The sequence below is a fragment of the Crinia signifera genome, chromosome 11, assembly GCF_055691185.1.
Source record: "Crinia signifera chromosome 11, ASM5569118v1, whole genome shotgun sequence".
NCBI lineage: Eukaryota > Metazoa > Chordata > Amphibia > Anura > Myobatrachidae > Crinia > Crinia signifera.
The window spans coordinates 86485862-86630040 of NC_139227.1; the positions used below are offsets into that span (position 1 = coordinate 86485862).

Here is a 144179-nt window from a genome sequence, read left to right on the forward strand (position 1 = left end):
CCACTGCACTCTCCCAAAAAAAAAACTGCAGATCAGTGATGCAGTGATGCAACACTGATTAGCAGTGAGGGGCAGCAGGCACACAACTGTGGGTACAACCTGACAGGGTATATATATAAAAAAAAAACCTGGACCCCCAAAAAGTTGCTGATCAGTTAATTTATACTGATCAGCACAAAAGGGGGGGCAGCAGGGGGGGCAGCAGTCAGTTGCACAGGCAGCACAAGCTTTGGTGCAACTGACAGGTATATATATATAAAAAAATAACCCCTGCACCCCCAAAAAGTTGCTGATCAGCACAGGTATACTGATCAGCACAAAAGGGGGTGCAGCAGACACAAAATATAGCACTCTCTATCACTCTCTGTCACTATCTCTCACTATCTCTCACTATCTCTCACTATCTGTCACTCTATGACACTGCAACAACAGCACACAGGAAGTGACAAGATCCAGGAAGCATCCAGCTGCTGGCAGCACGCTACCAGCGGTGATCAGGTAAGTATCAGGCAAGGATCAGGTATGTATATCACGACAGATTGGCCGGTGACCGCTCTGCACGCAATTCCAGACCGGAATGGCGTCTGCAGCGCAGTCACCGTTAGTTTAAATAACGCGCTATGGCTGTGATTGGTCCGTCGGTCCGCCGGACCAATCACAGCCTTGGGGGCAGGTGGGGTGAGGTGGGGTGAGGTGTGGTCATCACCGGTGACCCCCTCACGCCCCCTCACACCCGGCGGTGATTGACACCTGTGTTACCGAGCGTCTGATTCGCCGGTAACACAGGAAAACGCTGCGATTGACTGTTCACATTGAACAGCCAATCACAGCGATCGCCGACGGGGGGAGGCATCGCCGCCCCCCCTGGACATGCTGGGACATGTCTGCTGTCAGGGACAGCAGACATGTTTAAACTGTCACCGCGTCTATAGACGCGGGGACAGTTTAAAGTCATGACGTATATATACGTCATGTGTCGGGAAGTACATCCCGGCCATGACGTATATATACGTCAAATGTCGGGAAGGGGTTAAGGAATAGCTAGTTATCCAGATCAGCCGGCTATGTTCCATTGAAGGGCACATTGTTCGCTACCACTTCCATTTCTTTTATATTTATTTGGAGACTTTTCTCCTTTAAAGGTTTGATTTATATGTATGAATAAAATCCCCTTTATTGGAGACGCATTGGTTATTGTCTTAAAAGGAAGAGAGAAAGATACCTTGATATATGTCACATAGTTGCTGACGATGTGAGTATCGGTACGATATGATTGCCTTTGCCTGATAACCATGTTAAAGATACCTTGATGGGATTTTATAGCTTCCTCATTAAGGGCCTTATTCTAGTTCACTCTTTCTGACAAAATCCTTCTTAGATGGACAAAACCCTGTGCACTGCAGGTGGGGCAGATGTAACTTGTGCAGAGAGAATTAGATTTAGTGGGGTTTTACTTCAAAGTGAGATCTATATTGCAGTGAAAAAATAAAGCAGCCAGTATTTACCCTGCACCAAAACAAAATAACTCACCAACATCTAATTCTCTCTGCATAAGTAACATCTGCCCCACCCACAGTGCACATGGTTTTGTCCATCTAAGAAGGATTTTGTCAGAAAGAGTGAACTAGAATAAAGCCCTAAGTGAGAGGGGTACGCCATATTCTAAACACCCAGAAGTACCGTATATACTCGAGTATAAGCCGACCCGAATATAAGCCGAGGCCCCTAATTTTGCCCCAAAAATCTGGGAAAACTTATTGACTCGAGTATAAGCCGGGACACACACACATACGGTATTACTGGTAGTATACATACAAACAGCGAAGAACTCACAACGTATACAAACAATGCTGACAAAAACACACAAATGGTATACACACAGTTGACACAGTCTGTGTCAACTGTGTGTATACCATTTGTGTGTTTTTGTCAGCATTATTTGTATACGTTGTGAGTTCTTCGCTGACAGGCATACACACACTTGCACAGTATACATACACACACAAACATGCTGTACTACACATACACACACACAGACATGCATAGTACACGTGTGTAAAAAAAACAACATAAAGGTACAGTAATTTATTACAGCACATACTGTACCCAGAGCCCCCTCAGTGTTCCCCCCCCCCCCACACCAGAATTTATTTTACTTTATTTAATACCTTTATTCAGGGTACCAGTTAATACTGGTACTTAATATGCAGGACGGAGCAGAGCAGAGGGAGCGGAGCACCAGGCAGGAAGTGTCAACCTCTGACACTCCTGCGTGTGTCCGGCCCCTGCTCTGTCCTGCTGCAGCACAGCGCCGACGGGAGAATGTAGGTAGGGAAGCCGGGGGAACGGGCGGCAGAGCGGGCGGGGGAGCCAGCGGGGGAGCCGGCAGCAGCAGTGCACAGCTCCGGCGCTTTGTGGTATGTCTGCGCCGGAGCTAGTGTTCCGCCGGCTCAGCGGAATGGGGCTAAATGCTATGGGCAGGCACTTGACTCGAGTATAAGCCGAGTAGGGTGTTTTCTGCCCATTAAATTGGGCAGAAAAACTCGGCTTATACTCGAGTATATACGGTACCTCTTTTGTGTACGTTCACCAAATGTATGTGTTGTATACTTTTACTGCACCAAGATTGGATTGTACCACACGTAAGTTTTTCCTCTGTTTATTTCATGCGCCATAGGCCAAAGTTATCTAATGGGTCCAAATGAAGTACACACACCCTTAGAATCTACGGAATCACAGCAGAAATACGTATAGTATCCAAGTCCAGAGAGCAGCGCCATAGGTTGTGCACTATAACCTATGAATATAGTTTATACTTTGCATTGCTGTTTATAATGTTTTCGGGAATTTTTAATCATTTTTTTAATTGCCAGAAAAACAAAAATAAGGCTGCTAGGGGTGAAGCTGCTGCACTGCAGAATAATGGGGCAGATGTATTAAGGTGGAAAGTGATAAAGTGGTGATAATAGAGAAGGTAATAACGCACCTGCCAATCAGCTGTGTTTGAAAAATTATTACAGCTAGGAGTTGATTGGCTGGTGCATTGGGGCAGATGTATTAAGCCTGGAGAAGAGATAAACTGGAGATAAAGTGGAGATAACTTGGAAGAGTTAACGCACCAGCCAATCAGCTGTGTTTGAAATATGACAGTTGGGATCTGATTGGCTGGTGCGTTATCTCCTTCCAATTTATCTCCAGTTTATCTCTTCACCAGGCTTAATACATCTGCCCCATTATCACTAGAGATGAGCGGGTCCGGATCTCCGCGATCCGTCAGATCCGACTATCGCGATCCTAGCCGGCTCGGGAGTTCCCGCCTAAATTCAGGACCGAAAACGAGGCAAAACTTCATCATCGCGCTGTCGGATTCTCACGGGATCTGAATTCTATATAAGACGCACGCGCGTCCCGCCATCTTTACTCCAGCATAGGAGAGGGAAGAGGGTGGTTGTGCTCTGTGCTGTGTGCTGTGCTATAATAATAATATATTATTTTGCTTCTGCTCACTCGATTAGGTCTGCAGGGGCTGCTGTACACAAGTCCAGTGTACAGGGGCTGCAGTGGCCAGTGTACAAGGGGCTGTACAGGGGCTGTGTTCAGTGTGACAGGGCTTGTGTCCAATGTTCCCTCTAATTTTACGAAGGCTGTGTGCGGCAAAAGATTTTGGCTGTGCAACTTTGGAAGGAAATTTAAATTTTTGTGCGTCACTTATATATAACTGGAAAATTACGTTCAGCATTTGTGTTAACTTTACTTCAAAATGATATTAAACATTTAAACATTAAAAACACAGCACACAATGTAGTTAATGGGTGAAACACACATTAATTGAGTCCACAACTGCAAAAAGGGACCACTGCTGCTTTGTGCGCTCTGTTGTAATGTCTGTGCGCACACTCGTCGAGTTGTGTGCGCGCGCACGTGCGCACAGCTTAGAGGGAACACTGCTTGTGTCCAGTGTGACAGGGCCTGTGTACAGTGTGACAGGGTCTGTGTCCAGTGTACAGGGTTTGTGTCCAGTGTACAGGGGTTGTGTCCAGTGTACAGGGGCTGTGTCCAGTGTACAGGGGCTGTGTACAGGGGCTGTGTCCAGTATACAGGGGTTGTGTCCAGTGTACAGGAGCTGTGTACAGGAGCTGTGTCCAGTGTCCAGGGGCAGTGTACAGGGGCTGTGTACAGGGGTTGTGTCCAGTGTGACAGGGCCTGTGTCCAGTGTGACAGGGGCTGTGTCCAGTGTGACAGGGGCTGTGTCCAGTGTACAGGGGCTGTGTACAGGGGTTGTGTTCAGTGTACAGGGTCTGTGTCCAGTGTACAGGGGCTGTGTACAGGGGTTGTGTCCAGTGTAAAGGGGTTGTGTCCAGTGTACAGGAGCTGTGTCCAGTGTCCAGGGGCTGTGTCCAGGGGCAGTGTCCAATGTGACGGCTGTGTCCAGTGTACAGGAGCTGTGTCCCTGGGCGGTGTCCAGAGGCTGTGTCCATTGTCCAGGGACTGTATCCAGGGGCTGTGTCCAGGGTGATGGGCTTTGCCCAGTGTCCAGGGGCAAGGTCTAGGGGCAGTGTCCAGTGTGACGGCTGTGTCCAGTGTACATGAGCTGTGTCCAGGGGGGGGTGTCCAGCGGCTGTGTCCATTGTCCAGAGGCTGTGTCCAGGGTGATGGGCTGTGTCCATTGTCCAGGGGCTGTGTCCAGTGTCCAGGGGCAGTGTCCAGGGGCAGTGTCCAGTGTGACGGCACTGGGTAAAGGAGCTGTGTCCAGGGGCGGTGTCCAGAGGCTGTGTCCAGTGTGATGGCTGTGTCCATTGTCCAGGGGCTGTGTCCAGTGTCCAGGGGCAGTGTCCAGGGGCAGTGTCCAGTGTGACGGCTGTGTCTAGTGTACAGGAGCTGTGTCCAGGGGCGGTGTCCAGAGGCTGTGTCCAGTGTGATGGCTGTGTCCAGTGTACAGGAGCTGTGTCCAGAGGCTGTGTCCATTGTCCAGGGGCTGTTTCCAGTGTGACGGCTGTGTCCAGTGTACATGAGCCGTGTCCAGAGGCTGTGTCCAGGGGCAGTGTCCAGTGTCCAAGGGGCTGTGTCCAGTGTGACAGGCTGTGTCCAGTGTAAAGTAAGAAAAATAAATAAAAGTAATAAATAAAATGAAAACACATTTTTGTAGGATGATGGAGGAGGAAATAGTGGGAGATCAGCAACCTGATAGAAGTGCTGAAGCTGCTACCACCAGTCATGACAAGGCGATACCTCTTTGTATTTTTTGCTCTTTGGAGCATTTCTCTTTTTTTGGGATAGTTTATTAAACTGCCACCCTGTCTGCCCCTGCAGTGCAGCTCTGCTTCCAAGATGTGCCAGGTTGGAAGTGTAAGGTCCACATGTATGTGATGCCCACTGCTGTTGCTTAGCTTAGTCATCCAGCTACCTCGGTATACCCTTTTGGCCCAACTACAGTAAATGAAAACAATTTTGTAAGCTGTGAAGTGATCAAAATTGACTAGAAATGAGTGGAAACTAATGTTATTGAGGTCAATAATACTTAAGGGGCAAAAACAGGCCCTAATTCTGTTATTTTAGCCATTTTTAGCATTTTTTCATAAAAATCCAGATCCAAAACCAAAACCCACAAGGGTGGTTTTGCCAAAACCAATCCAGATCCAAAACACGAAGGAAGATCCAGATCCAAAACCAAAACCCAAAAAAGTGGTCGCCGCACATCTCTAATTATCACTAGGCTTAATACATCTGCCCCAATGTCCTTTATCAGAAAAGTGCACATTAATTTTAACAAACAAGAGCCTTTTACGTTTTTGTTTTTTTACTTTTTTGCAGTGCCACACCACGCAAACTGTACTGTTTGCACTGTGGGGGAAACTTACTAAGATCAAATGGGTATAAAGGTACCCATTTGATCCTCTTTGCGGCTGGGACCCACTGGTCGGCAAAGTGCTGAATTTTTACGAAATGGTTGGTGACTGGCTATATAGCAGTGTCACAAGAGTCACTTAGACCCCTGAAATCTTGCACCCTATTTTAGTGCGAGTTGTGCTACGAACTCACACCAAACTCTCAGCGAGTAGGTGCGTAGCGCACATTTACTGTGCAGAATATATAAGATAGAGGCTGTATCTATCCTATTTTTAAAAAGTTCTAGAAAATATTATTTTTGCAACAATTTTCCTGCAGCCTATTGTTAGTAAATGCAAAACAGGCAGATGTATTATTATACTTTTATATAAAAATATACTTTCACATTAAAAACAAAGGCCCTTATTCTGGTTGGTGCGGTAATATCCTCGTGCGTTCGTACCGCCGATGTTTTGTGTCTGCGCATGTGCAGAGGCGTCTCTGCGCATGTGTGAGCGGGGCGTACGGCCAAATCCCGCATGAAATGTGAACACTCCGAACAGGGGGTGGAGAGGGGCGTGAAGGGCTATTTGGGCTCATTACCATATGCATACGCCCCGCGTTTCATGGGCGTTCCCATGCAAACGCTGGGCGTACGTATGGTAATGCGGCCGTGACGCACGTGTAGGGGGCGGACATATGACATCGCCGGATGTCAGCTGCCCGCCCAGATCCCTGCTTTTGCACGGAAAAATGTCCGTGTGGTCTGAGGTTGCGGGAGCTGGTGGACCACTTGGTCCTGCATTCGATGGTCTGCGACCATCGAATGATGGGGGAGGTTCCCTGAGATGGAGGAGGCGTATTCCATGAAAAATACACGTGCGGTCCGTTCGGCCAGCTTCTTACCGCGTACGGATGGAGTTGGCAATCCGTATGGAAGGCGGGGTTTCGCACGCACGGTCCTGGCCGCATATTCGGATGCCGATCAGAATAAGGGCCAAAGTAACCATTCCTTGCAATGTAGGTCAGTATCATAGTTACATAAATGAACTCTTTTGACTGCTGTGTGATAAGATCTAAGCATATGCTTAGTGTGTAGGTTGTTTGTAATTGATTTTAATTGAAATGTGATGAATATCTGACTGGTGCTGTAACTTGTGCTTAGCTAACATTATTGAAACTCCTGTAGGAAGATCATAAAAAGTTTAGTTTGCACACTGTCACTGAGACAATGTGACATCACCAATGTATGCAAATGTCTACAAATCCGGATTAGGGAGAAGGTTAGGAAATATCAGAGATAAGAAATCATGCTTACACTGTAATCGTCTAATTATTGCTGAAAATACATGGATTACACATAGGAAAACTACAAATACTAATACAGACTGCAAATATACAGAAGTATAGATTTAAAAGTAAATTGCTGCATATTTAACTTTCAACTCAAGTGAGTCACACAGCAATATAAGTAAATACATTCAGTGTGATTCCCACCCTCTGTGCAGTTATTGCAGCTTGTGTAATCACTGACCTTTCATTATTCAATGAGAGTTAGATTATTTCAAATGTTAAAGAGAATAAAATAAAAATAAAATATAATAAAATATATGAGCAATACTCATACCTCCCAATGGCCGAAAAAAGACTGTCTTGCGTTCAATCCGCGGCTGGCGTTGTACCGTGAATGACGTGAATAGTGGAATTAACAAGGTCGACAGCTGTTATGTCGGCTAGTGTCATTGTGAACAGGTTTAGGAGTGTTTTGCACAGTGCACCCCTATGTACCCCTACACCCTACCAAATTCAGATGCATTAGTGTCTGAATCCAGATTACCCCCTTCTTAGCGGCTTGCAAGGACTCGGGATTCAGACGCTAAAGGGTCGCAATTGTAGCGTGTACATTACGCTATGCTGATAGCGTAGCGCTGCAATGAGAACAGCTAGAGTGGCATGCGCACACGCTACGCTGGTAACGTAGCGCTGAGAACAGCTAGGAAAACAGCTAGAGCGGCACTCGCACAGAGTCTGGCAAGCTGCCAAGTTTCTAACAGACTGTGCGGTGGCGCCGTGAAACTACACAAGTACCATGATTTATATTTTCCAAGTGTAAAATAGCTGCATAAGGCCTGTCTTTAAAGTCTCGGTGTCCAGAGAATTCGGCACCTATTTTCACACGCTTCCACAAGCTGCGCACAGCTCTGCTGAGTGTAGTCTCTGTGGGGTGCTTATTACTGGCAGTAGTTGTGTTGACTGCAGAGGGGTCACTCTGTGTGGCAGAGGGGTCTGTGGCAAAAGTGGCTGTGCAGACTCAGAGGGGTGTTGTACAGTGCAGAGGGTTTGTTGTGCAGTGCAGAGGGGTTTGTGCTGGGTATTGCAATGGTCGTGTGTTAGGCAGGCTGTGTCAGTGTGCAGAGGGCAGAGGCTCTCAGTCAGTACACAGGCAGGCTGTCAGTCAGCTTTTAATATATTTTTTTTCATTGTAGTGTGTGGTGTGCTGCACTGCAATCCAATACACCATATACTATACTGTCAGAAGTTCTGTGTGTGATTGTTCTGCCTCCGCACAGTGTTATACAAGCTGCACATAAAAAAAAATAATAATAATAATTTTGCTCTTCTTTATTGTTTGTGTGTCATGCACCCCAATACACCATACTGATACTGTCAGAAGTTCTGTGTGTTTATAACCAGCCAGCTTGTTGCAAACCTTGGCCTAAATTGAATGAAACAACATTGTGAGCTGTAAAGTGGTCAAAATTGTCAGGGTAGGGCTGAAAATCAATGTAATTGAGGTCAATATTACTTTAGGGACAAAAAAACCCGATAAATTACATGATTTGGGCGTTTTTTTAAAAATCCAAAACTTTTCACCGCCGCTCGACAAAGACAAATCCAAATCCCAGCAATGAATCTAAATCCTTGGCCCCGGCGCCCATCTCTAATCAATAGTGGTACTACCAAGTAAAGGGCCAGGTTAAAAAATATGCTTCAGGCCCCACAAAAGAAAAACAAAAAAGGACCTTGTTGGATTGGCAGAACTATGCAAATGTGGAAAAGTTGCCAAATTTTATATTTCCCAAGAATCTCTGAGGCTGGTAGCTGTTTGTTGCACTGACCCTCCGCCGAGCCTGCTGACTGGAGGAGCATAGCGGTCAGCCGGGTTGGCGGAGGGTCAGTGCTAACCACACATGTGCAGACCCCCCCCAAGTGTCCCTGTGCCTGCAGGGACATACATCTCTGCAAAAGGATTGCATATTGCAATGCGATCCTGGGCGGTAAATGCCACCCAGATTACTTTGCATATGCAATCCTATATTAAATGGGCTCCTAAGTAGTTCCATGGCTGCCCCTGATTAACTCAGAATATCGGGATTTTTAAGCAGCCAATTAAAACTGGTCTGCAATCATGTCACATGACATATAGCTCAGTGCACAGCAATGACACATCGATGTGCTGCGTTGTGTGCTGAGCGATCTGAATGATCTAGTATCGTTCAGATCGCTCAGCAAAATCTTTACGTGTGTGTACATAAGTAGTAAACTAGTGAAAATGTACAGTATGTTTTCAACAAACAGTCATTTATCATTTATTTATTAGCTTACTGCAATAAAAGATACAGCCATTATGATGTACAATATATAAAGATTGCGTAAAGACAATTATTTCTCTGGTGCATCAGGTATATTAATGTGTTCACAGTGATAAATCCTATAATAGATGTGATGTAGGAAAGGCAGAAGATACAGTAAGGGATCAGGGTAATCCCACATAATAACTGTTCAGATCTATTCTGAAATTTAGGATTTTAACTTTTTCCTATGTTGTAATTATGCGGATCAGAATTAAGACCCCTCTGACTGCTCCCACTGGGACAGTGAGGCTCCATGCCCTATATAAGGCCGGACTCACACAACTGACCGGCACACTTTCCTCAGCTAGCTCTGTCCCCAGTCACAGAGCACTATGGGGACTATGGGTCCAGGATTCTGGATCTTATCCACTTTGGCACTTACTTATGCCATTGAAAAGCCAACTAGAGGTAAGTTTGATCAGCAGACGAAATTTACTAAGATGGGAGTTCTATTTCCGAAGGGATGTTGCTATGGGCAATCAGATTCTTTCTATTATCTTCTAGAAGGTGCTAAATAAATAAGTAGAATCTGATTGGTTTCCCATAGCAACATCCCATCTGAAATAGAACTCTCTGCTATGTAAATTTCCCCCTTTATCTCAATTATAAGAGTTTCACCTACCAGAAAGTAGCTTTTAAATATACATACTGTAATCAGCTTTGGTATATTCACTTTTTTTTTTATTTATCTTCATTATGTATACATCGGTTATCTGACATCTTTAAGTAATGTCTACATTACTTCTGCTTTTTTACTGTTGAACAAATCTGGCTAACTATTAATAGAAATATAATTTGGTACAGATTGTCTATATGTTTTTTTATGATTTACAGTAGTACTTGCAGCCCATTATCTAGCCCACAGAGGATGGCTTTGGGGACCTTACTCTAGGTCAGGCATGTCCAAACTGTGGCCTCCAGCTGTTGTGAAACTACACATCCCAGCATGCCTTGACATAGTTTTAGCTTTCCCTAATAGCAAAACTGTGGCAAGGCATGATGGGTGTTGTAGTTTCACAACAGCTGAAGGGCCATCATTTGGACATGCCTGCTTTAGGTCTTCTTCTTCACAACAACAACTACACATAGACGAACATCTGGACAGTCGGAATCCTGGGCCGTTTTCGCTCAGCTCAATAGAAACTCGACAGCCGGAACTCAATGTTCAGACTGTCGAGTGTTGGAAAGTGGTCGTGTTGGCAAAAGCCAACCCGGATTGTCTAGATGCAGCCATGAATTCAACAATCTGCGGCTGTTTCTGACAAAACAGATTCTACTTTTTAAAACAAGTGGAATATGTTGTAGCATAATCTGCTTCAATGCTGTCGGCAACGACGGCATTGAATAAGCTGGGGCCGCCATTTGCCCAGTCAGAAATACCGTCCAACCTTGAATACCCCCTTGTATCTTCTGTATATGAAAATAGACTCAGTGGGGGATATTTCTGAAAATATTTCTATACAAAAACTCTGCCACTAACTGAAACCTATTAGATCTTGGCTTTCATTTTCTGCATCAGAAACATAAAAGCTAGAATTTGATTGGTTGCCGCCTATGCTTTGGTTGTAGCTTGCTTATGATAAATATCCACCTATAACTACATGTAAATGACTGATACAAATGGGTTTTTACTGTACAACTAGATTTATCTGGTTAATTTTGTGCTTAAGCATTTCTGGATATTTGTAATTATATAGTATTTAAAATAACGAATTAGTCAGTATTATTTAAAAAATATATATAAATACTAGTATCACATGATATTATGTACTGTATATGTGAGACTGGACTCTCCTTATATATGTATTATTAATCCAAATGTCTAGAACTCTTCTGTATCTCCCTCCCCTCCATTGTAATATCCATTGTATGAGTGTTCGATTGTTTAGCCATTTGCTTATTCATTCTCATTAAGTATACTGAATAATGAAATTTAAAGGGCCTTAAAGCTTTTTTTTCCTTATAATTACTATATTTAAATCTACATTGTTGTCATGTAGGAATGAGTAAAGCAGGAAATAATTATATCGCACAAATGTTCAGCTTGTTTATTTATTTATTTTATTTATTAACAGTTTCTTATATAGCGCACACATATTCTGCAGCGCTTTACAGAGAATATTTGAACATTCACATCAGTCTCTGCCCCAATGGAGCTTACAATCTATATTTCCTACCACATGTACACACACACACACAGACATTCTAGGGTTAATTTGTTAACCCTAGAATTTCAATTAATTAGCCAATTAACCTACCAGTATATTTTTGGATTGTGAGAGGAAACCGGAGGAAACCCACGCAAGTACGGGGAGAATATACAAACTCCGCACAGTTAGAGCCATGGTGGGAATCAAACCCATGACCTCAGTGCTGTGAGGCAGTAATGTTAATCATTACAGCTGTACTGCCCCAATTGTTGAAAATATAATTAGTATGAATTAATAATTGTTTGGGGCTTTAGGTCCATGGCCTATAAACCAGTCTATAATAAATGGGTAACACTGCCCCTCACCTTTATGGGGGGAATTCAAGTGTTTTTCCATTCAAGCATGCACACCCACTGGTTACTAGTCTATACAAATTATTATTATTATCATTATTATTATTTCACTCCAGCAATGAATCCAGCACACAATGACCAAGTCTGCAGCACATGGGGAAAATCCCACTATAAGACGTTCGATGGAGAGTTCTATCAGTTCCCTGGAACCTGTAACTACCTATTCTCTTCTAACTGTAAAAACACGATTGAAGATTTTAACATCCAGGTACGGCGCTCTGCCAGCACAAAAAAGACAGCCTTGTCCCGTGTTGTGATAAAGATTGAGGGCCTGGCCATAGAGATGATGGCAAAAGACGTAATCATGGTGGGAAGCAAAAAGTGAGTATGCCATAGAGGAATCATATAACCTAGATGAATAATACATTTAAAAGATAATACAGTAAGTGAAAGCTATAATAGTTAAACAAAACAAAAACATTCTTTCTCAGGGTCGACCTACCATACAGCCAGTCTGGAGTTCAAATACAATACAGCAGCATCAATGTGAAGGTTTCATCTAAGATTGGACTGGTTCTTCTATGGGATGGAGATAATGCACTGACGGTACATGACTACTGTTGTCTATGACTAACATATGAATTACGGAGACATTATATTGTGCAATGTTTAATGTATCTGCTGAATTGTCCTCCAGTTCTTCCTCTGCCTTGTCTAGCTTCCATCATACTACTTAGTACTTCACATAAAGCTATTATTATATGTTCAGAGTGGGGGGAGGGGGAAATAACACTCTTCTCTAACTGGTGGTAGGTAGTATAGTTCAGTCAACTCATGTTCTTTTAATGACAGTATTGTCTCATGCCACCTAATGTTTCATTGTTTCTTCTAGCTTAAACTGTCCCCAAAATTCATGAACAAGACATGTGGTTTGTGCGGAAATATGAACGGGCTGAGTCAAGATGAGTTTAAGGCTAATGGTAAGTGGAAAGAACATATATACTGTACATTATGTAAGGTCTCCAACTCACAGAAGTACTGTATGAGTGGGTCAGTGAGGAAGACATATGGAAGGCCAGAGGTAGTTATCCCAATGGGCAGAATCCCCCCCCCATGACCTAACGCTAGCGGTCCCCTGCAAACTTACTGTCGGGATGCTGGCTATAGGTATTCCAGTGACAGAATTTCCAGTGATGTCAGGATTCTGGTGCCAGGGTTGTGGCCGCCAGTTACCTGCACTGGGATTTCAACTGCCAGCATCCGAACCACTGAATGCATCCTGCCAGGGAGTCTTTAGGCAAAAAAAAGCTCTGTCATATTAATGGCCACTGTGCCTTTTAACTAATCATGGCACCTGGATGGTTTAGGATGTTGCAGTCTTTAAGACAATCACTTACTATATATGGCGTCGGAGTACGGAATGAAGGGCCCCGTGGTGGAAGTCAGTGTTAGGGGCCGATGTTTAGATGTGTGGCTAGTCCCCAGAGGGGGTGTGGCCAGTCACCATAGTGATTTGCCTACCATTAGAGAGTATTCAGGGCCCCTTTGAGATATATATATATATATATATATATATATATATATATATGTATATATATTTAACAGTTTTTCAAAGGTTAAACACTCCAAGTGATGATGTAAGTATAGCCGGTGCCAGGCACATAGAAAATGAAAAAAAGCACTTACCCCTTCAGGGAAAGGAATTGGAGTCAGCACTCAGCAGTTGGTGAAAGAAAAATAGTGTTTTAATGCAAAGACATAGTTGCAATGGTGGCAGCTGTTATCCTGACAGCTGTTTCAACTGCTCCTTGGCAGTTTTCATCAGAGGCCTCTGATGAAAGGGGTAAGTGCTTTTATATATATATATATATATATATATATATATATATATATATATATATATATATATATACTAACTTTTGATAGTGGTGAGTCATTTTAGGGTGCACTGCAGATTCCTCAGTGGGTAACACATGGGGAACATATCTGTCCTCTCTCTAAAGGTATCCAGCTGACTCCCGTGCAATACGGAAATCTGCAAAAGTTTGATGGGCCCACAGAACAATGTGAGGATCTTGTCCCACCTGCCCCTAAGAACTGCAGTGCTCTGGTAAGATTCAAAGGACTCATTATTCTTGTTATTCTACCAGGTTGTTCTTAAAATAGTAATCGCAACCTATTAATGGAATAATGCGATAAAGCTACTTCTTCTCCTGCATTAGAACCTCTTCACCCCCTCTTATTTATCAATGTATGTAAAAACTTGCCTCATTTGACTCCAATATACACCTATATTATGTACCACAATATGTGTGTGACATTACACCTATATACAGATACAACCCTGTTACTTAGTGGATTTGTATACTTTTGTAACCTTCATCGGCATATTGAGACATAAGGGTCTATTTACTAAGATGGAAATTCCATTGAAGATTGGATGTTGCTATGGGCAACCAAACAGAGTCTACTTATTTTCTTATTTACAGTATTTAGCACCTTACATTATATAAGCATGTTCTAAAGTCTTGATACAAATTTGTCCCGCAGAAGGAATCATGTGTCCGTATGCTGTCCGGCTCCGCGTTCAGCGATTGCATGCTGCGTCTCCCCCAGAGTCCATACCTAGAGGCCTGTATGTTTGATCTGTGCAGCTGCGGCTCTTCATCTAATGTCTCTTGCTTATGTGACACACTAGCTGAGTACTCCCGACAGTGTGCCCATGCTGGGGGGAAGCCAACTAACTGGAGAACTAATACCATGTGTGGTAAATGCATTTTTCTTATGATTGTTAGTAATTGTAGGTGTAGTAGTATCAGCAACAGCAGCAGTGTAAGAAGTAAGGTATAGGGCCAGACAACCCATCTGACATTTTTGACAAAGGCCAAAATGGGCTGATGTGCCAGGCCGGACACAGACCTGGCTGACCAAGCAGTTCGCGCCTCTGCTCCTCTTCCCGGATCTCATGGACAGGGGATGGCTGAGCAAATCCCAACACTCTGGCAAGAAGAGATAAGGACATGCTGCAGGCCCACGCCGGCATTACTCGCACCATAACGATGCTACTTTTTCATGCATAATTAAATGCCAGGACTGTATACTTCTATTACCATCCTTAGTAGAAGGAATAGCAGCAACAGAAGTAACAGCAGACGTAGAAGTAGTAATATTACTTATAGCATTGATACTAGTAATAGTGGCAACAGCATTAGTTGTTGTACTAGTAGTAGTAGTGGAAGTAGCAATAGTAGTAACAATAGACGTAGTAGAGCTAGTAGAAGTTGTAGTAGTACTAGTAGCAGCAGCAGCAAAAGTAGTGAGAGCAGCAGCAGTCATAGTAGTAGTATCAACAGTAGCAGTGGTAGTATAAGCCATTGTCAAAGTAGTAGTAGCAGTATAGTAGCAGCAATAGTAGTATCACCAGTAGTAGTAGAATTAGTAGTATTAATAGCATCAGTAGTTGTAGTGGTAGAAGTAGTCGATGTTAAAGTAGTAGTAGTTGCAGCAACAGCCCCTGGAGCCCGCCCCCCGTGCTGATCATAATCAACGCCAATCTGCGGTGGGGGTAGCGCCCGCACCAACCCTCCTGAAGCCCACCCGGAGCCGCATTTCTAACCCCCTCCATCCCCCGCCGCATCTGCCACCACCAACTCCCCCCCCCCCCCGTGGAGTGCGCCCCCCTGCCTGGGGCGCTCCAACCCTGTAGACAGGTGAAATGGACAGGTGAAATTAATTAAGTCATTCCATTATATCCTGTGTGCTGTTAATTAGCCAGTCCCAAGTACATGTATCTAGCTCCTGATCAGTCTGGGTCTCATCCAATAGAGAATTCAAATGATGGAGGCTGAATTACTGTCCAGGGCCCAAAGCAGAAATAAGGCCAATGACTTTAGGCACCTTGTGCCCGATAGTGTAACCAGACAACAATTGTAGTATTGAAGTGATAAATATATCCTGTAAGGCAATATCATTTTTTAATATCACCACAGTATTATTGTACAGATATGCAGATGCCAATTATTGTATTTTCTTGGAGTTGTTACCTTGCATTGACCAAAAGCATTTTGATTGGCAGAGATGACTTGCCCAATGAATATGAAGTATCAAGAATGTGGATCCCCCTGTGGTGACACTTGTTCCAACTCTGAGCAGACATTGGTTTGTGAAGAACATTGTATAGAAGGCTGTTTCTGTCCCCCAGGTAAGTTTACATTGCATTGCTTTGATAGGTTATTATGTATTTTCCAACTCAGCCTATGACATGGCAGTTGGGAGCTGATTGGCTGGTTGTTTATCACTAACCATTTGATCAGTATTCAAGCTTTCAAACACAGCCTATGACATGGCATTAAGGAGCTGATTGGCTGGTGGTTTACCACTCTCCATTTCATCAGTTTTCAAGCTTTGTACATCTGGTCCTTAATGTTATGGTGTCAGCACAGTTAAAATGCTTCAGATGACATTATTACTGTTTTGGAATTCTACGGTTGACAGTAGGCTGTTAACAATCTGACTGTTGACTAACCATCATACCAAACAAAAAAATAGGAATGTACAGTATGAGAACTACAGTATATGATTAAATCAATTCATTCTAAATTCAATAATGCAGGCAGGATAGATTCCCACATTTCCAGGGATGTCTATCTTAGTGAGAACTCTGTTCCCCACATTGAGTAGTTTTTTGTTTCTTCCAGGAACGGTATTTGATGATATTGACAATCGTGGTTGTGTCCCACAAAGCAAGTGTCCCTGTTTTCACAGCAATAGGAAATATGCACCGGGAGAATTTTACAGCAACAACTGCCGTAACTGGTACATACCAACCAATTGACTTTTTCTAGCTCAGGATCTCAGTGTGGTGGATGCTGACATTTCATCTTACCAATTCCACAGCTTTTACAGATATTGTCACTGATTGTCTCTTGTTATTTCAGCACTTGTCAAGGAGGTCAGTGGAAATGTAAGGCTCTGCCCTGTGCTGGACACTGTTCTCTGGAAGGTGGTTCTCATATCCACACCTATGATGGAGGTCACTACAACTTATACGGAGACTGTAGTTACATTTTTACTAAGGTACCTCTATTAGTTGTGTTCTTATAATCTACACAACCATTACAGTGAAGCCATGGGTATAATTTCCTATCAATATTTACCAAATAAACACAATAGGATTATTGTCCAATTTGATGATCCACATGACTGACCAAATAAGATTATCTATTTATTAATAGTGTCTTATATAGTGCACACATATTAAGCAGCGCTTTACAGAGTATAGTTCAACATTCATATCAGTCCCTGCCCCAGTGGATCTTACAATCAATATTCCCTACCACATATACACGCACACAGACATTTTAGGGTTAAGTTTGTTGGAAGCCAATTGACCTACCAGTATATTTTTGGATTGTGAGAGGAAACCGGAGTACCTGGAGGAAACCCACGCAAGCACGGGGAGAATATACAAAGTCAGCACAGTTATGGCCATGGTGGGGATCGAACCCATGACCTCAACGCTGTGAGGCAGTAAGGCTAACCATTACACTATCCTTGATGCACCGATAATTTCTGATCAATATTTACCAAATAAACACAGCAATAGGATTATTGTCCAGTTTGATGATCCACATGACTGACCAATTTAGATAAGGTGCAGATCACTGAGCTCTTGGACTAAACATGTTAGGGAATGATTATTGCATACTGTGTTTGTGAAATAAAACAGATTACATTAATCATTATGCTAAGAACCTCTAAAATGCAATATAGCGATATTATAAATAGGTAAAGCATTTGTATTTAGAGTGTCATATAGTAGATGACATTTATGGAATATTTAGTAAATGCAAGTGCAGATATCAATGCCCTCGTTCTTTTCTTCCTCAAACAAAAATACAATTTAGCTTTTTGTGAAAGATTAGCTTGTTTTACGAAAATGTATCAGGTCTAACCAGATCTTTTAAGAGATATTAAAGTCCTGCAAATATCTTCCACTATTAGTCCTTAAGCCAAGAACAGATCCACCTTAAAGATTGTAAGCTTATGAGTAGGAACCTCTTGCATTTTTCTCTGTTATTACCCAGACATATTGTATATGTTGGTGCACACAGTAAATAAATGCAATCCGTGACTTCAAATAATTACCAATTGTAATTCCCGATTCTTCTCAGGACTGTAAGAGGAACATGTTCACCGTTGTTGCCGAGGTGAAGCAATGTGGTATCACCGTCACAGAGACTTGCCTGAAGAGCATCACACTGTCCCTGGGTACAGAGAAGATGGTGAGTTGTATTCATCTCCCTCATTTATTTTGTTTTAACCAGTCATTCATATAATTTATATGCTCCATGGTGGTGATGATGATGATGATTTTCATGATAAATTCTATACCCCCATTTTTTTTTTACTCGGTTATCCCAATCTTTCTAGACTGACCATAACTCTTTCTACAGGTTCTCACTGTCAAATCCTGTGGAACTGTCCTGCTGAATGGAACCTTCACTTCCATACCTGTTATAACAGGTGCAGTACAATGTGGATTGTGTAACATGATATTATTAGATGGCCACCAGTGATCTGTGGAGAGCAGTATACATTGAACTAGTATGAATAAGTATAGGAATTTAAGATCCCCTCAGGCACATTAACAAACCTGTTCCTTTGCTTGTTCTTGAAGCATTAGGTAAGAACTGGCCTGTTATCAGTATACAATTAGGTAATCCCTTCGTTTTACTAACGCTTGCCTGATAATCAATACTGCCGTTTATTATTGTTTGCTTTTTTTTAATCAAAGATAATAGGATTAAGTGAGCCAGAGCTGTTGGACTTAATCCAATGATAATCCCCTACTGCAGGCCTGGCCAACCTGTGGCTCTCCAGATGTTGTCAAACTACAAATCCCACCATGCCTTGCTACAGTTTTGCTATAAGGGATTGTTGAAACTGTGGCAAGGCATGCTGGGATTTGTAGTTTCACAACATCTGGAGAGCCACAGGTTGGCCTGTCCTGCCCTAATGTATTGTTCTATGTATTGTATTGCAGCTGAGAACAATAGGCCTTGGTGAGCCATGGCTCACCATGGCTATCCAGAGATGGCTAGTTGAAGAAGGCTCCTTCTGCATTATTATTATTATTATTATTATTATTATTATTATTATTATTATTAAGCATAATATGATTATTATTATTGTTAATAATAATAATAATAATAATAATAATAATAATAATAATAATAATGACTATAGTGTTACCAGGAAAATGTAATGTTAGATTAACAGAGGTTTTCATAACACAGATGGGATCCTCCTCCTCTTACCCATGATTCCATATAGTTGTGGCTCATTTGCTGGGACTAGTGTGCCCACTGGTGTGCCCATAGGATCACATGGAATGATTGCACCCGCAGTGTGTACGCACACGGAGGGCAGGATGAGGAAGGACACATCTGTAGGTACCGAATGCTCACAAGATACAGTACACAATTTATATTCTGATTTCTCTGTTTTGCTCCTTAGATACCCTTGCTGTGATTCAGCCCTCCTCCTTCTACATGATCATTAAGACTTTCAGTGGGATCCATATGCAGGTCCAGCTCCAACCTATTATGCAGGTCTCTGTAACCCTGGGCCCTGAGTACCACGGAGATGCATGCGGTAAGCTGAGCAGCCTATATACAGTATATATATAAATATATTACATAGGTGAGATAGATTCCTGGCTTCTTGCTGGAAGAACCCCACGTTTATCTTTAGTTCTCAATGAATGAAATCGTGAATATATGAATTAGTTTTTAATCCAAAATTTTAGTCAAATTATGGGGGAGATTTATCAAATTTGAGATAAAATAGACAGATAGAAGATAAATTACTAACCAATCCACATCTGTCAATTTACTTGCTAAACTTGAAAAATGATAGGAACGTATTTATTGGTGCTTTATTTCTCTCTCCATGTTCCGATAAGTATAACTAAGGGGCCCATTCAATGCTTTTTAGATATTTAAAATGAGTTGTGCATAATAAATGGTTCTCCAGCCAATCCACTGCTAATTATCATGTGTTTGAAAAATGATAAGATGATGATGGGGTGGAGCACAATTTATCATACATAATGAGTTTTCAAATGATTAATAGGCCCCTAAATCTTTCTTGTATATGCCCAACATTTCCCTTTATTAGAAGTAGAGATGTGCAGGTTCTGATTTACTCTGATTTACTCTGATTTCAAAGCAGGATCTTATTGACTTTCAACTATCAACAACTGTCATGTGATTTGGGATAGCCAATAAGATCCTGCTTTGAAATCAGAGTAAATCAGAGTAAATCAGAACCTGCACATCTCTAATTAGAAGTACTAATGTAGAGGCTGAGTGTGTTCTTTCAGCAAGTTGAGTGACTGCAGTGGTCCATAGTATATATAGATATATATATATATATATATATATATATATATATATATATATACTTATAGCAGTATTCTTATATTTGTGGGCGATAGGTCTCTGTGGAGATTTCAACAACGTCCATACGGATGATTTCCGAGCGGTAAGTGGAGCTTTGGAAGGAACGGCTGCTGCCTTTGCCAACACCTGGAAGAGTCAGGCGGACTGTGAGGATGTGAAGGATAGCTATGACAACCCCTGCTCACTCAGTGTGGAGAACGGTACGTAGGAAGTTAACCGAACTATCCATACAGGGAAACCTATTGTGAGCACTTGTGATCTCTTCTTCAGCTACTGTACAGTATATAATAGTTACCTATGCAGTATGTTTCTAATCACATGCCCTGTAGCATAGGTGTTCCTGACATTTATAGTGTATGTCAGTAATATCTACCAATGTTCTTAATCATCATACAAAGGAAGAATGATTGTAATATTCAGCAACATTTGCTAAGCAGTGGTCGTTCGCTGCTTAGCAAGTGGCTTAACGCTGCCCGCAGCCCGGCCAAACACCCGCCACCCCCCGCCACCAAATCCCTTCGGTAACATATGAGGGGATGTGGGCAAACACATCCCCTCGCATGCGACTGAAGGGGAGAGATATCATTCGATGGTCTGAACTGACTTTTATTTCAATGAGAGTCTGCCAAAATATGACATCATGCGCCCGTCCCTAGCAGGCATTGGCCAGTCTGCGTTCCCAGTGGATCGCCCAGCATTTTCATTGGGATGCCCCTTCCCGCCCCCCCTCCCCTACCCGTACAAATGCCTCGGCGAGGGTGATACTCACCAAAGGCGTTTGCACAGGTGTTCTGCACATGCGCAAATACATGCATGAGCAGACCGCCCACCATCGTAACGGGGCTGAATTCGTCCGGTTCTGAATTAACCTAAAGCGCCGACTTTATCTATATTGCATTCAGCAAGAAAGGTCCAAATCACGTATCATTAATGTGATATGATTTATACTGCATGGCTTCTCACGTTCCTATCCTTGTCTGCAGAGAGGTTTGCCAAGCACTGGTGCTCCCAGCTCTCCGACAGCAATGGACCTTTCGCCCCGTGCCATGACGCTGTAAATCCGATGGTCTATGAAAAGGTGAGTAACGTCTCTATCAGTGGAAGCTCCTACATATTTATTTCACGGGTGCAAAAAGGAACTACCAAGAGGAAGTTGGCTGGGTGCTTATATGGCTGGTGTCTCCAAGAGCGTCTGCCAAAGAACGGAAGGGAGAGTCAGTCCCAACCATAGATGAACCAAGGAAAAGTAAAATGGCCGCACTTGGTGAAAATAACAAAGTGGAATTGTCTTAACAGTATAAACTATTTTTTGACTAAAAATGCCATATAAAGTCATAAATGACAGGTAAGTTAATGGACATGGACAATTAAATAACCACATAATGCCACATAAATGCAAATTGGCCTATGTAATTACTGGATAGGACTGATAACTCAAATGGAGTGCGAGTCCTCAAGAGAGTCAAATTTAACCACAGGAAAGTTACCTACAGTACGACCTTTTTACCGACGGAGGATTGTTGAAGGTCCTTAGAGAGTCCTATAATTTCAAGGCAGTCCTCACGATAAAAAAACGGTAGGTTAAGATGGAAGGCAGTCTGTGAAATGGTTGGTGATCCCATAGCAGTCCAAAAGATGAATTTGTCTGGTGTGGTCCTAGCTGGATGCGGCATAGGGTGGTGGGTAATCAAGGTCGTTGGTAATTATTCTGTGTTTACATTGACTGTCTTGAGGAATCCCACTCCATTTGTGGTCAGGTGTGAGGGCATCGGAGTAACATGAATTACCCTTACAGAACTGCATGTATGACAGCTGTAACTATGAAAAAAGTGAAGACAGCGTGTGTGCAGCATTATCCGCCTACGTACGGGCCTGTGCCACTGAGGGAGTGATCCTGGTTAAGTGGAGAGGTACCATCTGTGGTGAGTATCTGAGCTTTTCATTTCTAAACTATCCGTCACTCTTCATATACAATAGTCCATTAACCCTTTGAGTATCAACCTCTCTGTGAGAGATGCTAAAAATATCCTCTAAAAATGCCAGCGTCAATCACATTGGTTATATAAATTCAAATAATAAGATTATATTTCCTAAATAAGGCAAACATTTTAGATCATTATACACTGCCATCTGCTGGTAGCAAATAAAACGACATCTCTTTCACACATACAGAAACACATAGGCAATCCCACATACAGAAACACAGAGGCAATCACAAAGTAGCAGAAGCTTTTGCTTCGAATGGGCTTAGCTAGTAATCTATATGTTTGTATACAGTGATGTAAGCTTTAGCTTGGTGTCCTTCCAATAATACCTATTTATGGGCCCTCCCAAATGCTGCTGTTAGTCAAAAGCAGGGTCTATCTAATACAGTGATTTTCAACCTTTTTACCTTGCGGCACACTAAATAGGACTTTAAAATTGCCAAGGCACACCCTAAGATCCCCACAGGGCAAAACACATTGGCCACCACAGGAAAAAAACAAACCTATTTCCCCCCACATTAAAAACAATCACAATGATCCCCACAGGTAGCAAAAATAAAATACATTGGCCCTTAACATGAAAAGAAGAGACCAGTAAATAACATTTGAACTGGTGGTGGCTGTAAATGGGTTTGGGCATCTCTAGATCTGGGGGCACACTTCAGAACAGCTCAAGGCACACTAGTGTGCCACGGCACAGTGGTTGAAAAACACTGATCTAATACATAGGCAAAGGAAACATTAGCCCATTGGCCAATAGGAGAGAAAGCTTCACTCTCTCCATAATATAGGAGCATGAATACTGTACATGACATTGTTACTTTCTATGAGTCCGTTTGGGTGGGAAATTTGAATCGAACCACAACAGCCAATAAACAACCACATTTATCTGTTTAATACAAATCAGACATTGATGGCAAGCATGTGATTGGTTGTTATTAGGGGCAGATGTACTAAGCTTCAAAAGTAATAAAATGGAGAGTGATAAACAACCAGCCAATCAGCTCCTGTCTGACTTTTTTCAAACACAGTCTGTGACATGGTAGGTAGGAGCTGCCTGTTTATCACTTTCCATTTTATCATTTTTGAAACTTAGTACATATGGCCCAGAGAGAGGTAAAACACAAGCCAATCTGCTTGTAACTACCATGCTAAAGGCTGAATTTACATTACAGATAGCTACTTTAACTCTACACTTTGGAAATGTATCTGTCTACACTTCATTGGTCTCCAAAACTTAGTACATCTATCCCTATAACTCTTTTATAAGCCCTTATTGCTAGAATTAGTCATACATTTAGCCGTAGCAGTATAGTGTGTCATGCTTCACTGCCAATTCATTAATAAATATATTTATTGAGTTTGATTTATTTTTTTTAGATAAATATACCAAGAACTGCCCAAAGAACAGCACCTACCAGTACTCCATTAGCACTTGTCAGAAGACATGTCGCTCGCTGAGCGAGCCTGACCCCAGCTGCAGCTTCCATTTTGCTCCCCTGGATGGCTGTGCTTGCGCAGATGGAACCTTCCTTGATGACAATGGAGTCTGTGTGCTTGCTAAGAACTGCCACTGTTACTACAAAGGCTTTGTAATTCCACCAGGAGAGGTCATATATAACGATGGTGCTATGTGGTAAGCAAAGGAAATAAATCAGGATCATTTACAACAGTTATTGGTGTACATACATAATGATTCAATGTTTTGATTTTGATTGTCTGTAACTACCCAGTTGGTTTTATCATTGTTATTAATTGTAGCACATAATATAATTTACTGCACTTTATCAGAACCTGCTATTGAATAATAAAATACATAAATAAATGTGAATGAGTAAATGTGATGTAATATATTAAATAGCCACTAGATGTCACCTTTGACAACTTGATTCCATAGTCTTGTCTATTCAGCTTGTCTACAAAGCTGGGCATACACTGGGGCCACTTCTCCCATTGGAGAGGTTGCCTGTGATCCCTCTTTGAGCTGCCTGGGACCCAGCAGCAGGATCCCATTTGATATATTGCATGTAGTCCTTTTGTATGCAATATATAGCCTGCGATCCCTGCCAAGCCTGCCTGGTTTGGAAGCAATCCAAAAGATTGCTTATGAACCAAGTTAGACTCGCTGGTGCCGGTGCGATGTGCACGGGACCGCACATCGCATCGGACCTGCTGTAATTCACATGCACTTTCACATACACAAAATCAATAAAACTCTACAATATATTTATAAAAATCGATTAAAAAATAGCTAAAATCATGTACATTTTGCAACCCAAATAATGATATTCAGATTGAAAATCCGAATTCCGAACAGCGTAAAGATCCGTGCCAAGACTATATTCACATTGGATCTCCTCTATAACCTCAGACCATGAGCCTGATTCAGACACGTACGATGGGCTGCGAATTTGCAGCTCGGGCGCTAACCTGCAAATTTTCAGCTCGGATGCTAACCTGCGAATTTGCAGCTCGGGTGCTAACCTGCGAATTTGCAGCTCGGGTGCTAACCTGCTTTCTTGCAGCCCAGCAAGCAACTTTTTTTTTAATTGGTTCTACTGTATACAAGTAAATAAAACATTATGTGGTTTTAAATTCAATAAGAATTTATAATATACATTAACCTGTTAAATTCATTTAGTAAATCAGATCCTTATAAACATAGACTTCCAGTTGTATAGTATATTAGACATACTCAGTGCAATAAAGTTTTAGCTTATTAAGATGAGACCCAAATGTGATCACACATGAATACTGTTTAAAAGTCCATAAATATATTTTTATTCTTTTATTTTTTTATTTTAGCACGTGTACAAAGGGCAGACTACAGTGTGTTGGGAATACATCCATTCCTGCAGGTAATTTAGACATATATACAATCTACTGCGTGTTTCAATTATGCCAATGATTATAATAAATCTAAAGCACAAATATAAACATTATAAGCAAATATAAGCACAAGTACAAATAATGTTTTGTACTTCTTTATATCTATTTATTTATTAGTAGTGGAGTTTACAAACTATGTTCCAGACCACGTGTACACACTAGGGTACATTGTTATAAGAAACCAATTAAGCTACTAGTAAGTTTTTGTAGGCAGAGGGGACATCTTGAGCACTCGGATAAAGACACACAGGCTAAAGGAGAACATACAAACTGCACACAATATCCATAGAAACTGTTTGATATTAACTGTGTACAACCCATACGCAGCAGCGGAAACAATGATTTCTTTATCATTTATATTTCATTATTTTATTTCTTTTTTTGATACAGTTAGATAGTTACTGTGCATTAATGTTAGTAGTAGTGCGCAGGTTCAGTATTTCGACTGCAGCCTAACCGTACAGTCGTCATTGTTACCATGTTGACACAGATGTTCATATGCTGCATGTTAACATTTCAACAATGATGTCATCATACTTTAGCTGTCACCACTTTGGGTTCTACACTATGGCCCATATTCTGGTTCACTCGCAAAGGCAAATTCCTTCTCAAATAGACAAAACCATGTGCACTGCAGGGGGGGGGGGGCAGAAGTAACATGTGCAGAGAGAGTTAGATTTGGGCAGGGTTTTACTTCAAAGTGAGATCTATATTGCAGTGTAGAAATAAAGCAGTCAGTATTTTCCCTGCACAGAAACAAAAAAACTCGCCCAAATCTAATTCTCTCTGCACATGTTACATCTGCCCTCCCCCCCCTGCAGTGCACATGGTTTTGACCATTTGAGAAGGAAGTTGCCTTTGCGAGTGAACCAGAATAAGGGCCTATGACTGTGTACAGTACATGGACACTGCATCCCATGAGAATAGTTGTACTACACATTTATATACGTCGGAACAATGATACACTTTGTAATAATAGCTCCATTCATTTTTGTAAATTGTATCTCTGCTACTAGAAGAATAAGCAGAAATCTCACAACGCTTTTGGTTTTAGTGTGCCCTGCGGGTATGATGTTCTTAGACTGTAGTAATGCTACAGCGGGAGCTAAAGGAGTAGAGTGTCAGAAGACGTGTCAAACCCTGGATATGGAGTGTGTAAGTAAACACAATTTATTGACAATGTAATTGGTCTACAGCAGGGATGGGGAACCTTCGGCCCTCCAGTTGTTGTTGAACTACATATCCCAGAATGCCCTGCTACAGTTTTAGCATGGGCAAATAGCAAAACTGTAGCAGGGCATGATAAAATGTGAACAGACATATATATAAATCTGGATATTAATCCTTTGCAATTAATATATGCAGACAGGGCTGCCACCAGGGATTTTGGGGCCCGGGACTGATTTCCAGTCCGTGGATGAGCTTTCAGTGCGGGAGGGACCGTACGGACCCCCCCCCCCCCCACATATCTACCCCTCCCCCTCCCTTCACTTACCACCCGACCCAGCAGGTCCCGAAGCACAGCCTGAAGGTTGTACCAATGCAAGTATGGGTGTAGTGGGCGCTAAAAATATGTCTGCCAGCTTCTATTATTATTATTATCATTATTATTATTATTATCATTTAATTATATGGTGCCACAAGGGTTCCACAGCATCTAACAATACATAAATGAGCAAAAAAAGCAAGAAAATAATGAATTACAGTACAAGGCAATTTACTATATCACAAGAAAATGGGAAAGACAGTTGCATCAGGGGACATGACACGGAAACAATTATTAGGGTGTGAGAGATATATATAGTATACTCTAAGAAAAGTACATGAGGAGAGAGGGCCCTGTTCGTGACAGCTTGGGTGACACAGAAGGGTAGAAGTAGGGTGGCCAATCCCGAAAATCGGGATCAGTGGGATCCTGGGATTTGGCCCCAAAATGTCCGGGATTTCAATCCCGGGTTTGGTGTTTTTTTTAAATTAGGCAGGCCAATCCTGGGATTGAAAAAATGCCCTGGGATTGGCTTCCCTAGGTCGAAGTGAGAATAAACAGAAGGTTAGGATGAGAGATGACTGGGCATAATGAAAAAGTGGGTCTTGAGAGCCCTCAAGAGAGAGCTTCTACGCTTAATATGGCCCTGGTTAGACCCATGATTAATCTGTTGCCCATAGATAGTTTGAAAAACAAACTTTGCATAGTCATATTGAACCCATCTCTGTTGTGTCTGCAGTTCAGCATTCAATGTGCTTCTGGCTGTGTCTGTCCTCCTGGACTTGTGCTCAGGAACAATGGCAGCTGCGTCCTTGAGGAAGAGTGTCCTTGTCTACACAATGGGAAAACTTACCAGAGGGGACAGAGCATTAAGCAAGACTGTAACACATGGTAAGTTACAATGTCAGGAGTCCATTTATAGGAATGAAACAAAATACCCACCAATACTGCCTGTTTTGGCAGCGGGGGGGTGTAGTTTGGAGCCATTTAAATGTATAATAAGTTTGTAGTGCATTTACAATTGGTATTCACATGAATATCTGTTCATACAGGGCTGCAAGTATGGCGGTACGGGGTGGTACGGCGTACCGGTAAAACATATTGCGCCGGTACCCCGTACCGCCATAACAAATGCTTCACCAAGTGCTCAATGCGCATGCGCGCATATGTGAGTGGCGGGGGGCGTGGCCTCCGCCGCCCCGCCACAGCTGATCCCATCTGAAAGGAGGTGAGGGGACGGGGAGCGCATTGTGCGTCTCTCCTTCCCTCCCTGTGTCACTGACTGGGCTGTAGAGCTCGCGGGCTGGCAGCCAATCAGGAGCCAGCCCGCGAGATATGATTAACTGACAGCCCAGTCACACAGTGAAGCCGCCGGGGAAGGAAAGACGCGCAATGCGCTCCCTTCCCCTCCATAGGGCAGCGGGCAGCGGGCCACTGTTCGAAGGAGGTGGGATCACCTCTGTGTAACTGCTGCTGCTGCTGCTGCGAGTCCGGGATCACTCCCTACAGACTTCTCGCAGAACGGGGGGAATCAGTGGGCTGAGAGACGGCTAACCTGAGCGCAGGTGGCAAAGGGATGGGAGCGGACAGCAGCGCAGTCTCCAGGTACTATTACTACCAGTCTGCTGCTGCTGATGATGACGACTGGAGCAAGGAGCCCAATGAGGACTTCAGTAGCAGCTGATGTCGTATGTATGAGCTGCTGAGGCTACACACAGTGACCGGCTCCTGCCCGACACGCAGACATGGGGTAAGTTTAACAACTCCCCCAGGTGTAAGGGTACTGTGCTATCTGTGTGAGAGCGGCGAGGGGGGAGAGGAGACCTCAGAGACCTGGCACTGGGTTCTTATGTGTGGTACATACTGTGGGGGCATATGTGTGGCACTGGGGGTATATGTGTGGCACTTGAGGCATACCTAGCACTGTGGAGGTATATGTGTGGCTCTGGGGGCATACTTGGCACTGTGGGGGCATATGTGTGGCACTGTGGGGGTATATCTGGCACTGGGGGCATATATGTGGGGGCATATCTGGCACTGGGGGCATATAAGTAATGGGCATCAGTTGTGCGGCAGCGGTGCAATGGGCATAATGTGTAATGGGCATTATGGCATGGGTCATATGTTTTGGGTGTGTGACGCGTAACAGGCATTACTGTGTAAATTTTGGCCACGCGCCTTCGGCGTGCAATATCTCTGTTTGTAGTTTATCTGGCTCCTGCACTTTGATCCTGGCCCCTACATCTTGTGTGCAGGATGCAATGCACAAGTCCAAACAGAAATGTCATCGTGTTCTAAAGTTTTGTCATGTAGCCACTCCCCCTCATGTCATATGACCACGCCCCTAACCACGCCCGTTTTTTCTACTTGCACCACTGTGTTCATAACACCAAAGGGCAAACATAATAGCCTCTCTTATCGGCAGTTGTGTGGGATGCCGCTGAACTGATGCCTTGTAAATGATTGCCCCTTTAAAAAATGATTGCCCCTTTAAAAAAATTCAAAATTTAGCCAGCATCCCGCAGTGACGCCAAATTTGGAGGCTAGTACATTTGCCCACAAATGCCTCTTCTCACTGTGACTATGCAACACATTACTTGCATATTACCGCAAGATATCAGTTACTGTAGTGCTAATGATAACTATTTTAGCCAATAGTCTGTTATATTGTATTCACTGCTGACTTGTGTGTCATTTCTCAGCACCTGCAAGGATCGGAAGTGGCAGTGTACAAAGAACGAGTGTGACAGGACCTGTGTCATATATGGAGAAGGGCATTATGTCACCTTTGACGGCAAGCGTTTTGATTTTAGTGGCAATTGCGAGTATACCTTGACTCAGGTAGGAAGAGGTTATATTGTTTCTAATATGCTGTAGTTATATCCAGGGTCTCCTGCATTGCTGTGCCACATTTATAGTTTATATATTATGCTGTGCGCTATCCAGAATATAAAATCAAATATATTTAATTTTTGACCCGTTACGATAGTATTTATCCATGTAACTGCAATTTTGATAACTTTGTTGTTAATTGGAAGGATTTTAGTTATAAACAGTAAACTGCCTGTACATCTGAGCATTGTAATTAGACTTTTATGTTAAATTGATGAATAGTTAAAATGTTAAGACTTTGGGTGAAATGTAATAGGGTGAGAGAATCAGAAAGTGAGAGATTTGGTAAGAAATCTCCATTTTGATTTTGCGGTGTAAATGATTGCCGATTTAAAAAAAAACCTAAAAATTTCTTACCAAATCTCTCACTCTCTGCTTCTATCATCCTATTACATTTCACCCCTATAAGAGTTTTGGAAAGTCAAGGGTTACATTTACTAAGATGGGAGTTCTATTGAAGATGGGATGTTTACCAACCAATCAGATTCTGCTTCTTTTTTTATTTAGCAGCATCTAGAAGATAATAGATAGAATCTGATTGGTTGCTTTGGGCAATGTCCACTCTTCAATAGTAAATTTACCTCAGAGACATTAAACACACCGCATAGTCTATTCCAGGGTCGACCTGCACAATAACGGTCCGGGTTTTAAGGAAAGTTATACATGAGCACAGGTGACTTAATTAGTATGTCAGTTATTTTGATTTGACCATCTGTGCTCAAGCACGGACATCACTAAAACATGAACCGTAATGCCCCGTACACAGGGTGCGATTCTCACTAACTTTCTATTAGAATCGAAATCTAACAGTTTTCAGCCGATTCAGACCTGTTTAACTTCATATAGGTCCAAATTCGGCCCTGTCTCCGATGGTGGAGGTGTGTGCATGGGCATAGCCGCTCATGCGCAGGGCTGCCACTAGTGATGTTGGGGCCCGGGACTGACCATCAGTCCGGCCCCCCAGCAGCACACACACACCCCATGTGCACCCGCCCCCACTTACCAGTAGCAACCAGCAGCGGTGGTGCGGCATCTCCCTCTTTCACAGACAGTCAGGAGCGCACACTGCACAGTGCAGCCTGCAGAGCACCGAGCCCCTCTGTATCCTAGGCTCAGCACTCTGCAGGCTGCACTGTGTATTGTGCGTGCCTGGCTTGGAGGCCGCCGGGAGGCGGAGGCTTTGTGCGGGTGCGGGGGAGGGGGTAATGCCATACCACTGTGGGCAGCTGTCTGGGCCCCTCCAGAGGCTGTACAGCTGTACCCACGGCACTCCCCTGTCAGCAGCCCTGCTCATGCGCATGTGCAAACCCCCAGAGAAAATGCCTTCGGCAAGTTTTTCAATTGCCGGGGTGTTCGCAAATTGAGTGATAGGCAGAAGACGTTTGCTGGGGTCCGTATTTGTGGGCATGAAACGCTGGGTTTCATGCCCACAAAAATGGTTGGCGCACTCATGGAGGTGCTGGGTGGACACCTGCAAACACAGGCGTGGCCCTTGCCTGCTTGGGTCGGGCGGATGACGTCACATGACGTTAGCGCCCGCCTCAAATTCTTTAGGAAGCGTCCATCAGAAAAGTAAGTACAGTAAGTACAGTACGAACAGAGGAAAAAAATCATTGGATGGTGAGTAACCATTGAATAATTCCTCCTCTGTGACGGAGCATGCGAGCGGATGTGTAAGTGTACACATCCCCTCGCATCTTAGTGCAGGGATTCAGGCGGCAGGGTTGGCTTACGTTCGGTGGGACGGCATTGTGAGCAGGTGTGAATTACCCCTCACATTTTAGAAGAAGGAGAAAACATAGCCGTATATCGATTATTATAGAGTAACTTAAGCTGTTTCGTATGTATACTTTCCCATTTCTGCCGGTGAGTTGGTGGTGTAATACTGTAGACTGCTTACCTATGTCTCGCAAAAGTTGCAAACCATCTGCTTTTTTCATTAATATGGTGCACTGTATTCTATTGTTCTACAGGATCATTGTGCATCAAATTCTGGAAATGGCTCATTCCGAGTCATCACTGGGAACATTCCATGTGGGACAACCGGGGCTACCTGTGCCACAACTATAAAACTGTTTCTTGGGGTGAGCCTAAAAGCATAGTCCTTTCTCTGTAGGAGCTACATTAATAAGACACACTGTATATACAATAGCTGTAAGCTTCATATCAAACTCCCTGTATGTTCTTTCCATTTCCGCTTGTCAGAACTTTGAGCTGATACTGAGTGACGGTTCCTATGAAGTAGTGCAAAGGGACATCGGAACAGAGGTCCCCTACCATGTCAGAGAGATGGGCGGTTATCTTGTTATTGAGGCCAAGAATGGATTAGTCCTCATATGGGACAAGAAAACCAGCATATTAATCAAGCTAAGACCAGAGTTCAAGGTAAGCAAGCTCCCATATTGTTTCTGCCTACAGACATCTAGAGAGTAACTTGTTGGAGCAATGTATCAATTTGCATATAACAAACATTAGAGTCCTTATTCAGCTCTCCCATGCTTTTATACACATGCGAGTAAGATATCGGGGTCAGAAGAAGGGACGAATCCAGAAGAAAATTACAGGGGGTGGGACTCCTGGAAAAGTAGGCGTAGCCTCACACCAAGGGCGTAGCCTCACACTAATGGCGTAGCCTCAGATGGAATCCAAAAGTCATGCCCTCATTTCCATCACACTGGGGACGGGTGTGGTGGGTGACAGCGTGAGAAAGTCTGCAGAGACAGGTGTGATGAGTGGCAGTGTGAGAGTATACAGGGACTTGTGTGGTAGGTGACAGGCGAGAGGGTCTGCAGGGATTGGTATAGTGAGTTACAGGTGAGAGAGTGTGTGGGGGTGAGGGGGGGGGAGGCTCAACCCCTTCCTGTATCCACCGGTGGACTCTGAGTCAGTACTACAGTATAGCTATTGGTTATACTGTATAAGACCATACAGACTGAATACAGGCAATTAGAATTCTGGTTTCTATACTACAAGCAAACCATTCTAAAATCCTTTGTAATTTAATTTTTTCAAACTGTTTGATTGTTAATTTATATCTTTTGAGTTTATCTCGCTCCATTCTTTGGCACATATGACCTCAATTTCACAAATGTTGAAGTGTGTTCATGTATAAAATGGAGTCATATATTTCCAATAATAGAAAATGTTTATCTTCACATAAGGGAAATGTCTGCGGTCTCTGTGGTAACTATGATGGCAGTGCCTCCAATGATTTTACCACAAGGAGTCAGTCTGTGGTGGTCAATGAGCAGGTGTTTGGTAACAGCTGGAAAGCCACTCAAACCTGCCCTGATGCCCTTCCTCTAAAGGACCCTTGCCTTGCTAATCCTTACCGTCAGAGCTGGTCCCAGAAGCACTGCAGCATTATAATGGGACCTGCATTCTCTGCATGCCATTCCGAGGTACAGTAGGTTATAATGCTGTATTGGAATAACCGGCATTGTTCTAGAATTATCTAGCCAATATGATCACCATTAAATCGTTTAACCATATTGAACTTTTAGGTTGACCCTGTGCCTTACAACGAGGCATGTGTCCGTGACACGTGTGCGTGTGACTCTGGAGGAGATTGCGAGTGTTACTGTACAGCCGTTTCAGCTTACGCCTCTGCTTGTAGTGACGCAGGGATCTGTGTATCATGGAGAACCCCCGAAATTTGCCGTAAGTTGTTACATTATGACAGCTTATGGTCACTTCACCAGCCTTCTATTTGACCATACAAGCGTAGCTGGAAGCACCCTCAGTTATGAATTGGGCGAATAGAAAGGGTCAATTTACTAAGATGGGAGTTCTATTGAAGATGGGGTGTTGCTATGGGCAACCAATCAGAGTCTATCTATTATCTTGTAGAAGGTGCTAAATAAATAAGAAGTAAAGCCTGATTGGTTGCTATGGGCAACATCCCATCCTCAAAAGAACTCCCCACTTGGTAAATTAACCCCTTAGAATCCATCTGACACTAAGGGGTGGGTATTCAATATGGGATTCCGACTGTCGGAACGCCCCAACAGTCAGAATCCCGGGCTGTTTTCATTTAATTCAACAGTTAATCAACAGTCATAATTACATTTTCCGGCTATGGATTGTTGGAAAGTCCGCGGATCGGATCCAACGAAACAAATCCAACTTAAAAAAAAAAAGTCGTATCTGACACCCTTCACACCCTTAAATGTTATCGGTAATGGCGGCATTGAATAAATGAGTGCTGATATTTCCCCTGTCAGGAAATATTGGCACATATTGAATACCCCCTTAAAACTTGTTTTGTTGCCTTTTGTGTGTACATAAGGGGAGTGTAAAGGGGTGAAATGTATATGACAAAACATGTTGCTCATTGCATATAATAATGTTCTCCTGGACTTTGCAAAGCTTAACAGTCTGATTGGTTATCTACAGCTCTGTTCTGTGATTACTACAACCCAAAGGGAGAGTGTGAGTGGCACTACAAGCCTTGTGGGGCACCTTGTATGAAGACCTGCAGGAACCCAAGTGGCCAGTGCATGAACCAGTTGCCAGGCTTAGAAGGTGAGCCAAGAAATCTTCCAGGTGTTTGGAAATGATAGCGTATCTCTCCCAACGCATACACAATGTTGTCTCTATGCTTTGTGCCACTTATTGGTATAACTGCTATGACTTTCTTTATTGCTTTTGAACAGGGTTTCTTTTACCTCACCTAGGGCAAGATGTACTAAGCCTTGAAAGTGATAAAATGGAGAGTGTAAACCACCAGCCAATCAGCTCCTACCTGTCATTTTTCAAACACAGCCTGTGAAATGGCAGTTACGAGCTGATTGTCTGGCTGTTAATCACTCTCCATTTTATCACTTTTCAAGCTTAGTACATCTGGCCCCTAGCGACAACCATTATCCTATATAATGTATGATGCAATATATAACAATTGTTTTATCTACAAAGTGGTAGCCTTTGGAAGCCGCTGCTTCTTGGTGGTGAAATTTTAAAGGGGCACTCACTTAATATAAAGTACACCCAGGCTTTACACTGACTGAGTGCCGCTTTAAATTTTCACCTCCAATCCACCAGGGTGGCCTAAACAGCCAGCCAATCAGCTCCTATCTGCCATGTCACAGACTGGAGCTGATTGGTTGGTGGTTTATCACTCTCCATTTTATCACTTTTGAAACTTAGTGCATCTGGCCCATAATCTGATAGGTTGCTCTAGTCAACACCTCCACATTTCTGTTTTAGAAGCTTTAGAAAATATACCCCTTACGGGGGATACACACTGGGCGATACAATGAACAATATCGCTCATTTTGCCCGACAGAGCGATATTGTTACTAATATCGCACAGTGTGTATGCTCCAAATGACGAATAATGTGACCGTCCCCATCCCTCCACCCCCTTCTGTCATCTCTACATGCAGTTCAATCTGACTAAATATCATCAGTGACTGCACATCAGGGATCTTGGTGACATCACTGAATGATATCATTAAACAATATCATTCAGTGTGTATGCACTACATCGTACACCTTCCAATACCGCCAATATAGTAATATAGTTAACAACATCGATGGTGGCCAGAATCACCCAGTGTATATGGGGCTATTGTATTTACTGCAGACCCTATTCAGAGATAGGTAGCCAATGCACCTCCCTGCCACTGTGCCAGGTTTAGGACAGGTGTTGTAGATTCACTGTGAGCATAGGTGGCCATACACATGCAGATTTATCTGCAGATCTGTCTGGTTGGAACAAAAACATGGTTATGGTTGAGAGCAAATGACAGTTGAGCATTTGCTTGAAAATGCTGTAAAACTGACAAACTGTCACTCATCAATAACCATGTTTTTGTTTTAACCAGCCAGATCTGCAGATAAATCTTACTAGTGTATGGGCACCTTAATAGTATAATACACCAGGTCACCCGACAGGTGCATTCATTACTGATTGACACATTTTAAAAGCTCCACAGGTGGGGCTAATTATTTCACTTGATTCTGTGAGGAGACCTGGAAAACATGCACTGTGTGGGTCCCGAGAATTGAGAATTCTAGATTAGTGTAACCTCGGCTGAACACATAATTGGTTCTAAATAAGTTGGTAAATTTTTAATTTCAGGGTGTTATCCAAAATGCCCAAAAGAACGTCCTTACTTTGATGAGGACAATATGAGGTGTGTTGCTCAGGAACACTGTGGCTGCTATGATGACGATGACAGAAAACGCTACAATGTTGGGGACAACGTGCCGTCCTACAAAAACTGTGAATCCTGGTAAATTTCTGCCTTACTTGTAACTACAGTAATTTGCTTTGGAAATCAGGCCATGATGCAGTTACCCGTCTAAATATGTACATGTCATTTTTTCTCCAGCACCTGCACAAAGAAAGGTCGTCGTTGCCAGGTGGACCTCAAGGGTAATTTCACACTGTATACATACAAATCTGGTCATATGTTAGCTTATGTACTGTTCTGTCATGTGTCTTTCTTTCAACCAAAACACATTAGAAATGAATGGTTGTTTAGAGTAATACAGAGCCAGCCCTAGCCTAAATGACGCCCTAGGCAAGATTTTGGCTGGTGTCCCCTAGCACCGCCACTAGTTACGCCTCTGACCCTGCTCCCCTTTCCCAGCATCATTAACTCATCATAGCAGTCATCATTTTGGTGCTCCTACCCGCAATATTTTAAATAGAAACAGTGCACACATTCGGTGCGCAACCCAAACAGGGGTGTGTTCTTGCTGGGAAGGGGCATGGCCACACAATAGTACCCCCAATTCAAATTATGCCACACAGTAGTGCAACTTTATTCACATTATATCATGCGATGGTGTCCCTTATTCACGTTACATCACACAGTAGTACCACTTTACCTTATGTACATTACTCCTTACATTATTCACATTACACCCTTAGAAAAAAATCCTGAGAAAATATTGTATTATAAGCACCTCCATGGCCACACTGCAACCCAGCACAAAGCAGTGTGTGCTGGGCAGAGGAGAAGAGCTGCAGCTGCTGCTGACACTTAAGGGGAGGGGGCCTAGGGGCCCCCACTGGGCCCTTCCATCAGACTTTGGCCAGGGTAATTTTTACCCCCTACCCCTTTCTCTCTGCTCCCCTGATAATACCACACAGTAATGCCCCTTACACATGACACACTATTATTAATGTCCTTATAACCATAATGCCCCCTACACATTATGCCAACTAATGCCCTTCATACACATAATGACACACATAATGCCCCTTACACATATGTTGCACATTATTAATGCCCTTATACACATGACACAAATAATGCCTGTTACACATATGTCGCACACTAATGCATTTATACATGACACACATAATGCCCCTTACACATATGCCGAACACTATTGCACAACAAACCCACCCGCAGACAGCACTCGCACAGCCGCTAACACTGTTGCCTCTGCTTGGATACAGATGTTTCCTCATACATCTTGCCTCAATAGGCCAAGCAGCTCCTGGCCAGTTTTGCTAACGTTGGGTGTCTTTTTTGCTGAAAATCCTTCTTATTTGCATTGTTATGACCGGCACAGACAAGAAGCTTCCAATGCTTAAAATTATATGCAGCATGCCTATATTCTGTGTGCGACTGTGGCTGTACCTGAATACAGAATGCTATGTTACAGTGATTTCCATGAATACACTATTTCATATGCAGATACAGCCTCACTCAGAATATAGGCATGCTGCATATCATTTTAATCAGCAGAAGCCGCTGGTGCCCCTAGGCATTCCAAATACCCTAGGTAATTGCCTAGTTTGCCTATGCCTAAGTCTGGCTTTGCTCAGTAATGGTGGCCATACACACACAGATTTATCTTCAGATCTGGCTGGTTGGTTATGCATGAGAGCAAATGACAGTTGACCATTTGTTTGGAAATGCTGGAAAACTGACAAACTGTCACTCATCCATAACCATGTTTTTGTTCCAACCAGCCAGATCTGAAGATAAATCTTACTAGTGTATGGGCACCTTAAGTTAATTAAAATTGGCCTATCAGAGTAGATTCACTTAGCAACCACTCAGCTTTGGCAGAAGTTGATTGGTTGCCATAGGCGTGCGCAAGGGGGGTGCCGGGGGTGCACAGGCACCTCCTAATCATAGCTGAGGGCTGGGGCTTTCCAACGAGCCCAGCCCCGTGTCTCTAGCCCCCTGGGAACCGGAGATACTGCCAGGCAAAGCTGGAACGTTTTCCCTATAGGATAACATGGGACCCGCTAATTCCGACCCCCACCCAGTTCAATGGCTGCCAGTTCCCCCTTCGGCATCACTGAAGCTCGAGGTTGATTTCAGTCGAACCCAAATAGCTGGGCCTTCAATCTGATACCAGGCGGATCCATATGGATTATTTGATTCCAGGGATATTGAGGTTAAACCGTTTTTTTTTTTTTTTTTTGTATGTGTGTGTGTGTATACTATGTGTGCGGGCGGGCATTTGCCCCTGGGCACTTGGGGCACAAGTGTCCCGTGCCCACCACAGCCTCCTTCCCTTTTGAGCGGCTGACCAGATGCTGCCTGCCGCTGACAGGTAAAGTAGCTTCAGTGTGCGGCGTGCAGCATCCGGCCAGCGGCTCAAAAGGGAAGGAGGCTGCGGCTCCGGTGGGCATCTTATAAGAAGAGTGCACAGCGCTACCCGGAAGTGCGGATTCACGGGAGCGCTGGTGTGCAATGCGCACCCCCAGCAATGAGCATGAAACTCCCCTTGTCAACGAGCATTTAACCACCCCCTTCCCAGGGAGCATGTGACTCCTGGCAAAGAACATTTCACATCCCCCCCCCCATGGCATAATCTGAAATGGCCATCACAGTCTGAGGCGTAACGTGTAATGGGCATCATGGTGTGAGGCGTAACATGTAATGGGAATTACACGTACAACGTGTAATGGGCATTATGGAATGTGGTATACTATGTAATGGCTGTGTGATGTGTAATATGCATGTAAGTATGTGTTAATTTTTGGCGCGCGCCTTCGACGTGCACAGTCCTAACATAATGTGTAATGGGCATTACGGTGTGTGGCATGTGTGATGGGCATTATTGTGCGTGACATTATGTCTAGTGTGTTTCATTATGTGTAATAATAGGAGATGATGAACACGCCCAGTAGATAGTAATGGACACGCCCCCTCCAATGGTGCACCCCCTAATAAAACGGGCTGCGCACGCCTATGTTGGTTGCTATGGGCAGCACCTCGATGGCAAACCTCTCTTCATTATTTATCAATGCATGATATTCTAAATGACCCACTATGTATCTGCAAACCTTATAAACATATAAACCTTATAAGCATACACATGTATAAATACAATAATGTTTCTTATCCTCACAGCATGCTACTGTATGTATGGAAATATAAAGTACAATTATGGAGCGGTCATCTACAGCACCACTGATGGAATTGGAGGATGCATAACAGCCGCATGTTCATCAAATGGAACGATCACTAGAAACATCAATTCCTGTGTCCCAACCACCAAGGCGCCCATCACAACCTTCCATTTTCAATCATCCACTAAACTCAATGGAAACCTGTCCACCCCAGGTAGAACTGTCAAATATTTATGCATGAGCTCTAGTATTTTCTATAAAGTGTGACGGAGGGTGTGGCTGTTATTAATCAATGGGGGTTATTCTGGTTGGTTCACAGCAGGGCTGCGTTCGCACGGGACTGATGTTTTTGTACTGCGCATGTGCATACGCAAGGTGCATACACCCACGGCGAACAGAGTGTTTGCCGGGTGCACGCACCCAGGACAGCGGGCAAGGGGCAGAAAGGGACATGGGGTGGCATGTGGCACCATTAGCATATGGGAACGCTAAGCGTTTCATGCTAATGAGGCAGCTGACATCACCGGATGCATCCTGATATACTGTATATAAGTGACTTTAGAGTCAGTTTTATATGCGTGCGCCTTCGCTATTATTCGATGGACGCCGACCATCAAATGATGTGGGCGGATCCAACAAGGCTGTGAATGGATGCTACTGTGTAATTCATTTGCAGGCCCTGTGAGCGAATCCCCCTTGCGAATGGGTGGCGCCAGCCAACCATCCACAAAGGCTGGGTTTGGTGGACTTGCAAGGCTGCAAATTCGCAGCCTTGCGAATCCACCAGAATAACCCCCAATGACCTTCATTTTGTGATTTCCAATGGGCATTTAATAATATAGATCTTAAAATACTGTAGAGTCTAAAGGGGAGTACACACGGGGCGATTTCAGTCCCTTTTCTAAGCGATCTGACTAGATCACTTTGAAAAGAAGCACGGATCATTCCATATGTATGTTTTGCAGAGATGGCGATGAGCGGTCCCATGTGTCACTATCATCTGCAGGGAACAACCAGTGTGCATCGGGTGTGCATTGTGCGTGTACAGTACCGAGATGTGTGCTGAGCGATTGTGCTGAAGCGCGTCTCTCAGTAAAAGTGCCAGGTCTCCTCTTGTGAACGGGGCTTTACTATCATAATATAAAAGTGATTGGTCTTATTTAAAACCACTAACTTTTAGAAAATCATTAATGATTCAGTAGCTCCTGGTTTTGACCCAATATAATGCAATCAACTCTGGCATTTATCAGGTGAAGCCATATATGGTTTTATATATTTTTTTTTAAAAGTGGGTTGTTTATTATTATTATTATTATTATTATTATTATTATCATTATCATCATCATCATCATCTTAATTGAATTGTTTTATTTGCAGTGTCTCACACTTCTGTATCCTGCCTTGAAGAAGTATGTAAGTGGTCAATGTGGTATGACATCACTTGTCCCAAGTATGGTGAAAAAGACGGAGACTTTGAAACATTTGAAAATATCACAAAAAAAGGCTACTCTGTCTGTAAAGTCCCATCCAAAGTGGAATGTCGAGCCCAGAAGTTTCCAAAGATCCCAGTTGCAGATCTGGGGCAGATAATACGGTGTGATACATCGGTGGGCCTGGTATGCCACAATAGAGATCAATTTTCACAACTGTGCTTTAATTATGAGATCCGTGCCCTCTGCTGTAGCTATGTTCCTTGCAAGGGATCTATCAATGCTACCACTTCTTCTCCGAAACATTCACCCTTTTCCACAGTAACACCCAAATCACCAAAAACTGTAATTACCTCAAGTGAACAAACAAAACACAAACTTACTACAATCACCAGACATTCAGTTAAAACTACAGCACAACTACACACTGAAAAGTCAAGCAGAACAATACCAGTATCCAAAACACAGGCAACATTTCACACCACACCATGCAAGAAACAGATATGCACCTGGACATCGTGGTTTGATCTACATTTTCCCAGTATTGTTTCATCTGATGGAGACTTTGAAACAGTGGAGAACATCAGAGCTGCTGACAAAACTGTGTGCCAGAAACCTGAGAAAATTATGTGCAGAGCTGAGAGGTTTCTCAATAAAACAATTGAGGAGATTGGGCAAGTAGTTACCTGCAATGTTACTCATGGTCTAATCTGCAATAACAAAAACCAGGGTGGGAATTTCCCCTTTTGTTACAACTATCAAGTAAAAATCATGTGTTGCTCTATGCATGATTGTGAAGAATATACCACGCCTGTCCATTCTTATAGCAAAACTGCACCATCTAGCTCTTCGTTATCAACAGTTCATAAAGCTGATCACACAAGCAAGTTCACGTCTCAGAAAACTAAGACCTCTGCACCATTCATAAAGACATCTAGTACAACTAAAAAAGTTACCACTGGCGTTCAAAAGTCTTCACATAGCATACCTTGTGTACCTGTATGCCAGTGGTCACAGTGGTTTGATGTAAGTATTCCTAATACGGACACAAATGGAGACTTTGAAACCTATGAAAACATTAGAAATTCAGGATTCAGTATTTGTCGTGAGCCTTCTAAAATCCATTGTAGAGCTGCTGATCTTCCACATGTGCCAATAAATAAATTACAACAGACTGTGCAGTGTAATGCCAGTTATGGCCTTGTTTGTAACAATGATGATCAAAATGGACCATTTCCTTATTGTTATAATTATGAAATACGTGTGTCCTGTTGTTCTGGATGTGAAACCACTAGTGGACACACTACACCTTCAACTGCATCTTTCGAAATACCACACACAAAAGCCACTTCCACGGAAAACAAGAAAACAATAACATCAGCAGAAGTAGTAGTTCATTCCTATACAACTAAGAAAACAACAATTAAAGTTATTACTGCACCACTTGAAATGATAACTACAAAGCTAACAACATTAAAAAAATTAAGTACAATTAAAGACATTTCTACTAAATTGTCTACAGAATCTGAAAAACTAACATCCTACAAAAGCACATTAGGCAAGTCAAATACAACTAAATCCACATCTCCTAAAGGAAGTACAGCAATCCAGAAAATAACCACAAAGTCTGGACATGAAGAAACCACTTCACATATACCCATGTCCATCAAAACTACTAAAGTATCTACAAAATCAGGCAAAGGAACAACTGTTTTGAAGACTACTCCTAGCAAGATAAGTGCCACCAAAGAAACATCATCCAAATTAAGTACAGCCATTCAGAAGATGACAAGTGAGTCTGAACATGAAGTTACATCAAAGAAAACTACTCATATTTCTACAGAATCTGGTAAAGTAACATCTTCATACAAAAGCACACTAGCTAAACCAGTTACAACTAAAGCCACATCTCCTAAAGGAAGTACAGCAGTCCAGAAACTAACCACAAAGTCTGGACATGAAGAAACCACTTCACATATACCCATTTCCATCCAAACCACTAAAGTGTCCACAAAATCAGGCAAAGAAACAACTTCTTTAAAAACTACTCCTGGCAAGATAAGTACCACCAAAGAAACATCTTCCAAATTAAGTACAGCCATTCAGAAGATGACAAGTGAGTCTGAACATGAAGTCACTTCAAAGAAAACTACTCATATTTCTACAGAATCTGGTAGAGTAACATCTTCATACAAAAGCACATTAGCTAAACCAGTTACAACTAAACCCACATCTCCTAAAGGAAGTACAGCAGTCCAGAAAATAACCACAAAGTCTGGACATGAAGAAACCACTTCACATAAACCCATTTCCATCCAAACCACTAAAGTGTCCACAAAATCAGGCAAAGAAACAACTTCTTTAAAAACTACTCCTAGCAAGATAAGTACCACCAAAGAAACATCTTCCAAATTAAGTACAGCCATTCAGAAGATGACAAGTGAGTCTGAACATGAAGTCACATCAAAGAAAACTACTCATATTTCTACAGAATCTGGTAAAGTAACATCTTCATACAAAAGCACACTAGCTAAACCAGTTACAACTAAAGCCACATCTCCGAAAGGGAGTACAGAAGTCCAGAAAATAACCACAAAGTCTGGACATGAAGAAACCACTTCACATATACCCATTTCCATCCAAACCACTAAAGTGTCCACAAAATCAGGCAAAGAAACAAGTTCTTTAAAAACTACTCCTAGCAAGATAAGTACCACCAAAGAAGCATCATCCAAATTGAGTACAGCCATTCAGAAGATGACAAGTGAGTCTGAACATGAAGTTACATCAAAGAAAACTACTCACATTTCTACAGAATCTGGTAAACTAACATCTTCTTCCAAAAGCACACTAGCTAAACCAGTTACAACTAAAGCCACATCTCCTAAAGGGAGTACAGCAGTCCAGAAAATAACCACAAAGTCTGGACATGAAGAAACCACTTCACATATACCCAATTCCATCCAAACCACTAAAGTGTCCACAAAATCAGGCAAAGAAACAACTTCTTTAAAAACTACTCCTGGCAAGATAAGTACCACCAAAGAAACATCTTCCAAATTAAGTACAGCCATTCAGAAGATGACAAGTGAGTCTGAACATGAAGTTACATCAAAGAAAACTACTCATATTTCTACAGAATCGGGTAAAGTAACACCTTCTTTCAAAAGCACACTAGCTAAACCAGTTACAACTAAAGCCACATCTCCTAAAGGAAGTACAGCAGTCCAGAAAATAACCACAAAGTCTGGACATGAAGAAACCACTTCACATATACCCATTTCCATCCAAATCACTAAAGTATCCACAAAATCAGGCAAAGAAACAACTTCTTTAAAAACTTCTCCTAGCAATATAAGTACCACCAAAGAAACATCTTCCAAATTAAGTACAGCCATTCAGAAGATGACAAGTGAGTCTGAACATGAAGTCACTTCAAAGAAAACTACTCATATTTCTACAGAATCTGGTAAGGTAACATCTTCATACAAAAGCACACTAGCTAAACCAGTTACAACTAAAGCCACATCTCCTAAAGGAAGTACAGCAGTCCAGAAAATAACCACAAAGTCTGGACATGAAGAAACCACTTCACATATACCCATTTCCATCCAAACCACTAAAGGGTCCACAAAATCAGACAAAGAAACAACTTCTTTAGAAACTACACCTGGCAAGATAAGTACCACCAAAGAAACATCTTCCAAATTAAGTACGGCCATTCAGAAGATGACAAGTGAGTCTGAACATGAAGTCACTTCAAAGAAAACTACTCATATTTCTACAGAATCTGGTAAGGTAACATCTTCATACAAAAGCACACTAGCTAAACCAGTTACAACTAAAGCCACATCTCCTAAAGGAAGTACAGCAGTCCAGAAAATAACCACAAAGTCTGGACATGAAGAAACCACTTCACATATACCCATTTCCATCCAAACCACTAAAGTGTCCACAAAATCAGACAAAGAAACAACTTCTTTAAAAACTACTCCTGGCAAGATAAGTACCACCAAAGAAACATCTTCCAAATTAAGTACAGCCATTCAGAAGATGACAAGTGAGTCTGAACATGAAGTTACATCAAAGAAAACTACTCATATTTCTACAGAATCGGGTAAACTAACATCTTCTTCCAAAAGCACACTAGCTAAACCAGTTACAACTAAAGCCACATCTCCTAAAGGGAGTACAGCAGTCCAGAAAATAACCACAAAGTCTGGACATGAAGAAACCACTTCACATATACCCATTTCCATCCAAACCACTAAAGTGTCCACAAAATCAGGCAAAGAAACAACTTCTTTAAAAACTACTCCTGGCAAGATAAGTACCACCAAAGAAACATCTTCCAAATTAAGTACAGCCATTCAGAAGATGACAAGTGAGTCTGAACATGAAGTCACATCAAAGAAAACTACTCATATTTCTACAGAATCTGGTAAACTAACATCTTTTTCCAAAAGCACACTAGGTACACCAACTACAACTAAAGCCACATCTAAAGGAAGTACGGCAGTACAGAAAATAACTACAAAGTCTGAACATGGAGAAACTACTTCTCATATACCCATGTCCATCAAAACTACTAAAGTATCTACAAAATCAGGTGAAGGAACAACTGTTTTGAAGACTACACCTAGCAAGATAAGTACCACCAAAGAAACATCATCCAAATTAAGTACAGCCATTCAGAAGATGACAAGTGAGTCTGAACATGAAGTCACATCAAAGAAAACTACTCATATTTCTACAGAATCTGGTAAAGTAACATCTTCATACAAAAGCACACTAGCTAAACCAACTACAACTAAAGCCACATCTCCTAAAGGAAGTACAGCAGTCCAGAAAATAACCACAAAGTCTGGACATGAAGAAACCACTTCACATATACCCATTTCCATCCAAACCACTAAAGTGTCCACAAAATCAGACAAAGAAACAACTTCTTTAAAAACTACTCCTGGCAAGATAAGTACCACCAAAGAAACATCTTCCAAATTAAGTACAGCCATTCAGAAGATGACAAGTGAGTCTGAACATGAAGTCACTTCAAAGAAAACTACTCATATTTCTACAGAATCTGGTAAGGTAACATCTTCATACAAAAGCACACTAGCTAAACCAGTTACAACTAAAGCCACATCTCCTAAAGGAAGTACAGCAGTCCAGAAAATAACCACAAAGTCTGGACATGAAGAAACCACTTCACATATACCCATTTCCATCCAAACCACTAAAGTGTCCACAAAATCAGACAAAGAAACAACTTCTTTAAAAACTACTCCTGGCAAGATAAGTACCACCAAAGAAACATCTTCCAAATTAAGTACAGCCATTCAGAAGATGACAAGTGAGTCTGAACATGAAGTTACATCAAAGAAAACTACTCATATTTCTACAGAATCGGTTAAACTAACATCTTCTTCCAAAAGCACACTAGCTAAACCAGTTACAACTAAAGCCACATCTCCTAAAGGGAGTACAGCAGTCCAGAAAATAACCACAAAGTCTGGACATGAAGAAACCACTTCACATATACCCATTTCCATCCAAACCACTAAAGTGTCCACAAAATCAGGCAAAGAAACAACTTCTTTAAAAACTACTCCTGGCAAGATAAGTACCACCAAAGAAACATCTTCCAAATTAAGTACAGCCATTCAGAAGATGACAAGTGAGTCTGAACATGAAGTCACATCAAAGAAAACTACTCATATTTCTACAGAATCTGGTAAACTAACATCTTCTTCCAAAAGCACACTAGGTACACCAACTACAACTAAAGCCACATCTAAAGGAAGTACGGCAGTACAGAAAATAACTACAAAGTCTGAACATGGAGAAACTACTTCTCATATACCCATGTCCATCAAAACTACTAAAGTATCTACAAAATCAGGTGAAGGAACAACTGTTTTGAAGACTAGTCCTAGCAAGATAAGTGCCACCAAAGAAACATCATCCAAATTAAGTACAGCCATTCAGAAGATGACAAGTGAGTCTGAACATGAAGTCACATCAAAGAAAACTACTCATATTTCTACAGAATCTGGTAAAGTAACATCTTCATACAAAAGCACACTAGCTAAACCAGTTACAACTAAAGCCACATCTCCTAAAGGAAGTACAGCAGTCCAGAAAATAACCACAAAGTCTGGACATGAAGAAACCACTTCACATATACCCATTTCCATCCAAACCACTAAAGTGTCCACAAAATCAGGCAAAGAAACAACTTCTTTAAAAACTACTTCTGGCAAGATAAGTACCACCAAAGAAACATCTTCCAAATTAAGTACAGCCATTCAGAAGATGACAAGTGAGTCTGAACATGAAGTTACATCAAAGAAAACTACTCATATTTCTACAGAATCGGGTAAACTAACATCTTCTTCCAAAAGCACACTAGCTAAACCAGTAACAACTAAAGCCACATCTCCTAAAGGGAGTACAGCAGTCCAGAAAATAACCACAAAGTCTGGACATGAAGCAACCACTTCACATATACCCATTTCCATACAAACCACTAAAGTGTCCACAAAATCAGGCAAAGAAACAACTTCTTTAAAAACTACTCCTGGCAAGATAAGTACCACCAAAAAAACATCTTCCAAATTAAGTACAGCCATTCAGAAGATGACAAGTGAGTCTGAACATGAAGTCACATCAAAGAAAACTACTCATATTTCTACAGAATCTGGTAAAGTAACATCTTCATACAAAAGCACACTAGCTAAACCAGTTACAACTAAAGCCACATCTCCTAAAGGAAGTACAGCAGTCCAGAAAATAACCACAAAGTCTGGACATGAAGAAACCACTTCACATATACCCATTTCCATCCAAACCACTAAAGTGTCCACAAAATCAGGCAACGAAACAACTTCTTTAAAAACTACTCCTGGCAAGATAAGTACCACCAAAGAAACATCTTCCAAATTAAGTACAGCCATTCAGAAGATGACAAGTGAGTCTGAACATGAAGTTACATCAAAGAAAACTACTCATATTTCTACAGAATCGGGTAAACTAACATCTTCTTCCAAAAGCACACTAGCTAAACCAGTAACAACTAAAGCCACATCTCCTAAAGGGAGTACAGCAGTCCAGAAAATAACCACAAAGTCTGGACATGAAGAAACCACTTCACATATACCCATTTCCATACAAACCACTAAAGTGTCCACAAAATCAGGCAAAGAAACAACTTCTTTAAAAACTACTCCTGGCAAGATAAGTACCACCAAAGAAACATCTTCCAAATTAAGTACAGCCATTCAGAAGATGACAAGTGAGTCTGAACATGAAGTTACATCAAAGAAAACTACTCATATTTCTACAGAATCTGGTAAAATAACATCTTCTTCCAAAAGCACACTAGGTACACCAACTACAACTAAAACCACATCTAAAGGAAGTACGGCAGTACAGAAAATAACTACAAAGTCTGAACATGGAGAAACTACTTCTCATATACCCATGTCCATCAAAACTACTAAAGTATCTACAAAATCAGGTGAAGGAACAACTGTTTTGAAGACTACTCCTAGCAAGATAAGTGCCACCAAAGAAGCATCTTCCAAATTAAGTACAGCCATTCAGAAGATGACAAGTGAGTCTGAACATGAAGTTACATCAAAGAAAACTACTCATATTTCTACAGAATCGGGTAAACTAACATCTTCTTCCAAAAGCACACTAGCTAAACCAGTTACAACTAAAGCCACATCTCCTAAAGGGAGTACAGCAGTCCAGAAAATAACCACAAAGTCTGGACATGAAGAAATCACTTCACATATACCCATTTCCATCCAAACCACTAAAGTGTCCACAAAATCAGGCAAAGAAACAACTTCTTTAAAAACTACTCCTAGCAAGATAAGTACCACCAAAGAAACATCTTCCAAATTAAGTACAGCCATTCATAAGATGACAAGTGAGTCTGAACATGAAGTCACATCAAAGAAAACTTCTCATATTTCTACAGAATCTGGTAAAGTAACATCTTCATACAAAAGCACACTAGCTAAACCAGTTACAACTAAAGCCACATCTCCTAAAGGAAGTACAGCAGTCCAGAAAATAACCACAAAGTCTGGACATGAAGAAACCACTTCACATATACCCATTTCCATTCAAACCACTAAAGTGTCCACAAAATCAGGCAAAGAAACAACTTCTTTAAAACCTACTCCTAGCAAGATAAGTACCACCAAAGTAACATCTTCCAAATTAAGCACAGCCATTCAGAAGATGACAAGTGAGTCTGAACATGAAGTTACATCAAAGAAAACTACTACAGAATCTGGTAAACTAACATCTTCCTTCAAAAGCACACCTGTAAAGCCATTGACAACTAAAGGCACAACTCCGAGAGGAAGTACACAATTTTTAACAAAACCTACTCATAATGGTATTTCTGAACAAACAACCAAGTCCACAAAACCATCAAAGTTATCAACATCTTCGAAAATGAGCACCGTAAAGATTATTAGCAAAACATCTAAACCTGCCATATCACCTACAATATCATTTTCTACAGCTCGGTGTATGTGCAATGTTAATGGACTTTTGGTCCCACCTGGTAAGTATTGTTTATTTTAAAATGTTTGATTAAGTTGACATCTAAATATATTTTGCTATATACATAGGAGAGGTGGCACATGAAAAGGTCAACATGAGTTTTTAATTTTTTGTGTCATTGTTGACACCTGCCCATTTGGATCCTCATTTACTGTACCATGTCCTTCGCATTGCCCACTTTGCTCTCCGTGCACTGGGCCAGTTGCCTCAGGACATATTACCATTCCTAATTGTGGATTTTAATGTATTTAAAAAAAAATTAATACATTTCTCCAAAAACGTATGTTGACTTTTTCGTGTGTCATCCATAGTCTTGTTGATCTTTTTGCTGGGTTGACCTTTTAGCTATGTTGATGAAATGGTGTCAATCTATTGATGGACCTAGACATTGCCATCTGGACACCAACAGCATATTGGGCAACCCCAGTGATGAAAATTCCAAGACATTATAATTACGCAGGATATCAAACAATTCCATTGCTATGTGTTTTTTATGGCTTCCAAGAGGTTAACATTTTATAGATCAGTAATTTTCCGATAGCTCTCTTGTCCCATTGTACGAAAGTAGTTCAGTAACTAAGGTATACATTTCTACAATGTATGTACTGTAATGTTATCTATTTCATTCTATTTTCCCAGCAGACCAGAGTTAAGGTTGCCTAAGTATGTTACTAGCACCCCTTTGGTTCTGCCCTTATGGCCCATTTGCTTGTGTCTAGGTTATGAACAGTACCTGGAAACAGAGTATTTGATAACCAAAAAAACAAGGTAGCTCCATGCTTTCCTACTCTCCTGGAAGTTGCAAATGATTCATGCTTTTTTGGCTCCTGAAACCTCTCAAAAGCATGGGTTCTACTCCAGCAACCCACTCACTTCTTATTGAAGCAGACAGGATATACAGATAAAGCCAGAAATGTTGTCTCTTTGCAGAGGGAATGGGGCTAAAATTATTTGAACTGCTGTCATTTTTGACCAACCCCTCCTTGAGTACACATGATTTGATTGATTTACCATCATGGGGATAGGCCCAATGACTTGCCTGCTTGGCTTCACCACTGGGCTTCTCCAGGCTGTTTTGAAAGGTAGTCAAGTATGGGTAACCCAAGACACTTGCAGTGGGGGTTAACCCATGATATGTCACCTGCTGCTATTAGAAATGCCAAACAATTGCAAGTGGACAGGTTAGACAGTAATACATTTCTGGGTATCTTTTTTCATGTACATTCTGTAAAATCATAGCTTCATGCTGATTGGTTGCTATGAACAACTTCTCAACCTGTACTGTTTAGAAAATATAATGCAACATGCCATAGGTCACAGTCTTGAAGAGAGTGGTAATTGGAGGTATAGGAGGACATGTTCTTCTATTTAAAAACATGTGTACCTTCAAGTTATGATGATTTTATTATTAACTTTCTATCCAACAGGCAAAGTGCTATATAACACAACTGACAATGCAGGCTGGTGTTTCTATGCACGATGCAATAAAAGCTGCCAGGTAGAGCGATACACCGAGCAATGCCAACATTCCACTGTGCCTACCATCACAAGCGGTACAAAGGGAGCGAAGACAGTCAGTGCCACCACAGCTTCTGCAAAGACAAAAGGCACCACCCTAACATCTGGAATGAGTAGTACATCTAGGACCAAGACTTTGGCAACAATTACCCCCAAATTCAGCACCGCATCCCCTGAGTGCAGTGCAGTTATGCCTCCACGTAAGGTAAGGTTTGACTGTATGTGACCTGCACGTAGATTTCCTATATACCCTATTTTATTTTTGTAAATGCTCCATAAATCTCAAATTTCAACCTCAAAACATTAATTCATCTTTTTGTGCCACATGGGACACAGGGGGTGACATTTAAAAGGATGAGAGATTCAGAAAGTGGTCAGAAATCTCAGTTGTTGTTTTTTAAAGCGGCAATCATATACACTACAAAATCAAACAGTGTAAATGATTGCCACTTTAAAAAAAATGGAGATTTCTTACCAAATCTCTCACTTTCTGTCTGATTCAGACCTGTTTGCTAGGCTTCCCATGTATTTGGACAAACGGAGGAGAAATCATTAGATGGTCGCTGAACATCAAATGATTTCTGCAGCCTTCACTCCATACTTAAGTTTAAGGTGCCCGCTATCTGAGGAATTGGGGGCGGGCACTGTTCAGGGGAACACCCAGCTTTTTTATGGAGACAAAACGATGGGCATTCCCCTGCTTACACCTCTTGCCCTTCCCCAGAGCTCACTTCCTGGAACGAACGTCCTGGAGAGTCTGAAACTCGCCAAAGCTGTTTGCTCCTGGAGTTTGCGCATGCGCAAACCCTGAATATCGGGGATTGGGCCGAATCCAGCACATAATGAATGGGTCTAAATCAGTCCCACAGTTCACGAACAGAAATTAGAAAATGCATGGAGCCAAGAAGGTCTACTCATATTTCTTTCCCACAGGCCAATGAAACCTGGATGATAGACCAGTGTACCATGGCAACTTGTGTTGGTCATAACAACATAGTCATAAACAAGAAAAAGTGTGCGCCAATTAATGAGGTGATCTGTGCCAATCGCTTGAAGCCCAAGAATACATATGATAAGAGTGGGTGCTGCTATCAGAAGGAGTGTGAATGTAAGTATCAGCTTCTTCTAATCAATGACATTTGCCAATTTCCAGTTTATATGCAAGGATGATTGATTGAATGAGTAAGGTAACAACACCTATCATGTGTGTAATGTTCTCTGTTTAATTCTAATTTCCCACAAGGCCAGAACAGGTAGACCACTGATTACCCTTACATTCATTAGAGTATACCTCATATCAGTCATACCATACAAACATAAGGTGCTACAGTGGCATGGCTGGTAAAAATACAGTATGGGCAAACATTAAGCTTCATAGCGTGATCAGATTTCAGACACATTAGAACTTTCAATTTATGACCAACTTAACATGGTATACAGGAAAAATGTAATGTCAATGAAACAGGTTTGAGTTTGATGTACTACCCTAAATAATGGGAAAAACAGACATTGAAAATGAGCAGCACTTCGGACAGCCAAGCACGTCTACTACAAGCACTGCACCAAACCGAAAACCTGTTTCTATACTCACTATTAAATTCTATTATCACTGTACATTTTGAAATGTTTGCAATGCACATCAGCTGTTGATGTGCCCTTTAGACCCAGAAATCTTATAACATTATGTACCGCAAGGTTTGACCATGTTTCTTCCAACCCCACCATTCTACAATGGATGTTGGGACAGTATGACTGATATAATGGCCGCGATGGAAAGCAGTGGTCTAGCTGATCTGGCCTGGCAGAAAACTACAGTGAAATAGAGAACATTACTCAGAGGTCTTATTACCTTGCTTATTGAACCACCATTGTTTATTTTACTGCAGAAGATTTTACAGTTCTTGAACATTGATTATTTTTTTATGCACTTAGGTGTCTGTGGTGGTTGGGGAATGTCCCATTTCATCACATTTGATGGTACCTACTACTCTTTTGATGGTCGTTGCACGTATGTTGTGGTTCAACAAATTACATCAATATTTGACAATTTCCAAGTATATATTGACAACTTCTCCTGTAATGCAGAGAAACCAACTTGTATTAAGACTCTTCGCATTATGTACAAAAATGAAATAATTGTCCTAACCTCTCAGGCTGTGAAGAGAAGAGTTATCAACAAGGTAATAATGTATACAATATATGTGGCTGTTTTCTTATTCAGTAGACCAAGTATATACTGAAGTACTGTACAAATTAGTAATGTACAGTATTTTGAACACACAGGGTAAATGTAATAGAAACATAGAATTTGACGGCAGATAAGAACCACTTGGCCCATCTAGTCTGCCCCTTTTTAAACATGTTGGGGGAAATTTACTAAGAATACGAATACAAAAAATCGTATTTGACTGATTCGTATTATCCGATGGCGTATTCATTCGTATTTTTTCCAATACGAATTTGTATTTTAAATACAAATTCGTATTTTAAAATACAAATTTGTATTGGTTTTAGCCTGCATGGATCAGTCAGATCTGTGCAGGCTGCTGTGTAAAAAAAAAAAGTAAAAATAATTTTAAAAACGGCGTGGGGTCATCCCCACGGGCATATCCAGCCCCAGGCTCAAAGAGCCGGGCCTGGTTTTAAAAAATCAGAAAACCATTTAAATAGGGCTGGGCCGGGCATGAATCCCAAAATAGAGGGAACCTATACACTTTTTGTCCCCTGTATTTTTGGAACCAGGTCCAGCTCAATGAGCCTGGGGATGGTTATGCTCAACAGGGGACCCCATGCCATTCTCTATATAACATTTTTTACACAAAATCCCACATGTCCTCAAATTTGCAAATTTACAGGACTAAAAATCGCACAATTTCATGACTAAAAAACGCACCATATCGCACTCCTTTGCCACAAATTCACATCTCATTAAATATGCAAATTAGCAGAAAAAAATGCCTTTTTAAAAAGTGCAATGTGGTGCGATTTCGGAAACTGCAATTTTTTTCACATTCCATTAAATCTCAGCCCAGGTATCTCATAGCCCACACTGAAATGGTCTGTGAATGCAAACCTTGTGCCATGCTTGAAGCTGAGAAGTGTGTATGTGTGCTTAGTGGCCTTTTATAAGTCACACAATTGTGATTTTGTTCAGCTGGGGGTTATTTTCCGATTTTTTTCCTCATGTGTAAAATTCTAAGATGTGAAATACACTTCTAAATCAGGTTGTATTTTTTTGGCGTATTTTTTTACAAAATGGTATTTGTTTACAATTGGTATTTTTTACGAATTGTTAGTAAATGACTAAAGTACGTTGTTTTCATGTTAAAAATAGGCGTATTCTATCGATGTCGTATTCATTCGTATTCGTATTCAAAAATACGAATACTCCATGTATACACCATGAATACGAATACACATCACCATACATTCAGGAGAGTAAATCCTAAAAATACGAATACGCATAAAAAATTTGGTATTTTGCTGTACGAATACAAATTTTTTGTACGATTTTACCTTAGTAACTTCCCCCCGTTACCTCAAACCATATTTGATCCTTATTGCTTTGTAAGGATTTTAATATGCCTACCCCAAGCATGTTTAAATTGCTCTACTGTATATTCCACTTATCCACTACTCTTTAATAGGATGAGAGAAGCCTGAGGTGTGGGAATTTGTCTAAAAATGGGTGTATTTATAAAGCAGAAATCATTTCCAAGGCAAAACCAGCCTGGCAAACAGTTGCCGCTTTAAAAAGTACAGCCATTCTCCAACAAACTTCCACACCTCCGGCTTCTCTGGATCTATTACCTTTACCCCGGGGAATTCACTTTTATGTAAATAACTATTAAACATTTAGGGCCAGATATAGCAAGCTTCAAAATGTGATAAAGTAGAGAGTGAAAAACAACCAGCCAATCCACTCCTACCTTTCATGTTACAGGCTGAGTTTGAAAAATGACAGGTAGGAGCTGATTGGCTGGCTGTTTATCACTCTCCACTTGATCACTTTTTGAATCTTAATACATCTAGCCCTTAAAGACAGAAACTGAAGGTTGCAAATATCATCTGGCAAAAGTTTTTTTTTATTTTAACACACATTAAGGGGGAAATTTACTAAAGGAAATGTGTAAAAAATAGGTGTATTTGTATCCAGAAATACACTTATTTTTGACATTTTCTATCCCGAAAATACGGCAATTCGTATTGATGTGCTATCAATACGAATTGCCGTATTTTCGGGATAGAAAATGTCAAAAATAAGTGTATTTCTGGATACAAATACACCTATTTTTACACCTATTTTTTACACATTTCCTTTAGTAAATTTCCCCCTAAGTGTTTGCAAATTTCTTTTTCTTCTTTAGATATATATTAACGAAAAAAGACACTATCCAGCAATCATCCGAAATGGTATATCCATCAAATCCTCGGGTATATTTGTAATTGTGCAGATCCCAGCACTTGGGGCTTATATATCATTTAATGTTCTTACCTTCAATGTTAAGCTTCCACTCAAAAAGTTCTCTGGTAACACTGAAGGCCTCTGTGGTGAGTAGCTGAGATCAAGAATATGTAATGAAAAAGATATATACTAGTACTATAACTGATAACACTAATATAATCTTCCTGTTCTTAAAGGAAAATGTTCAAATAATCAAGCGGATGACTGCATACTCCCTAATGGAAAACTAGCACCATCATGTGCTCAGATGGCAGAGCATTGGATTGCACCAGGACAGGACTTGTCATCTTGTAACTCCATACCAACTGCTGCCCCCACCAGTATTCCTCACTCAACTTATTTTACAAGTCTCCCATCAACTGAGACCCAGGGATCCTGCAATACCCCAGAGCTCTGCAAGGTTATACTGAGCAGGTGTGTACTGACTGAAAGGGTGTGGTTCATTAGGTCAACAATTTCTAGGTCAATAAAGTCTAGATCAACACCTAAAAGTTGACAAAGTCGACAGTGACAAAAGGCTGTCACACGAAAATGTCAACATGGGCGCTCATTTTTTGGGGGGTCAGTGTCAACAACTGAGCCCGTGGACCTAAATTAGTGTACCTCTTCACCCGTTTCACTACCATTGCTCTCGGCACACTACCGTTTCCAATCATAATCTATGTGGATGGCAAAATATGAAAAAGTTCAAAAACTGGAAAAAAATCCACAAAAACTCAGGTCAAACTTTTTATGCATCGACCTTAGCCATGTTCGCCTTATGCTTGTGTTGATCTTTGGCTATGTCTTCCAAGTGGGTTTGACCTATTGATTCTTAACTTAGATATTGTAAGGATCCTTAGCATTTCAGATCTCTGCTTGAGGGAATATGGTTGCTAGGTCGATCCCGTGAGGATCAACAATTAAAAGGTCGACTATCGAACGCCCGTCGACGCTATGACCCATACCCTGAAAGAGCTCTGTTGATTTAGATGTGAATACAACCTATTAGGGTAAAAGATAGAGCAGTACCGAAAATAATGTGTTAGTATTTTTGTTTTATTTTTATCATACAGTGTGCCCATGGTTTTTGTCCAACTGTATGAGGCTTATAGAAAATACAAGACAATTATATAAGTAGTTATTATTATTACTTATTATTTATTCAGTGTCATAGGGGGTTCTGCAATGCTTTACACCAGTGTTTCCCAAACTTTCTTGAATCCTGGCGTCCCTGAGTATCAGAACTTTATTCACGGCACCCCGATACCAACAGTTTCTCCTTTGATAAATAAAAAAATATATATTTAATTAAGTGTCTATATATCTGACTTAGGTGAGTTATGTGATAATGAACATGATTAACTTCTGTTTGTCCACAATTTTCCTATTATACCCTGTTCTCACTGCAGCCAAATTCCCAGGTCTAGCATGTCGACCCAGGAATTTGCCTTTTAACACAGGATTTTTGGCAGTGTGAACGGGTCGCATACCCGGATCTCATACACGGGTAAAACCCTTCTTTTTACCCGTGTCTGAGATCCGGATATGCAGACACAGGTTGACCCATTCACAATGCCAAAAAAACGTGTTAAAAGGCAAATTCCCGGGTAGAACTTCTTCACCCGGGAATTTGCCTTGCAGTGAGAACAGGGGTCAAGCGCGGCAGTCCCCGGCATTTCAATGCCGGGGAAAAGCCTTGTATTTCGCAGTACGAACATGGCATAACATTGGTCACCACTAATTTGAATTGGTCATGGACCACCAATCCAGGGCATCCTTGAAAATCCCCCGAGGCACCCCAGGGTTTTGGAACCACTGCTTTACACAGTACCTAAGAATAAATAGTGGACACAAGACAGTAAATAATTATACATAATTGACTAATGACAAACCACAAGTTATAAAATCATGTATAAGTATAAAGCAATTAGACAGTGGATACTGCTTAAGACAGCTTACTTTCGAGAGATGTGGTTGAACACTAAGAGGAAGCATCCAGTCATTAAGTGTGAGGCTGTTCTGGACTGCAGTTACTAACTCCTGTAATCAGGCACAGAAGATTTGAAAGCAAATATCCTACCACTGTAGCCAAATTGTATAATAATAAAAAGATATGATAGAGGCCAGCAACACCAATGTGCTAAACCTGTAAAACTGTAGTATTAATTAAGGTATTTTAATTGGTCAACAGCATCTTTGAAAAATGCCACAACGTTGTACCACCAGAACCATACTATCAGGCATGTGTCATTAATGGCTGCACCAAGAAAGGTGACATTCTGTGCACCAGCTTGTACAGCTATGCCAGCCTATGTGCAATTCAAGGGGTCTGTGTAGACTGGAGAAACAGCACCGATGGTGTATGCGGTAAGTACTGTCCAATTCTAGTCTTATAATGAAATAATGTATTATTGGTCATTACTATATATTATGGGTCTAATTTACACCGGATTCCATGGCTGCGAATTCCCAGGCCATGTGACTATTGATAGACTGTACATGTGTATGCATGCGCAAGGCCATCGTGCTATAAAAGCCTGATTATTTTTTATATCTCCGGACATACCCAAGTTGATTGACAGAAAGCTGGCGTACGTAGGTGCTAACCTGCCATTTTCTGGGAGTGTCTAGGATATATCAGGCATGCCCAGACAATCTAGGGGATGTCATCTCCGTTCCTGATCTGACTGATTCTGTTGCAGCCGCCGAGTTAGTCCTGGGCTACACATAGACTGCACACACTGGCAAAAATAGTTTGATGGTGAGCGGTTTGCAAATGGATCACCGATCCAGCTAGTTTTCAAAAGCTAACCAATGGCAGGCTTGCACATGGAGTGATTTCACCCTGATGAGGCAGTGTTAACCTGATTGCAGGGCTGCAATAATTATTAGCCCAGCTATCAAATCTGAATTAGGCCCTATGTTCTTGCATCCTCATTAAATATCTTTAATAACCTCCAATGTGTTCTCATTGTACAGCCATGAACTGTTCCTCTAACCTAAAATACCAAGCGTGTGGGCCCGCAGTAGAACCTACCTGTAATGCCAAGTAAGTGCAGCGTTTTATGTTGATTTGGCACTATTAATGGCTGGTTGTGTTTCCTTGTTAACTTCTGTTTTTTTTTTATAGGTACAATAATAACTTTTATAACATGACTACGGTTGATTTTATGGAAGGGTGCTACTGTCCTGAGGGTACAATGAAATTCAACACCATGTCGGACAAATGTGTGTCAACCTGCGGTATGTTACATTCCGTCTACTTAATGTACACACATGCTATTAGTGACAGTACTAATGGTCTGCTTTCTTTATCTAGGATGTATCGGGCCAAATGGAATGCCAAGAGAGGTAATGGAAATAAATACTGATTTATGCAACTTATTGCATTGACTATGGGAGGGAGGTAACGGAACGAGGTTTAGCAAGGTTAAAAAAAAAAAACTTGCGTACCTCATGGCCGATTTTAGATTACAGGCCCCATACTTATGGTATCCAATTTTTATAGAAATGAATGCAGGTTTCAGCACTGAAAAATCCAAGATGCTAGTAAAAACAAAAATTTACCTGTCCATTTCTGCAGCTCTAAGTGGTCTCTTTCATCCATCTTCCCACTGGGGAGGGGCTGCTGGGAATCTTAGGGGCTACTGGGATGCTCTGTGGCTTCTGGATGGATCAAGGGTAGCTGGAAATTGTAGTTATCTAAGAGTCCGGATCCAATGGGAATGACATTACACAGGGGTTTCACACAGACACCAGGTTTACACCAGATCCAGAATAGGCAGGGGGAGTGCAGGAGACATTGTACATCAGGCCCCCTCTAACACTGACATCATTGGCTCTCCCTCTTGTGCAGCAGCAGAGGGAGAAACCTCACAGCCAGAATGCCAACAGGATAGCACAGTATATATAGGCATTATTAAAACAGTAATTTCTGTCCTACAAATGAATAGCAAAACCCTGTGGCTGCAGCAAAAACCATGCATATTTTTATATTCAATTTCCCGCCTTCAGCGAAATTCTCCACTATGTATACTGTATTTGTGTAATGTGATTTCAATCTAGACAGTGCATTGACATGTTCCTTGCTCCACTAGCCTGGAGATACATGGATAAGTAACTGTCAGACCTGTACCTGTGATAACACAACAATGAGTGTACAGTGTGTAGAACAACCCTGTGCAGTACCAGAACCAAAAGACTGCACACAAGATGGATATATGCCAGTGATACAACTCAACCCATCCAACCCCTGCTGCAATGTCACAGAGTGTGGTGAGTATCAGATCTGCCACAGTCACCTGTAAAGCTGCCCACACCCGGTAAGATATTTTAAACAATATGGCCGTTTTTCACTGATCGTAACGACCAATCGTTTGAAAACTTTCCTTGTGTGGGCATGATCATGATCCAAAGTGTGTACCCGCTGGATGTTCATCTAGCTTGCTGATCCCTTTAACATGCGGAAAGATGAGCGACCTGTTTTGCAGGATTTGGCACACATTGTTCCATGTGTAGGCATGAAGAATGTGGCAATGATGGGTATATGATTTGTAAATTGTATAAGAGATTGGATTGCTCATGAAATCTATCCTTGTTTGGGCACCTTAAGACAATAGATTGACACCATACAGTATTATCAACATGGTCAAAATGTCAACATGTTCAAATGTTCGAAATAACATCCTTGCATATAATGCTAAAGCCATCTTTGTTTGTATCAGTTTCCAGTTTCTGTATCCAATGCTGTATCATGTTATTAAGTGAAGAAAGTTTGATCCTTTTTTCTTTTACTTAAATAAAGTTTGCAATAGGAGTCTGTGTTCCAACGTTGAAGTGGACTGTGAGCCTGGCTACGAAGCTGTGCTGAATATGAATATAGGAGATTGCTGCCCTGTCTACACATGCGGTAGGTATCGCAGTCTACTTATTTAATGCAATTACGCACCAATTTTCTAAATGGAATCTTGAGGCACCATTATTTAAATCCTATTGTTCTCTCTACACAGAGTCTAAAACAGTGTGTGTACATAACGGAACTGAATATCAGGTATGAAAACAAATTCTAAATGCATTCTGATCTCTCTGGTTGTCCTCTTATATTTTGACTAGTAAGCCCGCTTGAAGCAAATGCTTCGGACCTTATCATTGTCTCTGTGTTTGTGCATGTGTGAGAAAGAAAGAGATGTAGTTTAATTCGCTGCCAACAGATGGCAGTGTTTCGGAGACACACAAACAGACACTAGACATATATAGATGATATTGATCCAAGGACACCGATTCTCCCCATTTTGGAAATAACTACTACGAAGTGCACCCAAGTCGTTCTCCAGGCAGAAATATCTCCATGGGTACTTCATTAAAAATTGCAAAGATCTCATCAAAGTTCGAACTATTTTTCAAAAATAATGATCAGTTGATACTAGTATAGAATGAGACCATTTATTGAGGAAGATGTACTAAATGTGGTAAAATGGAGAGGTATAAACCACCAGTCAACCAGCCTGAAACTGTCGTCTTTCAAAAACAGCTTGAAGCATGGCAAGTTAGGAGCTCGTAGTTTATCAATCTCCACTTTATCACTTTTTGAAGCTAAGTACATCTGGCCCAAAGATCCTTGACCTCAACTTGGTCTATGTTGCGTAGATCATTATCTTTATTTTACATTATTCTTTTAGCCTGGTGTCACTGTCCCTTCCTCCAATCTTTGTGAAAAATGCACGTGTGAAGGCTCGATGAATGAAACATCTGAGATACCCTCTATTTCCTGCGTCTCCACTCTCTGTGATAAGGACTGTCCACAGGTAAAACCATAGGAGAACAATGGATAGTGGTAATCATCATATTGGTATCACATATGGTTAAATTTAAGGACACTACATCAAAAGTAACACTTTTCTTGTTGTCCTCTTCAGGGCTTTATGTATGAAGAAGTCAAAGGGGAATGTTGTGGAATATGTGTACAGACTCATTGTATCATGGACCTCAGTGATAACTCCACGCATCTTCTCAAGGTGACTACTATGCATATCAACCAATGATATGCATATGCTCAGAGAGTTGTAACTACCGTAACTAAAATGTTTTATTCCTTACAGCCTGGAGGCAGATGGTCGCCTCCTGGAGATAACTGTACGGAGTATGAATGTGTAAGAAAGAAGAGCAAGTTGATATCTATAGGAACTAAAATGTCATGTCCAAAAATCAACCTTGATGACTGTGTACCGGTAAGTAATCAAATACAAAATTACCATTTCATTTTTTATATATTAGCTAATCATTCAAAGTATACATTTGTCCAATCTCCTTTCATTTACGGGAAACATTAATACAATAAATTTTAACTTTCTTATAGCTTTATTCAATTACAATTCAAGGGGAAATTTCCACAAGTTTAGAAAGAGAGATAACGTTGAGAAAGTTAAAGTACCAACCAATTATCTCCGACCTGCCATTTTATTCAAACACAGAAGCTGATTGATTCGTACTTTACAGTTTTTTAAACTTTTAGCAAGCATTCTAGCAGCATTTTCTTCTTAAACTGTTGTGCGTCGAAAAAAAGTTATAGTGATTCTTTATAAATTGTAGCTGAGTGTGCTTAATTGTACCTGCTAATTATTTTAGCATTTTAACAAAAGCAAGTAAATTGACAATTAGGTTGATATTCAATTCCGCATTCCGAATGTCAGAAACAGGCGGAATCCCGGGCTGTTTTCGCCCAGCTCAACTGAAACTCGACAGCCTGAATTCAATGTTCCAGCTGTCGAGGATCAGGAAGTGTGCAGTGAAAAGGCTCACGGATTGTCGAAAAACGGCCATGAGTTCGGCAAACCGTGGACATTTCCAACAAAACAGATCCGACTTGTTTTAAAGTCGGATCTGTTTTGTCAGAATCTGCCTTCAATGCTGTCGTAAATGGCTGCATTGAATAGGCGACGGCCACTACTTCACCCTGCGGAAATAGCAGCCAACATTAAATACCCCCTAAATATAATAATCATTTTTGTTTGTATTTCAAAAGGTGTTTGTCCTTCTTGACATTTATAAACCATTAACATCAAATCTATTTTTTCATTAACCCAGAAATATTGGAGTTATTTTTATTGCATTGCTGCCCTGTGCGTTCGCACAGGGGGACAATGTTTTGTGACTATGCATGTGCATAAACTTTTATGCACATGTGAAAGGCACGGTGAATTGCTTATTCGCCAGCCCGTTTGCACTTACCAGTGCAGACGGGGGACATGGGGCAGCTGCGAGGGGCTGTTCCCATGTGAACGCCCAGCGTTTCATTGGCATCTCCATGAAAACACTGGGTGTTCCCATGTAAATGTGCCAGTGATGCAGATGCGGGGGGCAGGCAGCTGACGTCGGCGGATGTCAGCTGCCCGCCCTCTTCCCGTACAGAAACCCGGCAGATCTAAAGCACCAGAGAGGTGAATTTATGTGAGCGGCGCTGGCATTTCTAGCGGATATTTTGAACATCTCACACAGAGATGTTGGCACTCAAAGGGTTAATGTTGTTTTCCAGGAAAAGTTCAGGTATGATAGAAACACAGCATACTAATAAATGTCTCCACTCATTTCTAGGGATCCATTCAAAAAGATTCCAAAGGATGCTGCTTAACTTGTAAGTATTTCACTCCAAACCTGGTCTTCTCATCTAGGTAATATTAATATTGTTAGCATTTCAGGAATATTTCTGTGAATATGGTGCAGAGCTTTTTCCGCTTATAAAAATGAAGTCACTTTTAATGCTGAGAAACAATATTTACATACAGTACTGTGCAAAAACATTTCAGTTCATGTGGTGTAGTGCCTATTATAGCCTGTAGGGGTCTCTGTTCATCATGAAACACAAACCCAATTCCCAATGCATTCAAATGATGTGTACATTATGGTAATCCTTTAATGTAAAAGTTTGCGAATATAGTTAAAAAGAATATACATATTTAGCAGGATAACTTAAATACAACTTTCCATGGCCTTTACTTAAAGGTGTCCGGGAAATAAAGCAATGTCAAGTGGTAAAGACAGAAGACATCATCCTGAAAAATGACTGCAAATCCCTCAAGCCTGTTGTCATGTCATACTGCAGAGGAAGCTGTGAGAGCTACTCCAAGTGAGTAAATACATGAATGAATCTGTGACTTGGTGCTGATACTGTATCTTACATATGCTATGGCTAAGAGCTAGGGCAGCCATCAAGGGGGGACTGCGGGGACTCAAGTCCCAGGCCCAGACAGAAAGGACTAGAGTTTATAAAGTATAGTTTGTCATAAACAAACTCTTCATTTGCCTTAAAGCAATGTAGAGGTTGAGTAGTGTGGCCAGTGCTGCCGACACAGGTCTCACCAGGCATTCCACATGTTTGAGAAAAGAAAGGGTGGCACTGCCTATTTTGGCAGTCCTGGACCACACAAATTCTGATGGCAGCCCCGCCCATTCACCCTGTTCATAGGCCTAACAGACATGTTTACATAGTTCTTGTGACATCCAGGGAACTTTCAGAAGTTACTGACATTTAAATATGAGAAACCAATTATCTAGTTCCACAAACTGTTATGCCAATAAGGGGTTATAACATCGGGGACAGTATTGGCAAAGAAATGGGTCAATTTAAATGTAATTTGTACATGGCGTCCGATATTATCAAACAAACGACTTCTTAAGAATTCAGAGCTGGACACAGGGTCGATGTTTGCACAGTGAATACAGTATTTGCTATTGCGCATGTGGCAAAAGTCCTGAAGACTCATTCAACACATGCATATTCCTGACGGCTGCACACACAAAATCACTAGCATTAGGAATGGTGAGGTGAAATCATAGGCGTTCCTGGGTGGTGACTGGGAAAGGATTTGAAATGAATGCAAAAGCAGGCTTGTATGTCAAGCCTGAATGGCCTGTATGGCTTGTTTGGTATGTCAATCCAAACAGCTGAATTCTCAGATAAGGAACCCCAGACACTGATCCAGTGCATGCCAGTTCACATGGGAAAGGATGAACATAGATTTGCATCTGATTGCAGCAGCAAATCTGTAAAAAATTGCAATAGCTGAGGCAAATACATTCATCTCTGATCCAGGTCCATTGTTTTTTGCATCTAAACTATATTTATATATAAAAGGCTAAATACTCCTCACCTCTATGAGGTGAAGTACTGCCAGTAACCACTGGAGGCCACTTGATGATCCAAAGTAAAAACTATTTTTGCAAGGACATTGATCTGTTTCAAACGTGCTGGATATGAAGAGAGGGTGTTGTGAATGCAGAGATTAGAGGTAGGAACAGATAGGGACTTGGGATGGGGTGGGCTAAAAACTGTCACGGCTCAAAGTGAAAGCACATTGCAGAAGCCGTCATTCGGACTGGCTTTTACCTAGTATGACTCTAATGTACACATACAGTTGTAGAGTTTCAACAGGTATTACAGGCAAAAGGTAAATTGATTTTACCTCAAATTTCTAACTGAACAGACTATTTGTGTGCGCAGTTCTTACCATTTCACAGTCACAGGAACGTCTATCCCTTTGACACAACATATCTCATGCCCTTCATCTAGATCACAAAAGCACCTTTGTCTGCACACTTTGTGTAACACATGCACCTTAGGAGTTTTTAGTAACTTTTGTGCATGTGCAGTTGCACTTATCACTTAACAACATTGCGTGCAGTTCGCACGCAGCTCTGAATGAGACCCTTCATTTGTATTTGAAAGTAAATATATATTAACATATACTGTTACATTTCAGGTACTCTGCAGAGTCTCAGTTGATGGAGCACACTTGTAATTGTTGCCAAGAGAAGAAAACAGAGAAGGTCACCATTAATCTCAGCTGCCCCAATGGTAAAGAAATGCAATACTCTTTCATTAACGTCAGTAGTTGTGGCTGTGCTGATGGCGGTTGCACAAAAGACAGAAGCCCACAGAAGAGTAAAGATGACGGGGATTCAAAATATAACAGCAAATCTGATTCTAAAGAGAGGGTAGACAAGAAGGAAGATGATAGAGAATGAATAACTCCAGTGATCAAATCACCTCAGACAAAAGAACCCGCAATGAAGAATACAAAGTCCATAGACAAAAATGCACAGAACAGAAAAGTTGATGGAGACTCGGAAGGCAATAGAAAGTTTGATTCTTAGGAGAGAGTAGATTAAACTATGGAAGCTGAAAGTGCAAAAGAGTCTCCAGTAAAATATAATACATCAAATAAACTGCAATGAAGACCACCAAAAACTCTAAGATAAATCTGATGAAATAGGTTAAGATGCAAAAAATCAACCAAACAGAAGTATAAATGAAAGAAAATGGAAAATTGGAAGAAAATTATTCATAAAAAAGGACACCAAGCCTATACCCAAATTAGCATAAGAAAACAAAACAAAGAACAGGCCAATACCCAAAACACAGAAGACAACAAAACAAAGACCAAGCCAATACCCAAGACACAGAAGACAACAAAACAAAGACCAAGCCAATACCCAAGACACAGAACACAACAAAACAAAGACCAAGCCATTACCCAAAACACAGAAGACAACAAAACAACGACCAATCTAATACCCATTACACAGAAGACAACAAAACAAAGACCAAGCCAATACCCAAGACTCAGAAGACAAGAATACAAAGACCAAGCCAATACCCAATATTTCCATAAGAGTTTTTGGGGAAAAAAAATCTCAACCTTAAAATTATTTTTTTAATTATTAACAATACCTAGTTAATCATTAATGCATTACAAAAATGCTGCAGCTTTACTCCATATGTACAAATATAAATGATTGATTGATTTTGTTGAAACAAAGATCTAAATTATGATTTGCTGGATAACTGCCTTTGTACACGTAATTGCTTTTTCTGGTTTAACAATGTAACTGTCTAGGATATATTTATAATGTTATCTATTAAATTGATAATAAGCAAGATAAACATTTGTGGGTTTCTTTTTTCATTCATTTTTCAATCCATTTATATCCATAATTGTAGGGACTGTGGCATGTACAGTGGGGTAAATTTACTGTACTAAGATGGGGCAAAATTTCAAGCGCAATTGGAAATAAATAAATAAGATCGGAGTTCTATTAAAGATGGGATGTTGGCCATAGCAACCAATCAGATTTTACCTTCTAGAAATTAATATGTATAATCTGATTGGTTGATATGTGTAACATTCCATATTCAATAGAACTCCAATATTAGCAAATTTACCCCAGTGTTTCTGAATGGAACACCAAATACAAAAGGCATACTATGGGGGAAATTTACTAAAGGAAATTTGTAAAAAATAGGTGTATTTGTATCCAGAAATACACTTATTTTTGACATTTACTATCCCGAATATACGGCAATTCGTATTCGTATTGATAGCACATCAATACGAATACGAATTGCCGTATTTTCGGGATAGTAAATGTCAAAAATAAGTGTATTTCAGGATACAAATACACCTATTTTTTTTACAAATTTCCTTTAGTAAATTTCCCCCATAGTGTCAGACTGGCCAACTGGGGTACAGGGGTAATCCCCATTGGGCATCACTGCCTAAGTCCCCCAACCCATCCTGTAGGGTCAAGTAGTGTTAATTACTTGGTGAAGCAGGCCAATAGATGCACATGGACTCTTGGTTAATTTCTATGGAACGTGCACCAAGATTCACCCTCTTGAAAGACCCTATTGTTTCTAATGAGGGAAACAAAAAGAGGGTAGTGCTGGTGTGACAGTGCCCCTGTAACAAACCTGTAAAGATGGCACCTGAGTCTGGATCGGACGGTGGCAGCCGCTTCTGGGATCGTCAAGGCCCTTTCAACGAGGGGGGGGGGGGGAACACCTATGGCAGGGAATGAGACACCCCGGGAGAGCCCCACAAAAGAGTAACCACGTTTAACAGCAACAAAGATTTATTTAAAAGAAGATACTTGTGTGAATCAATGGTCAAGCTGCAGCGGTCATTACCGACTCTACCAAAAGACATTGAAAAAGTATGATTACATAATAAATGACGTCATAACAATGACAATATGAAAGACATTGAAAAGAGAATGACATTAAAAAGAATGAACTTCAATAGAAGGAGATTAAAGAGAATGACTTTAAAGAGAATGATATTACGTCACTTAGACAAGTTACTGCACATGCGATACTATAACACAAAATGTTCGCACGGTGGCGCTACACACCCTGTATACATTGAACTGTAGTCCCTGGTGCAAGTAACACAGTTCCTGAATTTGAATAAAGGTCCCACGACGGAAATCCTCACAAGAGAGATTAGGGCCCTACACTAGTGTGCACACTAACTTTATGTAGAACAGAAAAAGGTCAATGGTCCTCTCTCAAGAGGGACAGACGAGCTTCCGTTCCCTAGAGTAGCTCCCTGTTGTAAATGCAGCAAACAGGCTACAAGGGTAGGCTTAGTACAACAATGGCCTCTGTGATGGGGTCAGAGGCGCTTCATTAATAGGTGTTTCCCTCACGAGGAGAGGGCTCCTGAGGTAGTTAGGCCTTGTAACCCTGCTAAGTACAGGGGTTACGTCCGGTGCCACGGTAGTGGGCCCTCTGGGGAAGGCAGAGTGTAGGTGGCACAAGGAAGGGGGCCGCCCTGGAGGGGACGGAGTAATGTTGGACAGTCTCCACTTCTGGGGTGCAAGCCCACTTCAATACCGGCTACCTATAGGTAAGCGAGAACACAGGCTGTGTGAGGGGTCGTGGTACCTGATGGCATCTGCCGTTGCCAGCTCCTGCTGGTCCCAACTCCTGGCCTCTGCTGCTCCGTGGGGCCATCCACTGGGTTGGCTGACAGGCAGGTGGGTAATGCAGCAGCACTCCATCTCTCCTTCAGCGGGTCAGGGGATCACGTGCGCCACAAGCGGGCCCCATCTCTCCTGCTGTCAATCACTGCCGGGCTTGCTTCCCTTAGGCCGCAGTCAGCGGCTTCTGTGTTCCCTGGCTCTCTCTCCTGCCCCATCAATCACCGCAGGCGCTGCTGTGGGGATGCAGCAGCTAAGGGTGGCTGTCTGTCTGTCTCCTCTTCAGGCAGTCTCTTCTTCAGCTGTGCCTGCCATCCTCTGTGGCACGCTGCTCTCAGGTCCCGGCACTTCCCTTTGCCACTCTCCTTCTTCCATGTCAGCATCTCTCCTCCCGCTGTTTTAGGGCTGACCTCTCACCCTGCATTCCTGCCGCTGGATTAACCAATCCTGGTGGGCCAAACTGCTGCTGCTCCAGGGCGAGGTAAGGACACCAGCTGGGTCCTAGCGCCCCATCACTTAATTTAACCCCTGTGGCACTGGTTAAGGGGAAGAGGGTCCTATGGCAGCACTGGTCACCATCAAAGGGGCACAAGGGTCCGGACGAGGGGCACCACTGCAGTGGGGTGCCACACTGGCGCTCAGGGGTTGGGCAGTCAATGGGTGAGTGTCTGGAACTAGGATAAGTGGTATTTGATGTCTGGAACAATAACTGTAGGCTGAGTGTTGTGGTTAAATGTCCGATGCAAAGGATGCAGTTTGTGAAGCGATGGAATAATACAGTGAAGCTGTCCCATGTCGAGCTGACACTCAAAACTGGCAGACTTGAGGCTCGGTGTTCACCAATGCTGGCCCTTGCATCAGGGTTGGGCTGGATGTGGGTACCTCCGGTATAAGGGTATGAATCAATATAAATGGATAAGTGCAGGAACAAAATAGTGGTTGCTTACCAGATGGTGTAGGTCGACCAGCATGCTCTCTTGGCTGCAGGGTGTTCCATGCAGTGGGAATAAGGTGATATGAGGGAGGAGGTGTGATAAATAAAGACTGAGAGGCAGTGCTTTAGTAAAAGCACAGTTTATTTACAAGGCTTACTGTATGTTTAGACAGAAAGCGAATAAGAACAAAAGTGCACAGTGAAAACACTGCCTAATGGATATAAATTTACCAATATGTGGGCTGGGGTGGCTGTCCTAAACGCGTCTTGTCCCGCTAAGGACTTTTTCAATGGTGGGGTGCACAGTGGGAGAGTACCTGCTTTTAACTCCATGTCCTGTGTGTCCTAGCGGCCAATCAGGAGCCGAGAAAGTCGGCTCCTGATTGGCCGCTAGGCGGCCAATAGAAACATTTGGAGGAAAGGCGCAGAAGATGAATGTTCTCTGCGTCTCTCCTCAGTCCGATGCGGGGAGCTGCTGGAATCGCCGGCATTTGGCAGAAGACCTGGACTACTTCAGAACAAAGAGGACAGATCTTCGCAGGTGGAGCTTGGTAAGTTGGATTTCCTTCCACAGGTCCCCCATGGATTTATTCGGATCCAGGACCTGGAGCCCCGGACCAGCCCCGGAACCAAGGCCCCGGACTATGCAGCCCCGGACTCTGCAGAACCGGACCCAGGAACTAAAGCACCGGACCCTGGACCATGGAGCCCCGGACCCCGGAGCCCTGGAGCACCGGACCCAAGACCCTAAAGGCCCGGACGCAGGAGCACCGGACCCTGGACCCAGGGACCTACCGACGGGCTCAAGATAGGTAAGTATCAGTATGTGTGGGCTTTGGATGTATTAAAGTTTTATTTTTATTGTGTCTGTATGTGATTATTTGACTACTTTTATTACTATGGAACTACAAGTGCCAGCGGGCCCTTTAATGCCCCACATGCTGGGACTTGTGGTTCTCCAAGTCCCTGCCTGTGGTGCAGGCTTGCTGGGACTCATAGTTCCACAGCAATACACAATAGTTTTTCTATTTTTTTTTACACAATCATCAGCCCACCGCCCAGGAGCATCGAGGACAGCCCCGGGCTTCAGCATGGGCAGGTAAGTTCTGGAGGGGGGGACCCCTTCTTTGGGGGGGTCGCAACTCCCCCAGGACCCCTGCCCATGCTGACCGGTCAGGGGGTGAATGCTTTGGCCGGGGGGACTTGTATAAAAAGTCTCCCCCCGGCTGTGGCATTACCCTGCTGGCTGGATGGGCCCGGTGCTGGTTCTTGAAATACGGGGGACCCCTAGTCATTTTGTCCCCCGTATTTTGGGAAACAGGACCGGCCCTTGAGCCTGGTGCTGGTTTTATAAAATCCAGGGAACCCCAACTTGTTTGTTCCTGTGATTTTATGAAACCAGGACCAGCTCTTTGAGCCCAGGGCTGGTTATGTTCAGGAGGGGGACCTCACGCCGTTTTTTCCCATTTTTTTTACCCTTTTTTTGGACAGAACCATGCACAGATCACGATGATCTGTGTATGGTTCTGTCAAATTCGCTAGCCAGAACCTGGTCTAATTTTTTGGCGATTTTTGGTAACCTTTACCAAAAATTGCACACTATTACATGTGCGAGTTAGATGCTTTCCAATGGGAAAACATCTGAATGCGAATTGAAGTGTGACTAAAAATCACCACTTCAAAACGTGCGATTTCGCTGCAAAAAAACCTATAAAATATGCGATTTCCGGAAAATGGCCGAAAACGTCCGTTTTCGCAAACAAAATCGCAATAAGAAAAAAAAAGCACCCTATTACATTTCGCCCATAGTGTTCATGGTAAAAACCTAATAGGTTTCCCGTTTACATAATTTCATTAATAAGTCACCCCTCTCTCATCAAGGGTGACATGTTCTAAGGCTTTGAAGGAAAAAACATTCTAGATTAGAATTACAGCATTTTAAAAAGTGCCTACGGACACTACTGTATGTAACACAGATTTATTTCTTATACTTCTGGTATGTTCTAAAATACAGATATTTAATGGCCTTTTAGTCTTGCCTATATATTTTTTTCAGACATTTACATTTGAGCAAGTATATGACATGAGTTGTAAAACATGTCATTCTACTTTTAATAGTCCATGATTTGGTACATCCCAAGTCCCAAAATGTATATCTGTCTTTGTCAGCATTGTTATTACAAATCATGTATTATACGTGAAATAGGAAATATGATGTAATATGCAGTACAGCCACAAGATGTCACCATTAACTACTTCTTTTTAAAGTTACAGTACGTTCATCCATAGCTATGTACACTACACATAAATACATAGCAGGTTGAGTATCCCGTATCCAAAATGCTTGGGACCAGGAGAATTTTGGATAACGGATTATTCCGTATTTCGGAATATTTTAATATTTCAATGATGTATTTTGAAGTATCTTGCATGTATGCTGTATAAACACATAATATACACACAAATATATTTTATTACCACATAAAATACACACAAATATATTTTAATTGTTCATAAAACAAGGTTTTAAAATGTGAAACAAAATGTGTGTACTATCTCAGCACTGAATTTGAATGCCAAGCAATCATTGTCTTGCACATATATAGTGCCAGTTACATATCATGTCCCCAGTGATGCTGTTACAAATGTCCCCAGTGAGTTTTTAGCAAAAAAAATTTTTTTTTTCACTTTCTGGAATGTCCGTATTTCGGAATAATTCGGATAACGGATACTCGGATACGGGATACTCGACCTGTATTACTAGTTCCCCACCCATCAAAATGATGGAGCATTGTTACAGTATTGTCAACACTGGCTGCTGTGTGCTGCCAAACAGAACAACTCTTAAAATGCTCTGTTGGGTGTCATCTAGTGGCTGCCAGTGCACAAATCACTTGCATTTTCTCTGCACGTGCTACATCTACCCCACCTGCAGTGCAGCATGTTTTTGCCCATTTTGAGAACAAATTTGCCCTGCGATCAAATCTGAAATAGGCCCATTGGTTTTACACGAGAACTTAACCCTTTGAGTGGTGGGTTTTTCTGGGGCAGGACAAATCTACCAGGGCAGGTTTGTCCTGCCCCAGCAAAACCCACCACAGGACAATGGAAGCCATCCCCCATGTCCCCCCCCCCCCCTCCGCATCCCTTCCACCACTGCCCCTGCTGCCTTAGCCGCCTGTCACATTCAGCAGTGATGTCGTCAGCAGGCTGGGGGATCTTCATGGCAGCTCGGGAGGACTCGGGTGCCTAAGTGCTCCCGAGTCCCCCTGAGCCGCACCGAACATACCCGAGCCTGCCGCCGACGTCACTGCTGCTGTAAAATGAGTGGCAGCTGGCGGCATGTTGGAGCAAAGGTGATGGGGGGGGGGGGTTTTCTCTAGAGGTGCTGCGCCAGTGGTGCACACCTGGAAACCCAGAGCCGGCCCTAGCCTAAATGATGCCCTAGGCAAGATTTTGGCTGGTGCCCCCTAGCACCGCCTCTGACCCTGCTCCCCTTTCCCAGCACCATCAACCCTCATTATAGCAGTCATCATTTTGGTGCTACTTCCCGCAATATTTTAAATAGAAACAGTGTTCTTGCTAGGAAGGGGCATGGCCACCCAATAGTACCCCCAATTCAAATTATGTCACACAGTAGTGCAACTTTATTCACATTATATCATGCGATGGTGTCCCTTATTCACGTTACATCACACAGTAGTACCACTTTACCTTATGTACATTACTCCTCACATTATTCACATTATACCCTTAGAAAAACAATTTGAGAAAATATTGTTTTTTTAAGCACCTCCATGGCCACACTGCAACCCAACAGTGTGCTGGGCAGAGGAGAAGAGCTGCAGCCACTGGGCCCTTCCATCAGACTTTGGTCTGGGTAATTTGTACCCCCTACCCCTTTCTCTCGGCACCCCTGATAATACCACACAGTAATGCCCCTTACACATAACACACATTATTAATGTCCTTATAACCATAATGCCCCTTACACATTATGCCAATCTTTATTAATGCCCTTCATACACATAATGACACACATAATGGGGCAGATGTACGAAGCAGCGTTAAGTGCTTAAGTAGCACTTAACGCCACTAATTGGACTTTTTAACGTTTTGGGGAAATGTATTAAAGGGGCTTTTAACGTCCCCCTGAGGCAGCCCTGAACTTAACGTTCAGGCGCTGTCCTCCTGCTTAAAGTTATGAGCTTTTACGTCGCAGGCAATGTATTATTGCCTTCCCCGACGTTAAGCCCGCTGTTTCTCTTCGCCAGCCTCAGGCTGGCGTTAGGTGGTTTTTAACCACCCCCCCCCCCCCCCCCTCGCTATAGCTTCCGGAGCTATCCTGCCACCGCCGCATCTCCTCCCATGCCGACACCAGTAGACAGCATGTTGCTGCTGCCGGCTTCCCTGCACCTCTCCCCCCATTCCATCTATTTAGTTTTGCCGGTTGTTGTTTTTTTTTCAAGTTTACTACTGCGGTGACACATGTACCTTGCTGTTGAGCCTGCTGACAGGCTTGTGCTCCGGTATAGATGCACTCATTACTGCCTCCACACCGCTTGTCCTGCAGGGGTCTCCGGTACAGGCTCCCGCACGGCTGCCCTGGTCTGCTCCGCTTTATTTTCTATCAGCGGGGGCCACGCTCCGTCAACCCCGACTGGCGGGGGCGCCCCCCCCGGCTGATCCCTCCCGAGCAGTGGACCGCCGGCGTCTCCCGCAGCCGCACGTATCACCGGCCGCCAACCTCCAGACTCCAAGTCGCCACGGCTGTTTTTTTTTTGTTGCTCCTCTCCCCCCCTTCGATCCGCCAGCATGCCGACAATAGTCTCCTGTCAGCATGCTGGCACCGGCGGCTGTTGTCCCGCTCCAGTCCCCCGTCCCCACCCCCCCCCCCAGCTCTCCGATCGCGCACTGTAGGGACCCCTCTGTTTTAATATACTTGTGCCGCAGGGTCCCCAAGAGAGCGGGGATGCGGCGGGAGGGTTGCCAGAAATAATATTTAAAGCACCGGGCGGGCAGATGCTGCTGTCTCTACTTGGTAGCGGAGAGCCGGAGACGCGGCGGGAGAGCTGTCACCTGTGAGAAATCACATTCAAAATACCGGGCGGCCGATGATTGGCTGAGAGCTAAGAGAGCTCAGCCAATCATCGGCCGCCCGGTATTTTGAATGTGATTTCTCACAGGTGACAGATCTCCCGCCGCGTCTCCGGCTCTCCGCTACCAAGTAGAGACAGCAGCATCTGCCCGCCCGGTGCTTTAAATATTATTTCTGGCAACCCTCCCGCCGCATCCCCGCTCTCTTGGGGACCCTGCGGCACAAGTATATTAAAACAGAGGGGTCCCTACAGTGCGCGATCGGAGAGCTGGGGGGGGAGGGGGGGGACGGGGGACTGGAGCGGGACAACAGCCGCCGGTGCCAGCATGCTGACAGGAGACTATTGTCGGCATGTTGGCGGATCGAAGGGGGGGAGAGGAGCAGGGACCCCGCCGAGTTAATCCACATCACCGCACGGACCCCTCTGACCGCGGCTTCCACGTATTGCCGCACGGATTCCCTGCCAGCTACAATAGCTGGTGGGGTGATTTTTAACTTTAAGTTTTTTTCTTTTTAAATAAAGATTAATACATCTGCCCCTATATGCCGCCTACCAGGGGGACAGGGGAAGCTGCTGCGGGCAGGAGGGGGAGATGCGGCCAGAGAGAGGCGTTATCTTGGAGAAGGAAAAAAAAACCTGACAGAAAAAAAGGTGAGTTAACGATTAGCGTTACTCACTAACTTTAAGATAATACATTAGGATGAAAACTGTCCCTTCTCCTGAGCGTTATGCCAGGAGAAGTGGGAAACGTTGGATTACAAACGTTAAGGGGAGATTGATACATCTGCCCCAATGCCCCTTACACATTATTAATGCCCTTATACACATGACACACATAATGCCCATTACACATGTTGCACATTATTAATGCCCTTATACACATGACACACATAATGCCTGTTACACATATGTTGCACATTATTAATGCATTTATACATGACACACATAATGCCCCTTACACATATGCTGAACACTATTGCACAACCAACCCACCCGCAGACAGCACTCGCACAGCCGCTAACACTGTGACCTCTGCCTCTGCTTGGATACAGATGTTTCCTCATACATCTTGCCTCAATAGGCCATGCAGCTCCTGGCCAGTTCTGCTAACGTTGGGTGCCTTTTTTTGCTGAAAATTCATCTTATTTGCATTGTTACGACCAGCACACAAAAGGAGCTTCTGATGATTAAAATTATATGTGGCATGGATATTTTCTATGTGCGACTGTGGCTGTACCTGCATACAGAATGCTGTGTTACAGTGATTTCCATGAATACACTATTTCATATGCAGATACAGCCTCACTCACACACATAATATAGGCATGCTGCATATCATTTTAATCAGCAGAAGCTACTGATGCCCCTAGGCATTCCAAATGCCCTAGGCAATTGCCTAGTTTGCCTATGCCTAAGGCCGGCTCTGTGGAAACCACTAGCGCGCACTGTGGGACAGCCCACTGCGGCAGCGCAGCTGAGCCCGGAAAAACCCCCAAGGGGTTAAGAGCTGAACTGTTGTGATCAGCTTATAAAGGCCATTATTGCATTTAGGGTTATTTATACACAGGGATCCCTACTTTTAAAGACAACCTTGGCAGCTTACAGAGTCAGTCAGAATGACCCCCTAAATCATTTATAACTTAAATAAACACAGTAAAAATATATACAGTATATAAAAAGGATATGTAAATGGTAGCACACGCATGGAAGTTAGTGACTTGTTACAGCATAACTGTTCTAGCAATCCACAGAAAAGATCCTTACTTACACGTAATTGAAAGGGTTAATCCACTATTGGCGGAAACACAGGCATGACTGATCTCTGTAAACATCTGATCAGAAAATAAACATACTGTATAATGTTCCTTTGGCAGTCACGTAATAGTTTCCAGTGTAAGAATACCTTGGGTAGATGTATTACGCCTGGTGAAGAGAAAACGTGGAGATAAAGCAGAAGGTGACAATGCACCAGCCAATCAGCTGTTTGAAACAGGACAGGCGTTAGGAGATGATTGGCTGATGCGTTATCCCCTTCCACTTTCTCTCTCCACCAGGCTTAATACATCTGCCCCATTCTACTTAGGAGGTTATTCTGGTTGGCTCGCTAAGCAGCGTTATTTCGCTGCTTAGCGAGCCTTGTAATGCTGGCCGACGGCCGTACGAATGCCCACCCCCCGCTGCACAGCAAATGTGCCCGCTACATTGCGAATGGATGTTTTGCATAAACATCCATTCACAGGGTAGCATGCAGGCCCGAAATAATTTGATGGTCGCCGACCATCAAATGATTTCTTCAGTGTTGGCAAATCTAAGTCAGTCTCTGCTCCGAGAACTGGGCGGGCAGCTGACGTCTGGTGATGTCAGCCGCACGCCCCCTGGAAAGCAGGTTCCTGCCCACTTTCATGGGTACACCCCCTGGCCACCTCCTACACACACCCCCTTTGCAAGTGCAACAGAGACTATACAAGTCGCCAAAGGTTCCCGCAATGAAGCCCTGCACATTCCCATAAGTGACTATGTGCATGTGCAGAGCTTCAACATCGAACCCCCATGCAGGGACGGATTTAAGTGAAAGGCCGCCCATAGGCACAACATTGTGCCCCCCCATCCCGCGATTCGCAGCCCTACCCTCCCGTATTTCGTGGTCCCCCCACAACCCACGATTCCTGGACCCCCCCCCATGACCCCCTTCACATGATTTGCAATACCCCCCCCCCCCCCCCGTGACCCCCCTCCCGCGTTTCATGGACCCCCGTGAGAAGGGGGGATGCCATGCCGCCTCACGTGCCTAGTGGGAAATCCGGTCCTACCCCCATGCAAATGCACAGGTACATTCCCAATCTAGAATGACCTCTTTAGCGTTCTATAAACGCATTAAAGCCCCCAGTGAATTGAATAAATCAATACACTCACACAAATGAAAGGGTGCAGATGGCTGATTAGCTATATATATGTGTCACAGCTGCATTAATGACCAGCACTGTGGATCTTATTTATACCATATAATAACGTCATGTAATGTCACTGAGAGCTGTAGTCTTTGTGAAGGGAATAGGATAAGGATATACACTAGCTGTCACTTTTACTAAACAACAGAAATAACTTTATACCGAGATTCACTGTAGCATTCAGTGTAATGACGTTCCTGCTGCTGTATTTGATTGTGCTGATAGGTGTATATGCATCTAAGTATTCATCCGATTAACTCAGTTTCTGTCGATTTGTTTCCTAAAATGGAAACATGAGGAGCTGCAGCCTGATTGGCCAAGATGGAATGTGTGACGAATCCTGTCAGATAGTGACGTGGGAGGCTGCAGTGTTAAGATGATAGCAAAGCTGGAACTGAGTGCGGGGATGGAAGAGCGAACAAAAAACATTGATGCCAACTATGTTTTAAACATCAGAATATCTCGAGTGCATAATAAGCGAATGTAAAACATTGATGATTTCAACACTTTGGAAATGAGAGAATGCCTGCGTGTTAAATCTTATAGTCTTCCCGCATGCAAGTTACGTCAACCAGTGTGGCTTGTATCTGTTCTGGTAACACTGCTTCCCCTGGCCGAAGAGTGACCCCACTATGCAAGGATCATCCGGATACTCTTAAGGGCCCATTTATCAACTAATATTTGTGGCTAAATCCCCGAAAACACCCGTTTTCAGGGGTTAACCGCAAATATTAAGTATCCCACTAATGTATCACAGGGGACCGCAGTAGGAATCTCAGATCCCTGCTGCGATCCCCCCAAGCAGCGCCGCGGCCACATACCCCATAGGTTTCTATGGGGAATGCGAAGCTGCCCGATGTATCAACATCGGGCAGCCCGGCATCGCACCCCTGGGCTATCGCCATTCTGATATGGCGATAGCCCATTGTAGCCTATGGCTACATATCGCACTGCCCGAGCGGCAGTGCGGTCAGCGGGGTCGCGGGGGGGTCAGCGCATAACCGCGCATGCGCAGACCCCCCGGCTTCCGGCTACAGGCATCGCAGGTGTGAAATCTTTCACAGGTACTGATCAGTATTCTTTTCTTGTGCAGATGTGCAGTTGGTGGTAGGTAAATAATTTAGTACTTTTTGAATTAATAATTAATTTATTCCTGTGTAACAAGTACTATCAATAAACATACAACATTAAATTTGCATATATGCATCAATAAATCTTACAATTGCAACTCAATTTTTATTACACAGGAACTGTAGTCTGCTGTCGTCCTCTATTCGCTTTTCTGCTCGAAACAACTCCTTAAAGAGAACAGGTTAACAACCCTACCTGTACTTGCTAAAATCAATAAACAGGTCAATACTTGTTTTAAATCAATTAACACACATTAATACCACATATAACTTGGATGGTAACCTTTGTATTATTATTGCGCAATAATGTATAATAAAATGAGTGTACACTAGTCTCTGTCTATTATAAGGAAAAATAAGCACTTTTACTTTACAATAGTGTCCTTTCCTGAAGTTGTTAAAGTTCCTCACTGGGAATGGATTTGAACTGTGTATTTGTAATCCGTTAACCACAACTGTTTTATTAGGATAAATTCTGTTCAGTTAAATCACTGAGGGGTGAATTTATGAAGCTTGGAGAAGTGTTATCTATCCCCATAAAGAACGTTATGAGCAAGGTGATAATGGTTCAGCCAATCAGCTACAATATGTAACTTCATGGCCAGCGATATGAACCTTAACCAGATTGCTGCTTATGTGGTGTGGGCAGCTCTTAAATTATTACAGTAGGGGGCGCTTGTAGTGGTTGTGAGCCTACACTGATTTAGCCTGCCTCTTTTGGGGCCGGGTCTCCACTCACCACTCCCCTCTCCGGCTAGTATGCTGCAGGGCCCGCCGGATCTCCGCCTCAGGATGCCGCCCTCTTGATGATGCGGCCGCCTCCAGCTGTCAGTCACCGCCCGGGATGTCCCTCAGCCGCCGCGTCACCGCGAGCCTCCGATTTCAATACCGCCGACGGCCTCCCGGGACTCTCTGCCTCTGGTGCCTGGTGGACTTCACTCGGGCCGGTCTTCTGCTCCAGATGACGCCCGCCTCCTGTATGACACTGCTCACTCCAGGACCTCCTTCTCAGCAGAGCAGAGATCTCCTCCAGCTCCCGCTGTCACCGCTCGTCACTGGGTAAGTATAACTTTTACTTCTCGTGAGCACCGCTGTCTGCTTCAGCTATGCTGCACTGCTCTGCTGTTATCCATCCTTCTCAGGGACACTGCGCCCTGTCAGCCCCGCTGCGCAGGCCTGCTTATTTCTATCTCCTCAGGCGAACTGCGCCACCAGAAAACGGCTTTTATTATTTATATCCAGCAGCACGCGCTCCCTTTTTGCCCGCTCTCTTCACAAGCTTAATAACTTTATTTTCACAGGGCTTATTGACATAAGTCTTCACCCCCTCTGAGCGGGGCATTTGAATTTGCCCTGCGATTCGTCTCTCTCTGGGTGGCACAGCCCAATCTCCTCTGGTGGGGGAGTACAGTTTATTAATTAACAAATAATTATTCTGCTTCCTATGAAAGTCTCAGTTGCCTTCAATGAAGGCATATATATCTAATGGTATAACATATATTGTCCCCTATGGGGATGGCATTTATTACCAACAAAATTGTATCTTACATTAAGAGCATCTAGGATGGCATCACATGTGCATATAGGTGATCATCACACAGGGACAGGCTCCTTTCAGAGCCCTGTCCCTGCACACAGCAGGTAATACATTCGGGCGAAATGATCGCATTTTACAATGCGATCCTGGGCGGTAATATTCCGCCCAGATCGCATTGTAAATGCGATCAATGATAAATGGGGGCCTAAGTCCCATACACACTAGAGCAGGGGTCAGGGAACTTTTTTACCTTTTACCCCAAAATATATTTAGATACGACAACATTACCCCCTTGATTTGAAAGGAAGGAAATCATATAATTGTAAGACACACTGTACCCCCAGAAATTGAAGGTATATCCTGCTAGTACAGTACACAGCCTGGCAGTAATTGATGATGGTTACCATGTATGGCTGTGTGTGGTACAAAATTTGTACCACTCACAGCCATACATGGTAATCATCATCATCATCAATGGCTGCCAGGCTGTGTGTGGTATAGCCATTGATAATGTGACGTCCAGGCAACTATTAGTGTCAGTATTTTAGATGATATAGTGACAGTCTGTGCAATTTCCCTAGACTAGAGATGGGCATACCTTGATAGAACCTATAACCTGGCAAAGAAACTACAGCAGCAGTACAGACTTTGCGCTGCCGAGATGGCGCAGCAACATACAGACTGTGCGCTGCCGAGATGGTGCAGCAACTTACAGACTGTGCGCTGCCGAGATGGCGCAGCAACTAGTTGACTCTGCTGAAGAAGGGGGCGGACTTGGAGGCGGGGCCCGTGGCATCACGCAGGAAAGCGGGTTATACACAAGGGCCTGACGCACTGCACTGCATCAAGTCCTTGTACACTACAGTACTGTAACACACACAGCCGGGCATCATATAGAATCTATATATCTATATATAGATGCAATGAAATTACATTCTTGGGGATAATGGACGGTTGCGCTGCCGAGACACAGCCGGACATGCATATATATTCATATCAGCGCGACAATCCATTACCCCAGGAATTTAATTTTTACCCTGTTTGGGGTAATTTACCCCTGTTCCCTGACCACTGCACTAGAAGATATTGTGAAAGATATCGCTCAGAAAATGGCTTCTGATCAATATCTTTCATAATATCGTCTAGTGTGTACACTCAATATCGTTAACGATGCGCACTCCCGCACATCTTTAACAATGGTTGATGTATGCTGAGCATGCAGGTCAATTTGGCTATATAGCCAAGCAACCTGCATGTTTAGTGGGTCCCGGTGACATCACTGAATGATGTAGGTAGCCGATATCATGTAACTATCTCGGCATCGGCTGGGTCACATAGTGTGTATGGGGCTATATTCCTTGTGAGAGCAGACACCTTGCCTGCCCAGCTTTGACATTAATGGTGTAACAGGACCCCTGTAACAGAAGAATGTCGTACCTGGTTCTTCGAGGCAGCTTCGGTCGATCCAGGATACTTCACAGCCTGTCTTGTTGGAGCTCATGGCAAAGGATGGAATACCCCAGGGAGGACCCCACAGAACAGAGACCAAAACAATTAGCAGCGACAAAGATTTATTGATCAGGAATGAGCTGATCACTGCTGTGAATGAAGGGTCATTAGCATGTATAACAAACTTTTTCATGGAGCGGATCAAGAATGATCTCACAAATGCCAATTACAAGTTACCTAATCAAATACAGGTCAGTAAAGGTTACTATGAAATAATGACTTATTCCACTGTACTAACAGAAATCCAATACAATTTCAGTAATAAACCATGTGACAGCTAATTACGTATGCAAATGAATATTGTATTGATGCACTGCCTAAACCATGCATGGTGTGATGCTTAAAGAATGGCACTGATCTTATTCAGAGTATGAACTGTCCTGTTCCCTTAGTGTCCACCAATGATAATGAAAAAGTAGGCCTAAACTGTGCATAGTTATTTGTAATCCACTGGGTAGGTGCAGTATAAGGATTGTCATCCGGTATAGTAAGTGCAGCAAATAGAGGGCACTGCAGAAGATGCAAAGTCAGTGTACTTAGGTATTCCACAAATAGAGGGTGCTGTGGCGCACATTTGGCCAGACCTCATCAAAATCCTGGGTGTCTGGTTTGGGGGAGATGGAGCGGCCCTGAAGTGCTGAGATGAAAGACAGGCAATGATGCGTAAAATACTCGGACTGTGGAGTCTCAGAGACCTTACCATCGAAGGGAAAACACTTGTGCTGCGGAATCAGATTCTTCCTGTTCTTCAGTACGCTGCCCAGGCCTTGCCACCTCTGGCCACGATCTGCAAGGCCATCACACGGGACGTTTTCCACTTCATCTGGGGCTCCAAAATGGAGTAAACTAGATTGTTATGTACAAAGATCCCCTTAAAGGTGGCAAAGGCATTCCAGATATTCCAACTATGCTAAGAGCCTTCTTTACATGTAACTGTATCCGCAGACCTCTTATTGACAATTGTACCGGCTCTGCGGGGAACTCCATGTCCCGCTTCTTCCTCCTATCAATGTGGAGGACCCTTAAATGGGACAAGTGGGAGAGCTCCATCCCTTACAACTGGACTACTCCATGGTTCTACCTGTGAGGGAACATGAACTGGAGGGATTGAAACCCGACTTGTGGAAACCAAAAACTGTCCACAAGCTCATCAGAGCCAAAGACGTCATGGAACCGATTTCAGGGCTCTCTTCAGCAACTGCTTGTCACGATCCAAGCTGTCAGACAGACTTTCTTACCAGCTAAGTGCCTCCGCAGGTTCAGCTTGCGGTCCAGACGTCATCTCTGCCGGCGTCCTGTCTCCCAGTGACAGTCCCCAGTGCACGGCAATCCACCTGTCCGCCGCCATTGCTCCCAGTATCCAGCATGGTGTGCACAAACACACTTTCCCGCCATAGCAGACATGGGGGCTGCTATGTTCTTCCCAGTCACATGTCTGTGCTGTCCAATCCTGTTGGTTCTGATCTCCCTGTCATACCTGCCCGGCCAATCCTGGCCACCCAGTGGGTATAAGTATGCAGGGAGCTCTCAGAACCATTGCTAGTGCTTCAGTTGTCTCCAGTGTATGGTCAGCTGTCCTTGTCTCTGTACAAGTGTATTCTCTGCTGGTGTTGTCTTCCATGCTGCAGTGTGTTCCAGGTTGTTCCATCTCCTGTGAAGTCCAGGTTATTCCATCGCCTGTGATCCTGCCTCTACAGCCCAGCGACCAAGCCTAGCTCCGGGACTCTGGTCCTCCGATGCTCCAGCATCATCCACCATCGATGTTCCCACATCATCATCGTTAGTCCGATATTCCGGATCTCCAGTCCAGCTTCCGTCCGTCATTCCGGACCCACAGTCAAGCTCCAGCTTTCCGTCCGTCATTCCGGACCCACAGCTTCCATATCCGATATCCGGATCCGATGTTTCACCATCGATACCATTCATCACATCTGTAAAGTATTGCAATCTGCATGAACTGTCATTATTCCTGCATACTTTACTGCCTGTACCGTTACAACCTTCTGCATAATAAATCTGGTTGTACTTTTACCTCTGACTGCTTATTGGCTCTGGGTGCACTGTCGCGCAGTCCATGCGCAAGGGTCCTCTCCAACCTCCCCGGTTCAGGTACCGGTCCAGGTCCCCACCAGAGGTCTCAGTCTTGTCGACTAAGCCCCCTGGTGTGACAGTAAGCACTAGCCAAATGGATCCAGCCGCAAGCCAAGCATCACCATCCAGCCCTGTACAGCAACTGGCTGTTCGCTTGGGTCAGCAAGAGGCTGCGCAGAGCCAAGTGATTCATTGTCTGCAAGATCTGTCTTCCCGGCTGGATAAGCTACAGACCACTCTCAGTGGCCCCGAGCCTGTCAGAGAACTTCCAAGTCCAGTTCATCCTCCTGTAATGGCTGCTGCACCTCGCCTTCATCTGTCTGTCCCCACCAAGTATGATGGGAACCCCAAGACCTGTCGAGGTTTTCTCAATCAGTGTGAGATTCACTTCGAGCTGCAACCCAGCAACTTCCCCACTGAAAGGGTCAAGATCGCCTACATCATCTCCCTCCTGTGTGGAGCAGCGTTAGAATGGGCGTCTCCCTTATGGGAAAGATCTGATGCCATCCTGTCCAATTACAAGGACTTCGTGTCAACATTCCGGCGTATCTTCGATGAGCCTGGGCGATCAGCATCTGCCTCCACTGAACTCCTCCGTCTCAGACAGGGATCCCGCTCCGTCGGGCAATATCTGGTCCAGTTCCAGATTCTGGCGTCTGAACTCTCCTGGTGTGATGGGTCCTTATACGCATCTTTCTGGCATGGCCTATCCGATCGTATTAAGGATGAACTCGCTACCAGAGACTTACCCTCAGGTCTAAGTGACCTTATATCATTGTGTATCAAAGTAGACCTACGCTTTCGAGAAAGGGCTGTAGAACGTCACAAGAGCGCTCCAGTTAAAGTGCCAACTCCTCCGCCTTCTTTGCCCACTGCTCCTGCGGTCCATTCCAAAGAAGAGCCAATGGAGATAAACCGCTTCCGTTTGTCTCCTGGAGAACGTCGACGTCGTCGGTTGGCACAGCTCTGCCTGTATTGTGCCGATCCTGCACATCAAATTTCTGCATGCCCAAAGCGTCAGGAAAACTCCTCCTCGTAGCCCGTCAAGGAGAGGGTAGGCTAGGAGTAATTAAGTCCTCTCCATCAGCAACTGATCGTGTCCTTCCAGTTTCCCTACAAGTTGGTCAGCATTTCAAGACTGTCTCCGCACTTCTTGATTCCGGTGCCGCTGGCAACTTCGTTACTGCAGAACTGGTCCGCAAGTGGGGGTTGCCCACTGAAAGTCTTTCCAAGACTGTCTTCCTTACTGCTGTGGATGGCAGTAGGATTCCTGATGCGACAGTCTCCCGCAGAACTTTGCCACTTACAGTGAAAGTGGGAGTCCTGCACACTGAACTTTTGTCCTTCCTGCTTTTACCCCGAGCCACTCATGCTCTGGTTCTGGGTTTACCCTGGCTCCGTCTTCACAATCCTCGTCTTGATTGGAAGACATCTGAAATCCTTTCCTGGGATCCTTCCTGCTCCGGTACCTGTCTCCAAAAGGTACTCCCAGCTCGTCATTCTTCAGCCGATGCAGCAGACCTTCCGCCTCTTCCCTACCAAGAGTACTCAGATGTATTCAGCAAGTCTGGCGCTGATGTCCTACCTCCTCACAGACCGTGGGATTGCCCTATCGAACTTATCCCAGGCAAAGAACCACCCAGAGGTAGAACCTATCCTCTCTCTCTTCCAGAGACTCAAGCCATGACCAATTACATCAAGGAAAATCTGGCAAAGGGATTCATCCGTCCTTCGACTTCTCCTGCTGGCGCAGGATTCTTCTTCGTCAAGAAGAAGAATGGAGGCCTACGTCCCTGCATTGATTATCGCGGCCTCAATGACATTACAGTAAAGAACCGATATCCGTTGCCCCTCATCACCGAGCTGTTTGACCGTGTCAGCGGTGCAACCATCTTCACGAAACTCGACCTGAGGGGTGCATATAATCTCATCCGCATACGAGAGGGCGACGAGTGGAAGACGGCGTTTAATACCAGAGACGGCCACTATGAGTACCTCGTCATGCCCTTCGGGCTCAGCAATGCCCCAGCCGTGTTCCAGCACTATGTCAATGAGATTTTTCGGGACATTCTGTATCGTCATGTAGTTGTATATCTCGATGACATTTTAATCTACGCCAATAACATCACAGAACATCGTTATTGGGTCAAAAAGGGTTCTGTCCCGGCTGCGAGCTAATCATCTCTACTGTAAACTGGAGAAGTGTGTCTTCGAGGTGAAGTCTATACCCTTCCTAGGGTACATTGTCTCCGGTTCCGGTCTTCAAATGGATCCCGGAAAACTGCAGGCCATCCAAGATTGGCCAATTCCCTCTTCGCTGAAAGGTATTCAACGTTTCCTGGGTTTTGCCAATTATTACAGAAAATTCATTCGTAACTTCTCCTCTATTGTGGCTCCCATCACTGCCTTAACGAAAAAGGGGTCTAATCCAGCGAAGTGGCCGGCAGAAGCCATCGAAGCCTTCCATCTGTTGAAACAGAGGTTCACTTCAGCTCCTGTGTTAAGACAACCTGATACCACCTTGCCCTTTATTCTCGAGGTTGATGCCTCCTCCGTGGGTGTTGGGGCAGTCCTCTCGCAGAAAGCGCCCGATGGACGTCTTCATCCCTGTGGGTTCTACTCCCGTAAGTTCCTGCCTGCAGAGCGTAACTATGCCATCGGTGACCAAGAGCTTCTCGCCATCAAGTTGGCATTAGAAGAATGGAGATATCTTCTAGAGGGCGCTGTTCATGAGATCACAATTATCACAGACCACAAGAATCTTCTGTATCTCAAGTCTGCTCAATGTTTAAATCCCCGTCAAGCCAGATGGACACTTTTCTTTTCCAGGTTCCGTTTCAAACTGTTGTTCTGTCCAGGGACACAAAACCGAAAAGCTGATGCCCTTTCCCGCTCATGGGAGCAAGAAAGTGAGTCTAAGTCCACACATCAACATTTCATTATTGATCCAGTGGCCTTCTCTGCAACGAGAGTTTCAAAACTCACGCCCCCTACAGGGAAAAGATATGTAAAGCCAGCTCTAAGAAAGAAGTTGCTTTGTTGGGCGCATTCTTCAAAATTCGCTGGCCATGCAGGCATTCAGAAAACTTACGAGTTTATCACCAGGTCCTACTGGTGGCCGTCCCTCAAACAGGATGTACAGGACTTTGTTTCCTCTTGTGCTAAATGTGCTCAGCACAAGACCAGTCGTCAGTCTCCTCCTGGGCAATTGATGCCACTGTCAGTGCCACATCGTCCTTGGACGCATATTTCTATGGACTTTGTAACTGATCTTCCAGAGTCTGACAAATTCACCACCATCTGGGTGATTGTTGACCGGTTCACCAAGATGGCTCACTTCGTTCCCCTCACTGGTCTTCCGTCAGCTTCCAAGCTGTCCCAGCTCTTCATCAAAGAGATATTCAAGCTTCATGGACTGCCTCTTGAAATCATCTCCGATAGAGGAGTCCAATTCGTAGCCAAATTCTGGCGAAGCCTGTGCTCTCTGCTTCAAATCAAGTTAAAGTTTTCCACAGCCTACCACCCTCAAACCAATGGCCAAACGGAGAGGGTGAATCAGGACCTTGAAGCATTTCTCCGCACATATGTCTCTTCTTCCCAAGATGACTGGGCTCAACTCCTTCCATGGGCAGAGTTCTGCCATAATAACCAATATCATTCTTCATCAAATGTCACTCCATTCCTTGCCAACTATGGGTTTCATCCTCGAGTTCCTGACTTCACTCTGCAACCTGTGTCCTCTGTTCCAGCGGTCGACACGACCATCCGGCAATTCGTCAAATCCTGGAAGCTCATTCGTTCTTCACTCCTGAAAGCTTCAAGCAGGTACAAAAAATTTGCCGACAGGAAATGCAGAGCTGTGCCAGCCCTCCGTCCAGGAGATTGTGTCTGGTTGTCAACCAAGAATCTTCGATTGAGAGTGCCATCGATGAAGTTCGCTCCCCGATATATTGGTCCTTTCCCAGTTGAGCGAGTCGTCAATCCAGTAGCTTACAAGCTCAAGTTGCCGCCCTATTTGAAAGTGCCAGCTACATTCCACATTTCGCTGCTCAAGCCGCTGGTTCTGAATCGCTTTCATTCCAAGCTCCCCAAGGCTCCTAAGGTTTGCACCCAGCGTGGAACAGAATATGAGGTCAGTAAGATCTTGGACTCTCGCATCCGATATGGTCGTCTGCAATACTTGATCGATTGGAAGGGCTACGGCCCCGAAGAGCGATCATGGACCAATGCCATCGATGTCCATGCTCCCAGACTCATCCGGGCGTTCCACTCCAAGTTTCCCCGCAAGCCTAAAAGGTGTCCTGGGGCCACCCTTAAAGGGGGGGGTGCTGTCCCGATCCAAGCTGTCAGACAGACTTTCTTACCAGCTAAGTGCCTCCGCAGGTTCAGCTTGCGGTCCAGACGTCATCTCTGCCGGCGTCCTGTCTCCCAGTGACAGTCCCCAGTGCACGGCAATCCACCTGTCCGCCGCCATTGCTCCCAGTATCCAGCATGGTGTGCACAAACACACTTTCCCGCCATAGCAGACATGGGGGCTGCCATGTTCTTCCCAGTCACATGTCTGTGCTGTCCAATCCTGTTGGTTCTGATCTCCCTGTCATACCTGCCCGGCCAATCCTGGCCACCCAGTGGGTATAAGTATGCAGGTAGCTCTCAGAACCATTGCTAGTGCTTCAGTTGTCTCCAGTGTATCGTCAGCTGTCCTTGTCTCTGTACAAGTGTATTCTCTGCTGGTGTTGTCTTCCATGCTGCAGTGTGTTCCAGGTTGTTCCATCTCCTGTGAAGTCCAGGTTATTCCATCGCCTGTGATCCTGCCTCTACAGCCCAGCGACCAAGCCTAGCTCCGGGATTCTGGTCCTCCGATGCTCCAGCATCATCCACCATCGATGTTCCCACATCATCATCGTTAGTCCGATATTCCGGATCTCCAGTCCAGCTTCCGTCCGTCATTCCGGACCCACAGTCAAGCTCCAGCTTTCCGTCCGTCATTCCGGACCCACAGCTTCCATATCCGATATCCGGATCCGATGTTCCACCATCGATACCATTCATCACATCTGTAAAGTATTGCAATCTGCATGAACTGTCATTATTCCTGCATACTTTACTGCCTGTACCGTTACAACCTTCTGCATAATAAATCTGGTTGTACTTTTACCTCTGACTGCTTATTGGCTCTGGGTGCACTGTCGCGCAGTCCATGCGCAAGGGTCCTCTCCAACCTCCCCGGTTCAGGTACCAGTCCAGGTCCCCACCAGAGGTCTCAGTCTTGTCGACTAAGCCCCCTGGTGTGACACTGCTAAGTTTGTCTGGGAGTATGTGGCCTCCAAGAGGCTCACAAATAGACACAAAGACATGTCATGGATGGTCATTCAGGGGGCTTGCCTCACCGGTCATTCATGCACTCCCAAAACTTGTGTAGGTATAGACATTGTCCCTGTTGCTTTGTGCATGAGGAAACCTCTATGCACATCTTCTGGGACTGCGCCTACGCACAGTTGTTGTTGGATGCCCTAGAGACTGAATTCAAAGACTCTGTGCCCAGGAACTGTCTGTTGTTTTGTTGATATCTTTCTATTTATTGCCCTCCCCATATATGTGTCTGTCTGGTCAATAAAGCTTCAGGCATGTGATTTCCTGTAGTGTTACCGTTACAATGCATAGTGCATAGTTTAGCCTATAGCGTAATTTTATGCTGTATATTGTAATATGTACTATACTGTTTGCATGTGTACTGTGTTTTGGCTGTGCTGCGACACAGTATATATGTTTCTGTTTTTTTGCTTTCTTTACGTACAATAAAGATTTGCTTTTTCAATCAAAAAATATTTGTCCAGTATACATTAGGATAGGATTCACCAATAGAGGGAACTTGAATTCTGAGCAGTAACGGTTCTCCCCAATAGAGGGCGCTGTGCTCAATAGAGGGCACTGTGCTTTGTGAGCAAGGTGGCAGTCTGACCAATAGAAGGTGCTGTGCTTTTTGAACAAGGTGGCAATCTTACCAACAGAGGGCGCTGTGTATAGGCAAAATGACAGTTCACACCAATAGAGGGCGCTGTGGGCTCACTGCTTCCCAAAGGGAAGGGAACAGAAGTGTCACTGGCAGGTGAGGCAGGGCGAGGGCACAGGAGGTGTCCCCTTGCTTGGCACTGCCAGGAATTGGGGGTGGAAGAGTTGCGGAGCATCTGTCCTCGACTAGGGCCCTTAGGACAGGGAACAGCCTGAAGTTAGGGGAGGAACAGAGTACCTGTCTGATCCGCAGCAGCCGCCGGTCACAAACAGCCCGATCATCCGCCTACGCTGGCTCTGAGCTGGGGCAGCTTTCTCCACTCTGCTGCACTGGCTCAGCACCGCAAGGTAATCCAGAGCAGCTCGCTGGTTCAGTGAGAGGGTTCCGGGTGCACTCCCTCTCTGTGTGCTGCACCACACAGCTCCGTCACAGCTTTCTTCTCTGCCACCTGTTCTCATCTCCTGCAGCCTTCTTCCGCCTGCGTCCCATGCTCCTGCTAGGTCTCACTCTCCTCTCCTTCTCTGGCCTCGACTCCACCTCTCCTCTTTTTGCGCTGTGGCAACCAATCCGCCTCCACCTGGCTTCCCGCTCTGTGCCCTGTAAGTCGGGCTGTACTGGGTCCTAGTGCTGGGCTGGTGTAATTAACCCTCGCAGCCCTAGTTAATGGGAGGTGGTCTCTAAGCAGCAGTGGCTGTGGAAATGTTTCAGTACCACTGGGTCACCAATTAAGTGGGGTGCCACAATGGTGCCCACACATGGTACATTGTGAAATGGGGATGCAGTTAAAATCCCGGCGGTCGGGATCCCGGCGTTCAGAATCCCGACGCCGGAATCCCGACCGCCGAAATGCCGACACATTCTCCCTCCTGGGGTGTCCACGACACCCCTGGAGGGAGAATAAATTAGTGTGCCGAGCGTAGCGAGGCACCGGGCCCGCTGCGTGGCGAGCGCAGCGAGCCCGCAAGGGGGGGCGATCCACGTCCCCCCCTTGTCGGCATTTCGGCTGTCGGGATTCTGAACGCCGGGATCCCGACCGCTGGGATTCAATACTGAATCCGTGAAATGCATGCATTCTTTACTAGATTGCATCACATCTAGTTCAAATCTATAGCAAATCGCTAATGGGCCCCACACACTGGCATTCAGGCATTTTCTGAGCGATTTTAATAAGTTAATCAGAAAATACCTGAAAACGCATGTAAATCGCTGTTGTCTAGCCCACAGAGTGATTAACATGAACGGACCCATCGGTAAATTGAGAGCAGTTGCTCAAAAGCTCCTGCTCATCTCTCATATGTGTGGCCATGGGCAGATGAGCAGGGCTTTCTGCAGAACGCCATCGTCAAGCCCACCAATGCCGCCCAGGAGCCCCGCCAGTGCCTAACTGAAGTCCCACTGCCTTCTGGTCTGCCACGACGTGCCTGCCCTCTTCCCTTAGAGGAAGCTGCAGGAGTGAGAGGACGCGACGCTGGACTCTTGACTGGAGTATTTTTTTTTGTCTCCACTGTGCCAGCAATGATTGTTTGTGGGGGGGTGTTCCACTAGCCACCAATGATTACACTTTTTTTGGGAGGGGGGTCTACTAGCCACCAATGATTACACTTGCTTTTTTTGGGGGGGACACTAGGGGGAGGGTAAAGAACACTATGCCACCAACATTTATTTGGTTCAGGTGAGGTAGGGCACTATGCTAATTATCAGCCTGGCGCCCACTGACCTGGGCCTTCTGGCTTCAGCCCGGGCCAGTGGCACCCTGGAGGGGGTGGGGCATTTATTGGGTTGGTTTCCACTCCTTCAGGGACCTGGCCCAGGCTGACCAGCCACAGAGGTAATGCTTTGACCATGGGACCTTATATAATAAGTGTCCCCGAGCTGTGGCATTACACTGATGGCTGTTTGAGCCTGGTGCTGGTTTCCAAAATACAGGGGACCCCTACTCCTTTTGTTCCCCATATTTTGGGAACCAGGACCGGCCTAAGAGCCCAGTGCTGGTTTCTTGAATACAGGGGACCCCCACAATATTTGTTTACATTATTTATTCATTTTTCTATTATAGACAAATTTGAAGACTTTTTTTATTTCCCTGAAGTCGCCTGAGATTTGAAATCTCTCATGCTGAATCTCCCATTATGAATCTCTGGCACAAATCTCTCTGTGTGTGGGTTCATTATCTGAGAGATTCAGTTTAAGGGAAATCTCTCATGCTGAATCTCCCATTATGAATCTCTGTAGGGCCCTTAAGACAGCATGCAATTTGAACTACTGTAGATGTGATTCGATCTAATACAGAAAGTACTTTTGTTTCTGTGAGCAGCTCTACAAAGGGGGTCAATGCCCCCGTTAGCAGCTGACCTGGGTCCCTCCAGAAAGCCCAGGCCCCATTACTCCCTTAACCCCTCTCAGCCATAAGGCCTAAGAGGGAAGGGATCGGTGGGTCCTCCTTGCCGAAGCTTAGAGAGACCCTCTTTCCTCAACCCCCGGAAGGGTGAGGACGGTGGGTACTCCGCAACCAAAGGTTTGGAGAGACCCGCAGTAGACTTCCCTCCGCCTTGCGACTCGGGGTCGCCCTCGAGGGACTTAAGCTCTCCCCAAAAGGATGAGAGCTTCGGTACATTGGGGAGTGGATGGCCCATAAGGGTCAAACACACGGCCCAAAAAAAAGTGACACACTACATAAAACGTGAAAAGTGAATGAACGTGAGAAGAAGAGAAATGAATAATAAAGAAACCCCAGCCAGAAGGCCGGGGTGGGGGTGTGAAAAATTGTCCTACCCCATCCATAAGGACATGAAGCCTAACCTAGAGGGAAAGTGCGCAGTGCTAGTGCCATACTAGTGCATGGTGATTTTGGGATCACCCGTATAGGTTCGACAGCCCCGAGTTTCCCCGGGAGCACAGTGCAGCCTCGGACTCCAGGCAGCCAGTCAGTCAGCGTCCGACCAAGTGTTTCTCTGCTCTTATCTAAGGCACTTTACAGCCCCTGGCATTGGCCTTGGCTTTCATCTGCAAGGCGACCCCCCCCCCCCCCCCCCCTCAGTGTTTCCGAAACACTGTCATCTGTTGGCAGCAAGTGAAACTACGGGTTCGATTTAACGGGATGAAGATTTGTTTTTTGGCAATTTTTTGTCAAAAACCGTCCGAATTTGCATGTTTTCCCGAAACCACCAACTGAACGAGATGCAAATTGCTCTAATAATTACACTTTATGCCACAAATTCGCAAATTCTGCACTGCCGATTTTTGGTCACACATCAGTTCACACCCAGATGTTTTCCTGTTATAAAGTATACATCTAGCAAATTTAATGAGATGAGATTTTGTTAAAGCGTTACTAAATATATAAAAAAAGACCAGGTTCTGACAGGCGAATTTGACAGAACCATGCACTGAGCAAAACCAGCCCTGGGCTCATTGAGCCGGACATGGTTCCAGAAATACAGGGGACAAAACTCCCCCAAGTACCCCGTCCAGGGCTGGTTCCAAAATATGGCAGACCCCCACATTTTTTTGTCCCCTTTATTTTTGGAACAAGGTCCGGCTCAATGAGCCCGGGGCTGTTTATGCTCATGAAGGGGGACCCCACACATTTTTATTTTTTAACACAGAATCGCACATGTCGCACATCAAATGCTTACAATATCTTACAATTCATGGTCATGGGTTGTTCCACTGTATAGGGAGAGATTCCTTCTTCTGAAGTGTTTCAACATACAAGTCTTTGTCAAGGTGTGTCCTTGACAAATACTTGTCTGTTGAAACGTGTTGGTGTTTTTTTGTAAGCACTCGCTTATGAATAGAACACAAAGGGTGACCCTATAAAGTTTAAAATTCACAAGAATTCCGGGAAGAAGTCTTTTTCTTGAAGAGATACCCAAATACTTTATTAATCATTTAAGCAATATAACACTATATATGTTTTTTTTATTTTATGTATAATACACTGGAGGATTGTCTAAAACGAATATAGTGACATACCTTTATCTTGACCGACCTCACGGTGATACGTAACTATAATTTAATCTATTTGAATGCAGTTATAATGTTCCATATTTTTGTTTGGAGTGTATATTTCGGAGGATTTGAGCTATTCCTCCTTTGGAATAATTGTGATTGCCGCACAAAGGTGACTGTGAAATCCTTTTTTCTTGTGTATAAGTCCCAGGTAGTTTCCTCTCACACATAGGGCAGTATTCAATGAGAATTTTGACGATGTGCAGCGAATCCTGTTTAGGATTCGCTGCACATTCGCCACTGCCCGCCGCGTTCCGGAGCCTCGCCGGCTCCAGTATTCAATGAGTCAGGGGCTCACTGCCCCTGACTGGCGAATTTTAACTCCTGAGGCGATGCTGCAGGTAGCCTGAGGACGGCGGCAGGCAGGGAGATGGAAGTCTCCCTGCCTGACCCAGAACGTTTGTGGGGGGGAGGTGGGCTCCCCGGGAGCCAGGCAGCACAGGCTGCCCCCCGGGATAGCCAACAGGGGATTGGGTATTCACTACACCCGATCGTGCATATGTAATGATCGGGTGCAGTGAATATATGAATATCTAATTAGCGGCTAGGCTCCCGGCCCCCTGCTGGCTGCTGTGTAAAAAATTTTTTTTGAAAATTAAATATATATTCATGTGCTTACAGCACATTAATAAAAATAGCATGCCCCTCCTCAGAATAAAATTCCTGATTTTTTGACACCAAATGTAAAAAACAAAACTCTTTATTTTAAAAGTTCACATTTCACTTCACAATAAAAAGATAGCGATTGCTACTCGGTGAATCATGGCGATAAAAACCTTGAAATGTATTCGCCATCTGGTCATTGAATAGGGTGATTCACCGTTTTAGTCAAAAAATCGCCGTACAGCACGAAAATTGCACAAAATCACCATAAAACATGGCGAATCAGCCTCATTGAATACTGCCCATAATGTACTGTCACGTGCAAAAAAACAAATGCAGCTATATACAGTAGCTGCATGTGTGAAAGCGGTATTAGAGAACATATGCAAAAGACAATTGTTTAACCAGGAAGGAAACAACCAGCTGCAAGGATAGAGATTCATTTTCATATTAATGGAAAATAATTGTTAGAAGCACCTGAGGCATGACAGCCCTTTGTGTGCATAAGCAGGGATTTTCTTAAATAAACAATATACGTCAGCTAGGTAAATAAAATTATGGCTAATGCACATTGGGTAATGTAATTAAAACATTTTTTTTTTTTTTTTAATTGCTTCTTGTACACTAGACGTAGAATTTAGACATTTTCCAATCTGAGTCAACTGCATATATTGGTTTAGCTACTATGGAGTAAAGCAATGTTCACACTGGCTGTAATTGGCTATTTTGGACAATCATTTGATACTGATTGGTAGAGGCTTCATTGTCCCAGCCTAAATTTGTGAATTTTTGGTTTGTGTACTTCTACAATTAACCAATTTATTTATATATATATATATATATATATATATATATATATATATATATATATACATATAAAACCACGGATCAGCCTGGCACTCTCCCTGGGGGTGTTCATCTGCCCCGGTACCCTCTCGAGAAAGTGATGTACCAATAATCCAATACACAGGCAGAGGCACTCCAGAGGTCTTAGTGTGGAAAAAAAATATTTGGTGATCCAACGTTTTTAACAAACCCCTTGACGTTAACCCCGAAACGTTGGATCACTAAAGATTTATTTTCCACACTAAGACCTCTGGATTGCCTCTGCCTGTGTATTGGATTATTGGTATATATATATATATATACAGAGCAGAGTCCATTTTGGAATCCAGGAGGGAGCTCACAAATAAACAGGCGGCAGTCAATCGGCTTTGGGATTGTATCCAATTTATAATTCAAGTGTCAAATGATACAAGCATTTGCTTACGTTTCAAAGCCGGTGCGGCTTTATCTTCAGGGCTTGTGCTACAAGAAAGTGCATATACTGTAGTGCTGTATAGTGCTTTTCCTGCACAGCATTCCCTACATATATACTGTTCTAACGTTTCGGCAATTTAATGCCTTTTTCAAAGAGTCTTTGAAAAAGGCATTAAATTGCCGAAACGTTAGAACGCAGCTGTGGTGGTCTGCTGTCTGTCATTTCTGGTGTGAATCCTGTGAGTGCCGCCGCAGTACTTCGGTACTACCAGCCTATATATATATATATATATATATATATATATATATATATATATATATATATATATATATATATATATATATATATATATATAAAAGCACTTACCCCCTCTTACAGGAAAGGATTGGAACCAGCACACGGATATGAAGTGAAAGAAAAAACGTGGTTTATTGTACAAGCATTATTGCACAACAGACAGCTGTTCACCTGACAGCCGTTTCAACTGCAGTTGAAACGGCTGTCAGGTGAACAGCTGTCTGTTGTGCAATAATGCTTGTATATAATTTAATTAAAAAATAATACTTGTGCTGCGTGGGACTGTAAAAAATAATTCCATGCTGCTGGTGCACTGACTTGTGCCACTAAGTGCCAAGCAGTACCTAATATTAAACAATCAGATCATTAAATGAATTAATAATAATCATAATCACAATCAAGCCAGATAGGGGTCTTGTTGGATGTTAAAGTGATCGAAACAGTTACACACTTGCAGACAAACTCTGTGCTGCACAAAATGCCCACCGCTCCTTGGCTGCACATGGTAAACAGTGCACGATCAAGCCAGATAGGGGTCTTTTTGGGGCCTAGTTTTTTAAACTGCCATCCTGTCTGCCACTGCAGTGCCACTCTTACATGAGCCATGTGTTTGTACCGCATACTTGTGTGGCTTAGCATAGTTATCCAGCTACTAGTATGTAGTTGTACTAGGTAGGTACACTTATGCAGTAACACTGCCAGTGGCAACAGTGGACTGAGTAAATAATACTGGCAACCTCTATTCACAGTATTCAGTGCAGGCAGCACCAGTCGACTATATATAATTAAATTAATTAAGTATTAATAATAATAATATAGCAGCCTAGTAGGTAGAGAAACTAAACTACTAGGTAGGTAGGCAGTCGCACTGCCAGTGGTAGGCCCCAGCACAGAGGAGAGAGTAGTACTACAAGTACACAGCTAGACTGTCCTCCTTGCTAGGGAGATCCCACACTAAGCAGAGAGGAGTACACAGCAGCACTGAGGGAGACAGCCCCAGCGAATAAAATAATTACAGCACAGCACACCGGAGGTAGACCGCACAGAGGAAACAGTAGTACTACAAGTACACAGTTAGACTACACAGCAGCACTGAGAGACAGCCCCAGCGAATAAAAAATATTGCGTTCAAGGTCAAGCTCAAGTTTAAGCCCCAGCAGCAGCACCAACACACCCTCTCCCAACCCACTACTAGACTGGAGTGAAGATGGTGGGCACAGCAGCCGCTATTTAAAGCCTCGCGAAATCCGGCGCCGGGCGATGACGTTCTGCCCACGCGGACGGACCCGAGTCAGACGGGAATCTCTGAGTGCTGCTCGGAACCGGGCTCAGAATGATGACGTCCGTGGGGGCTCGGATCTCTGGAATCTGAGTCTGCACATCTCTAATTATATATATATATATATATATATATATATATATATATATATATATACAAACAGAGAATTGGTCTGGCACTCATGTAAATATCCAGAAATGATGCTGAGGTGCCTTCTTGGGTAACAAGCAGGGTTGTTCCAATATAATTGTAGGAAGGAAGCGGCACTCTGCAGACTGCTTTCAGAAATGTAAAAAAGCCTTTATTCCAACGGCGTTACGGGTATGTCCTTGATAACGGGGTAACACCCGAAACGCCGTTGGAATAAAGGCTTTTTTACATTTCTGAAAGCAGTCTGCAGAGTGCCGCTTCCTTCCTACAATTATATATATATATATATATATATATATATATATATATATATATATATATAGAAAAGAAGTAATACCCTTTCAACGCGCTAGGATTAGTCTATCGGGGCAGCAGCTCTATTAGTCCCCCCTGTTAGTGGGGGAAGTGGAAGAAATGGAGAAAAAGAAAAAACAGAGTGCGCCCCTAATGTAAATTCCACCACCAGAATACAGGATCCATTTTTTTAGAAGGTTTACATACCGGGAGTGAATATTCTCACTACCCACCAACATACAGAAATTTTACCCCTGAGGAAGTCGTATCGACGAAACGCGTTGGGTGTATTTCCATGTTCCATGTTTCTGTATGAATTATACTGCACAGATGAAAACTACAAGTTTTTAATAAATATTGTATTAAATCAAAAACTGTGATTTTTATGCTAGAATTATCATTGATACTCTGGTTGTATTCTGGTGGTGGAATTTACATTAGGGGCGCACTCTGTTTTTTCTTTTTCTTTTTCTCCATATATATATATATATATATATATATATATATATATATATATATATAGCAGGTACGTTGATAGGCACTCCAGAAGCAAGCAAACAATGACCGTGGTGGTGTTTAGGGCAGCAGCTCCCCTCTGGTGAACCCGATTCCCCGGGAACTTCAAAACATTTCCATATAAAACAATTAGAGGGAGTGATTTATAGTGTAATACCGTTTATTTAAAACAGGTGGACAATGCTAACAGCAAATCTCCTATTAGGAAGGTAGAACCCGTACCGAGGTGTTCCTCCGGTGTGGGCTGGCTACCACAAGATATATATCAAATAACCACTGGCTCAAACTGCATGCACTTGTAGCTCACTCACGGGACCTCTCACTGCTCCAGGAGCATGATGTCAATTCCGGAACCCGGCGCCTCAGCGTCTTTGAGCAAGAGCAGCCACACAGCTCGATCTCCAGCGGCACACAATGAGTCACACAGGCCACGCCCCTACGCATTTTGTCATAGGACTTCATCAGTGGAGTGATGTCTCCGTCGTCAGGCTACAGTGAGCCTATACAATATATACAATTATAAACCACCAAATAGGGATACAGGCAGTAAAAGATTATCTTAGAAACAGCACTTTAGAACGAGATCTGCAAGACTTTTTATTGGAAGGAGTTGAGTTCATTCTTAATAACAATTATTTTACCTTTGAGTCCGGCTTTTATATTCAGAAAGTGGGAACCGCCATTAACACCAGGTTTGCCCCGAGCTACGTCAACATCTTCATGGGTAAGTGGGAGAAGGCCCATGTTTGGTGTTGGTCGGGGCTTGGGGCAAATCTGGTGTCCTGGGATCGTTATATTGACGATATTTTATTCTTTTGGAGAGGAAATGAGGAGGACCTGGATTTTTTTTGCACATTTTTAAATACCAATGATTGCAATATTGAATTGACTTTTAATAAAAGCCAAGTGTCCGTAGACTTCTTAGATATAACTATTGATAAGGGAGAGAATACATGGGAGACAAAGACATTCTCTAAACCTACGGACACCCATTCATACATTCATAGAACCGGATGTCACCATCATAACTGGCTGGATGCTATTCCAGGTGGACAACTAAAGCAAGTGAGACGCAACTGTACAAATGAAGATGTCTACAATGAACAAGCAGACCTAATGGCAAAAAAATTCATTTCCAGTGGTTATAATTCAGATAAAATAAACTCATTGGTTCTAGATGTTGAAACATTGGAGAGAGATGAATTACTGGGCATGAAGGCTTCAAATGAGGCCCAGAAGAAAGATTTCAAGATGTCTTTTATAACAGGCTATAATGCACAATATAAGAGTATAGAACATTCATTCAAAAAGAACTGGGACATCTTGAAACACGATCCTATCCTGGATGAACATTTACCATCCCATCCCAGTTTCATCTACAGGAGGGCTCCCAGCATTAAAACCAAGGTGGTTAGTAGCTCTCTCCCAATGATGAAGCGCCCGGGTAGAATTCTCACCAAAGGATTCCACAGATGTGGATTGTGTAAAGCATGTAGAGAGATAGATAGCAAAGGAACTAGCAAGATCTCTGAAATTACCATAAATGGTGTAAAGTATATGCTAAATGATTACTTGCAATACCAGAAATATTGTGTAGGGCATTGAGTGTTCCTGTCATAAATTTTATATCGGGCGAACCTCACGTCCTTTTAAAGTCCGACTAAGTGAACACCTTAACAACACCAGGAAGGGTTTAGAATCCCACTCCCTATCCCAGCATTTTAAGATAGTTCACAAGTCCTCCACATCTGACATTGTGAGATTCTTTGGAATTAAAATTGCACAAACTGGTCCAAGAAATTAGAATATAGGGACCTGTCTAGCCAGAGAAGAAATGAAACAAATTTATAAGTTTGATATTTTAAAACCAAAGGGTCTCAATGCCGATTTTGAGGTGAAATGGTTTTTATAGGTATTTTATGATGTTTGGTATTTTGGTGATGTTCATACATTTTAATGAGATTTTAGTGATGGTCATGCATTTTAATGAGATTTACCTATTTAGATTCCACCAGCACTTTACTACGTATTTTAATGTATGTATTTTTATCTTATTCTAATATATGTATTTTATTATTGTAGTGATGTTTACAATGGGAAATCCAAAAAATCCAATCCCATCTGAATTTGAGCTATGGTTGGCAAATATCCGTCTTCCTGAAGTAATCCTGTCAATAGAGGGATTCAGTATTGAATACCGGCGGTCGGGATCCCGGCGTTCAGAATCCCGACGCCGGAATCCCGACAGCCGAAATGCCGACAAGGGGGGGACGTGGATCGCCCCCTCTTGCGGGCTCGCTGCGCTCGCCACGCAGCGGGCCCGGTGCCTCGCTATGCTCGGCACACTAATGTATTATCCCTCAAGGGGTGTCGTGGACACCCACGGAGGGAGAATGTGTCGGTATTTCGGCGGTCGGGATTCCGGCGTCGGGATTCTGAACGCCGGGATCCTGACCGCTGGGATATTAACTGCATCCCCAATAGAGTACCGGTCTTTGAATAAAAACATCAAATATAAGAGCTCTTAGTCCGGACCGGAAGTGCGGTACACCATAGAAACAACACAAGTTCTATAGAGACAGATGGATCCTGCGACTCTGACAGGAAGTGGGGCGCATCGTGGCCGAACCCGGAAGTGGGGCATGACGTGTTTCCACGTGGTGCCACAACCGGAATTCAACGGCCGATACCGGAAGTCCACGCAGATGATGCAGGCGGGACCCGGTGATTGGTTTATCCGGAACAGCTTCCCCTATATATATGGTGGATGAAGGTACACAGCCATACACCTTGAAAAAGGACACATCGGTGTCCGAAACGCGTTGGAGCGGCTGTGCTTTTGGACCAGAGGAGAAAGAGAGGGGGACATCTCGTTTGGACATGTGCTGTGGTTACCCGGGTTAACATCTATCACCGCTTATGCCCATTTGAGAGCCTTTTACCTGGATCTCCATCAACTCCGGTAAATTCTACCCCTTCTGCTCTCGCCTGGACTTGTTTTATCATTGAATTGTTTTTACTCTTGTAAAAAAAATAAAAGTGGTATTGCGCAATATTCTTCTCCTTCTTTCCATATGAGGGACATCTATTTCTGGATGGAATCTGTGAGGATCTGATCCAGGGTTACACTAACCATTGAAATCCCCATATTGGAGAAGAGGAGACGCCCTTCACCCCTAAGGGAGGTGTGGTAGTTATATCTGTGTGAGCACTGGTGTTGAGGACCGACCCCCATTTGTATCCTTGTGATACTCATCTCCATTTTGTATTGTGATGACAGTTGGCATTCAAATCCCAATGTTCATTTAAATGTAGAAAATACTGTGAAAATGTTCTGGCTGATACTAAAATGTGGAAATATCGAATTAGAACTAATCACAATGTTTTGGTGTACAAACTACAATGCTTTATGTACTAAACACAAAATAAGACCAAAATGACCAATCAATGGGGTTATTGTGACCTGATCGCTGTTGTGCGAATTTGCAAGCCAAACAATTATTGCACAAATTAAAAAAAAAAGACAGCAACACCATAGTTTGACTCAGAGGCAGAACTCTGGGAGGCAATGGAGTCATCTGCCGCCAGGCTCCTGCTCCCAAGGGGGCACCTCTCCTCCCCCTGGAAGTTTAAATTAGTCATTTAAAAGCCAACAATATTGCTTCTGTGGCTGAGTTCTGAAATATATATGTTATCTCTATCTATCTATATTTCTGCACAGAAATATATATTTTATATAAGGTTATATAGGATTGTGTGTGTGTGTGTGTGGGGGGGGGGGGGGGGCACCAATATATAGCTTGCCTCCGGGCAACTGGAGCGAACTTACACCACTGGTTTGACTGACAGGAAGTCACCGTTTGTGGATGGTAACCTGCCATTTTCTGGGAGTGTCAGAAAAAACACCTGCATTGGCATTTACAGGGAGGGTGTGTGATATCTGACAAAGCCATAATTCTGGTAATCATGGCTGGAGTCGCATTATCCTATAGACGACTCATATAACTGGAGTTTCACACTCCTATAGATAATCAATATAGCTTATATTATGTAACCAGCTGGAAAACTGCTGAATCTTCATTAGAAGTATTTTCTTGCCTTAGTTGCGTACTTGAACTTGAACACATATCCTCTATAAACCACAGAAACAAACAACATCTACAAGATACGTCATTATGTCTGGTTATTAGGCCAAGAATGGTCAGGATTAGACGTCCGGTCAATATGGCTCCCATCGCATCAGGATGGGCCTAAAAAACCCCTACACGTTTCTAATTGCTTCTCAGAATTCAAGGATAAAGTTGAAGGATGTTTATTCAATGTTTTTTTTACTACTCCTTAAAATCTGCAACGAATGATTTAATCATATGACCATATATGTAATTAATCCGTGTCCGTATTAAAAGATGTTATGAAACCCTTGTGTAATTGGGGGAGGTTAATATCAAATATATCTGCTATATATATATATATGTGTGGTGTTCAGAGCTACGCCGAAAGCAGCCTTATAATCCTAGCACTGGCCTAGGAGACATATCTTTTTGTGTTTCCCTATATGTGGGCTAAGTGTTAAGATATTCTTCAATAAATACACCTTCCTTGTGATGTTTTCTTGAATCGCTTTTAGAAATACCTTTTACACATCTGAATAGGCCTCGATGAACCTGTATCTGCCGCAGAGTTATGGAAGGGTCAGAGTTAAGCTGTGGGCACACGGTGCGATTCTGGCTATCGATTTTGACTATATTGTCAAAATTGAATGGATAGTTAGTCTGAATCACACCATGTTCAGCCACATTCGTCACCGATGCGCGCACCCATTTGTTCAGTATCAAACCGAAAAATAAACTGTGCAGGCAAGTCTATCTTGACTATCTAGACTGTAAAATGTATGTGGCCAGTGGCAAACGCAGGATTTTTTAGAGGGGAGGGCTTCCAAATATAATCCAAAATCTCGCACTCTGCAGTGCATTGGAGTAAGTACAGGAGTCAAGGGAAGGGTAACAGTCCTGAATATTGGTCTTCTTATGCACTGGATACTGTATGAAATATAGAATTAATATTCAACATTACAGATGGGATGTTTCGAACATTTAAATAAGATAAGTGGTCAGGAAAAGTTTAAACATATAATAAATACACAAATATAATAGAAGCAGTACTGCACTTTCTAAGCTCACAATCTCCCACTTCATTGGAAGGCTCCTGTCTCTTCCTCTTGGCAGCTACTCTCTGGTCCATTGCAATGTTTGAGGGCTCAGATCCACACATACAGTCACGTAGAAGAAGCTGGTACACTAGGCATGTGCAGCAGCTCTGCTCTGTCCCTTACACTGTATGGTGAGGTGGCAGCTCGATTGATCATATTATATACCAGTGCTTTTTTTGTTATAATTTAAGGCACTTGCCAAGAGGAGGGGGGTTTCTGGGCAACCAGAAACCCCCCTTGCGTTTGCCTATGGTGGCCTAGGGCCAAATTGCAAGATTATCTATATTCTGAGTGACACCATTTGTCCACCCCTTTACGCACACTTGCACAAACTGGAAAAATCAATGTTCGTGAGTTGCGAATGGATTTGCAGCTGTCTGGCTAATTCGCACAGCAACGATCAATCGGACCAAATAGGTTTTTTTTTTTGTGAGGCCCCATTCATTTAGTTTATCAGTATATTCTGGATATGCCGGAAATATGCAGTGTGTCAAAAAGGGTTAAATTGAAGGGAAACTGTTGTTCAGCCCTATAAGGATTCATCAGACAACTGTTCTGTAAACATTTCTTAATGACCTTCAGTGACTGCCAGGATATTGTGCAATATTGTGATATTCCCAGTGAACGCAATTTGCCAATGTCCAGGAATACGTGCATCAGTGTGGGAAAAGACATGCCAAATTACTGTGCAAACAAGGACTAGAACTTTCATACTGCAAGGCTACAATGCCTGTAGCCTTGTTTATACCACTGGCACAAAGGTGAAATCCAATCTGAATTAGTTGAACCATACAATCCCCAAAATCGGGTCCCCCTCCCAGCCCTACGGAAGTGTGGGCAAGCCTTCCACATTCAGCAGGGTTCCCGCATTAGCCCCATACCCCTCCCATTGCCGATCAAATACCGGCATTCGTGGCTCTTTGGGGATGGGGTCGGGCTAAAATGCTTCAATTTAGTATCACCCCTCCCCAAAGAGCCACGAATCATGGCATTTACAAGAATGTAGGTGGAGCTTAATGATGGCAAGCCCCGCTCTCGGGAAATGCTGCAAAGATTGTCCTCTCCAGGCTTCTCCCGGAGAGGAGACAATGAAGGTAGGCGAGTATGAATTCAACTTCTGCAGGTGCTGAACAGTATACTGTATACCAATCTGTATTGAGCTCCTCGCGATGGCCCAGGGATAATTCTGAGTTTGGAAGAAAGCGTCACAAAACAAAAAAGTAACTAACTTTGCACCTGGACAGACCGTGCTGTTATGCAAGGGGTGCACTGCAAATACCTTTTATTTTATTATTTTTCATAACCACCCTACTGGCCCATGCCTGGAAACCATTGCGACTTTCACTTAAAGCACCCTCCCGCAGTTGAAGCATACCTCCCAACATCGACAGTGTCCCGAACCAGTCACTTTGTTGCAATGATGCCGCACATGCGGGTAGATGGGGGCATGGCTTCACAGGATAAACAGCCCGTGAACCATGCCCTATGGGGGACAGTCCCAAAAAACTAACTTGACGGTCCCGCTAAATTAAGGAAAGTTGGGAGGTATGGTCAAAGGAACCTGCTGTATAATAAGGGCTACAGTGTATTCAAGACAGAATGGGTCTTCTAGGTGTCTGCTTTATAAAAACACACAGGAGTGTAGGTGGGAGATGGCTACAGCTTTACATAAATCACTGTTATTGCAAACAGTGGTACTTCTGTAATAGGATGGCGCCTGGCTACGCTACTTTTTCAGCGTAGCCCAACGGCTGCTTAGCATAGTGACTCCGTGGCATCCATAGCTCTGTACCCGGCGCCCAACCACCAGATTCCCTGCGCTGGTGGACGCCGGCAGAGAGAGGATCATGTGGGCACCGGCGGGGAGGTGCTCCAGCTGTCAGAGACGCAGGTACGTCTCAGACGCTCCTGCGTCTCAGTAATTATTGCGGCAGCTTACGACAACCCTGCCCGTGTCAGCAAGTGCGTCTTTTTTCACAATAAAGGAGGCATTTGCCAGTGTTCCATGTTACATACTGACAAATGCCTCCTTTTTAAACCCCCACTATTCACGCCAGCCCGAACCGTGGCGTGCGCAGCAAGCCTTGCGAGTAGATGCGTTACACGTCTTCCCAACTTGTTCATAGCCCCACTATCCACATCGGCGTGGAGTTTCTTTTATAAAGTGTGGCGAGCGCAGCGAGCCCAGCGAGGGGACGCAGAATACATGTGAAGTAATCCGCTGCGTTTGCCACACTTTATAAAATAAACTCCACGCCGACGTGGATAGTGGGGGTATGAACAAGTCGGGAGGACGCGTAACACGTGCGCTCGCCACGCTTCTGGCTGGCATGGATATTGGGCGTGTTTCAGGAACACATTCACACCCGCCATATACACCTGAGACAGTACGCAGTCACTGACAGGGACGCTGACTCTCTGGCTGCAGGAACGCTACTTCTGACTGACTATGCTATCTGCGAACACTACGCTGATTCTGACAGCGCCGCTATGCTAACTGCGTAACGGGCTCCGTACTAATACACAAGTACCCAAACAGCATCACTACATAAAATCAAACCATTCAGTTGCTAAGAGATGACAGAAGATGATAGCAACGGTGTTCATCTCAGGAAGAAAACGTTGTCAATATGTAATACTTATTGTCCCAATGCAAATAGGTTGCACGTGTGATGTCACACAGCTAACAAAGCCCTCCCCAAACTATCCAGACACGCCTGCATTGTCCGGACCACGCCTACATAATCAGGAACCGGTTCTTAAAGGTATCTGAATGATAGGGTGACAGGGTCTATGTTAAGTCCATAGTTGACATGGTCAACATAGGCAAAAGGAGGGCACAAGCAATGTGTCAGCGTTGTGTAAATGTGAGGGTGATCTAGTGTTAAACATCCAGCTCCTAACTGCCATATTTGAAACTGTCTATAACATGACAGTTATGGCCAGATGTATCAATCTTCAAATAGTAATACCATGGATTGATAGAAGCTTATTGGTTGGCTGTTTATCTACCATATTACAAGCTGGATTTGAAAAATGGCAGGTAGGAGCTGATTGGCTGATTGTTTATCACTCTCCACTTTATCACTTTTGAAGCTTGATACATCTGGCCCTTAGAAGCTGATTGGCTGGACAGTTATCCATGTTTAAGGTTTAACCCTTTGAGTGCCACTGCCAATAGAATTTGTCAAAATAGGTGTGAAAATTGCCTAACAACCCTATAATTAACCCTTTAAATGCCATTGTTGCTGTGAGATCCTCAAAGTACAGTATATGTTAAAAAATGCAGCACCTCTCAGTGACTGGTCATTTTTTGGGTGCAATATTTATCTTAAAAAAAATATATATAATAATTAAACTTTAGTTGATTGGCTGGATTTGTATTTATCGATACTAAAAGAACAGTTGCTGTGAGCGGCGCTGGCATTTTTAGCAGATATTTTGAGGATCGCTCACAGCACCGTTGGCACTCAAAGGGTTAATACATCTGCCCCAGTGTCTTGTCAATTTATTTTTACTGTGGTGAGGCCACTATCTTGAGTTGTAGTGGGGCTAGATAGTGTGTTTGTTTAATTACTGTGGGCACCAATGTATTTGTTTAATTGGGGGGGGGGGGGGGGGGTTGTGTGTGGACGGGAGGGACTTGGCATTTGCAATGTTTAGTCCCCAGAAAGGGGGCGGGGGAGGAGGCAGCGCATGGAGCGGATGCTGCCTTCTCCTTATAGTGTGAATTGGACCTGGGAGCTCAACCCGGGTTACCCATTCACACTACACAGCAACCCAGGATTACCTACCTGCATCAGAATGCTGGGTTACTGGACCCAGGTCTTTTCAAAAGGCCCTTTCCTACTGCATGTCGAAGCAGCATTAACCCAAGTCAGACCAGGGTTATTTGTACAATGTGAAAGGGGTATTTTGAGATGTCGCCTGCTGCACTACCACATCGCATCATTGCCACTTCCAAGTAAGCAGCAGTAATGCCCAATCCAACCACATCTGAATGAGGCACAGTATGTTACCCTTCTATGCTGATCTGTACAACAGACCATGCCCTGTGTGATTGCACAATGTCTTATGGTGCCCATACACATGAGATAGGTCATGCGATTGTGACAAATCCCATGGGTCACTCAATGCGATGTGCGGGCCCATCTGTCGAAGCTCACGCTGCACATAATATCTATTGCATTGCATGTGCGATCGCATGTTGTTTTTAACCACATGCAATTGCTTGCGAAGCGTTCCGCGGCGGTGTAGCAGTGCTGACGGGCAGCAGAATTTGCTAAAAAATTTTTTTTCAAAAGAATGGACGCTCTCTGATTGGACGACAGAGCGCAAACAATCAGAGGGCTGCCCAATCTTTTGAAAATTTTTTCCCATATTCTGCCACCCACCTGCCCCTTTCCAGCACCCAATGTGTCATACGACATCAGGTGCTGGAAAAAAAGCACTTAAGACGCGATGGCAAACCGCATTAGCGCCTGAGCACCATTAGAATTAGGAATTACACTAGAATGCATTCTGAATTACTTTAAGGGATACATTGTAATCATCACGAACTAAGAAAACATTTGGTAAAGCATATCCTTTATTTATAAAAAAAAAAAAAAAAATTTCACCGATCACCAAAAAGGTTTCCAAATTATTTTAGGCTTACAGCATTTTATAAGCTTGATAGATAAACACCTGCGAATTAGGATGCAGATTATACATAACATGCCAAAATATTTCTAAACTGCATTACAGTACACAGTGCTGTGACAGTAATTACTACAACATAATGCACATATATTAGGAAAGTGGTCTCCTCTCATAGGCATAACTTTTAGCCCTAGATTTGCAGATTGTGTAAATGAAACATTAACAAAGTGTAAATACACGCAGTGCCGCTTCCTCTTGTGGGGGGGGTCACTTTCCGTGTTCAAATAGAAATCCGTCATTTCTTTGTGTGTTCACATATTCCCGAGCCATTTGAGCCATTATGGTCACATAGACAATGACAATTATTAATAGGACAACAGCAGATATAATGCTAAGTGTAGTGGCGGCAATGTTTAGAGAGCGGGCGGTGGAACCATAGCTGACTGCTCCATTCTTATCTCCCAGGAGTTTTCGATCTCTGGACTGGAGTGGACAAAAAAAAAAAAAAAATTAGACAAATTCACTTTTAATACTAGAAAATCCTGAGAGATGAAATAAATATGTAGAGCATATGGAAACAAGTTGGATTACAAAACCGCCTGTGTAATTTATTGCAGCACTATGCCATTATATGTATCCCCTCTAGGCATCCTGCCTTTCCCCTTCTGTGCCTCTCAACTTTCGTTTCTCTTCTCTCCCTTCTCTAGGCAGAGCTTTTAAAGAATGTGTGTGTTGCTAGAGATACAGTGGGGGTGAGAGAGTGATAAACACCCAGCCAATCAGCTCCTAACTGTCACGTTATAGGCCGTGCTTGAAAAAGGACAGTTGGGAGCGGATTTCCTGGATGTTTACCACTCTATCACCCTCGTGTTTAACTTTAAGGCTTAATACATCTGCAGCGTTTGAGAGTTACAGGGGAGGGGGAGAGCTTGGTGTGGTTTGTATCAGTTCGTTTCCGACCTAGTTTTTTTTTTTTTTTTCCTGGAAACTAGTACAGCGCGTTTTTTACACCGATTTCCTGCTGCTCGGACCAGTTTCTTTTCCTATAATGGAAACAAAAGTTGTTGTTGCACACACACACACACACTACAAGTTTTGCAGTGGCATTTAAGTAGAGATGTGCGGGCTGGGATTTCCGAGATCTGAGTCTGCACGGACGTCATCAATCCGAGCGGCGCTCGGAGCTTCCTGCATGAATCGGATCCAGCCGCGCGGGCAAAACGTCATCGTCCGGTGCCGGATTTCGTGATGCTTTAAATAGCGGCTCCCGCGCCCGTCATCTTTACTCCAGTCTAGGAGCGGGTGTGTTGGTGGTGCTGCTGCTGGGGCTTGAACTGAAGTTGTCGCTGGGGGTGTCTGCTGGGGCCTGTCTCCCTCAGTGTTGCTGTGTACTCTGTCCTCTCTGCTTAGGGTGGGATTCCCCCTAGCAAGGAGGACAAAAACATGGACCAATTTAATCCATAAAGTGCAAAGGCCTGGCTACGTTTCGCAGGTCAAGCCCCCGTAGTCAGGACAATAAGGCTGGTATATTACATATATTGTATAATACCAGCCTTATTGTCCTGACGACGGGGGCTTGACCTGCGAAACGTAGCCGGGCCTTTGCACTTTATGGATTAAATTGGTCCACGTTTTTTTCCACCTACGAAGCCTCCGAGTGCCTTTGTATTCTTCTTCATACATTGCTGGCTGTATCTGATGCAGCCTCCTGACTTATGGCAACGGAGCAAGTTACAGACACCTGCAGCCAAAGTCAGTCCTGAGTGACGGTTCTTCTCGAGAGAGATTGATATATAGAGCGGTGTATCCCAGGTAGCATCCAGGAGACGGACACGTCACTGCAGCATGTATCCAAGATTTTATTGCAACATAGCCCCAACAGCTCGTTTCGGGGATAATTCCCCTTTCTCAAGAGGCAGGTACAAATACGTACGGAACTATCCCCGAAACGAGCCGTTGGGGCTATGTTGCAATAAAATCTTGGATACATGCTGCAGTGACGTGTCCCGTCTCCTGGATGCTACCTGGGATACATCGCTCTCTATTTTGATTCCTGACAAAGGCATGCGGCTTCTTTGAATATATATGGACAGTGCCGGTCCATTGGATAGATTTTTTTTTTACACACACACACACGGAAAATTAGACATTTTTCTTCTGTATTATTATATTAAGCATGCACTAATCAGCCACGCCAGGAACTGCTGATGACTGACAGCTCAGTGGGAAGGTGCATGCAAATGTGCCCACCCATTTGAGAAGTCAGTCCCAATGGATTGGGCAGCGTGTATTAGGGAAGGCCATCATGGCCTTTGTCATCGATGGCAAAAGTGCAACTGACCATTGATAGTTTAGAAATATTCAATGGACGACCATCGATGTTTTAACATATCGATGGTCATCCATTGTCATTGATTGATTGGTCTGTGGGCCAATCAAAATGCAGTGGTGGGGCTTCATGAGTGCCAAGGGCGGAGCTATGCTCCTTGTCCCAGCACCTTGGGGAAAAAGCAAAAATGAAACTACTCGTTTAAGCTGGACATCGATGGTGGGAACCCATCTGGTTCTCCCTCATCGATGGCAAAGCAATTCAACAACATCGGCCATAAACCATCGATGATTTCTAATCATCAATGGACATCCCTAGCGTATATATTGAGAACATGCTGCTTAATCCATCTGTAGATACATTGATCGGCAGATATACCCATCTACTAGCGTGTACCAAGCTCTACCTTTGTTATTGTCTAACGAATACATGCCTAACTTTTTGGTAACGCCCTATTGACGGACTAGACATGGGGCGGGGTGCATTGTCTAATTGCATTGAAATGGGGTCCCTTGGCGATGGGCTGCAAGCCTGAATGCATTTATCAATTCATGAACTAAATCCCCATTATTTATATATTAATAAGGGGAGTTTGTTTATTATGGTGAGTGTTGAGCCCCTGTATTTGTATTTACTAGAGCATATGGTCACAGGCCACTGCTCCACAACCTGGGACTGGCGAGTGTGGTGGTTTCATAAAGGTTACACTTTTAACACAATACCATGGTTGGCCTATTGTTGCGATTTCTTGTAATGTTTACCAAAAATCGCATCCTATTACAGTTGCGAATTGTATACTTTATCATGGGAAAACATCTGGATGCCAATCGAAGTGTGCAAATTTCCCGGCAGGCGAAAATGTGCCATTTCACCACAAAAACTGTGAAAATTAACCGCAACTTGCCTCCTATTACTGTACATTTACGATTTGGACAAAACAGGCGAATTCAGCCTTCTTTTTTCCCCCAACAAAAGGGTCTAAAATTCACACTCTCTTGTTTGCAATTGCCTGTATAGGATGCACATGGGACACACACACAAAAAAAAAAAAAAAAAAACTGTTTTAGGAATATGTTGTTTTAGAATAACACTGTAAAAGTGCTGTACATTGATATTTGTCTAGAGAGAGAGTGTGTCACATTAATCCCTTTATATAGTCAAATTTAGATCATTACCTTTCTGCAATACAGAGTTGCTCAGCATTGTATAATTCTACAATGGTGAAAAAACTTTTGGTTAGTGATCAGAGTTGAACATAAACAAAATCATTCTCCAGCAGCGTGAGGACAAGAACATTTCTAACTATAGAAACTGTAGAAGATTTGTTGCATCAGGAATAAGGAATCACTTTCTTACCTTCACTGAGAACACAAGGGCAATAAGCCCCAGACAGCAGAAATTCAGGTACATGGTGTTGAAGAGTGACCAGATGATGTGATCTCGCACAGGGGGACCTTCTGGCATTATTGTCACCACAGTGGACTGAATTTGCTGTCCTGGGTTATTCCGAAACTCCATTTCTTCCTTCAAGGGCTCATAACCATTAGCAGTGTACAGAGGTGGTGCGTTCAGCTCTCGAGCATAATCCCCGTTTTCCATAACTCCCATTTACTGTAGCAGGGGAATGATTCCAAGCTTTCAGTGGAGCGTAGTGAGGCGTGTGCAGCAGAGAATGAGGGACTGTTATTTGGTGGGAGGGAAGAGGTGGAGTCTTATGAAACATTAGTTTTGTTTCCTGAAATAAATAGCAGGAAAATAGGTACAACACACACACACACTGGAAGGTTATTTCATCACCCCCACACAGGACATAAATATGAAATTAGACACATTCTAACTTGTTCCAGTAGTTATGTTGTCTATTTGGGATACAGTCTTATTGTCGACAAGACTTAGGTCGACAGTCATTAGGGCTACACCGTTGGGTCGACAGGCAAGTAGGTCAACAGGGTTCTAGGTCGACATGGATGAAGGTTGACAAGTGTCTAGGTCGACATGGAAGTACCGGTAGGTCGACATGGTTTTAGGTCGACAAATGAGTTAGCCGACATGGTTTTTTTCACTGTTTTTTGAGCCGACAGGCGGGATTTCACGCCCTACCTAGGGCGTAGTGGGAGAATAAAATAGTGTGCCGAGCACAGCGAGGCACCGTGCCCGATGCATTGCGAGTGAAGCGAGGGGTTGCGGTTGACTTCCAACTGTGTCCAAAAAACCCATGTGGACCTCACGACCTGTCGACCTAAACCCATGTCAACCTTCACCCATGTCGACCCAACGGTGTCGACCTAATGACTGACGAATTAAGTCTTGTCGACAATACGATCCACACCCGTCTATTTGGTTAAATGCCCGTGCGGGCTAAGTTACATTGGGAAAACCATGCAGACTTTTAAAGAACACATGGCCCAACATAGAACAGCATTAATGGGCAAGACGATGGATCAAGAAAACAGAAATGATAGATAGTACGTGGCGCAATGCAGGCTTAGGTTACCAATCCCTGAAGATACACCTTTACTTCAATACATAGAATTGTGAAAAATTGGGATATATAAACCAGTGGCGCAATAAGTGATACTTATAATTTTTATATGTCCAAACTCTTCCTGATGAGATGACGATGATTCTCAGGTAGGTTGGATATTTTTCTCCAGGTGGAGGTGTTCAGCGTGGAAAAATAAATAAATAAAGAACAAAAATTCGATTAGTGTGTCTGTGTCTATTTCTTATAAACGCCTTGCGTCTATTCTCGTATGAAAATGAGGCCGCGGCTAATTAGCATAAGCCACGCCCTCATTTGCATACGCCCCGCCCCCTTTTCGGGCGCTCGCGCGAGTGTCCCTATTTCATCCGGACACAAGTTGGGAGGTATGCTATATGCACGCTGATCTGATAGAGGCCCAGTTTTATGGTCTGTTGTGCGGTGCCTGCTACCTTTAATACTGTGCTCACTGTTTATAAGGGTTGGGATCATTTGGTCTACAACATTATGGTCGACAGTCATTAGGTCGACATGGGAAAAGGTCGAAAGGACATTAGGGGCCTTATTTTGGTTCATTCTTTCTGACAAAATCCTTCTTAGATGGGCAAAACCATGTGCACTGCAGGGGGGGGCAGATGTAACATGTGCAGAGAGAATTAGATTTGGGTGAGTAATTTTGTTTCTGTGCAGGGAAAATAGTGACTGCTTTATTTTTACACTGCAATATAGATCTCACTTTGAAGTAAAACCCCACCCAAATCTAATTCTCTCTGCACATGTTACATCTGCCCCACCTGCAGTGCACATGGTTTTGCCCATCTAAGAAGGATTTTGTCAGAAAGAATGAACCAAAATAAGGCCCTAGGTCGGGCACACTATTTTATTCTCCCACCACGCCCTAGTGGATGGTAGGGCATGAAATACTGTCCGTCGCCACACGTTGGCTCAAAAAACAGTGAAAAAACCCATGCCTTTTGACTGTCGACCTAGACAATGTCGAACTAACGACCTTTCAACCTAGAACCAGGTCGACCTTTTCCATGTCGACCTGATGGTGTCGACCATAATGCTGTAGACCAAATGACCGCATCCCATTTATACTATGTATTTTGTCATTGTATTTGTAGGGATCTCACCCCACTGCACATGCCGGGTCATCTCATGCTGTTAGCCTATACACCAGGTTTTACACTTACTCCGGGTTTTCCAGTAGCCAGGTAGTGAGCTGCTGGGGGCAGAGTATGACCCTGGGCTTCTGCGGTGTGGAGGAGAGGGTTATAAGGTTAGTGAATGTTTGATTTCTTTTGTATAGGTTATGCCTGAAGACGGGGAATAAACTTATCCCTGAAACGTTCGCAAATGTTGTCTTGAGTGATGATATAAATCTAGAGAAAAGACCGTGAGTGCCGTGCTTTCGGAGGACTGTATGGTAACTTTACACGTGCACCACGGCTGGAGACCGAAGGAATAGAGAGTGCCCACCAAGATAGATAGATCCCAACTGACCCACTTTTCACGGGATCGTCCCATTCTTTTTGGGCAATCCCGTGTCCCACCCAGGGCCGTCAGTGTCACGCAGCAAGGTGGGGGGGGGGGGGGGGTCGGGAGTCCACCCTGAATAGACACACACACTTATGTAATTTTCCACACGTTTGCACTTAGTTCAATATAAGCAAACATTGGGCAGCAACTGCAAAAGCACCATGAAAACAATCCCATTCTTTCAAGGTTTTAAATCTAGAATTTCCATAAGCAGGGCACTCAGCAGCCTTCATGCATTCAAAGCAGTATATTTGTATTTCTTATTGTGACATTACACACTCACCAGTACAGCTGACGTTCTAGTGCTAGACCTTAAATAGGACACATCCTCCACCACAGACAGACAATAAATGAACACACCACTCAGTGAAGTCTTAAAAAGGCTGCATCAGTTCAATCATATGCTGCACCTGTTGATCATTATACTCAAAGCAGGAAGTGCAGTGTGAGGGCCCCATCAGCAGCAGCTACACTCGGACATTGGAGAGACTGGTCCTGGAGAAAGAAAGAAAGATAGATAGATAGATAACACTAAAGGGGCATACACACATAGAGATCTGTGCTAAGCAATTTTGCTGGTGTCAAGATCTCCCATGGAGAGCACATACACACGCAGAGATTTGTGCTAAGCAATTTTGCTTAAGCAAAAAAAGGCCGGGTAGTTGTTCAGCATGAGAGATTGCGATCAGTATCTCTCATTCTGTACACACAGAGAGATTTGCAGTCATTTGCTAAGCAATCTGACTAGATTTTGACTGCATGCACTGACTCTTGAGTTAGCAAGAGATAATTAATCTCTCGGAGCATACACACGGAGAGATCTGTGCTTACTTTCTAAGCAATCTAGTCAGCGTGGAGAGCAGCGTGGAGAGCACCACAAGTACCGCCCGTCACTGGCAGCACTCTGCCTCGGCGCTCCAGCGGCTGAGTGAACGCGGAAAGGAGCAAGGGCAGTGATGGTGCAGAGCTGGGTATGTGCTGGGGGCAGCATTGGGTATGTGCTGGGCTCCGAGCTGGGTATGTGCTGGACTCAGCGCTGACTAGGTATGTGCTGGGCTCATTACTGGCTGGGTATGTATTGGGCACATTGCTGGATCTGTGGCTGCAGTGTAGGGTCTATGCTGTGCTTGGTGCAGGGCTTTGTGTGCAGGGCATAGGTGCAGTGGCGTAACAGAAAATTTTGCTCCCCCCCGCCGGGACAATATCGTCACCCCCCCCCCCCATGTTAAAAGACAAAACACCCCCCCCCCATTAAAAGACAAGACACACCACCCCCCCCCCCCCCCCCGGGGAGCTGGCAGGGGTGTCCGTGCGGCGCGGGGGTACCTGTGGTCAGGGACTCGGGAGAGCCTGGAGGTCCCTGCGGCGCTGATTATGAGTTGCCGGGGTCCCTGCAGCAAAGTGGAAATACTGCGCTACCGCCGTGCGGCGGCGCGGGAAGCACTTCTGACTCTGAAAACACTGGGCGCATGCTGATTGGCAGTGTGCGGCCGCGGCCAGTGTTTTCAAAGTTAGAAGTGCTTCCCGCGCCGCCGCACGGCGGTAGCGCAGTATTTCCACTTCGCTGCAGGGACCCCGGCAACTCATAATCAGCGCCGCAGGGACCTCCAGGCTCTCCCGAGTCCCTGACCACAGGTACCCCCGCGCCGCACGGACCCCCCTGCCAGCTCCCCACTGCACCCACAAGCAGTGGGGAGCGGGCGAAGAAACAATAGCGCCCGCAGACCCCCGGCGCCTCCCCGCCACCGCGGGGGCTGCGGCCCTTTAGTTACGCCACTGCATAGGTGCATTGCAGGACATAGTATTTGATGGATGCAATGCAGGGTGTTTTGGGGGGGACATTACATCACTAACATTTATGGGGGTTTTTTTGTGGGGGGGGGGGGGGCAGGGGAGACACACTATTGCACCAATGGTTATATGTCACCCTGTGACATGTGTCATAAGATACTTCCCCAGGCTTTATTCCAACCCATTATTTAAATTGAGAGATTTGAAATCTCTCATGCTGAATCTCCCGTTATGAACCTCTGCCACAAATCTCTGTGTATGGCTGTGTACACACGGGGGCGATTTTGTCGTGGGCAATATGGTCGCTCAGAGACCATATTGCCCGCGATGGGAGTGTGCACCGGCGATATCTATCGCCAGGTGCGCGCTCCCGTTTCCTCCCCCATAGTGATCGCTGGTCGCAGGAACATGCTCCTTAAGTGGCTCATTATCTGAGAGATTGAAATCTCTCATGCTGAATCTCCCATCTGGCACAAATCTCTCTGGGCGGGATATACTAAAGGGAAAATGCGGTAATACGGAGGTTTTACCGCATTTTCCTATGTACCATTAGCCGTCCGCCCCGTGTCCGCCTGGCAGGGTATCGCCGCCCTCTGGGTGGCGATACCCTATAGAAGCCTATGGGCTTTATTGCCGCCTGCCGTCCGCGTGACCCCCCTCCTATCCTCCATCGATCTCCTCCTCCCCCTGCCAGTGTCACAGCCGGGAGGACATCCGGCTGCAGGGGGAGGAGGAGACGCAGGGGGACACTGACAGCCGCGCCGGGATGTGCCGCACACCACATTACAGGTATCACGGGGGTCTCCGTCACCGCAACCCGATGCTAGCCACATATGTTAGTACATATGCGGTAGCATCGTGGCGGCTGGCAGGCCAAGGGCGGCGATGTATATTAATACGTCCCGCCCTCTGTGAGTAGGGCCCTTTACAACATTCAAATTTACAAGCTATAAATTTGGTAAGTGGGCACATAATAGTACCAATTCACGTTACACCACACAGTAGTGAGTGTTAAGGGGCCCATACACGGTCCGTTAAACGGATCCGTTCGGGTCACAAAAAGCACGCTTCGCATCGGATCGCATGCCTAGTGCATGTGGTGTGCATGCAATGCGATCCGATGTGAAGTTTAGCTAGTACAAAAAGTATGTGCAGCACATACTTTTTGTACCGTACTATGTGATGCGCGGGAGCGCGCATCGCATAGTACTAAACGGACGGCCCAGGAACGGACCGTCTATGGGCGCCTTTATTCACATAACTCCACACAGTAGTGCCACTTATAAACAATGCATACCCTCCAACATTACACATTCCATTAGGTACAAAATACTCTGTTCCAGGCAGGGGAGTAACTAGAACTTTTTGGGCCACATTGTAAATTTTATTTAAGGCCCCCCCAACTCAGGTTTCCAGAGTGGCTATTGTTTTGACACCAGCCCACAAAATCACACACTGCGCCGTTACCTTGTATTAAAACTCTGTGGGTTCCAGGCAGTGGCTGGCAGAGGTGAGGTTGAGGACGGGGGTCACCAAGACTGTGTAGGTGCTTCTGCCCACCACATATTAGCAGGACTGTATTTATTTATCTTATCTCTCTCATACATACATACATACAGTGCAGCTCTCATACACACGTACATATTGTACAGCTCATACATACATACATACATGCATGCATACATACATGCATACTGTGCTGCTCATGCATATATGCTTAAGTGCAGATCTTATACATACACATACATACATACATACTGTGCAGCTCTCATAATACATACATACATACATACATACATACATACATACATCATACTTGCCTACTTTTGAAAACTAGTTTGAGGGAGATTAGAATTAGTAGGAGAATTTTGGCAGTGCCTCATTGAGGGGGCGTGTCATGCTCCACCCAAAGGGCGTGTCTAGTTCCAAATAGGGAGAGATTGTGAAAAGAGATTGTCAAAGAGGCATCTAGAAGCATGGGGTGTGTACTGCTACATCTGAGAGGAATCTATTAAAATTACTTATATCCAAATGTAGTTGAGCCCCAAAGCAGTTAAGTAAGAGCTGCTATACTTGGTAAAGTGCTGGGAAATGGTACTGATGGTTCAATGTAAATGTATCTATCTCTCATTCCTTTTTCCCCAAAAAATTTAACCATGTAATGTGGGCTAGGTGAAATGAGGGAGATTGGTAGACTAATGAGGGAGAGAGGGAGATTGGTGTTATTTCAGGGAGTCTCCTGCAGAATGCAGGAGGGTAGGCAACTATGACATACATACATACAGTGCAGCTTTCATACACACATACATGCATGTATACTGTGCTGCTCATGCATGCATACTGTGCTGCTCATGCATATATGCATAAGTGCAGCTCTCATACATACATACATACATACATACATACATACATACTGTGCAGCTCTCATTCATACATACATACATACATACATACATACATACATACATACATACAGTGCAGCTCTCATACATACATACATACATACATACATACATACAGTGCAACTCTCATACATACATACATACATACATACATACAGTGCAGCTCTCATACATACATACATACATACATACATACATACATACATACAGGGCAGCTCTCATACATACATACATACAGTGCAGCTCTCATACATACATACATACATACATACATGCATGTATACTGTGCTCCTTATGCATGCATACTTTGCTGCTCATGCATATATGCATAAGTGTAGCTATCATACATACATACATACAGAGGCGTAGGGAGGGCGTAGCCACCGGAGCTCATGCGCCGCTGCCCCCCCCCCCCCTTCACAAATGATGCCTGCACTACAAGTGTCACGCCAGGCAGCGCGCACAGCGCCGGCGGCTGCCCTGCCCGGCTCCTGCCCTGCTCGCCCGGTCCCTGCCGCCAAGCGTCAGAGGCGGTGGGCTGACAGTGACACTCCGACCTATGTCCTCCTCTCTCTGTCTGAATTGCTGCTGCTGCTGCTCGGTCCAGCTTCCGGGCAGCGCAGCGTAGCAGAACACTACAGACTCCTCTCACTCCCTGTCTCTGACTCCCTCCCTCCTCCCTGGCTACAGCAGCGTCATCAGCCTTCCCAAGCGCTGGCTGTAGCCTGGAGGAGGAGAAGGTGTTTTGCTGCCGCCCGCCCGTGCCTCTTTAACATCCCATTATTCAAGGTGGATTATTTTTTTTACCGCTAAAGAATGTTGGGGGGGGGGGGGGGGGGGGGAGTGAATCTATATGGCTCCTGCTGCTGCCCTGGCCTGCTGTGCTGTATTTATCTTTATATGTATACATATTTATTTACTGCTGTCAGCATGTTATATAGCGCAGCAGATTCCGTTACAGCGTCTTATATAGCGCAGCAGATTCCGTTACAGGTTCTTATATAGCGCAGCAGATTCCGTTACAGTGTGTTATATAGCGCAGCAGATTCTGTTAGTCTTATATAGCGCAGCAGATTGCGTTACAGCGTCTTATATAGCGCAGCAGATTCCGTTACAGTGTGTTATATAGGGCAGCAGATTCCGTTACAGGTTCTTATATAGTGCAGCAGATTCCGTTACAGTGTCTTATATAGTGCAGCAGATTCCGTTACAGTGTCTTATATAGCGCAGCAAATTCCGTTACAGGTTGTTATATAGCGCAGCAGATTCCGTTACAGCGTCTTATATAGCGCAGCAGATTCAGTTACAGCGTCTTATATAGCGCAGCAGATTCCGTTACAGTGTCTTATATAGCGCAGCAGATTCTGTTACAGTTTCTTATATAGCGCAGCAGATTCCGTTACAGCATCTAATATAGCGCAGCAGATTCCGTTACAGCGTCTTATATAGCACAGCAGATTCCGTTAGTGTCTTATATAGCACAGCATATTCTGTTACAGTGTCTTATATAGCACAGCAGATTACGTTACAGTGTCTTATATAGCGCAGCAGATTCCGTTACTGTGTTTTTTAAGTTTTTTCTTTTCAAATGTGACATGCCAACACATGTTAGCCACGCCCCCAATTCATTACCCGGGGAGGGGGGGGGGGGCGCGAAATATGCCATTGCTCCGGGCACCATGGCGCCTAGCTACACCGCTGCATACATACATACATGCATACTGTGCAGCTCTCATACATACATACATACATACAGGCATACTGTGCAGCTCTCATACATACATACATACATACATACATACAGTGCAGATTTCATACATACAGTGCAGCTTTCATACATACATACATACATACATACATGCATGTATATATATATTGCTGCTCATGCATGCATACATACAGTGCATCTCACATACAGTACATATATATATATACAAACATAAGTACATACAGTGCAGCACTCATATATACTACATCCACTGTTTCCATATTCCCACCACCCTGGTGCCACAGAACTTACTGCAGGCCAAATTGTGTTGGAGGTTTGCAATTCTGTAAACTCCTGATGTTGCTGGCTGCGGGGGCCAGGCGGAGAGCTTCATGGTCTTGCGGGCAGGAGGTGCGCCTCAGCTGGCAGCGGCGGCTCAAGGTGTTGCCAGCGGTGGGGCGCTTCGTTCTGATGACGATGGAGGGGAGAACGGCATCCAGTTTCTGCCGCAGCGCAGTACAGCTCCGCTATGGTGGTGGCGGCGGAAGGGGGACAGCTTCCTCTTTTTGCTGCGCGCTCCTCTATGGTGCTGGTGGTGTAGGGGGGAAAGGGGCTGGGGCGGCTGCCTGTTTCTGCCACAGGCTCCTCTATGGTTCAGGCGATGTGGGGGGGTTGGAGAGGGGCCGGCTTCCTGTTTCTGCTGCAGTGCAGGCTCCTCTATCGTTCTGGCGAGGGGCGGACGTTGCCTCCCAAAGCCCGACCAATAAATTAAATAAATAGCAGAATAGCAGGGTGCAGGGATGCATGCTGGGTCTGCGGGCCCCTGAAACGGCCGAGCCCCATAGCAACTGCACCCCCTGCACCCTCTATAGTTACGCCACTGGTTCCAGGACTTCCCTCTTACTTATATGATTGCCATCACCTGTGTTGACACACCTTTCTTATAAATAAACTAGTTCAACACAGGTGATGGCAATCATAAATTAAGAGGGAAGTCCAGGAACAGAGCATTTTGTACCTAATGGAGGGAGTTATTTTGGGGGTATGACATTGTGCCAGCCAGAGCCACGTAGGCACACCCTGCCAGATAGATTACGGTGTGTGACCCCTTAGACTCACTGCACCAGGTAGAGCCCCATAGAAACACTACACCAGGATTATGCACACCGTAATGGCCATTACATATGCCATGGACCCTAATGTCCACTACATATGTCACAAACTGTAATGCCCATTACATATTATACCACATATTGTAATACCTATTACACATTATGCCACACACCATAATGCCCATTATACATTATGCCACACACCATAATTCCTTTTACACATTATACCACACACCATAATGCCCATTACACATTATGCCACATACCATAATGCCCATTACATATTATACCACGCACCATAAAAACAAGATATTGTATAGTAGTGGATAAAACACCCTTCCGGGTTACTGTAATTTATTTGCTGTCTGCTTGATACCCCTCAAGCCTCTCAGTAACATCCTTAATACCTACTCCCCTGCACCAGCCACCTCCCACTCCCACATATACCCCAGCTGCCTCCCTTTCACATACATATACCCCTGGATTGTGTTAGCCACCTCTATCACACAATTGCCTCAGCCCCCTCAGAATAATACATAAATAATCCCCATCATCTCCCCCTCATACATATGTGCTCCTGCCCAGCCAACTCACATATACCACACCCACCTCAGTATTAATCATATGCACCTTCCTCTTACACAAATATACCCAGCCCTACCTTGGTGTGATATGTAAATAATACCCTCTTGCCACATTCACCTCCCTTTCACACACATACTGTATATGTACCCCAGCTCTGCTCCAGGCACCTTAGTAATATATATAAATCGTTAAATACCCCCTGGCCAGGCCAGATCAGCTATATACAGTATAATCCTGCCCCATGCACCTTGCTCTGACACATTCTCCAGAATCCACAGAATCTTACATATACCCAAACCTTGCACACATGATCAAACGTATGCCAAAGCCACTTCAGAATATTACATATGCCTCAAAAGCCTTTTGCACAAATATACCCCATTTCTGCATCCAGCAACCTCCCTCACACACCCATAACCCAGCCCTGCACCAGTATCCCCCTCATACACCCATACACCAATCCTGCACCCAGTACCCTTCCTCACACAACCATACCCCAGCCCCGTACCCAGTACCCTCCCTCACACTCCCATACCCCAGCCCTGCACCCTCCCTCACACACCCCTACTACAGCCCTGCACCCTCCCTCACACATCTATACCCCAGCCCTACACCCAGTACCCCTCATACACCTATACCCCAGTTCTGCACCCAGTACCCCCTCATACACCCATACCTCAGCCCTGCACCCAGTACTCTCCCTCACACACCCCTACCACAGCCCTGCACCCTCCCTCACACACCTATATCCCAGCCCTGCACCTAGAACCCTCCCTCACACATCTATACCCCAGCCCTGCACCCAGTATCCCTCGTACACCTATACCTCAGTCCTGCACCCAGTACCCTCCTTCACACACCCATACCCCAGTAATCTCCCTAACACATCCATACCCCAACCCTTCACCAAGACCCTCCCTTAGCCACCCAAACCCCAGCCATGCACCCAGCACCCTCCCTCACACATCCATACTCCACCACTGCACCCATCAACCTCTCTCATACACGAATACCCCAGCCCTGCACCCAGGACCCTGCCTTACACACCACTACCCCAGCCCTGCACCCTCCCTTACACACCTATATGCCAGCCCTGCATCCAGAACCCTCCCTCACACATCTCTACCTCAGCCATGCACCCTCCCTCACACACCTATATGCCAGCCCTGCATCCAGAACCTTTCCTCACACACCTATACCACAGCCCTGCACCCAGTACCCTCCCTCACACACCCCTACCACAGCCATGCACCCTCCCTCACACACCCATACCCCAGCCATGCACCCAGTACCCTCCCTTACACACCTCTACTCCAGCAATGCATCCAGTACCCACCCTTACACACCCCTACCACAGCCCTCCACCCTCACTAACACACCAAATACCCCAGCCATGCACCCAGTACCCTCCCTCACACAGACACCCATACCCCAGCCATAAAGCCAACATTATAATTATTATTATAATTATTATTATTATTATTATTAACAGCTTCTTATATAGCGCACACATATTCCGCAGCGCTTTACAGAGAATATTTGAACATTCACATCAGTCCCTGCCCCAGTGGAGCTTACAGTCTATATTCCCTACCACATGTACACACACACACATACAGACATTCTAGGGTTAATTTTGTTAGGAGCCAAATAACCTACCAGTATATTTTTGGACATCCTCCCTCACACACCCATACCTTTCCCCTGAACCCAACAACCTCCCTCACACACCCATAATCCAGCCCTGCACCCAGCACACTTCTCACACACTGAGGGGCAGATTTATTAAACTCGTGATGTGATAAATTGTCTGTTTTTTTATCACCGGCCAATCAACTCTTAACTGTGAAGTTACAGGCTTGGTTTGAAAAATTACAGGTAGGAGCTGATTGGCCGGTGATAAAAACCAGACACTATCACTTCACCGAGCTTAATAAATCTACCCCATAGTTACATATAGTTACATAGTAGTTAAGGCTGAATAAAGACTCACGTCCATCCAGTTCATCCTTGGAGTATTAGCTTCCTCCCTTGTTATACGTAGTGTATAATGTTATGTTTAAGGACAGATTATGATTATTGTTTGTACCCCTGTATTTTTTTAACCAATAGATGTTTGTCCAACCTTATTTTAAATGTGTTTATTGTATCAGCCGACACCACATCCCCAGGAAGAGATTTCCATAGTTTGGCTGCCCTGAATGTAAAAAAATGTTTTTGTCTAATGGAACGGAATCTTCTTTCCTCTAATCTAAACTCATGACCCCTTGTCCTTGAGTCCTTCTTTACAGTAAAAAGGCTGTCTGACAGTTCCTTATATTGTCCCCTGATATATTTATACATGTTTAACATGTCCCCCTTAAACTTCTCTTTTCTAGCGTAAACAATCCTAAATGGTTCAATCTATCTTCATAGCTTAAATTCTCCATTCCCTTTATTAGTTTTGTTGCTCTTCTTTGGACTTTTTCCAATTCTATGATGTCCTTTTTATAGTGAGGCCCAGAATTGTACTCCGTATTCTAGATGTGGTCTAACCAATGCCTTTGCTCGAGACATCCTCGGCTGATCTAATTACTCTGCTCAGTTTTGTGTCATCAGCAAAGATGGAAACATTGCTGAGTATATCCACCCCAATGTCATTAATAAATATATTAAATAAATGGGGCCCAAACACCGACCCCTGTGGCACTCCACTTAATACTGGTATCCTATTTGATACTGCACCATTTACTATCACTCTCTGTTCTCTATTACACAGCCAGTTACTTACCTATCTACAAATACTTTCCCCTAGTCCCAGATTTTCCGTTTTATTTATCGACCTCTTATGAGGAACCGTTTCAAAAGCCTTAGCAAAATCAAGGAAGACCACGCCTACTACATTTCCATTATAAAGCTTGTTACTGACATCCTCATCAAAGCCGATTCTTCACAAACCCATGTTGGTTATTACTGATTAGCCTTTGAAGCTCTAAATAATTTTGGATACCATCCCTTAAAAATCCCTCAAATAATTTACCCACTATTGATGTTAAGCTCACAGGTCTGTAGTCAGCTGGGTCATCCCTTTTTCTTTTTTTTTTGAATATTGGTACTACCTCCACTATTCTCCAGTCTTTTGGTACGTTACCAGATGATAATGAGTTCACAAAAAGGGGTTGCTAATTCCTCCCTTAATTCCATTAGTACCCTAGGATGAAACCCGTCAGGGCCTGGGGATTTATTTGTTTTGATTTTGCTGAGCCGTAATGTTATCTCTTCTCTCGTGAAAGTGATTTTAAGATCTGGTATGCTCCACTGTCTGCTCTTCCCTAGTAAACACTGATGAGAAAAACTCATTTAACAATTCTGCTTTTCCCTTATCCTCTGTAAAGCTATTACCGTTTATATTGTTTAATGAGCCTATGTTCTCTTTAATTATTTGTTTACTATTGATGTATTTGAAAAACCTTTTGGGATTGGTTTTGCTCTCAGTGGCTATGCGCTCTTCATTTTCCCTTTTAGCTATTTTGATTACCCCTTTACAAATTTTGTTTGATTCTTTGTACTTGCTGAATGCCTCCTCAGTCATGCTATCCTTGTAATATTTAAATGCTCTTATCTTATTGTTAATTGCTGTCCTTACTTTTTTGTCCAACCATGATGGCTTTATCTTATTGAATTTTCCCTTATTGCCTTTAGGAATATATTTAGTAGTTAATGAATCAAGCACACTTTTTAGTGTATCCCACATTTCCTCTGCAATCTTCCCCTCAAATAACACTTCCCACTCTATTTTTTAAAGAGTCCATGAATAAAAAACATATACTGTACCCCAGCCCTGCACCCAGCAACCTAACACACCCATACCCTAGCACTGCACTCACCCACCCTCACACACCCATACCCCAGCCCTGAGCCAAGGACCCTCCCTCACACACCTATACACCAGCCCTGTATCCAGTACCCACCCCCACACACTCATACCCCAGCCCTGTACCCGGCACCCACCCCCACACACTCATACCCCAGCCCTGTACCCGGCACCCACCCCCACACACCCATACCCAAGCCCTGCACCCAGGACCCTCCCTCATACACCCATACCCCAGCCCTGTACCCAGCACCCCCCTTCACACACCCATACCCCAACCCTGCACCCATCAACCTCCCTCACACACAATACCCTACCCCTGCACTCAACAACCATCTTCATGCACCTCTACCCCACCCCTGCACCCATCAGCCTCCCTCATACACTGATACTCAGCCCAGGCACTCAGCACCCTCCCTCACACAACTCTACTCCAGCCCTGCACCCAGTACCCTCTCTCACACACTCTAACCAAAGCCCTGCACCCTCCCTCACACACCCATACCCCAGCCTTGAACCCAGCACCCTCCCTCACACACCCTACCCCACACACCAACATCCTCCCTCATCAAAGGATTCTCCTAGAGAGGACTACTTAAAAGCAAGTAAACATGCCAGTAGGTGACATTGACTTTTCAAAATAACCAACAACGACACATGCTATTGAGCAGAAGCTTGACAAGTGGTTCCAATACCCTTGTCTACTGTGGGGATAGGTGGCAGGAGACCCAGTGCCAGGGGGCACAGGAGGCAGGAGACCCGGCGCCCAGAGGTATAGGCCAAGGTCTACTGCTGCCTGCCCCCACCAGTGCAGGTCTCCTGCTGCCTCTCCCTGTCGCCGGGTCTCCCGGAAGCTCTTTAATTGCACTGCCTAAGGAGTAGTGGCCCTATTTTTAAAAAAATGAAAAAAAATCAAAAGGGCGCAGGAGGAGATTACCTGCTGGGCCTTGAGGCCGCCAAGCCCATGGGCCTCAGACCAATTACATCACCTTCACCCTCTATAGTCACTCTATAGTAACAAGTTGGGGCCAAGCTTGTTTGTTATTAGCTATAGTGGCCATTTTAGTAAGAGACTAAAGCTTCCCCGGAAAAACTAACTTAAGGTGCCCATACATGGAGCAATGAACACCGTCATTTTTGTACTAGATTGCATTATATCTAGTACAAAAAGCATACAATGTGCTACAGCAGCATGCTTTTTGTACTAGATATGATTCGATCTAGTACAAAAAGTACTGGCTGCACAGATTTTCTGTGCTGTGCAATGTGATGTGCGCGGGAGCGCGCATTGTATCACACTCGAAAAATGCAACAAGTATGGCATCTTTAGAGCACGCACAAAACATACCAGCAGTTTTATTATTCAACATAAACCATAACTTAGTCCAAACTACAGTATTGTAAGGATATGGATACAGGTATTTAAACACACACACACACACACACACACACTGCTGTATATGGACAAAAGTATTTGGTCGTCTGTAAATTACACGAACAATTGGTCCCACTTTTGCAGATATAACAGCTTCTACTCTTCTTGGAAATCTTTCCACAAGACTTTGGAGTGTTTTTCTGTGGGAATTTGTGCCCACCCATTCTATAGAGCAGACGTAGGACAAGGAGGCCTGGCTCGCATTTTCCATTCCAGTTCATCCCAAAGGTGCTCGATGGAGTTGAGTCAAATCAGATTGGCCATAGCCCTTACAGGGGAAATTCCCAGTAGGCCAACGCACCTGCGAGGCTGCCTTTATTAAAAGATGTGGCCCTGCCAGAGTACTGGTCACATTCCCTTCCTGTCTCCCACTCAAACAGCCTTTGCCTATTCACAAAGCAGAATACCCAATGCTGGAAATACTCATCTAAGGCGGGTGCCCATCTATATCCATTGTGATATCTGTTAAAGGAACGGGAGTGGGTGCTATTTGTGGGTGTAATCATTTCTGGGCTCCATCAGCGAATGGGTGGGGATATTTGTGATATTTAGGGGATTGTGGTAATAAGTTGTTTGTCTGCTTGATGGAGGTTTTGGGGACTGTGTTCAGTCTCAATTGGGTGAACCAAAGCATTATTTGAGATGGGGAGGTTTGTGGTTTGTCACAGCAGTTTAACCCCTTCAGTGGTGTTTTTTTTTAAGGGAGCGCTCCCCACTAGACAGCCAGGCATATTGAAACAACGCCCCCCCCCCCCCCCCCCAGGTGCATTGATTAATTATGTTTGCCTATTTTGGTGTTGTTTCACCTACATTTGATTTGGTGCCACCCATGTGTCTACAAATTTTTACAGGGCCACTTTTAGTTCCCAATGTACCCCTGCTTAGGGATGAATTAACACAAGGTTAAATTGCATTTGGTATACACTGCATTTATTGTATACTGTGCTGAGTGGGATGAAAATGAATATCACAGAGAATATATAGTGACAAACAAGAAACCCCATATTACACACAGCAATGTCAGTATCAAAACTTTCCAAATATATTGTCACTAAAGTTACACAGAAATGTCTAACTTAAGCATTGACACGCCCATATGTAGCGCTAGACATGCCCTTCGTTTTCAAAAGTAGGCAAGTATGCCGCAAAGGTTTAATTATACAGTATTGTTTTCATATATTTGGCCAGATGTACTTAGCCCTGGAGAAAGAAAACATGGAGAGACTACTGACCAAACACCTCCTTACTATAATATTTCAAACGCAACCTGTAACATGGCAATTAGAAACATAGAATTTGACGGCAGATGAGAACCACTTGGCCCATCTAGTCTGCCCCTTTTTTAAACATGTTACCTCAAACTATATTTGATCCTTATTTTTTTGTAAAGATATCAATATGCCTATCCCAAGCATGTTTAAATTGTTCTACTGTATTTGCCTTTACCACCTCTGATGGGAGGCTATTCCATTTATCCACTACCCTTTCTGTGAAGTAATTCTTCCTCAAATTTCCCCTGAATCTTCCTCCCTCTAATTTATTGCATGTCCTTGTGTTCTGTTGCTCCTCTTCCTGTGAAGAATGTATCCCACCTGTACCTCGTTAAATCCTGTCCCCTATTTTCATTCTCTGCTCTGTACTATACATATTAAGATCTTTTAGTCTTTCCAGGTAAGTTTTGTATTGTAGGCCATGCGCCATTTTAGTTGCCCTTCTTTGTACAGTCTCTAATGTATTTATATTATACTTGCCTACTTTTGAAAACTAGTTTCAGGGAGATTATAGTTGGAAGTAAAATTTAGCAAAGCATCCCATTGAGGGGGTGTCATGCTCCACCCAAAGGGTGTGTCTAGTTCCATATATGGAGAGATTGTGAAAATATATTGTGAACGTGGCATCTAGAATCGTGGGTTTGTACTGCTACATCTGAGGGGAATCTTGTAAAATGACTTATATCCAAATGTAGATGAGCCCCAAAGCAGTTAGTAAGAGCTACTATACTTGGTATAGTGCTGGGAAATGTTGCTGATGATTCAATGTACATTTATCTGTCTCATTCCTTTTTTCTCCAAAAATGTAACAGTGTAATGTGGGTTAGGTGAAATGAGGGAGATTGCTAGACTAATCAGGGAGAGAGGGAGATTGCTGCTATTTCAGGGAGTCTCCTGCAGAAAGCAGAAGGGTAGGCAGCTATGATTTATATCTTTCTGGAGATATGACCTCCAGAACTGAACACGGTACTTGTGTACAGGGCCTCTTAAGAATATAATGGGCCCCTGGGCAAAATAATTTGAGGGCCCCCCTCCCCTCATAACCCCCCTCCTTTCATAACCCCCCTCCCCTCACAACCCCCCTCCCCTCACCTATGTGCAGCAGCAGCGGGTGGCGGGGATCCGGGCAGCGTGGGTGGAGAGGTCCGTCCAGGAAGTGGCAACTCAGACCTTGATGTATTGCTTTTTGCCGCCGTGCGGGAAGCGCTGCAGATTTTGGAAAGAATGGCTGGGCGCTGATTGGCTGAGCGTCCGGCCAATCAGCATATGGCCAGTCTTTTTAAAATCAGCACAGCAGCGCTTCCTGGCCGGCGGCAGACAGCACTACATCAAGGTCTTCGCTTCCTGGACGGACCCTGCCACACGCTGCTGCCCGGGTCCCCTGCACACGCCGCCCGCTGCTCGGGTCCCCTGCACACGCCGCCTGCTGCCCGGGTCCCCGGCACACTTCGCCCGCTGCCTGGGTCCCCTGCACACGCCTCCCGCTGCCCGGGTCCCCTGCACACGCCGCCCGCTGCCCGGGTCCCCTGCACACTTCGCCCGCTGCCTGGGTCCCCTCCACCCGCCGCTGCCAGGATCCCCGCTACACACCGCCTGCCGCCTTTCCCTAGGACAGTGCCATCTTCTCCATTGTGGTGGGCCCCTACTATCCTTGGGCCCCTGGGCAACTGCCCATTAAGCCCAATGGGAAAGACGGCCCTGCTTGTGTATTAGCAGGGCGCCCGGCTACGCTACGCTGAAATGTACCTTAGGCTACGTTGTCAGTGTAGCGTAGCCTTGCGCCCTGCTAATATGTGCCTTGAAAATTACTGTGAGGCGGGGCTTGGGTGGCGTGCTCGGTGGGCTGAAGGGCGGGTGGCGGGGCTTGAGCGGCGGGCGGGCGGAGGGAGGAGATATCGGAAGCACCGCAACACCCGGCGGGGGGAGACGCATCCTTAGGCGGCAGCAATGTACATAATTCAGCTTACTGCCGCTGGGGGAGCATCACATGGTTTCCCTGCTCCCCCAGCGGCACTATGCTAATTGCGTACATTGCTGCCGCCGGGAACTGTCATGGAGGACGCAAGTGCGGGGAGCCGAGTGCCGGAGGATTTGAACACTGACGGCGGGACATCGTTGAGGGTAAGTATAATGCACTACACACACTACACACACAACACCCACTAACACAATCATATCCCCACTATCCACGTCATACCCCAGTGTCCACGTGGGCGTGGAGCTTCGGGCTCGCTGCGCTCGCCACACTTTATAAATTTAACTCCACACCCACGTGGACACTGGGGGTATGACGTGGATAGTGGGGATATGAACCATTGTGTATTATCACAGCTCCTGCACAAGTTACGTAAATTACGTAGTTTACATAACTTACGTAGTTTACGTAGCCAGCATCAGGGCCGGATTTCCCACTAAGCCCGTGAGGCACGGGCCTATGGGCGGCACCTGCTGGGGGCGGCAAGCAGTGGCGTGATTTTTTTTTTGTCACTTAAGAAAAAAAAATTCCGCCGTGCGTGAAGTGCCGCCCCCTCCCCCAGCTGTTCCTGCAGCGTCTGTTCTGTGAACTGGCGTCGGGGATCACCCAGCACCGGAAAGAGGCAGCCCTGTCATGTCAGTGACATGACAGAAGCGTAGCACTTCTGGCGCTGGGGAGTGAGTGCTGCTGCTGAACACCCGGCGCCGGGGAGATGTTGCAGAGGGGGCTCAACACCCGGCGCCGGGGAGATGCTGCAGTGGGGGCTGAACACCCGGCGCCGGGGAGATGCTGCAGTGGGGGCTGAACACCCGGTGCCTGGGAGATGCTGCAGTGGGGGCTGAACACCCGGCGCCGGGGAGATGCTGCAGTGGGGGCTGAACACCCGGCGTCGGGGAGATGCTGCAGAGGGGGCTGAACACCCGGGAACGCACTGCTGAAGGTATCTCTCTCTCTCTCTTCTTTTTCTCTTCTCTTTCTCTCTCGTTTGGGGGGAGTGGGCGGCAAAAAATGTGTTGCCTATGGGCGGTATGGCACTGAAATACGGCCCTGGCCAGCATAGTGGTGTATTGGTATTTTCCATACACCACTACCCAATCTACGCATAGGTGTGCGCACATTGAGTCTTATGGGTGCACAGGCACCTCCTAATGCTGTGCCAACCCTTATGAACACCTCCCTACCAACAATACCTTTTATCAAAGACTTTTGCTTTTTAGAACTGTATTCCATTGAAAGAAGCGCCCATCAATCAATTATGTGTGTTTTGCATTGTTACTTGTACCAGACCATTGTCATATCACTACATATCATCCATATATGTTTTTTACTTTATTTGCATGTATTATTATACTGAGAGACGTTTTAGATTGTAGCAAGTACCAATAGTTTATGGTAGACACGCCTGATTGGCGCTGTTAGACACACCCAATGGGCGGTGTTATACATGTTTAAGATGTGATGCTAGGCACACCCCTTTATAGGTGCACCCCCTAATAAAATGTGCTGCGCACGCCTATGAATCGACGTAATGGGCACCGTGATAATACACAAGTACCCTGAACACAATACTCTAGATGAGGTCGTAGCTATGACCTATACAGTGGCATTATTTATTCTTTCTTTCTACTGCTAGATACTCTCCGGTAGAAAGAAAGAAGTAATAATGCCACTCTATAGGTCATTGGGAGCTGATTGGTTGGTAATCTCTCAACTTTAGCACTCTGCAAAGCTTAGTACATATGTCCCCCCAGTGAGCTAAACCTGAAGCTGAATGGTTAATCTTGAAACTGAAAGATAAAATTAAAAAATGAAATAATATACATTAAGACCATTGTATCCCTGAAAATAATTAGGAAGCTCCCAAAAGACATAGGATTCCTAACCACTTATGTCTGTGATGAAATTCTATATGTGATTTATATGGGTACCAAATGACCTTCGCAAGAACTTTTCCAGTGCATTAAATCATATACAGAACTGTATCTTAACAGTAATCTATCATGTAACCGTTTCTTTCCTTTAAGAATTATTGTGTAGTCCACATAGGGTTTCTTTGTTAAGTGACACACAGCTGCTTCCTTTTCGACTGTCATTGTACAAGACTATAAAACCTCCTATGTAGCACAGCTGCTTAACACAAACCAGACATCCGCATGTTGACATAAAACGGCTTGACTGTTTTGTATGACCCATGCTTACATTGCTGTATAACTCCAACACTATTTCAGTGTGTTAAGGGATGTACCATAACTACAACACTGTGGGCCCCATGGCAACATTTGAAAGAGTCCTCCCAACTCAGGTCTGTACCAGCAGTGCCATTAATCTATATTATGCTACACAGTAATGCCCATCTATTCAGGGCCGGATTAGACGCTCCATGGAGGGATGGGGGCGTGCCGGGTGAAGCCGCTGCGTCACTCCAGGGGGGGGGGGGAGATGCGGCAGCGGCTCCACGACGGGGGGTGTTTGCTCACATGGAAGGCGAGAGATGAGGCGATGGCTGAAAGGCTCCACGGGGGGGAGAGTTGTAGGGGGGAGTTGCTCATCTCCACCCTGCCTCCCACCGCTGTTACTACAGGGGGGGGAGAAGAGGTGGCTGAGTGACTCCACAGGGGTGGGGGGGGGGGGGAGTTCCCCACCTCTGTCCATCCTGCTCCCTTCTTCCGCCCCTCCAGTGGCAGATGCCTAAAGCTGCCTAGTGGTGGCGCCGGCCCTGCATCTATTCCAATATGGGACACAGTAGTGAACGCAATTAAGAAAAAAGTCTATATATAAAAATACACAATAAATTGTTATCAGACTGTGTGTGTGTGTGTGTGTGTGTGTGTGTGTGTGTGTGAGTGAGGGGGGGGGGAGGCCATAATGCAAGCAGGGGGAAAGATAGAGCATATTACAAGTGGGGTGGAGGGCAAAGGGCACTATACAAGCGAGGGGGGGGGGGGAGTATAATACAGACAGCCTAGTAAAACATCTGTAAACATACGTAGCATGCAAAATGATTTCTAAACTATGCAGGGTTGCTACAGTTATTATGAACATAGAGCATTTTGAAAAGTGTTTACTGCCTTCACAGACTATTCAACCAATAATTTGCATGGAGTGATATAAGCCTCTATTTATGAAGAAGTGAAAAGCTAATTTTTACTTCTTTATCCTATTCAGGGAAGGGGTTTATGTGGACAAGATTTCCCCATCGGTTTCCCTACAAATTCAGGGAAGGGGGAGGGAATTAATATTGGTACTTGTTTCCTAGCACGGCGCCCATCGCATCGCATACCATAAGGCATACGACGGTATGCGATGCGATGTTACGCGATGCCAACCGATGTTATACAATTTTAAATTGTATACCATTGCATTGTATGCCATTGTATGCCATATACAATGGTATATGATTTAAAATTGTATAAGCACCCTAATGGGTGTTTTCAATGTTAAATGTGCCCCCTACTGTATAAGATAAATAATTGTATAAGCACCGTAATGGGTGCTTACAATGTAAAAAGCACCCACACGCCACCCGTACTATCAACGCCAACCCAAAGCGTGGCAAGCGGTGGCGGTACACGTCCTCCAAACTTTTCATACCCCCACTATCCATGTCAGCGTGGAGTTGACTTTATATAGTGTGGTGAGCGCAGAGAGCCACCGAGCCCGAAGCTTGGTGAGGGGACACGGAATACATTTAAAGTAATACGCGGCCCCTCGCTGCGTTTGCCACGCTTTGGGCTCGCTGCGCTCGCAACGCTATATAAAATCAACTCCACGCCGACTTGGATAGTGGGGGTATGAAAAGGTTGGAGGATGTGTACCGATGCCCCTCGCGGGCTTGCCACACTTCGGGTAGGCAACTCTGATATACACCTTTATTTTTTTGATTGAAAAAACAGGTCTTTATTGTACATAAAGAATGCAAAAAACAGACGATAACAAATATCACACATGTACCGTGTCGCAGCACAGCCAAAACACAGTACACATGCAAACAGTATAGTACATATTATAAAATACAGCACAAGATAAACTCACACTATAGACTATACTATGCACTATGCATTCTAACGGTAACATTTACACAACAGTATACAAGACTATGGGTGTGGAGGGTAGGGGGTGAGGGAGGAGGAATCACATGCCCGAAGCTTTATTGACCAGACAGACACATATAAGGGGAGGGCAATAAATAGAATTACATCAACAAAACAATAGACATTGTGAAGTGAGGGGGAAGGGGCCACGGTCCCAAAGTCTTATAAAACAGTCCAAACAAGGGGAAAGGACCAGAAGAAAAGGGGTTTAGTCCTCTTCTTCCTCAGGGTTATCCCGAATGGAATAGTCTCTGAGCAGGCTGTGAACCAGCCTGCGGCAGTCCTGAACGGACATTCTCTCCCTCAGCAATATGAGACGATTTCTGGAAAAACCACAAAGCGTCCTTAACACAGTTTATAAGGCGCCAGGCTTCCTGGGTCGCCCCATATGTGTGGGTGCCCGGAAATAGTCCATACAGTACCGAAAGGTATGAAAGACAGTTCCTGGGCATGGAGTCCTTGAATTCAGTCTCTAGGGCATCCAACAACAACTGTGCGTAGGTGCAGTCCCAGAAGATGTGCATGGAGGTTTCTTCATGCACTTAGCACCAGGGACAATGTCTATACCTACACAAGTTTCGGGAGTGCATGAATAACCGGTGAGGCAAGCCCCTCTGAATGGCCATCCATGACATGTCTTTATGTCTATTTGTAAGCCTTTTGGAGGCCACATACTCCCAGACAAACTTGGCAGTTGCTGAAGGGAGCCCTGAAATCAGTTCCATGATGTCTTTGGCTCTGATGAGCTTGTGGACAGTTTTAGGTTTCCACAAGTCGGGTTTCAATCCCTCCAGTTGGTGCTCCCTCACAAACTTGGACACATCCAGGTAGAACCATGGAGTAGTCCAGTTGTAAGGGATGGAGCTGTCCCACTTGTCCCATTTAAGGGTCCTCCACAATGGTAGGAGGAAGAAGCGGGACATGGAGTTCCCCGCAGAGCCGGCACAATTGTCAATCAAAGTTCTGCAGATACAGTTACATGCAAAGAAGGCTCTCAGCATAGTTGGAATGTCTGGAATGCCTTTGCCACCTTTGAGGGGATCTTTGTACATAACAATCCGCTTCACTCTGTCCATTTTGGAGCCCCAGATGAAGTGGAAAACGGCCCGTGTGATGGCCTTGCAGATCGTGACCAGAGGTGGCCAGGCCTGGGCAGTGTACTGAAGAACAGGAAGAATCTCATTCCGCAGCACAAGTGTTTTCCCTTCGATGGTAAGGTCTCTGAGACTCCACAATCCCAATTTCTGATGCATTGTCGCAAGTCTTTCATCCCAGCACTTCAGGGCCGCTCCATCTCCCCCAAACCAGACCCCCAGGATTTTGATGAGGTCTGGCTTTACCGTGAATGGGAATGGAGCAGAGGACGACAGGTGCCACTTTCCGAAGAGCATAGCCTCTGACTTCCCAAGGTTGACCTTTGCTCCTGAAGCACGGCCGAAGTCATTGAAGGTCTGGATGAGGGCCGTCACCGATCTCTGGTCTGCGCAGAACACAGTGACGTCATCCATGTACAGCGAACACTTGGCCTCTGGGTGGTCTGGACCCTGTGCGGTGATCCCTCTGATCTCTTGATTTTGCCTGATGGATACAGCGAAGAGCTCTATAACAAAAACAAAAAGAAGAGGTGAAAGAGGGCAGCCTTGTCTGACTCCAGACAGACCTGAGAAGGGGTCAGTCTTCCAGCCATTAACCAACACCGAGCTGTAAATGTCAAGGTACATCAGGTTAACATAAGAACAGAATAGCCCACCAAGACCAAATTTACGCAGTACCTTGCCCATCAGCTCATGGGAGACACGGTCAAAGGTCTTTTCCTGATCAAGACTGATCAGGGCCGTGCACACATTACGGTCTTTCACGTAATGGACCATGTCTCTGAGGAGGGCAAGGCTGTCTGCGATTCTGCGGCCGGGAATGGCGCAGGTTTGATCTGGATGAACGATCTGCCCAATGACAGCCTTCAGCCGGTTGGCCAGTACCTTGGCAAGGATCTTGTAGTACACGTTCAGAAGAGAGATGGGACGCCAATTTTTCAGGTCACATCTCTCCCCCTTACGCTTATACAAGATCGTGATCATTCCTTCCCTCAGTGAAGGAGGCATTTTGCCCTCCACCACCATCTCCTCGAACAGCTCGAGCAGGTCCGGGCCAATGAGATCCCACAGCGCAACATAGAGCTCCGCTGGGAGACCATCACTGCCCGGAGTCCTGCCCTGCCTAAAGGATTTAGCGGCAGAGAGCACCTCCTCCAACGCCAGGGGAGCGTCCATGGCTGATTTACCTGCAGGATCAATAGTGTTAGTGATACCTGACAGGAACTTATCCGCCTCATCGGTGTCTGTAGTCTTGGGGGAGTAGAGGTCGCTGTAGTAGTCGCGAACGACCTTCATAACGCCCTCCTTCCCCTGTCTGGGGATGCCATTCTCATCACGCAGCTCTGTCAGGGGTGTATGGCCAGAGTGGAGTTTCCTGAAAAAGAAAGAAGTGCACTTCTCACCCTTCTCCAGATTCTCCACCTTGGAATGGAAGACGATACGTCTGGACTCCTCAAAGTGCCTTTTCAGGCTCTTTTTGGTCTCGTCCAGGTCATCCTTCACGTCCCAGCCGCACCGCTGGAGGTCCACCAGGGACTGGAGCTCACGCTGCAGTTTTCTGAGGTTCCTCTTATGGTCGCATGCCTGGATACGCCCTTTAGCCTGAAAGAAACTGCGGACGTTAGATTTGGCATATTCCAACCAATCGGACATACAGTCAAAATAACATTTGTCATTCTTCCATGTGATGTAGTCATCCTTAAGCTCAGCCAGTACTTCCTCCCCTTCCAGTAGGGCACAGTTCAACTTCCAGGAGCCTGGGCCAGATGGAAAACCATGGCCCAGAATTCCTTGGAAGAGAATGGCCCTATGGTCAGAGAAGAAGCAGGGAACCATAGAATGCCTAACCTGCTGCACTGCCCGGGAGGTGAACACAAAGTCAATGCGGGAACGCACAGAGCCATCTGGGCGGCTACATGTGATGTTCACCGAGCCGGCCCCCATGGAGCCCAAAGAGTCCCGCAGTGATGCTTCGTTCACCATTTCCCGGAGCAGATTGGACGTGACGTCCAGCTTCGCAGAGTTGCAGGTGCTTCGTCCATCCCCTTCGATCAGGCAGTTGAAGTCTCCAGCCATCACTACAGCCCTGGTGGTGGCGAACTGGGTCCACAGGGTCTGGAATAGTTCCAAACGCTCATTCTTGATAGGTGAAGCATACACGCAGATAAGCCTGATAGGCTCACCTGCCCAGGAGCCGTCTACGACAATAAACCTGCCGCAGACAAAGCTCCTGAACAGAATCTAGCATGAAGAGGCTCCCCCTGATCAGAATGGCTACCCCTGCAGACTTACACTCACCTCCACCGGACCAGTAGGATGGACCATGGGACCACTGCCGGGCCAGATGCCTATAGGACCTGGAGAAAGGGAGAGAGCATTCCTGCAACATATACACATCACATTTCTGAATGTCAAGAAAGGAAAAAATAGATTGACGTCTGTTTTTATCCTTAATGCTTACATTAATGCTAAAAAGATTAAAAGCTACCATTTGTTAAAAGAAAAAGGCAGGGTCATTGTACGTTTACATTACCACTCCCATTGGGAGGCGTTTCATCAGGATCTGCAGCCGGATCTCCTTGTTGGGGTGTCTGGATGCAGTCAAGTATTTCATCGATCTCACACAGGCTGTTGAGCTCAGGTACTCCGCTCTCCTCCAAGACCTCTACATAGGCCTCCATCTCCTCCTCGAGGGTGAGGGAGCCCTGGACTGGCTCGACCGATTCCACTACTGCTTTCTTAGAAGTTTCTGGGTCGGCAGCTGGGCTGTCCAACTCCTTCCTCTTCCTTCTCGGCTGTACATTTCCTGCATGGGCGAGGGGTGGAAACTCTTCCTCGGAGAGGAGAGGGACAGGGGGGAGGGATAGAGGGGGTGGTGGGAGGGAGGGTGGGTTGGATCACAGGTCGGGAGGGTGAGGGGGGGTGGTGCAAACAGCTGGGGTGGGGGTTGCTGTCGCAGTGGGAGGGAGGGGAGGAGGGTTAGGAATGGTGGGGGGAGGGGAAGGTTTCTTACCGCCTTGTTTCTGCTGGATCTGCTTCTTCTGTGCAGGCTTGGGTGGTACCTTGGCAGGGGTGACCACACCCGATACTGCTCTGGCATAGGTTCTCACTCTATCGGGACAGTCCCGGTAGACGTGTTCCACTTTGCCGCACAGGTGGCAGGTCATCCTCGTGGGGCAATCCTTTGTCTCATGACCAGCCATGTGACAATGTTTGCAGGCCGGGACCTTGCAGTCCTTCGCCATGTGATCCTTCCCGCTGCACTTCCTGCAGTTGTGTGGCTGGTCAGAGTAATGGAGAAGTCCTGCTGTTCCCCCCAGGGAGAAGCACTGTGGAAGGTGCTTTTTGTCCTTCTGGGCACGAGGTGTCTTTGTGCAGCCGGACGATCACTGCCCACTTCGTGGACCAGAATCCATCATCGGTCAGGATCCTTGTGGGGTTCCTCACGACCGTGCAGAATCGGCCCAGAAATGTGGCGATGTCTCTGGCTGGCGTGTGAGGGCTGCGCATTGAAACCGTCACCCGCCTCTCCTCCCTTTGGATAGGGCAGTTGCCCACAAAGTGAGAAAGAGGGGATTCTCGTCTCTCCGCTTTCACTGCCTCCCAGTACCTCTTACAGATGGCAATGGAGGTGAAGGTGATGTAGAAGATCCCCTTCAGGTAATTCTGAATGCTGAGTGTTTCAGCCCTCGTGAATCCCTGGTCGAGGATCATCTTCTTGCCGAAGGTGTCGATCGTCATGTCCGGCACCTGTCCATCCGTCTCTTTAAACTTCATCACCACGATCTGCCTCATCCAGAGCTCCTGGGCTTGGAGGCCTTTGGAGTGGTCCTGGATGGGCACCATTGGTGGTGTCGCAGAAGGCGCAGTGGAGCAGGGGCCAGCCGAGACGGTCGGACCTTCGGCCGGTGACTTACCCTTCTTCCCGGGCTTCTTCTTCCCAGCGAGGAGGGACGGAGTGGAGGCTGAGGCCGGCACCAGGACTGGAGCAGCTGTGGCCATCCTTCCGGTTTCTCGGGGCAGCTGAAGTCGGGGCAAAGGGTCTTCTCTGGCGTCGAGAGGAGGAGATGAAGGGGATGCTTCAGAGGGCAGAGCAACACAAGTCTAACTCTCCAAGGAGGCTAGAGAGGGATGCACGGCTTCAGAGGGCAGAGCAAAGCAAGTCTAACCCTCCACAGAGGCTGGGGAGCGTTGCAGAGCTTCGGAGAGCAGAAAGTCTGACCCTCGGCGGTGGCTCCGGAGCGGTGGAGGCTTCAGAGGGCAGAGCAGAAAAGTCTGACCTTCCTAGGCAGCTCGTGAGTGCTGCAAGGCTTCGAGAGGACAGAGCAAACAAGTCTGCCTCTCCCAGGTGGCTAGGGTGTGTTGATCTCCTCTTCAGGCAAAATCCCCTTCTCCTCGCAGTCGGGGGCGGAGCTTCTTCCTCGGCATCGAGAGCTGGAGGGTCGGAGGTCGCATCGGAGGGCAGAGCAGGTCTTACCCTCAGTCTTCTCCGGCTTCTCCCTCTTCAGCGATGTCTTCTCCTCCTCGCAGTTTCGACGTCTTCGCTCTATTCGCTCTTCTCGGCCTGGCAGCGGTAGCCCTGAGAAGGACCGTTGTCGGTCCAAGAAGCAAGGAGCAGAGCTGCCTCTCAGAATGAACTGATAAGAACAGATACTACTCTTGATCTTAACCAAAAGGCCGAGAAGCGATACACCTGTATACACACTGTACATACATACACCATGAAAAGTCTGTGTTTGTCCCTCTGTACCTTACTCTGTAGGACTGTAGGAGACCTCACTGGGTCAGCTCTGCCTCTGATTAAAAACCCTATCATGATCAGGCTGCTGCTGTCCTCCATGGGTCTGAGAAGCATGTGATGAGCTCCACCAATCAGCCTCTCAGCCTCTGACCTCTTCTGCAAAGTCTCATGGGTCAACTCCCAGTAATGCACTGCAGATTTGTGCAGTCAGAGTGTCTTGACTACCGATGCTCAGCACCATTAATCATTGGCTCATTGGCAGATAGGTGAAGCTGCAGCACTACCCCACTCCCATGCACAAAACCTTTAGCTAATTTTTTTTTTTAAAGATATATTGTTTTTTTTTTAAAATACATGCCGACCTAGCTAGAGGGGGGCCCAGGGGTACTGACCCCCTGAGCCCCCCCCCCCCCCTTAATCCAGCCCTGGGTATGGGGACAGTGATTTGGAGAAGAATAGAAGCATAATTGGTTGAATATAATGCCTTGTGAGTCCATCAACCTTGCGGGTTGATGAAATTGGAGGTTCCTTTTAAAGGGGAATTTATGAGACAAAATGCTTTGTATGACTACCCTTTTGTCACAACTGTGGTCAGGTCAGAGCTAGAAATGACCACAGGCGTAGGGGCTACCTAGATAAGGCTACTTCGCATTAACAGGAGGCTCCCAGGACAGTTAGGGGGTTATTCTAGTTCATTCTTTCTGACAAAATCCTTCTTAGATGGACAAAACCATGTGCACTGCGGGTGGGGCAGATGTAACTTGTGCAGAGAGAATTAGATTTGGGTGGGGTTTTTCTTCAAAGTGAGATCTATATTGCAGTGTAAAATCATGCAGTCAGTATTTTCCCTGCACAGAAACAAAAAAAAAACTCACCCAAATCTAATTCTCTCTGCACATGTTACATCTGCCCCCTGCAGTGCACATGGTTTTGTCCATCTAAGAAGGATTTTGTCAGAAAGAATGAACTAGAATAAACCCCTTAGTCAGAAGCAGGACCAAAAGGTAAAAACAGAAGCCTTAATTAATACCACAAATGGTAGAGATAGTAACTGGTAAGACTTGACGTGAAAATGAACGGCAACAAATACAACAGGATTTAGTATCATAGGTGAAGCATAAATAACATTAGATGGTGCAGTGTAGGAACGCTGATGCAATCTATGAAATGCAGTCTATGAGTGTTTGGTAGCAAATGTAGCAGTCCTGAATAAATGAACAACAGATAAAGGACTGGCAGTTGGTGCAGTGTGAGAACACTGATGGAGTCCAGACAATTGTACCAGTAATAACAGTAAAGGTGCAGTGTAAGAACACTGATGGAGTCCAGATTATAATATAGACACAGGAGATGCAATGTGGCGAAACAGCAAGGTGACTGACTCTTGGACACTTGAAGAAATGCTGAAAGAATTGGGTCCAAGATAGTAATGCAGGAATAGCTTAAGAATCTTGCATGAGAACTATCGAAGGTGGAACATCAATGGAGCTGATGATCACTGATGGAGTTGCACAGTCACCGATGATGCAGGAGAACCACCGATGGTGGAACATCGATGGAGCTGAAGAATTACCAATGGTGCTTGGAAGTCACCGATGGTGGAACATCGATGGAGCTGAATAATTACTGCTGGGGTTTGTAAGTCACCAATGGTGAGTACCTATGGTGGAACATCAATGGAGCCAGTCGATCTGCACACTTGGAGTACTCAGGTTCTGGAGCAGGAAGGAAAGCTCTGCAGAACAGCACCTGGAAGCAGCTAAGGAGAGAGAGAGAGCACCATACAGGTAGCACAATCTGATCAGTAGCACTGGCAACTGGTTTTTGGGCTGTACAGCACATGGAGCATGGCTATGGTAATGGCGGCAGCATGGAAGCCACAGGAGACAGGGGCTGACAGACAGGCATGGATTGGTGTTTGTCTGCTGCAGCTGCTGTTCTGGGAGATTTAGGCCCGGTGAAAGGGGGGGGGGTTAAAGGGGATAGCTGACCCGGGCCCCAACGTTCAGATGGGCCCCAAATTCAACCCAGCTTAGCTGCCGGGCCACTCGCGAGTCTGGAGGGGAGGCCTCTTACACTGCAGGTGCCTGGAGCTGCCAGGGGACAAACGGTCAGGACACGCAGCTTCCGCCAGCGCCGCTTACACACTGACTGCGGAAGGCTCCCGGCTGCCCCTTACACACACTGATATGAGCCGGTGCTGCTGCTGAAGGCTGGAAGATGCCTTCCACAGCAGCACCGGCTCATGTCAGTGTTTGTAAGTGGCAGGAGCTGCATATCCTGACAGGCTGCCCCCAGGGCCATGTAAATTCCCACTGATGAGCATTTAACCCCCTAGGCAATGAGCATTGAAAACCCCATGGCAACCAGCAGGTTATCCCCTGGGACCAATCATTTAACACCCCCCCCCCTGGCACGGCAACAAGCATGTTGTCCCCCTGGGCAACAAGCATGTTATGCCTCTGGGAAATGAGCATTTATCTCCCCTGGCAACGAGCATGTATACCTTACCAGGCATTGAGCAGGTGATCCCCACTGGGCAATTAGCATGTACTTCCCCATGGCAAGGAGCATAAAACCCAGGCAAGGAGCAATGTAACCCCCTGGCCGATTTCACCTGGGACTGTTCACTTTCCATTTCTATATCCTTGTTCCTTGGCTGAATCATAAGCTCCACTTAATGATAATAATTATTATTATGACCGCAAACAAGATGCTAAGTGTAATGGTGGCAATGTATAGAGAGCAGGGCGCGGATCCATAGCTGAGGCGAAAGATTCCATTTTAAGATCCAGGTAAATCCAAACTCACATCTCTAATTAGGAATAGCCATCGGTGGGTTGGCCGTCAATTGCCACCACCAATGCTACCATTGGTTGCTAACTTCGGTGGTGTAAAGGAAGCCACTGCTGGTTTCTCCTGACAAAGGTCACGCCTGCTTTATAATTCAGTAGACTGTGGACCAATGAGAGGCGAGGGGCAGGTTTTCATGAGAGTGCTGAGGGTGGAGCTAAGCTCCATGTCTCATTGATTTCTAAAAACAAATGTAATATTGCTTGTGCATCCCCCATTGATTGCAATATCATTCAACATTGGCCACAGACTAACAGTCACTTTGAATCATCCATTGTTGTTGGCCATCCCTAACTCTAATACAGATGTTATGAATTATACAGTGAGCATAATACTTCTTTTTTTAATGAGAGGTTAATGGGCATTGGAAAGATCACTTGCAATTCAAGAACAGCTTTGTAATTGTAAGCATGCAAATCTGCAGCAGATAGAAGGGGTGAGTTGGAGATGGTCAGGATTGGACTGGCCATTTTGCAGAAGGCATACTTGTCGAACCTAACGGAGCAGTGGGAGGCTCCCGAAAATTGTATGGCAAAAAGCTGGTCAAGCCCCTGAATAAGGAGCATTTCTAACAAGGTAACCAGTGTACAACTTCCTGGTGATGTCATGATGTTTCATCGCTGAAGCGAAGAGTTGCCTTGCCTAGGTGAAGCTGCCGGATGGAAGTTAGACGAGGTAAAAGAGAGCATTTTCTATTTTCTATTTTAAGATTAATTAGCTGCAATGAGCAACAAAACTTCATGTCTGGTTCACCTTACAACCCTCCATATAAAAAAAAAAATCTGGCAGTACATGTTTATTATGTGTACAGTATGCTTACTATATATTATTCATAAATGTCTGCATTACTGATATACGGGTTGGAATTTACCTGTAATTGCATCTTATTGGCTCTTGGATGTCACGTGTTTTGGAGAGCCACCAGGGGTGCCAGTATGGCGGTACGGGGTGGTACGGCGTACCGCTATAACATATTGCGCCGGTACCCTGTACCGCTATAACAAAAACCCGGCTATAATTTCACTGCGTATGCGCAGGTTTGCGCAGTGACATCATGGCACCGCAGCAGCGCTCACTAATGGACGAGGTGCCGGGCGGCACCAGTGGAAGTCACACAAAGGCAACACACTCAGACTTAACATTTAGCCGACCGCTCTCCCACTGACTGCCTCCGCTTCTCACTGGTGACGCTGCTCACCTCTGCTCACAGGTCAGGGGTCACAGGTCACACTCACTGCCCGCAGGTTCCGTCCCCTGGAGTGAGTTACTACACTTGTGATCTACCATAACCCTTTTTATGGTTAGGTTTTCTTGGTCAAACGATTTGGGTCCCCACAGTGTCCCAGGGTGGTACTGGTGACTGCAGGGTACTTGTCTGGCAATAACCTTCAAAATCCCAATGATAGCATTATGTGTATACTGTAAATGTCCACTGACCGTCATTATGGAAATTCTCAGCTCTAGTACAGTGTATTCTATTAATACATGGACGAATGCGACATTACTTCTTCTTTCGATAATGCTGCAAAGTCATACACTTTTTATACTATATTGCAGGACCTAACACTAAAAACATTGGTACTTGTGTCGTTTCACGGCGCCAGCTTTTTCCATCAGCGTAGCATACCTGTCAGAATCAGCGTAGTG

At 44.6% G+C, this 144179-nt stretch overlaps 2 protein-coding genes and 1 pseudogene across 4 annotated transcripts; 1 reads left to right on the forward strand and 2 right to left on the reverse strand.

The window, feature by feature from the left end:
* The first annotated feature begins 9793 nt into the window (after positions 1-9793).
* Positions 9794-65010, forward strand: LOC146045096 (uncharacterized). Its single transcript, XM_083163777.1, is given in 45 exon segments — positions 9794-9869; positions 12081-12345; positions 12456-12570; positions 12857-12944; positions 13968-14074; positions 14515-14731; positions 16040-16165; positions 16662-16779; positions 16902-17040; positions 18138-18248; positions 18420-18489; positions 19483-19620; positions 20465-20629; positions 21413-21507; positions 22225-22351; positions 23795-24050; positions 25220-25272; positions 26358-26458; positions 27529-27680; positions 29492-29630; positions 31655-31765; positions 31887-32066; positions 32843-33082; positions 33185-33341; positions 34077-34205; positions 35764-35917; positions 36017-36060; positions 39011-39223; positions 40387-49026; positions 50453-50748; positions 51477-51651; positions 52476-52723; positions 54911-55094; positions 55185-55422; positions 57182-57357; positions 57970-58057; positions 58121-58233; positions 58310-58341; positions 59088-59147; positions 60669-60794; positions 60906-61004; positions 61089-61217; positions 62581-62620; positions 62989-63112; positions 64746-65010. Coding segments are annotated over 45 exon segments (14919 nt in total).
* Positions 65011-107197: 42187 nt separating this feature from the next.
* LOC146046294 (interferon-induced transmembrane protein 1-like) lies at positions 107198-114061 on the reverse strand. Of its 3 annotated transcripts, XM_083165541.1 has the most exons (4): positions 113905-114061; positions 110954-111332; positions 110773-110809; positions 107531-107751 (listed from the first exon to the last, which is right to left on the reverse strand). In XM_083165541.1, the coding sequence occupies exons 2-4, from the start codon at positions 111203-111205 to the stop codon at positions 107723-107725; spliced, it is 318 nt and encodes a 105-aa protein (XP_083021667.1). In that variant the 5' UTR covers positions 111206-111332; positions 113905-114061; the 3' UTR covers positions 107531-107722. The 3 variants fall into 3 exon arrangements, with proteins under 3 accessions (XP_083021666.1, XP_083021665.1, XP_083021667.1); XM_083165540.1 differs by lacking the exon at positions 110773-110809 and having other exon boundaries at positions 107198-107751; positions 110954-111277; positions 113905-114047; XM_083165539.1 differs by lacking the exon at positions 110773-110809 and having other exon boundaries at positions 107198-107751; positions 113905-114038.
* A 25470-nt stretch (positions 114062-139531) lies between these two features.
* Positions 139532-139627, reverse strand: LOC146046493 (U2 spliceosomal RNA; annotated as a pseudogene).
* Between the last annotated feature and the right edge of the window lie 4552 nt (positions 139628-144179).

What these genes read in the sequence shown, in the direction of transcription:
- LOC146046294 (XM_083165540.1), bottom strand. Translation starts at nt 111,205, where the DNA reads ATGGGAGTTATGGAAAACGGGGATTATGCTCGAGAGCTGAACGCACCA. An exon ending in CCCTTGTGTTCTCAGTGAAG is followed by an intron (nt 107,752 to 110,953) that starts GTAAGAAAGTGA and finishes TGTCCACTCCAG; the next exon opens with TCCAGAGATCGAAAACTCCT.